The 112,192-nt window shown below is 45.0% G+C and overlaps 1 protein-coding gene across 1 annotated transcript; it reads right to left on the reverse strand.

Moving 5' to 3' along the window:
• Nucleotides 1-2,816: 2,816 nt before the first annotated feature.
• Nucleotides 2,817-99,289, reverse strand: LOC126298785 (mucin-1-like). The gene is made up of 5 exons (XM_049990245.1): nucleotides 98,955-99,289; nucleotides 19,978-20,733; nucleotides 17,090-17,311; nucleotides 15,064-15,170; nucleotides 2,817-3,068 (listed from the first exon to the last, which is right to left on the reverse strand). Exons 1-5 carry the CDS (start codon nucleotides 99,172-99,174, stop codon nucleotides 2,976-2,978), a joined length of 1,398 nt encoding a protein of 465 aa, XP_049846202.1. The 5' UTR covers nucleotides 99,175-99,289; the 3' UTR covers nucleotides 2,817-2,975.
• Nucleotides 99,290-112,192: the final 12,903 nt, after the last annotated feature.

Here is a 112,192-nt window from a genome sequence, read left to right on the forward strand (position 1 = left end):
TTTCGACAAAATCCTATCATTCGCCAGTAGAATGGTTCAAATGGCTCTGAGCACTATGGGACTTTACATCTGAGGTCATCAGTCCCCTACAACTTAGAACTACTCAAGCCTAACTAACCTATGGACAACACACACATCCATGCCCGAGGCAGTATTCGAAACTACGACCGTAGCGGTCACGCGGTTCCAGACTCAAGCGCCTAGAACCACTCGGTCACTGCGGTCGGCGGCCAGTAGAGATATGAAAGTCCATTGTGTGAGCACGTGTCAACGTTTCCTTAAAAGCCACTGTGAAATCGAATATTTTAAGATAAAGAAAAAAAGACTGCAGTTTCAGAAGTGCATACTTTAAAAGAAGAAACTAAAGAGCTGTTTCCTACAATAAGTTACTACCTTTATTTGATGACATTCATGCCTGTTTACCTCACAGCGAACAGCACATACTATAACTTTGTTTAAGTGATGTGAATTTTTGTTCCTGTATTCATGTGAGCCTGATTTTATATGAAATATAATCTGTGTGCATAGGAATCTTTTGTATAATTCTTCCTTGAGTTTCCTGCAATTTTTGTGTGATAGGTTTCCAGAAGAGTAAGGTGTCTGCTGCTGGCTGCTCCGGTTGTTCCCATTTAATGTTTTTTGGTGAGTGATGTGCTTGCTTCAGCAGTTTCACGAGCAACAAATGAAATGATATATACTTCAGCGTTTTGATGTGTTCTTTGTAAACTATGTCAAAAGTTCTTGCAGTTCTGACTGCTTAATTCATAGATACCATGATGGTACCACATGACGCAACGAAAGGAGGCCAGTTGAGGGGCTGCAGCCGACCTGTCTGCGTGCTAGAGACAGTGGAACGACACCTGGAGTTATGATCTAGGGTACGATTTCGTATGAAAGCAGGAGCACTCTCGTAGTTAACCCACGCAACCCGACAACAAATCTGTACGTCAGTCTGAAGATTCGACCTGTTGTGCTGCCCACAGCCTAATGGTCGCCCAAATACGGCTCTTGTAACCGAAGATGCTCTGCTGAATGTCGACATGTTGCCTTAGGCTGCTTGTCACCAAATCTGTCTCCAATCGGGCACATATGGGACATCGTAAGACAAAAACCCCAGTGTCATCCCCAAGCAGAGTTAACCGTCCGCCCAAGCGCAACACGCATGGAACTCAATCCCACAAACTGAAATCAAGCACATGTACAACACAATGCAGGCACGTTTGCGTGATTGCATCCAACATTCTGGCAGTTACACCGCTTAACATTGTACTAGCATGTCACATTTGCAATGGCTTATCTCGCGCTTACATTAACCTATGGTCTTGCAATATTATTCATCTAACTATGTTACCTAGACAAATTAACTCTCGGACTTTCGTTATTCTACATTAATTATTTAATGGTGTTGCGATATACTTTCTGCTGTTCTTATACGGGTACATTGAAGTGTATTTTGTTTGTGGTTTCGTTTTATTGTTCTGGTTTCTGTGTATAGCGTACCGTCAATATCATCTTTATTCTTTTGAGCTCTCCAGCTGTTTGGCAGTAATACTAATAAAAACCACCATATCTTTATTCCTACACATTTATTTTGTCACGAACAACTTTTTTCTTTCGAACGTCATCTGGTTACCTGTAGTTACAACAAACAGTTAGGCCGAAAGCTGTGCTATCTTGGCACTGCCAACATTCTCATAATCCTCGACGATTTGTGCCAGGAACACCGCTGTGCCTCTCCAAAACTTGGGAAGAGTGAGACCTCCCCCCAGGCCGCCGCCACGATCGAAAGTATCCAGACATTAACCCTCACAATACGAAGGGGTGGAGAGGAAAGCGGGGAATTTGTGCCCACATTTTGAAAATAGTGTAAGCGAGTCAGTTACTTCACATTTTAAAATTTTGTTCTAGTGAAATCTTGTACCTGGTTCCTAAAATGTTCTAAAACTTTCTGTTAACATAGCCCCAAAATTTAAGTTAAGTAGTAGATGTCATTTTCTACGGTGAATATTATCTTCAACTTTTTCAGGTTTAGGACCTACTTACACATCAGCATTTCTTCAAACTGTATGTCATGAGTAACAGTCAACAAAAGTTAGTAAAATTTTAAATATTTAACTTTTTTCTGGTCGTTAAGTACCCCCAGATTTAGTGTGAGTTACTGAAAACTCGTTATTGCTGCTAAGAGTGAGTTAAAGGATATTTTCAGGTTCTCAACACTACTTACGCATCAATACCTGTTTAAAAAGTATGTTGGTACAAGTGTACACCAATTAACGAAATTAGTTTTTCAACTTTTTTTGGGATGGGCAGACAGTTCTCCCCCCACCCACCGCCACCCACTACCCCCTTGGAAATTCGCGTAATGGAAAATGCCTTGGTACTGCTAGGATAAGTATGAGGTCTGTTTCCTTTTGACCATATATACTTTATCACTGAGTTGGAAGCAGGTTGTCTTTTTTTTTTTTATTACACTGGTGCATAGACTGTAGAAGAAATCGTTGCAATCGCCAAGAGACCTGCTGGGACTTACGTTATCGTATCTGGTGGCTAGGTAGGCGGGGTGAGCGTGTTGCTGCCAGTTCATGCGTGCGTCTAAACTCAAAAAGTAGCTGGGTCCCACCGTGGGCACATCGCACATGCTCATAGAACAGCGTTTCATAGAGAAAGAATAACAAGTAAATGATGGTGGGGGTTACAGCATAGTTGTTACATGGTGCCCGCCCCCCCCCCCCCCCCCTCCCTCACTGTCACGCGGTCCCCAGGCACCAGATAACGTAATGCAAGTCTCAGCTGGTCGTTTACAATGACTACAAATATGGGGTGTTGTACTTTATTTCTCAGTAATTAATGATTGTTAATACAAGACACTACTTCTCACTAATTTATGGTAGGTTATAAAATGCTTATATTCATGAATAATTTGTATTAGTAAAACACGTAAGTTATATGATATTCAGCTGGGAATGAGAATAAACTCAAATGGCTTCCCCAGTTCCCGTTTTAGCGTCTCCCATGCACTCAAAGGGCAATTCGAAGGTGTAATTTGTATCGTCCACGATCACGTACATCTGAAACAGTGCAATAAATTTTCAACTGGACAAAAAGGCAAATAAAGGCGAAGTTTGCTTCTCTAAGTGTCTTCTATGGAGAAAACTCAATCTTTTTTTATAGTCTGTTATTTCAGTCATATATGTTACAGTCATAACCTGTTTTTAGTTAGAACGCGTTCTTACTAGTTAAAACTGCTTCGTCAAAACGTGTTTTGCCTAGTTAAAACTAGTTTTAACCGACTTTCGCTTTTGACCAGCAGTAAATTGTAGTTGCAACTAAGGCTATCAGTATCAACTAGTTTCAGCTAGTAAGAACACGTTCTAACTAAACTAGACAGAACTAGTTTTTTACTAAATGTATTTACGGGCAAATATTAAAATTAAGAGCAACTACGTGTTGACTGAAATAAAAACAGGATTTTTGTTTTGTGTAATGGAATATTTATTGGAATATTCACAAGAAGTTCAAGTTATAGGTATCTGGGCTTTTCGTGACGTAGTTGCTACTAACCCGACGTAGCAGCAGGTCAGAGCGCGGCCGCTATTTCTGTGTTGATCCCTCCCGCGGTTGGCTGCTCCCTGCGGCTGTCTCATTTGGCTCCTCTCGGGACGGATATCCGGACATCCACGCCTCGTACACATTTAACTACCACTTGCCCTACCAAACAGCTCGTCCACTGGAAACAGTTTCAGGAATCACCATGTTCTCTAAGCTGAGTGTACGAAACGTATTTGGAATTGTGAATACGGACCACCATGGTCTGTATGATGAAATGACGACAATGATAATTTGTGTCGGACCTGGACTCGAACCCGGATGTTACCCTTATCGCGAGCGGTCGCCTTACCCTTAGGCTATCCAAACACGATCCATGGCAGACCCAGACTTCCATATGTCATCAACCACGTGTCTACAACCTGTACTCGTACATCCATTGTGTGTATTCCCATACACGTGAGACATTTTACTTGGAAGTCACTTCCCCGACGTCGACGGATAAATACGACACTGCAGTTCCCGTGTTGTTCGGAATTATGATGCATATCCAAAAGGGACACTGATCGTAATCAGGAATAACAGAGGCATTGCATTATATTATTTATCCACCGACACCGGGCAAGTAACTTTCAAGTAAAATGTCTCGCCTGTATGGGAATACATATGTACGAGTACAGTTTGTAGACGCGTGGTTGATGACATACGGAAGTTTGGGTCTAGTTGTGAGACGAGATCAGATAGCCTAATGATAAGTCGGCCTTTGGCTGTGGAGCGGTGCAGACCTCCCAGCCGCTCCGTGTCGCGATTCCAGGCTAGTATCGAGAGTCGTAACTACGTTCCTGACATCCAGGGCTCTTTCATATCGGAAAGCCATGATCAATCTGTTGTTTGACGCAACTTACTCCACATCCAAGGGCCACGAAGTAGAGAGATTTTCCGATACGTGATACATATTGGTCCGTAAGAGCGGCTGGGTATTCACTTGTCTATCGTCTCCAACACTGTATATCTCAAATTCACTGACGATGACGCCTCTGACAGATCTCTCAGCCACTTGACAGAAGTTTACCAATCTGCCACTCTGACGGAAACGTGATTGTAGTACCACTTGAACGTTTTGGACTGGGAATACAAAATGTGTTTGAGCTACCAATTGAAGTTCCAGAGGATTTAGTCACTCTTGCTCTTCGACCCTATGGCATAATCCTCGACCATATGGCTGATGAATGGAAGACCTTCGAAACGTACCCTCTCCTTAACGGGCGCCGCCATGTAGCTTCAGATCTCACGATCGCTGGTTGCCGGGCGATAATTATTTACGGTGGTCAACCGAAGATCTGCTACACCTGTAGACAGGTTTCGTGCATACGCCCTCTGACGATCGTATTCGAACGAACAACGATAGTGACCTCTCCCCCGATTACCTATGCTGCGGCAGCGAGACAGGAGACGCCATGATAACCATGGTGGTACAAGCCTAGGAGGGCCTTACAACAGTTCCTGATAAGCCCCCGGCGCCTTCTCGCACAGATGCCCCCGTCGCCGATTCTGGCCACCGTGCTCTGAAATTATAGTACATAGTATAGTTTTATATGAAAGGTTTCATAGTCTACGTGCCACTCGACGGTGTAAGATTTCCCGAAAATTGCGTATCGATATGCGTAACCGTTCACGAATAATACGGATGTTACGCCTTATTTGACTCACCCCGTATACATCGGATTACTTCCGCAGCTACACTGATGGGAAAAACTGCAACAACAAGACGCAGCTGTGCGACATAAACAAAAGTTGTCAGGTGCGTTTCTACATCTGAAAGATGATGTCTATTCAAATTTCGCACCAGTAACGTAAGAGTGGCGCTAGTAGCGCCAGTATAATTCAAATCAGGTTTCTTTTAAATAAACGCTGTAGTGGTCGAGAGCGCTAGTTATATTTAAGATTGGACGTCATGAGTTGATTTCAGTCAATAATGCCTTTAAGGCGCAAAGACACCATTATCAACACCTCACTGAGTTGTAGTAGGGCTGCGAGATGCCGGGTGTTCCTTCTGCGATACTGCACAGGATTGCTGGCAGCGGTTGTCTCGAGAATGTATGGTCACAAGAAGACCGGGCTCCAGACGGCCATGTGACACTACCGAGAGGGAAAACCATCGCGTTCGGCGTATGGCTTTGATACGTACTACGACATCTGCAGCCGCAGTATGAGCAACAGCTGAACCACAGTGACACAAAGAGCTGTCATGAATCGGTTACTTCAAGGACAGCTCCGAACCAGACGCCCTGTGGCGTGCATTCCACCGACCACAAACGACCGCCATTTGCGACTTCAGTGGTATCAAACGAGGGCTCATTGAAGGGCAGGGTGGAGATTTTTTGTGTTTTATGATGAAAGCTGGTTCTGTCTCGGTGCCAGTGATAGCCGTGTGTTGGTTAGGAGGAGGCCACTTGAGAGCCTGCAACCAATGTGCCTCCATGCTAGACGCACTGGACCTACACCTAGACTTATGGTCTGGGGTACGATTTCGTATGACGGCAGCAGCACTCTTGTGGTTATCCCAAGCACCCTGACTGGAAATTTGTTCGTCAGTCTGGTGATTGGAGCTGTTGTGCTGCCATTTGTGAACAGCGTGCCAGGGGAATTTTCCAACAGCATAACGCTCATCCACATACCACTGTTGTAACCGAACATGCTCAACCGGGAGTCGACATGTTGCCTTCGGCTGCTCGATCACCAAATCTATCTCCAACTGAGCACATGTTCAATATCACTGGAAGACAACTCCAGTGTCATCCAGAACCAGAATTAACCGTCCCTGTATTGAGCGATATGCAACGTGCATGGAACTCCATCCCACAAACATACATCCAGCACCTGTACGAAACAACGCACGCACGTTTGCATTCTTGCATTCAACATTCTGACGGTTACACCCTTTATTAAATTATCAGCATTTCGCATTTGAAATGTCTTGTGTCACGCTCACAGTAACGTGTGATCTTGCAATGTTAATCACTTAAATGTGTTACCTAAACAAATGTATTACCGAAGTTTCATTACTATACATTAACTATTTTTTTGTATTAAAATTTCTTCCGTCAGTGTGTTTACGAGTCTTATGGTGACGTCGCACAATAATATTTCATAAATTACACGTCTTTATATCCTGCCTGGGAGCACAGGCAGACGTAGACCCCAGTCGACGTGGTTCCAGGACTACAATTTGTCTCTAAATTTTTGCCCAATATGGTTTATGTACAGTCAGTTACACCAGTCCTGCCAATATTCGAAGCATATTCATTATTAATGTACAGTTAATTTTCCTTAGGAATAATTTTTTTTAAACACTGCAGTGTTTTAGCCGTCCAGTGTGTGTCTTAGGAGTTCTTGGGATCAGTCGAAATTTCGATAATACCAATGACAGTCAATATGCGAGACATACTTAATCTCGTGTATTATAATAATATTGCAGGGTTTGTTTTGTTTAAACATAGTAATTATGCTTCATTCCACTGGGGGTGTTGCCTGGCTGTAAATGAAGTCATCCTGCAAGTTTTAGGAGAATGATTGTTCGGAGAGAACGTGGAGGATAACGGGCTTGTTACTGATTTGTCTAGAGAGAAAGGGGAGGGAGAAGGAGTGCCTGGAAATAAAACTGTTCTCAACGTTTCTCTGTAAAGGCGTCGGCGCGTTACAATAGCTTTGCTGTTGCAAGACGTCCCCTACCTGAACGGCTGAGTGCCCTTTGTGCCAACAACTTGGTCGCTTACGTCGGAGGTGATTACAGATACATATTTTTTTAAGTAATGCTAATTTCTCTACCATGCCTGGGGAGACGGTCTGGTGTAGCGTTATGCAGACATGTGGATCTCCCCTGTTCACAACCTGGTGGCTATGACCGCACGATGACTTCCACACCCTACCATCATTATCAAGCGATTACACGGGAGGAGTTGCTCGTAATCTAGGCTTGTAATTGTAGCAGTCTCCGATATGTCCACAAATTTGTTCGATTCCGCTTGTCGTTATTACAGTGGGCGGGAGATCCGTCGGCCGGATCTGATACACCAGCAGTCATCCAACCGGCACGGAGGGCGGACTTAACGGAGAGCACTTGTCCCTCAGATGTATGTTGAAGTTCGCAGCTAATTCCTTCTGTGTCTCCCATGTTTGTGGTGTGTCTTCATTTTAGAGTGTCTTCTCGTTGTTCTTTGGGCAGTTTCTTCGACGCTACCTGTATAGCGAACAGATCGGCCATCGTGTGGTGACGCTGCGCGGCAATTTTCGGAACAGCGTCCAGCACGTTCGTAGAATGTGCGGACTGTCACTCTGAAACGGTCGCGAAGTCGAGGAACTTCTACCATGTCATTAGTGAAGTTCGAACTGCGCAAGGGGTAGAGTTTGCTGAGTCTGGTCCTGGCCGTTTTCTTCGCCACTTGGACGTGTGTTCGCCATGTAAGTCGGCGGCCGATGGTGAAGCCGAGAGAGTGTGCCGTAGGACGCCAAGGGATGGGACTTCCACCGACGAGAATCGGTAGCAGGCCTGCAGGGATGATGCACCGTCTGTGTAGAGCGCGAGCTGCACGCGATCGATCTTTGGTGCGTGTGAGGTGTACAATTAGTACAGAAGTGGCCCCAGAACAGATCCTTGCGGCAATCCTGCACTGATTCGCGAAAGGTAGACAACCAATTTGCAGCTCTCACGTGGAATGTCCGACCTTCGGGTAGGAACTAACGTGGTGTACGTATGACGCCGAAATCCAAAGTTCAGAAAGTTTGGACAAAAGGCCACGGTGCCACACGTTGTCGTAGGCGATCGACACGTCGAGGAACAAAGCGCCAAGTACTGCCGCTGCGCCAGGGCGTCGAGCGCTCGTCCCACAAGGCGGAGGAATTGGTGAACTGCCGAATGACCCTTGCGGAAACCGATCTGGACTTCAGGGAACAGGTCTTCGATGTCGACGAGGTACTGCAGCCGATGGAGCTCTCAAACACCTTACAGGCTTCCATCAAAAGACAGAGTGGCCGATAATTCTGCGCGTGGGGCAGAACGTTCTCCAACTTAGGTAGCGCAACGATTTCTGTGTGCTTCCAAGCCTGTGAGAAGCCGAAGGTCAGAAGGAATTCACTAAAGATGGTAGCGACTTCAGTAGCTGCCTCTGTTGGCATCTTCTTGAGAAAGGCATTTGAGACTTTATGGTGACCAGCAACAGTCTTGGGGTTAAGGGGAGAAGCGACCTCATCGACAGCCGTGTCGACGATGGCGTCTTCGTCATGTCGCGCAACGGAGTAGCAGGGAAGTCTATCTGCGACCAGATTCTCATATGCTACGTCTGCCGTTTCTTCAATTGAGTTGAAGCTATCTTCAAGGAAGGCCGCTAAGGCGTCCGCCTTTGCGTACGGTTCGTAGACAGTCTCATTGTTAGCTACAAGCAGTGGAACACGTTGCGTGCAGCGAAAAAAAATGCTTCCCCGTTCGTCACGCCGAGCCGTCTTCAAGGCAGAGAGGGGCAAACTTGTAACTCCAGTACTAGCTGTGGTGATTTTCAATAGTGACCTTGATCTCGCAACGCATACGGTTAAGAAGACGACAGGTGGCTGTGTTTCTCGTCATTTGGTGTTCCCTGTACATCCAATTTTTCTCCGTTATTGCTACTAGAATGACCGATGGCAGCTAGCTGGAATGATCTGGTGCAGTGCACGGTGCAGGCGTTGTTGCTGCACGGGCAACAACAAGTGTGACGTCCGGAAAGTGCTGAATCGCTGTGTCCACGCTGACGTCCTTAGGGGTGGAGCGGTAGCAAGTGAGTCTACCTGGGTGTCTTCGATGCGATCCCAGCTGATACTGGCGAGTAAGATGCCCCTCCTGCGTTGCTGCAGGTCGTCCAGATCGACATCGAACTCCACAGGAACGAGAGCGGACGAAATTGCGTTCCGTGTAGTTGCCGTTTTCTGGTGTGGGATTCCCTTGACGACGGCAAAGTCGATAATGTCCAGCTGACTGCGTTCAACAAGCCTGAGAAGGCGGCGATCGGTGGAGTTGGTGAACCTGGGGTGGCAGGTGTCGTGTTTGCAGTTGTGGTCTCCAGCAACAAAGGCCTTGCCTCTGAGGGAGAGCAGGGCTTCGGTGTCCTCAGGTTACGGAGGACGGAACGGAGATCTGTATACTGCGGTTAACGTGATTTTGTCCACGAAGGTATGGGCGATCACACCGGTGGTTTACAGCAAAAGCAGCGGTGAGAGTACAATCGGATAGCGAAGTATGCTATTAGGGAAGCGGACTGCGGTTCCTCCGACCACCATCGGTCGATCCTTGCGGAAACAGGAAATGTTCACTGTTCGGACGTCAACGCCAGATTTAAAGTGTGGTTCGCTGAGTAAGCAAACGTCAACACCTTCACTAGGGAGAAATTGGCGGAATTCGCCAGTTTGACTTCGTATGCCAGTGACATTCCAAGCGACTGTCGTCAGTCCTCTAACATAGCCTATTATGCGTCTGTGGGTGATTATTATTGGTGGCGGCCGCACCGGCCATGGGCGCTGCAGCGATGAGTTGCTGCTACAGGATTTCAGTTACGTCGCGTTGGACACGGGAGCCGGAGCTGTGCAGTGAGAGTGGTGAGGTCAGCATTCGAAACAGCAGAGTGGCCCCGGCGCTGGATCTGAGGGCAGCAGCTGCCTCGTTGTGAGAGTCCACAGGGGGCTGATCGACGACGGAAGGTGTCTTCTGCCTGCCAGCAATGAGTCGAACTCAGTGACAGCGAGGTGAGGAGCCCGTTTGAGACGGCTGTGATGCAGGGGCAGCATGAGGTCGACCCGCAGACGGCTGTTGCGCAGGACCGGCAGTCGCAGGTGGTGAAGTGACCTCCGACGCAGCCGGAGCTGTATCTTCAGATGTTGATGGCGAGGGAATATTCCTCTCGGAGGCTGCCACAGCGAAAATAACATCAGGTCGTGTCGTTACTGGCTTCTTCGGGCGTAGCGAAGGAGACAGGCTACATTGACGAGCGATAGCGCGCTTCCACACGTCGCAGCGGCGGCAGCTGGCAACGTGATTGCCCACACACGCCACGTGAATGCCCCCGCGGAATAAGCATTTTTGTTTCTCGGTCGGAGGACGAGTGCAAGCGCGTCCAACATGCTTGCCGGCGCATTTCACACAGCTACCCGCCATGGAGCAGAGGTGTGCAACGTGATTTATACCTTGACTGCGAAAACATTGCTCTGGGCCCATCTTCCAACTGAAATATTCAGTTTGCACGGTAACATCAGCAATGCACTTTAGTTGGCAAAATTTCATGTTTTCAACTCTGTCGAGACAAATAACCAGGAAGAGTGGCATGTCTTCTCGCGATTTCTGCGACTTCATCTTCACCACCGTAGGAACCCGGAAATCCAGGTCGATGAGCTCTTGATGGAGCTGATCTGCTTCCATGTTGAAAGGAAGCTTGCAGATGGCGATCTTTAGAACGTTGTCGGTGGAGGAAGTGTGTGTGTAGAACGGTGTGCCGTTGTCAGATGCCTCCTACGGACTCGGCGTTAATCTTCGGCCGTACGGAGTGTTGAGCCACCTTCACGTTGTATACGGCTGTTGTCCAGCTTCTCAGGAGATGCTGTAGTATCTTGTATGTCGATCAATATTGGAGAATGATCGGTGGGGTACAGGTACTTGTTCGGCGCTGGAGTGCGAGGTAGGTCTTACGGTTCTTCAGTGAGCACGTCGAACGTGTTTGTGAAGTATGGTGGCATTGACGTAGTGAACTGCATTCTTCTGGTAGTAGTCAGCATCAGGTGCAACATTTGGTTTAGCCCTTTTCCCTTTAGGCGACCCTCGAACGGCGGAGTTCGTAACAGGCACCCTACCCTTGTTACTCTCACATTTTCCCCCAGTCTGAGTCGCGGAGGTACTCTCATCTTCAGATTCAGGGAGCGGAACAGGTAGCATGGTCTCAACAATGTTCATAGCCGTGTCCATCGTGCCCGTTGAAATAGCGTGGTTCGGGTAGGTGGGACCGCCGATGGCTCACTCGCAGCGCGGCGGCGATCTTCCATACTGTCCACATCACTAATACGCGCGCGCACATCTTCTCGCGTCTGTCCATCTCAGCAGCTACATCCAACTGGCTGGAGATGTTTACACCTTTTATAATGGAACTTTCACAGTCATTTCGGGGTAGTGTGTCTGTGATCGTACCCCAAGCAACGGTGTTCACGGCTGTACATCACGTATTTGATCTCGAGAGGTGGTCCATCCTGCAGGTGGCATACCTTCCCACTGGTGAGCTCTCTAGGTGCGTATTTTGTAGTGCCATGCAACACACATACAATATCTTTGAAAGCAGGATTTTACAATGACGTCAGATAATCTACTGATGTAGTGGTTGTTTGGCAGGAGGTTTATCTACTTCTTTTACATACAGTATCTGTGGTTAGAAATCGGTAGTGCTTATCGAATATGCTACTACATGATGTAAATTCATTATTTCTACCCCATTTCTAGCCCACACACTATGACGTCACCCACAATCACACCAGCACCCACTAGCAATTGCAGTAATTGCTTTGCAATGATAAATAAATCGAAGCCCATGCTGCGTTGTGATTGGATGAGAGCATCATGACGTCGACACGACGCAACGTTGACGCGACGTCGATGTTGACGTGTCGTTGAGGCATGTAGGTGTGGACGGTGTGCTTCAACCTCATTGGTCCTCCTTGGAGAGAAGATTGCGTCATAACTCGCTACCTCCATTATCGTTACTTGCCACTATTTTGCAGGAAGAGTGGTATGGTTCCATACAGGATCTGTATTTATACATTCCGATAGGACTGGAAGATATTTTGGACGCCAACGGTTTTCCTAGACTTATTAGGCATGGTAATGTGTTGTAGTTCTGGTGACTAAGTATTTTTATTTAACTCGTAAAGCTCAACACGTCTTTCTTGACGGAACGAAATCGACAAATATGGAAGTAATACAAAGTACAAAGGTATTCTAATATTCTGCAATAAAATCAGAATGTTTACATATAAATAAGCTTAACCCATTGAACAGGAAACGTCTCTTAGGGAACTTATAAATACAGGTAAGAAAATTCAGAGGAAGATAGGTCTGAGGAAGACCAGCGAAAAAAAAGAAAATACTCAGACCATTCTTTAAATGGGGCCTTCTGTGGCGCACGTCAAAGAATGTCACTGAAGAGAGTGGTTAAGAGAATCCCGGAATATATCGAAAGCAGGAAAACTGGTTTACTGGATGGAAGAGTATGCAAGAAATTTTCTGCTGACCACTATATTTGCATACCAGCAATGAAATAAAGAAATTAAAAGATCAAGGTGCTCGAAAATATCGTGAAACTATGTGATAGTAGGAACACAAGGAATCCTACTCAGGAAAATGAAGTAGTACTGGGATGGACGTAAGAAAAAACACAAGAGAAAATTGATGCCCAACGCTCTCTTACTGATTTGTAACAGACCAGTCGCGCTGTAACGTATATGTTTCTTCGCAGGCCAAGAGGCAATGAAGAGGATGAAAAGTTTTGAGAATTACGCTTAAAGGAAACTCAGTATGCGGATGATACGATTGTGAGATGCGACCAACTTGGGTGGCTGGACGAAGCATCCCTATCTTTCTTTGTCCTGATCACATGATTAGGACGCTTTCTGCCGGCAAATGGTAATTTTTGGCATTCCCCATATGCAGGCTCAGTTTTAGCTTCAGACGTCGTGTAACACACATGTAGAAACAAGCAATAGTGCTAGAGCGACGTTAATGTCGATTATATCGCGAGCATCTCCACTTGCTGCTGCGCACCATACCCCACCAATTTAATGGACCTCTACCAGTCAGAGATCCAAAATGAACAGACTCAGTGCTCTAGAAAACATCAGGAAAGTCCTAGGGGGTGCGGACAGTTTTTTAATTTTTCAAACACTCACAAGATAGGAAATGTAGATGAAACAGTTCGCGTTACAGAACTAATACAGTAGTAGGATATTCAAAATTAACATCTCTTAAGACATAAAAAAAATCGCATTTGCGTGGGAAAATGTCAGTGGGTAGTAAAGGCAATGATTCATAGTGTTAAGGACGGATTGGGACCACGTACTCAGCTAAAAAGCGCTACGTGTGAAACAACTGTACAGGAAGAGGGGTACATTGTTTCGAGTGTCCAACTACATTATTAAGCCACTGTCCATAAGCCAAGTGCTATCGAGCGTCACAGCTCATTAATTCAGATGTGTTAAAGGAGAGGCTGTGTCGAATGCTTATGGAAAGTTGGGGATTTTTCTGTGCGTTGTACGTTGGACCCTTACATCAGGGTATTCAGTTTCATTTTACACTAAAAACTGTGTTTTGATTAATCGATTCCCAGCAGACGAACTACGGGAAGAAATGAAACGTTAGTAGGGACGAGACTATGTTGATTATTAGAAGTAAACGTACATTTTTTAGAGAATGTGAGGAAATCTGTATACTAAGCAATAAGATGCTAAAGTTAACAACCAATCCTGGATAGTACGGGACAGCAGGGGAGATGCTGAACAAACAAAAAAAGAAAATTCTGGAGCACAGGACCTACGCGCATTACGCAGAAGTAAAAACTGTACGAGCTAGATAATAATAGAAGAATTCACCTAGCTTCTGATCCACAAATCGTTATGAAAAGTAGGCTTTTTACCAGACGATATGAGGGAAACCGAGGCACGTCGTACAAGAACTGTAGTTGGTAGAGGCTATAAGATGAGATATACAGCTTTCACTTCTTACAGTAGGTGGTGCCACAAATGAAATCCATTGTCGGGAGCGGTAACTGCAGGTTTGATGCGGATGACAGGTAATAAACAAACGTGACATCATTCTACACTTCTTTATATACACGACTGACCGACTGATTTGTAAATGGTGGTGAACCTGGAAGAAGACCTTTAAAATTTAATCTCAGGAATGAAAAACATAGCATAAGATTTGAAGAAAATTACAATTCGTCAAGCCTGCAAAGTATTTTATTTGGCTGGAAGGGCATGCGGTGTGGGGGGGGGGGGGGGCGAAGGAGGGAAGTACCTACAGTGTAAAATCATATGTTAGAAAAAGAGAACAGTAACACAATTCAATAAAAAATACAGTTTGCTGTTTGACAATCTCTAGGTTCAATAGAACGACATCATTACTCAGCCACATTCTGTCTTTTCACAGAGGGACGGCCGCCGAAATCACGAGAACATTTGGATGTCAAGCTGCGCAACTACTTTACGTTTAGTACTGCCATCTGTAAATTGTGAATTCGGAATACCTGAGAAATTTCTCTTTCGTAGTAGGTTCAAATGTGATGTACACGGCTTGGCAAAGAGTAGATGAACTACACCCGCGGAAACTGTGGACAACTGCTTTAGAATTCCGATTAAGTTCTAAGGAAATTGCCAAAGCCCGCGTGACAAACGATGCCGTTACGAAGATGGTCTCTGTGAGTGTGTGAGTGTTGTGTCAGCTACAGTGCTCTTACTTACCTCTTTCGTATCACCCTCTAGTAATGGTATAGAATTGAAACGCTCCACAAGTAGTGGTTGCTCAGGTTCCTGTGCTAAGACCACATCAGCATTGCCTGTATCTCCACCTGAAAGGAGAAACAAAGACAATGTTCAGATCAAGAAACTTTCTTCAAGTTCAGCTTATTTCTTCACGATGCTGTAATGTGTAAACTAATGAACATCTGACTTGGAGTTGCTTTTATAGATTGAGCTACTAACGTATAGGGTATGTACAGTTGGTTTGGGCTTTTTGAGACGTCTTTGGCTTTACATATCTACATCTACATTTATACTCCGCAAGCCACCCAACGGTGTTTGGCGAAGAGCACTTTACGTGCCACTGTCATTACCCCCCTTTTCTGTTCCAGTCGCGTATGATTCGCGGGAAGAACGACTGTCTGAAAGCCTCCGTGCGCGCTAGAATCTCTCTAATTTTACATTCGTGATCTCCTCGGGAGGTATAAGCAGGGGAAAGCAATATATTTGATACCTCATCCAGAAAAGCACCCTCTCGAAACCTGGCGAGCAAGCTACACCGCGATGCAGAGCGCCTCTCTTGCAGAGTCTGCCACTTGAGTTTGCTAAACCTCTCCGTAACGCTATCATGGTTACCAAATAACCCTGTGACGAAACGCGCCGCTCTTCTTTGGATCTTCTCTATCTCCTCCGTCAAACCGATCTGGTACGGACCCCACACTTATGAGCAATATTCAAGTATAGGTCGAACGAGTGTTTTGTAAGCCACCTCCTTTGTTGATGGACTACATTTTCTAAGGACTCTCCCAATGAATCTCAACTTGGTACCCGCCTTACCAACAATTAATTTTATGTGATCATTCCACTTCAAATCATTCCGTACGCAGACTCCCAGATATTTTACAGGAGAAACTGCTGCCAGTGTTTGTTCTGCTGTCATATAATCATACAATAAGGGATCCTTCTTTCTATGTATTCGCAATACATTACATTTATCTATGTTAAGGGGCAGTTGCCACTCCCTGCACCATGTGCCTATCCGCTGCAGATCTTCCTGCATTTCGCTACAATTCTCTAATGCTGCAACTTCTCTGTATACTACAGCATCATCCGCGAAAAGCCGCATGGAACTTCCGACACACATATGGTAACATGGCGGCCAAGATTCATTTCAGTTATTACAGGCTAGAGGGGTTTCACACTAGAACAGTCGTTGTAGTGTTGTCAGCGTAGGCAGGTGGGAGGAGGCGGAGGTTCTTACAGTCAATGGTGTAGTAATCATTATAAAGTAGGCAATGGAGACGATGGATGGCTTAGGACTGGGGAATCCCAGTTCAACTGCAAGGAGTTTAAGGTATAGGAAGGCTCCATTGCGGATTAGGTGGCCAGTGGTGTCTGCTGATTCAACGGAAGGACTAAACAGGTATAGCTGTGGTTCTTCTCAACGTAAACTGATGCAAATTTCAAGATAGGGACTGGAATTTATTTCCCACATAACTTTCTCTACGGTGATCTCAGGGTCTACCCCACTAACCACAACAGTGAGGTTTGGTGGGCAGTGAGGCAAATGTGGCTTTGACGTGCAAGGGGCAGGACAGTGAAGGCGGCCTGGGTACAAAGAGGAGACCTACTGGCGTAGGTTGTTGTTCGGATTCGAATCAGGAGATTTTATGAAAACTGAGTCTCTCCGGGAGATTCTTTTGAAATAGTGTGTTTGATTATGTATTTATGGATTTTTGGAAGGATCTTTGGGTTTAGGAATTCAGCTTCTGATCTGGATAACAAAGGAGTAGGTTTTTGGAAGATTTGGTTAAAAGTATCGGTAGATCTATTGTTGATGGATGGTTGAGAGAAAGTATTCTGGGTGGGTGTGGCGTCCCTGTACTCTGAAGCCCTTTACCGTTTGAGATTTTTGGCCGTTTTGGAAAATGGGCGTGTGCGCTGATACGTTTCGGAAGCTTACTAGGGATATGGGATGAGGTTTGTAGGACGGTGCGCGGTATGATGTAAGTATCTATGCGAATGTCACCTAGAGCCGGCGATGCCGGTACTGTGGTGACGATGAGAAACCCATTTGGTACTGCAGCTGATGGTGATGTGCCTGGCAGAGCAGTTGGTTGTGCTGGTGGCTGTGTTGATACTGGTGGTAGTGGTGGTTCGGCTGATGGCTTGGGCTGTGCGGCTGCTGAAGGCGCTGGTGCTGATGCCGCCGGTGGTACTGATGTCGCTGCCAATGCAAAGTGGTCTGGAGCTGAAAAAGTGATAGTCCCCGAATAAGGTGACTAGTATAGAATCTTGTACAGGAGGCTTTAGTGCCAATTAATCTGAAAGAAAATCAGAGTAGCATTGATAAAAGAGGGGCTACGTCAGCTCCGAGTTACTGTTCACGGCGTTAACGAGATGTAACAGGTCCGAAGTATCACCCTTACTGAAACTGTGTGTAACTCAGTCGTCCTATTTCAGTTCTGTTTCATTGAGGGTATTAAGGAAGGTAATTAGAATATTAGTGTAACGTTTTCATTGACTTACACAACAGTGTGTTAGAAATCCATATCAAATATGACTATATAATGGTTTTCCTTGTAAAACTTTTAGCGAAAATTAGCAAAAAAATTATGTACTCAGCGTTGTTCAGGAATTTCCGTCAGGGCGCTTACAGCTTATGTTATTTTGTAGTAGAATGTGAAAGAAATTTCTGGCCGTCTTTGTCTCTGTACTTTTGAGGTTGGACATACACAACGCCGAGTCACATTGAACAGCTGTTTTATAGGTTAGGTCGACCGCAACGAACTCTGTTGCTTTTTTTATTAATTAAATGTATATGTACCAGATCCTTTATTTTAATGTGTTGTTAAATTTGTTTCATTTTTGTAAAACCATATGCGGATTCGAGTACAGCGACCACTGGTACATCGAAGTCACAATCCACAGAATCAAAGAAGCATGCCTGGCCAAATATGGAATTCAAGAAAGAAACAGACTGAAGCAAAAAACAAAAGTCGCTGATTTATATAACACAGTGGGCAAACAGGAACTGTCGTTGGCCAGTCAAATAAGCCTTCGTTACTCTGCTGCCTCTAATGCTGCCAGTATCGTCAATGAAAACGTGGCAGAGCCACCACTGCAAACTCATAAATACAAACCAGCGGTAAAATTATCAGCAACTCAGTATTAAAATGTCTGGCGATGATGCATTTTCCGAAGTCGTCGAGGGAAAGTTATCTCAATATCAGCACATTATTATTACAGATTCAATGAAAAAACACAATGCTCATATCTAACCCACTTACGAAAACATGGTAGAAGAAAAAAATCGGTGTTACCTATCGGATACATACATAACCTAGACTCGTGCCGAAGTCAGAGTACAAACATGCTTAAATCATACATCAGAAGGAATTTTATATGTTCAATGTGAGGTTGATTTTAAAATGGAATTTAATAGCTTTTCAGAGCACAAACAAAAGTTTACTGATGGATGTGATTCGTACGCTAATTTTTTTTATCACAATGTTGGTTCTATTGCAACTAGTTTCTAGACAATTTATTACAAAAGAAGTTGTGATACGGAAAAATCTTACACCTTGGTCACTTCGTTTTCATTGACCAACAAGGCTACAATTTTTACATGAAAACACAGAGTCTACATTAAATGAGAAGAAATATACTGATGATCAAGTTGTGTGCTACTTCGTCTGAAATCATTTACGATTGCAAAGTAATAATAATCCGTTATTAAACATTTTTACAATGATGATGTACTACATCATCTATGCGTTGCTACCCGTACATAGCAACGTTAACACATTTTAATACTCTCGATTTTATAAAAAATATAGTGATACATGTTCTCAATATACGTTATGGATTCTCCGCCTTTTATGCCTGGATTCATTGCTTTAGTATTTACTTCACCTAGGATATAAACTTGCAAGTCAAAAAATGGCACTTGTGATCAACGGAAGGCAAAAATCGTTTTGAGATTCGGGAAAAAACAATTCACAAGGGATTTTAAAAGCACCTAGGGCTTCTTGTTGATCGTCAACAAGGTGGGTATGGATCCTCTAATGATAGCATCACTTCTCGTTCTCTTTTTGAAAATCATCAGTGTTTGCTCAAAAACAGGAGCTGGACGAAGATATCCTCCATCTATTTCACGTTACCTTGCAGGTCAGACTGAGCATCGAAAAATTAAAAAAAATATTGTCGTGATACTATGGAAATGTGCACAGACAATTTTTCTAGGTATTAAATGTCTTACCGCACAGTGCCTAGGTATTAGAATCAACAACATTGTAAATAGGTCATTTATCTGAAATTGCTCAGGAACTTATAAATAAAGATAAAAAATATTGTGAAGAGTCATCCAGGAAAAAATCATGCACCAGTACAATGGAAGATTTGTTACATTTCTCTCCTGCTGTCTTCAGATCCAGCCTGACCAAAATAAAACCCAGAAACCACGTTTTCGTAAGTGGGTTAGATAAGAGCATTGTGTTTTTTCATTGAGTTTGTAACAATCATGGGGTGATGTTGAGATAACATTCCCTCGACGACTTCGGAAAACGCATCATTGACCCAGAGCTTTTGATTTTTCCTGATTATGAGTCTGAAAATTTTCTAGAAATTCCTGATAAGTATGATACTGACTTTGATTTTAAACTTTATAGTCATCCCATCACTGAGAGCGACTGATTTTTATGTTTTCTAATTTTGGTTTTTTTAACTGTACATTTTATTTCATAATAGCTGAAATCTCAATGATTTTCAAAAATATCAGAATCATTATTTGCCATTTTAAATTTTGAGACTGTAATATGGAAGGCGTAATCAGCAATCTCAAATACCCTTATATACCAATTTACCTTTAAATGTAAAGCTTTTTCTATTTTCGGCTAAAATTTGTAAGATACAGACCACTGTATGATGGCTGTGATGCTGCTGATGTCTGCAATGTCACTGCCAATGGGCTGCATGCTGAGGACGGTCCAGCTCCCAATGACGATGTAGCTGCCAACAGTGGTCCAGATGCCAATGATGATCCGGCTGCTGACAACGGTCTGGTAGCCAATGACTGTCCAGCTACTGAGGATGGGCCAGCTGCTGAGGACGGACCGGCTGCCGACGATGGGCCAGCTGCTGACGATGGACCAGCTGCCGATGATGGACTGATTACTGACGATGGTCTGGTTGCCAACAACGGTCTGGTGGCCAACGATTGGCTGGCTGCTGAGGATGGGCCAGCTGCTGATGATGGTCCAGCTGCTGCTGATGGTCCAACTGCCAAGAGCAGTGCAGCTGCCAATGATTGGCCAGCTGCCGTGGATGGGCTGGCTGCCGAGGATGGGCCAGCTGCTGAGGATGGGCCGGCTGCCGAGGATGGGCTGGCTGCTGAGGATGGGCCAGCTGCTGAGGATGGGCTGCCTGCCGAGGATGGGCCAGCAGCCGAGGATGGGCCAGCAGCCGAGGATGGACGAGCAGCCGAGGATGGGGCAGCAGCCGAGGATGGGCCGGCAACCGAGGATGGGCCAACAGCCGAGGATGGTCCGGCTGCCGAGGATGGCCCGGCTGCCGACGAAGGTCCTGCTGCCAATGGTGGGCTGACTGTTGATGATGGGCCGGCTGTTGAGACTGGTACTGAAGCTACAGCTGCTGCTGCTTTTGCTCTTGCAGCTGAAAAATTCAAAGTTTTGATTAACATTGTGCTCTAAGACAAACAAAAGCACAGCCACAACGGATGCACAAGTGTACAACAGTTGAGAACACGGAGACAGAAGCAATACATGTACTGATACAAGCATTTACTGAGTAACTGTGAACAAAGTATGAGAGGTGTCTAAATAAAACCAGGTGGTGACCAGAATGAAAGGTACCAAAAGAAGGAGCAGAATGAAATTTAAATCTCAAACGCAGTAAGCCAACGTCCACTGATAAAGAATGTTCTTCTGCAGCAACCCATAGAGGGGATGGGTCAACACAGTCTCACCCGGCGTAAATTCGTATTGGTAAGCAATTTCCAAGTCAAAACAAGGCTCCGGAAGTAGACAACATTCCATTAGAACTACTGATATAGCCTTTGGTGAGCCAGCTATGAGAAAACTCTTACATTGGGTGAGATAAATGTATGAGACAGGCGAAATATCCTCAGACAGCAAGAAGAATATAATAATTATAATCCCAAAGAAAGCTGATGTTGACAAGTGTAAAAATTACTGAACGTTCAGTTTAATAAGTCACAGCTGCAATATACTGACATGAATTCTTTACACATGAATGGAAAACTGGTAGAAGCCGAACTCGGGGAAGATCAGTTTGAATTCCATAGAAATGTTGGGACATGGCGAGGCAATACTGACCCTACGACTAATCTTAAAAGATAGGTAAAGGAAAGGCAAACCTATGTTTCTAGCATTAGTAGACTTAGAGAAAGCTTTTGACAATACTGACTGGAATACTCTCTTTCAAAATCTGAAGGTGTCACAGGTAAAATACAGGGAGCGAAAGGCTATTTGCAGTTTGCACAGAAACCAGATGGCAGTTGTAAGAGTCGAGGGGCACGAATGGGAAGCACTGGCTGAGAAGGGAGTGAGGCAGGGTTGAAGCTTATCTACAATGTTATTCAATTTGTATATTGAGCAAGCAGTAAAGGAACCAAAAGAAAAATCTGGAGTAGTAATTACAATCCATGAAGACATGGCCGATGACATTGTAATTCTGTCAGAGACAGCAAAGTATCTGGAAGAGCAGCTGAACGGAATGGACAGTGTCTTTAAGGGAGGATATAAGATGAACAACAACAAAATCAAAATGATGACAACGGAATGTAGTCCAATTAAATTAGGCGATGCAGAGGGAATTAGATTAGGGAATGAGACACTTAAAGTAGTAGATGGGTTTTGCTATCTGGGAAGCTAAATAACTGATGATGGTCGAAGTAGAGAGGATATAAAATGTAGTCTGGCTTTGGCAAGAAAAGCGTTTCTGAAGAAGAGAAATTTGTTAACATCGAGTATAGATCTAAGTATCAGGAAGTCGTTTCTGAAAGTATTTGTGTGGTGTGTAGCTATGTATGGAAGTGAAACAGGGACGATAAATAGTTTAGACAAGAAGGGAATAGAAGCTTTCGAAATGTGATGCTACAGAAGAATGCTGAAGATTAGATAAGTACATCACGTAACTAATGAGGAAGTACTAAATAGAACTGCGGAGAAGAGAAATTTGTGGTACACCTCGACCAGAAGAAGGTATCGTTTGGCAGGAGACGTTCTGAGGCATCAAGAGGTCACCAGTTTAGTACTGCAGGGAAAGGGGGAGGGCAAAAGTCATTGAAAGAGACCGAGAGATGAATACACCAAGCAGATTCAGAAGGACGTAGATTGCAGTAGTTACTTGGAGATGAGGAGGATTGCACACGATATAGTAGTATGGAGAGCTGCATCAAACCAGTCTCTGGACTGAACACAAAAACAACAACAAGCAATTTTACCTAAAATGCCTTGAGTTCTTTCACATTTTTAGTGCGAGTCAAAGCTAGGACTGAAGTGACATGATAACGTAGACGGTTAACAAATTCCCGTTAAACCTCAAACTCCAAATACAAAATGGATGTTTGAAAAATTAATTTGACCAAGTTGCATTTCAACCCTGCAGTATGTAACACCGTGAACAAGGGCTTAAGTTATGTAAATGCTCGTCCATGGATGAACCAATCACGAAGTCATCGAGGTAGTTAATACTCCGGAATGTACATCAGTTATCAAAAAACGCTTGAAATCGCTGGGGGCGCTATGCACTCCGTACGAGAGGTGCTGATATTGGTACAACCCACTGCACGTGTTAGAAGGAGACTTTTAGAATCTTCATCCAACGGAACTTGTAAAGACGTTTCAGATAAATCACTTTTGGAGAAAAACTGTCTCCCGCAGAGTTTCTGCTGCACTGCGCTTATAGAGATGAGGTCTCCGGTAGACAGCGTGGCGGATAGCGAGTCGTGTGTACAACTAATGTGGCCCACCGCACGTCGCTGCTGCTGACCATCCCCAGAAGTAGCCGCTGGTGGAATATTCGAAGAATAGCGGTAGACTGGTGCAGCGGCGCGTATGACGTACAGAATTATGCCAGTTAACGCTTTATGTACTGAGGAACACAGAGAGGGATAGGAGGATCTCAGAATACGACAACGAAGTAATGGCAGTGGCTGTGATTGAACCGATGCTACATGAGACGGTGTCAGTTGTATTTTAGTGCAACCGTCCCATGTCGTTCTTAGTGTAACATGGCTGGGCGAAACAATGTGCAAGAGGCAGGTGCCAACGGCTACGGCGATGACTACGACGACGCTAGAGGTTCCCATGTCCGTCTTCAACGAGGCGGTCATTCCTGGTAACAAGACGGTAGGATTACGCCTGGCGGTGGCGATATCTTTCAAAAATGGTCCACCAAATTAAAGGAGGCACCACGTGACCGGCCACAGAGACGATGACTATGACTTCTTCGAAGAGTGCTAGTAAAACCCTGAAGCAACTCCTTTCTTCCTCGTGAACATACATACGGCCCCTTTTAACATAATTTTCTAACATTTCAGTAACTCATTACACTAGGCTCATATACTAGGCACAACTCTTGAAGACACTGAGTAACGATTTTCTAAGACAGTACTGTCTGTTATCACTCAAAGCTAGACGATTATTAAGTTACAACAATTACATTTATGACTTAGAAGAAACGACGCGTGTTATTGTACTCCTGTAATCTCATTCAGAGCTGCAAACATTGGAATATAAATGCGCGCCTCTTACTTTCCAGTAGGACTAGCACATTCATTCCTTTCACGATGATTCCGTGAATAGAACGGTAAGGAGTTTCAGTGTCTGGCACAATGAATGTGTTTTGGACTATGTTGAGGAGTATGAATGTTGACATGAACCGCTATAACCTGTATCCCAAACAGGGAGATGACCTGTGTGAATACCTCCATTATTGTTAAGCTATGTACGTGGAATAGCATGTACTATGCTGCATTGCCAAGACTCGTAGGGGCACCGGAGTAATAGGACAAAGTATGTACCACTCCACGTTGCATTGTTGCCAGATTTATTCAAGATGGCGAATCCAAGATGGCAGCAATAGATGTGGCAACGTCGCAATGATGTCATGGAGGGAAGTTCAAATTTTGGCAGGAACATAGGGCAATTGGGCTACAGCCACTAACCTAACCCCCTCCCCTGAGCCCTCCCCTCCCCTCCCCTCCCACCTCCCCTCCCCTCCCACAGCAAATGGCATGAAGTTCAAATTCCATCAGTATAATGCAACACATCATGGCTACCTCCACTCACCTAAGAAAATGGCGGGAATACAGGTCACCTGGGCTACCTCCACTAACCTAAGTCATCCAGCTGCCATCTCTTTCTAGGAATTGGAGGAAAAAGGACTCGCTCTGTGCTGTATATTTAGCAGGCAATCTTTATTTGAACAATATGAGGCAGTACTGGCATCCAGTGTCTCCACCACAAGGTCTGGAGTCCAACTGACGTAGTACACAGTACAGCCACCAGAGAGCATCGTCATCCCTCCCATGATGTAATCTGAGATGGCGGCCTAGAGGGGGAAAAAGGGTAGGAAAAGGACTTAGCGTGTGCTGAATAGGATGGACATATGTCTTTATTTAAGCAGTCCTTATTTAAACAATTTGAGGCAGTGCCTCCATCTGGTGTGTTCACCATGGGGTCCGGAGTCCAACCGACCTAGCACACACTACTGCCACCAGAAGGTGCTGTCATCCCTTCCACGACGTAATCCAAGATGACGGTCTGAGGAGGAAAAATGGCGGGAAAATGACTCAGTCTGTGCTGGGCTGCTGGAGAGAGAAAGGAGTGTACTTTATTTATTTTGGAACAGTTTATTTAGGGACGGCTTTACATAGTTTGTTTATTACACTGACACAAAATACATGCTCTGACTTTCTTGGGGTCGCAATTCACAGCCTACAGACGTGCAAACTACCAGTCAATCACCGAAATAATGCAGTACACTGGTGTACAGAAACGATAACAACTCATAAATTGTCAAAATAATGCATGTAAAAGGCTCTGCAAACACGCTTGATATATACAGCATACAGACCTGTTCACAAAACAATGTGACAGACACGAAAACACTCGTAAATCACCAAGATAATGCATATGTAATGGAATGCCAACACGCTCACAATGCTTAAACAGTTGGAAATAAAGCACTGCACAAACACTCAGTGCACATAAAAAAGGCTTTCGAACTATTGTCAAGTGCAATGTATCAGCAAACTGCTCCCCTACGCATACGCTGGGTGGCTAGCTCACGCCAGTCCCATATGCGAGATACCACTGGGCACCATTGCTTGTGTGATACTGGTGGATACTGACATCACAGGTCGTGCTACAGAAATCTGTTCCAGAACAACAACGACTGCTTCCTCCATTGTGATCCTAATGGGACATGCGAGCTGTGTCTTGCTGTGCACATGTGCTCACCTGCCTATCCTGACTGACACACTGCATCTAAATGCTTGCATAGTGACTCTCCATCTAAAATGTTCTCAATGTTATTTGGACATCACATGACTATATAAAATAAGAGCCAAGACGACCACTCGGAAATTGTATAGTGTCCCAGAAATAGTAAATGGTCGCTTTTGTGGGAGCTTTTGTGAACTGTCAATTTGTGTGCATGGAAATTCTGTTTACGAAAATAGCGTAGAATAACGCCGAATGCATTCCTCCTGATGCTCTTAACGTGGCACTCCATCCATAACGTGTTACCTTTCCTGGATATTGTTAAGTCCTGCTTTCAACAAACATCCCTGAAACACAAAAATTCTCACCACTATGTAGATACTCCTACGTCCCAGCATAAAGGATGTCTTGTGGATGAATGGAGCATTATGATTGGCTCTTATTGAACTTATCCGCCGAACTACTGATGCCAATGGTGTGGAAGCACCAGCCACCTTTTTTTTATCTTTCTGCAGACGAGATTATCAGCAGCAAAAACTATTTTGTTCAGGGCACCATATTGCATTGACAATTAACCCTCCAAAGTGGCCTACAGATGGTCAAATACCGAAAGACTCTTACTCAATCACGCTGCTCTGCCACAGATGACAGGAGCTTGAATATTAGAGTATGAAACCGTTCTCCAACCCAACAATATATCGCTGCATACCATGTCGACGTGGTAAACATACAATTCCTATCCTGTACCGTACAAAATTGCCCCTTTTTCATCATTTGTATAGCTATCGACTGCCAGACATTCTTACTTATACTGTGAAGACAGACAGCATAAGCACATGCATTGTAGGTCACCAGAGAGCCCTCAGCTAACCGAAGTTACTCTCAGAACTGTTTTTAAAAATTCAAGTTCAGCTTCAACTTCCCTCGGCACTAAAGCATTACTGCTTCCCGCCCTGACCTGCATGCTTGCTTGCTTTTCTACACCCATCTCCAGACTCTGTGATTACAAGAACATTATTAATTTCGCATGGTTTACCAGAATATCATACCATTTTCGCGATACTTCTTGATATCAAGCCCATAGCAATATCGCTTACATAACAGTATCGCTCGTACAACTTAATTCTGAAGATATGGACTGGAAGTTATTTCTCTGGAAACCAGAAACTTTAGCTACGTGAAGTGTGCAGTAAACCACTGAGTAACTAGAAACTTATCACATCTACAAAGAACTTTAGATGAAAACTTGAAAAAATTTGAGGAAACTGATATTTCCACTCGTGAATAATGATGTCATTGATGTAACAGATTCCAAATCATCCCTATAATTTACAAAATCAACCAAGGTGTTTCTCACATCCAGAGAACCAGCAATCGTTCTTCCACCTATCGTTTACCTGCTAGATGCACACACCACAATCGATGTTCCCTCAACTAAATAGAGGTGCAAAATGTACAGAAGCAGTCAACCGGACAATTTACATGGGAGGGTATAATGGTCCAGTACAAACACATATTTATATTGAATCTTCTCAAATTTCCACGTCATCATGGAAGCTGTCCAACCCATACTAAGTATCAGTTCGCTTTTCGGCCATCTAGAGGACTACATGGTGAAGTCAACTACATTCCTGCATCCCAACAGTCCTTTCCATTCGGATGGCTATTGTCATTAACGGGATACATGAATCATTCCTGCAACAGGTCACTGGCGCTGTACTACAAGCACACATAGGCAGACTCATCCTAGGAAATCGGTCACATATATATTTTATAACTATACTTACAATTAAATGTTACGATAATGGTCTCAGTTGAACGACATTCGACAGTGAGTGAAGTATCGGGAATACACCCTGCTGACGCCTTTGGCTCTGGAAATAGAAATATCTGTACCATTATTATGACTTGACGTACTCTCCCTTTTGCTAACACAGTACTCCACGTCAAATCCAGCGTCAGCGACTCATAACTGACTTTGAATAGCATGCATCTACTGACGTAGGCTCCGAATGCCGCTAATAGACGTAAAACCATCAGTAACGGTAGTGGAAGGATATGTGCTATGTGTGGATGGTGCAATGCGAGGTAAACATCGACAGAGTGCGTCCTTTGAAGAATGTCGACGGTCCGCATACAAAGTTTGGAGATCTTGACCCGAATTTGCTGTAATAAGCGGTGGTTGTTAAGGGCCGCAGGGCGCCGTATGACGTCGTGAAACTCTATTCCGAGACATTTGATGGTACCACTAAGCTGAAGGGGGTCGACACACGCTGGGGTCAACCTGTCTCCTATGGCCTTTGCGACCGATTTGGTGACGATACAGCTGCCGGAAGCCTCACCGTATGTGGTAATCCATTCCAGTGCGTTGGTTACATCGTCGCGATTGCGGAGCACGAGAACCAGGTCGTCTGCATATGCTGTACAGCGAAATGTGATGTCACGTAAGGTGAGTCAGGTGAGGCGTTGGCGGAGGCCACAGAGGAGCAGTTCCAGTGCCAGAGCCTAGAGTAAGGTCTACATCTACATTTATACTCCGCAAGCTACCCAACGGTGTGTGGCGGAGGGCACTTTACGTGTCACTGTCATTACCTCCCTTTTCTGTTCCAGTCACGTATGGTTCGCGGGAAGAACGACTGTCTGAAAGCCTCCGTGCGCGCTAGAATCTCTCTAAATTTACATTCGTGATCTCCTCGTGAGGTATAAGCAGGGGAAAGCAATATATTCGAAACCTCATCCAGAAACGCACCCTCTCGAAACCTGGCGTGCAAGCTACACCGCGATGCAGAGCGCCTCTCTTGCAGAGTCCGTAACGCTATCACGGTTACCAAATAATCCTGTGACGAAATGCGCCGCTCTTCTTTGGATCTCCTCTATCTCCTCCGTCAACCCGATCTGGTACGGATCCCACACTTATGAGCAATACTCAAGTATAGGGGGAACGAGTGTTTTGTAAGCCACCTCCTTTGTTGATGGACTACATTTTCTAAGTACTCTCCCAATGAATCTCAACCTGGCACCCGCCTTACCAACAATTAATTTTATGTGATCATTCCACTTCAAATCGTTCCGCACGCACACTCCCAGATATTTAACAGAAGTAACTGCTACCAGTGTTTGTTCCGCTATCATATAATCATACAATAAAGGATCTATCTTTCTATGTATTCGCAATACATTACATTTGTCTATGTTAAGAGTCAGTTACCACTCCCTGTACCAAGTGCCTATCCGCTGCAGATCTTCCTGCATTTCGCTACAATTTTCTAATGCTGCAACCTCTCTGTATACTACAGCATCATCCGCGAAAAGCCGCATGGAACTTCCGACACTATCTACTAGGTCATTTATATATATTGTGAAAAGCAATGGTCCCATAACACCCCCTGTGGCACGCCAGAGGTTACTTTAACGTCTGTAGACGTCTCTCCATTGATAACAACATGCAGTGTTCTGTATGCTAAAAACTCTTCAATCCAGCCACACAGCTGGTCTGATATTCCGTAGGCTCTTAGTTTGTTTATCAGGCGACAGTGCAGAACTGTATCGAACGCCTTCCGGAAGTCAAGGAAAATAGCATCTACCTGGGAGCCTGTATCTAATATTTTCTGGGTCTCATGAACAAATAAAGCGAGTTGGGTCTCACACGATCTCTGTTTCTGGAATCCTTGTTGATTCCTACAGAGTAGATTCTGGGTTTCCAAAAACGACATGATACTCGAGCAAAAAACATGTTCTAACATTCTGCAACAGATCGACGTCAGAGATATAGGTCTATAGTTTTGCGAATCTGCTCGACGACCCTTCTTGAAGACTGGGACTACCTGTGCTCTTTTCCAATCACTTGGAACCTTCCGTTCCTCTTGAGACTTGCGGTACACGGCTGTCAGAAGGGGGCAAGTTCTTTCGTGTACTCTGTGTAGAAACGAATTGGTATCCCGTCAGATCCAGTGGACTTTCCTCCGTTGAGTGATTCCAGTTCTTTTTCTATTCCTTGGACACTTATTTCGATGTCAGCCATTTCTTCGTTTGTGCGAGGATTTAGAGAAGGAACTGCAGTGCGGTCTTCCTCCGTGAAACAGCTTTGGAAAAAGGTGTTTAGTAATTCAGCTTTACGCGTGTCATCCTCTGTCTGGATATGCTGTTTCGAGTCACTTACTGATTTAACGTAAGAGCAGAACTTCCTAGGATTTTCTGTCAAGTCGGTGCATAGAGTTTTACTTTCGAATTCACTGAACGCTTCACGCATAGCTCTCCTTACGCTAACTTTGACATCGTTTAGGGTCTGTTTGTCTAAGAGGCTTTGGCTGCGTTTAAACTTGGAGTGAAGCTCTCTTTGCTTTCGCAGTAGTTTCCTAACTTTGTTGTTGAACCACGGTCGGTTTTTCCCGTCCCTCACAGATTTACTCGGCACGCACCTGTCTAATACGCATTTTACAATTGCCTTGAACTTTTTCCATAAACACTCAACATTGTCAGTGTCGGAACAGAAATTTTCGTTTTGATCTGTTAGGTAGTCTGAAATCTGCCTTCTATTACTCTTGCTAAACAGATAAACCTTCCTCCCTTTTTTTATATTCCTATTAACTTCCATATTCAGGGATGCTGCAACGTCCTTATGATCACTGATTCCCTGTTCTGCACTTACAGAGTCGAAAAGTTCGGGTCTGTTTGTTATCAGTAGGTCCAAGGTGTTATCTCCACGAGTCGGTTCTCTGTTTAACTGCTCGAGATAATTTTCCGATATTGCACTCAGTATAATGTCACTCGATGCTCTGTCCCTATCAACCGTCCTAAACATCTGAGTGTCCCAGTCTATATCTGGTAAATTGAAATCTCCACCTAAAACTATGATATGCTGAGAAAATTTATGTGCAATTTATTCCAAATGTTCCCTCAGTTGTTCTGCCACTAATGCTGCTGAGTCGGGAGGTCGGTAAAAGGAGCCAATTATTAACCTAGCTCGGTGGTTGAGTGTAACCTCCACCCATAATACTTCACAGGAACTATCCAATTCTACTACACTACAGAATAAACTACTACTAACAGCGACAAACACGCCACCACCGGTTGCATGCAATCTATCCTTTCTAAACACCGTCTGTGTCTTTGTAAAAATTTCGGCTGAATTTATCTCTGGCTTCAGCCAGCTTTCTGTACCTATAACGATTTCAGCTTCGGTGCTTTCTATCAGCGCTTCAAGTTCCGGTACTTTACCAATGCAGATTCGACAATTTACAATTACAATACCGATTGCTGCTTGGTCCCCGCATGTCCTGACTTCGCCCCACACCTTTTGCGGCTGTTGCTCTTTCCGTACTTGCCCGAGGCCATCTAACCTAAAAAAAAAAAAACGCCAAGTCCACGCCACACAACCCCTGCTACCCGTGTAGCCGCTTTTTGCGTGTAGTGGACTCCTGACCTATCCAGCGGAACCCGAAAATCCCACCACCCTATGGCGCAAGTCGAAGAATCTGCAGCCCATACGGTCGCAGAACCGTCTCAGCCTCTGATTCAGACCCTCCACTCGGCTGTGTACCAAAGGTCTGCAGTCAGTCCTGTCAACGATGCTGCAGATGGTGAGCTCTGCTTTCATCCCGCTAGTCAGACTGGCAGTCTTCACCAAATCAGATAGCCGCCGGAAGCCGGAGAGGATTTCCTCCGATCCATAGCGACACACATCATTGGTGCGGACATGAGCGACCACCTGCAGATGGGATCACCCTGTACCCTTCATTGCATCCGGAAGGACCCTTTCCACATCTGGAATCTCTCCCCCCGGCATGCACACAGAGTGCACATTGGTTTTCTTCCCCTCTCTTGCTGCCATATCCCTAAGGGGCCCCATTACGCGCCTGACGTTGGAGCTCCCAACTACCAGTAAGCCCACCCTCTGTGACTGCCCGGATCTTGCAGACTGAGGGGCAACCTCTGGAACAGGACAAGCAGCCATCTCCGGCCGAACATCAGTATCAGCCGGAGACAGAGCTTGAAATCGGTTCGTCAAACAAACTGGAGAAGCCTTCCGTTCAGCCCTCCGGAATGTCTTTCGCCCCTGCCACACCTCGAGATGACCTCCCACTCTACCACAGGTGAGGGATCAGCCTCAATGTGGGCAGTATCCCGGGCAGCCACAGTCGTAGTCCGATCGGGGGATGCGTGGGACGAGCTGGCCGTCCCCGACAAACCCCCATCCGAACCCCTACAGTGATGCCCATTGGCAACAGCCTCAAGCTGTGTGACCAAAGCCAACACTGCCTGAAGCTGGGAGCGAAGGGATGCCAACTCAGTCTGCATCCGAACGCAGCAGTTGCAGTCCCTATCCAGGCTAAAAACTGTTGTGCAAAGAACGTCTGAACTAATCTACAGAGAGCACAAACAAATCGACACAAAATTTAAACGGTTATTAATATACAAGATTGCCTAGTAAATGCAGTAATGCTGCTACTTGCGCACTGCTGACACACTGCTTCGCGGCAGAAGGAGACTACGCGATTTTACACTATTCAGGTACTAAAACGCGATGCTACAACTCTCAAATACTATAATACGCCCGAAATTTATGAATTTAAACAATGCATGTACCAAAACACGCAAAGAAATTAAGAATTAAACTATGTAACAAATGAGTGAGCTAGGAGTATACGATTTTCTGCTGGCAGCTGCTTATCCAACGGCGCAGGGAGCAGCACACTGTCGCACCGATCTGAAAATCGGGAGGGACTGCATGAGACGCCCATTAACGAGCATCTTTTAAGTCGCTCTACGGAGGAGGCGCATCACGACGTCTGTGAATTTCTGTTGGTACTGCATGCGTTGGAGAACGAACGTTAGGTAGGTGTGATCCACTCGATCGAAAGCTTGGCTAAAATCTAGTGATGCCAGCGCTTCCGGGATGCGGCGTGACCTCGTTAGGGCGAGTGTGTAACGGTATCGACACAGTGCTGTGTGGATGCTGTTAATACCCCCTAGGGAAGTCTGATCTGGCGAGATGACGTAAGGTAGGGTCGGTCGTAGACGGTTTGCTCATAGTCTGGTGAATATCTTCATGTCGCAGTTGACAAGTGTTAGCAGGCGGTAATCTTGTATTCGAGCCCCACCTTTAGGTTTGTGAACCAGTATAATTATTCCTTCTACGAAGGTCGCAGGGAGCGGCACCGCGGGGGACATAAGCTCCCGACAGATGTCTGTTAACTTGGGAATCAGTAAATATAAGTTCTATAAAACTCCACAGGGAGCCCGTCGGGGCCAAGAGACATAGTTGCCGCTCCTTTATCAATGGCGTCGATAACTTCGTCTTCCTTACTGTCGTTCAATAATTCAGTTTGTAAATCCTGTGGGATAATGCCATAAACCAGTTGTGAGACTCCTGTCAGCGTCGTCGGGTCGGAACATTGAGCAGAATAAAGTCGTGCGTAATGGTCGAAGAAGACTGCACCAATGTCACGTTGTGTGGTGTGGTGACGGCCGTCCTCAGTGATGATGGCCTGTATCAGCGCCCGTCTTCGCAGTTTAAGTTCTCGAAAGACATAGTACATTGAGGATCGTTCCGTTGCGAGTCTGTCAAGTGTTCGCTCTCGGTGGATCGTCCCTTCGAGGTGTCGGCGCATATGGGCTACGATCTGTGCCTTCGCACGCTGTGCGAGGTGCATTCAAGTTCTAAGGCCTCCGATTTTTTTTCTAATTAACTACTCACCCGAAATTGATGAAACTGGCGTTACTTCTCGACGTTATCGCCCTGCAGACGTACACATTTTTCACAACGCTGACGCCATGATTCCATGCCAGCGGCGAAGGCTTCTTTAGGAGTCTGTTTTGACCAATGGAAAATCGCTGAGGCAATAGCAGCACGGCTGGTGAATGTGCGGCCACGGAGAGTGTCTTTCATTGTTGGAAAAAGCCAAAAGTCACTAGGAGCCAGGTCAGTTGAGTAGGGAGCATGAGGAATCGCTTCAAAGTTGTTATCACGAAGAAACTTTTGCGTAACGCTAGCTCGATATGCGGGTGCGTTGTCTTGGTGAAACAGCACACGCGCAGCCCTTCCCGGACTTTTTTGTTGCGGTGCAGGAAGGAATTTGTTTTTCAAAACATTTTCGTAGGATGCACCTGTTACCGTTGTGCCCTTTGGAACGCAGTAGGTAAGGATTACGCCCTCGATGTCTCAGAACACGGACACCATCATTTTTTCAGCACTGGCGGTTACCCGAAATCTTTTGGTGGCGGTGAATCTGTGTGCTTCAATTGAGCTGACTGGCGCTTTGTTTCTGGATTGAAAAATGGCATCCACGTCTCATCCATTGTCACAAATGACGAAAAGAAAGTCCCGTTCATGCTGTCGCTGCGCGTCAACATTGCTTGGCAACAAGCCACACGGGCAGCCATGTGGTCGTCCGTCAGCATTCTTGGCACCCACCTGGACGACACTTTCCGCATTTTCAGGTTGTCATGCAGGATTGTGTGCACAGAACCCACAGAAATGCCAACTCTGGAGGCGATCTGTTCAACAGTCATTCGGCGACCCCCCAAAGCAATTCTCTCCACTTTCTCGATCATGTCGTCAAACCGGCTTGTGCGAGCCCGAGGTTGTTTCGGTTTGTTGTCACATAATGTTCTGCCTTCATTAAACTGTTGCACCCACGAACGCACTTTCAACACATCCATAACTCCATCACCACATGTCTCCTTCAACTGTCGATGAATTTCAAATGGTTTCACACCACGCAAATTCAGAAAACGAATGATTGCATGCTGTTCAAGTAAGGAAAACGTCGCCATTTTAAGTATTTAAAACAGTTCTCATTCTCGCCGCTGGAGGTAAAATTCCATCTGCCGTACGGTGCTGCCATCTCTGGGACGTATTGACAATGAACGCGGCCTCATTTTAAAACAATGCGCATGTTTCTATCTCTTTCCAGTCCGGAGAAAAAATATCGGAGGCCTTAGAACTTGAATGCACCTCGTAGTGTCATCTGTCTTTCCGGTGTGGGTGGCAAGGAGGCACATTCGCGAAGGACGGTGAAATAAAAATCGAGGGTGTGCCGCCACCAAGCAGCGGGCTCACGACCATACGTAATAAATATTCCCCTTAGAGCCGGCTTGGCGCGGCTTAACCACCAACTGATCGATGTAGGATACGTCGGGAGGCAGCTGGAGATCGCTGATGAGTGTCCCAAGTTCGAGGAACCGTGAATGGCATGGCAGCTGGTCTTTAGATGCTTGGGTGCTTTTCAAATCGCCCCCTAATACCAGGTCAAAGTGCCTGCACTGAAAAAGCGGTGTTAGTCCTTCTGCGAAGAACAGAGATGGGTCGCGACGGCGATTCATTCCGGAAGAGGCGTACGCAGTGATAAACTGGACACCTAGCACCGTTACGGCCATTCCTCTACCGTCTGGGAGATATCGTACTTCGTCCGCCTCGAGGCCCTCCCTAAGAAGAACTGCGACTCCACTGTCAGTTGGCGAGGCTTGGGACACATGTGCCATATTACCATACATACCCGGCAAATCGGCGGCGAAGACTTCTTGGAGAAAGACAGTGTCAACGTCTGTTGCATTGAGCACACTTCGTAAGTGTCCGAATGGGGTTAATGTTGATGGGCGCTATGCGATAGGTCTGTAGATCGTCCCCTGAAAGGGGGGCCGCCGTCAGCGTCGCCATAGAAGTTGGGGCTTATGATCTGCAAGCCGCGTCTGCGCCGTCATCTGTTGCTACTCGGGAGGGACCAAGGTGTGCGAGGAGAGACCCCTCTCCTCATCCACCACAGCGGGCGTAGAATCGTCTTCAATGTCTTCCGCCCAAGGCTCGTAAGTTAACAGTAGCTGCGGTGGAACACTTGTGAGCTGAGTGACCAAGGATGAATCCGCAGTTGTTCTGGTTGTGTGCCAGTGGCAGGCGCTGTGCTTTGATCTGTTTACCCGAGAGAGCGGAAACGGGTTTGTCGAAATCAGAGAAAGTGACAGGTGAGGGCCATCCTGTGTGATCCATTTTTCTCGTCTCGTCCGCCGTCCGGGCATCAACTGGAGAAGACGTCCGCTGGAGCCAATAGTCTGATGGTGTGTGACGTCGCTTTTTATGTTCCCTCGGTGACCTTTGTTTGAGGACGAGGGTTTCTGCGTTCGAAAGAGTGTGTGGTTCCCTCATCGCATCCTCCTCGGAGAGAGACGCAGAGGTCGGCATAACCCTACGTCGAGTTCCATTATTTATTCCGAATCTTCTTGTGGAGCCGATGGGCGGCTTTCTGCAACCTTTGCGGACTTTCTAAAGATGTTGCTCAATCCAGGACTTGCGAAGGGTGTGCATTCTTGTCTTCCGAGTGGTCTTTTGTCTGCCATGACGGTCGATCGTGTCACCCCTGCGAAATTGGGGAGGAGAGACGTCGTCGTAGGAAGTGGTGCCGCGTCATCTAACGGAATTTGTGTAACCCGACGTTGAATACACACCGAGTTTACATGACCCTCCTGGCCGCAAACAGAACAAGTACGAGGCTGTCTATCTTCCATTACGATTACTGAACATCCACCTATCACTAAGTAGGACAGTACATGTTTCTTTAATTTAATTATGACTTGTCGGACGCCGTTGAGGACCTGATCTGTGTAAAAGGTGTTCCATTTTTCTACCACGTGGCTAATTATCGTCCCATGTGGGCGGAAAGCAACTGTAACTACGTCCGACGGCACTTCGAACGGGAGTTCGAAGACTCTTAGTGTGCGTAATCCTAGACCTGCATGGTCAACGGTAACTGCTCCGTTGTGACCATCAGAGGGTTTGAACTTGACAGTGTTCGCACATCTGCTGACAACAGCGTGACATAACTCGCCATCGACCATCTTGACGTAAACGACGTTGTTTATGATGGACAGGTGGATAGCGATGATGTGCTGTGGTGGTGTTCCAAGTTCTTCACGAATGATTTCAAGGCTCGTGGTCCTGTGTGGTCGGGCTGGAAGCTGATCTTGACGGTAGATTTTTTGTACGAATGAGCCATAGCGAGTCAATGTCAACGGACGCGAGTGCTAGTTACGGCGAGGAAGTAAGCAAACTACGCGCGCTCGCCACTCTGCCGAAAGCAGATTGAACCCATAAGCCACAGAGGACACCGGAATTAGAGTGGCTGCGCGGATTTACCCAAGCACCCAACGGCCGGGCTAACAGGGAGACCGTGATATTGCTCCGAGGGATCTTCGTGACAATTCCTCACGATGTTCAGCATTCGTACTCATAGAATGTGTACACTGAAGTGACGAAAGTCGTGGAACAGCGATTTGCACAGTGGTTGACTCGAAACGAATAATTTAGAGCGATGAATCACGCTATATCCTGTGGCAATCCGATGGAAAGCTTTGAGATTGACGAATACCTTTGAAACGTTACCTGAAAAAAATTTGTAGCACCAGCAGTGAAATACTGAGGAGTTCCTGTTACGGTATGGTAACGCTTTTCGTGCTTAGGATGTGGTCCCCTTACTGCGCTGAGGAAAAGGCTAGGTGCGAAAGGATATGAACAAATGTTACAGGATTGTGTACTACGTTAAGTAGAGAAACAGTTCGGAGCCGATGATTGTATCAGCATGATAGTGCACCCTGTCATTAAGAAGAATCTGTGAGGTATGGTTTGCGGACAGTAACATTCCTGGAAAGAACTAGCCTGCCCAGGGCCCCAAAATGAACCCAATGGAACACCTATTGGATGAGTTAGAACATCGATTTCCCTCCAAGACACAGCATCAATCACTAATTACTCAGGTTTCAGCTCTTGAGGTATAATGAGCTGTCATCCTTCCACAGACAGTCAGACACCTCATTGAAACAGTCCCGAGCAGAGCTGAAGCTATCGTGACGGTGAAGGGTGGACATACGCCTTATTAATGTCCACTTATAGATGTCCTGCTATCTTTCATCAAATAGTATATTTCTTTCACAAATTTTTACGTAAAAAGTATGTGTCATGGAAGCAGAATATCCCTTTAACTTTCAGATAAATCTGTAATAGCAAAAATAGTTTCACAGCACACATCTTGACTAGATTTCTACGTATAGAATTGCTTGTGTTCCAAAGCTCTTCGCCGACCGTGGTGGCCAAGCGGTTCTAGGCGCTGCAGTCCGGAACCGTGCGACTGCTACGGTCGCAGGTTCGAGTCCTGCCTCAGGCATGGATGTGTGTGATGTCCTTAGGTTAGTTAGGTTTAAGTAGTTCTACGTTCTAGGGAACTGATGACCTCAGGTGTTAAGTCCCATAGTGTTCAGAGCTGTTTGAACCATTTTGAACCAAAGCTCTTCCTTTTCGCCGTATCGGAGCAACCGCTTCTGGCCCACAGTTCATCCAATTCAAGTTTAAATTCTTCGCTGTTGGTGTGTTTGTGCGAAAAACGAATATGATAAACCGAAAAACCGCGAACTGTATTAACGAGGAAAGGTAAAAAATTACTGTTGCTCTGTCACACAGCAGATGCGGGATAGTGAACGTGTTATTTTACATATTTGTTCCTTTATCACGGTTTTTCTACTCAGATCATATTATACTCAGTGCACTCTACACGGACTCCACAAAATTCATAGGATACATCATAGTATCGTGTCGGACCTCCTTTCGCCCAGCGTAGCGCAGCTACTCAACGTGGCAGGGATTCAACAAGTTTTAGGTCCTCTACAGAAAAAAATGAGCTATGCTGCCTCTACAGCGATTCATAATTGAAAAAGTGTTGCCAGTGCGGGGTTTTGTGCACGACATGACTTCTCGATTATGTACCATAAATTTTCGATGCTATTCATTTCGGGCGATCTGGATGGCTAAATCATTCTTTCGAAATGTCCAGAATGTTCTTCAAACGAATCGCGAACAATTGTGGCCTTGTGACAAGGCACACTGTCATCCGTACCAATTCCATCGTAGTTTGGGAACATTAAGCTGAATGGCTACAAATGGTTTTCAGTAGCAGAACATAATAGTAGGACACAGTCCATTCCATGTAAACATAGACCACACCATTATCGAGCCACCATCAGTTTGCACAGTGCAATGTTGACCACTTTAGTCCATGGCTTCGTGGGGTCTGCGACAGACTCCAACTATACCATCAGCTCTTATTACTTGAAATCGAGACTCATTTGAACAGGCCACAGTTTCGCCATCGCCTACGGTCCAACCGATATGGTCACAAGCCCACGAGAGGCGCAGCAGGTGATTTCGTGGTCTTAGCAAAGGCACTCGCGTTGGTCGTCTGCTGTCATATCCCAGTAGCACCTAATTCCGCCTCACTGTCCTAACGGATACGTTCGTCGCACGTCCCATATTAATTTATCCACTTATTTCACGCAGTCTTGCTTGTCTGTTAACAACGAAAGCTCTACTCAAACGCTGCTACCCTCGGCCGTTGCCGGCCGCGGTGGTCTAGCGGTTCTAGGCGCGCAGCCCGGAACCGCGCGACTGCTACGGTCGCAGGTTCGAATCCTGCCTCGGGCATGGATGTGTGTGATGTCCTTAGGTTAGTTAGGTTTAAGTAGTTCTAAGTTCTAGGGGACTGATGACCACAGATGTTAAGACCCATAGTGCTCAGAGCCATTTTGAAACTCGGCCGTTGACTGAAGGCCGTCGGCCACTGCGTTGTACGCGTTGGTAGGTAATTCTTGAAATTTTATATTCTCAGCCCACTCTTGACACTGCGGATCTCGTAATATTGAATTCCCCAACCATTTCCGAAGCGAACTGTCCCATGCGTTTAGCTGTAACTATCAATCAGTGTTAATTCCAGTCGTGCGGCCATGATCACACCGGGAACCTTTTCATATGAATCACCTTGAGTACACGTTTCTGCTGCCATCAGCGTATGTGCATATCGCTATTCCACGACTTTCGTCACCTCAGTGTACACATTCTATGACTTCGAATGATGAACATCGTGAGGAATTGTCACGAAGATCCCTTGGAGCAATATCACGGTCTCCCTGTTAGCCCGAGCGCTGAAAATCGTTTACGTACAAGTTTTATACACTGCTGGCCATTAAAATAGCGATACAATGAATGTATCATGCAACATTCGTCAGATGAAATTTACTACGTAGTAGGGTACGAAAATAATTAGAATTCGCCGCGCGGGATTAGCCGAGCGGTCTCAGGCCCTGCAGTCATGGACTGTGCGGCTGATCCCGGCGGAGGTTCGAGTCCTCCCTAGGGCATGGGTGTATGTGTTTGTCCTTAGGATAATTTAGGTTAAGTAGTGTGTAAGCTTAGGGACTGATGACCTTAGCAGTTACGTCCCATAAGATATCACTCATATTTGAATTTGATTAGAATTTCAGGACAACCAAACACAATAGGTATGAATATTGGAATTCATATTTTGTACATAAGGAAAATTACGCAGTGTGTTTCTCATTCAGTAATCGAGTATGGAATTAAGGGATTCATCACTTGCTCACTGCACGCCGTGGAGAACCTCAAGAGCCGCAGGCGACGAGCGCCGGAGTGAAATAACATATTGTTCTCTCAGCCGTGCTGTATCGTACCTTGTGCTAGTAAATGGGTTTGCCTGCAGCAAGACAAGAATATGTCCGGACGCTGCGGCGATATCTGGAGCACTGCGCACTTCAGCACGGGAACCATTGTTGCGGCTTCCCTGGACGCGACATCAGTAACAGTTGCGCCGCCAGTGGCTTTCGTAACGAAATCGCTAGATGCAGCAGTGGTACTACATCGTCTTTTTCTTCGAGTTCCGGCTCTGCATGAAACATGACGAAGAATGTGTCTGTGTCTGTAGGCTCTGGGGAGAACGAATGTTGCCAGATTGCTTTTGACATCGTCATATAAGCCCACTATCTGGCCTGATCGTATGGAGTGCCTTTGGATACCCAACATTGTCAGCTCTTTTAACACAGAAAGTAATTCGGATAGAAATCATACATTTGTCAGGTATTAGGGCCAATGACTGTACCTTAATTTTGAGATACCCATGGCGTTATCTTACAACAAAATAAAGCGAGGTCATATATTTTCTGTGCTATCCAAATCTAGCTCGTTGCAGAGGATTTGTTTCTGTTGCCCTGGCTACCGGTTTATCTACATCTCTAAACAAAGGAGAACATCTGGTAGTGGATTAACTACAGACTGGCAGGCTTCCATACTATAGCCGCTATGAATACTGAATACTGGCACAGAGTTGAAGAAACATCCAAGCTCATTTTAACTCGATGTCCAGCGCGGATAGAGCCAGTGTTGCTACCAGATGTGGCAGCTCTGTGTGCTAAATTTAACACCGTGTATACCCCCAAATTACGTATAACTTTAATCACGTATTTCTCCTATTGTACTACATACGTACTGTAAGTAAAATTTCGTCATTTGGTGCCGTCCTGGCTTAGCGATTTTAATGGCCAGCAGCATACTCGGTGAACTGTATTTGTCAGAGGGGCACATAAAGTGACTCCTACCGATTTGACGAAGATTTAACGGTGAAGAAGCAGGCTGAAGCGATCTTAGCAAGCTTGCACGCTTCCGCCTATTACCCGCGAGCTGAGAGCCCACGTGACGCCAGACATGTGGCGCCTGAAGCTCTGATTTCGACGCGCGAGCTTCGCCCTAGCCGGAGAGGAGTGACAATCTCGCCATTACCCCCAAGCCGTTGCCAACTTTCTCGTTCTGCTGCCTATCTACGCGTTCTCACTACCACAACATCTGACCGATGTAGATACCAAAACTACCGCCCTAGCTGATACATTGGCACTACTGTGGGAAAAGTGTACTATGTTCATCGGAAATATACCTATATGAAGTAATATCTGTTAAGACTTCAACGAAGTCAAATTGCTTTTAACGTACAGAAATGTGAAACAGTGAATTCTACAAAACGCAGAAAGGTAGAATCTTTTGACTACAGCACCAATTAGTCACCCATGGAATCAGTCTACCCAAGCGTGTGTGTGTGTGTGTGTGTGAATCCCCATGGGACCAAACTGCTGAGGTCATCGGTCCCTAGACTTACACACTGCTTAAACTAACTTACGCTAAGGACAACACACACACCCATGCCCGAGGGAGGACTCGAACCTAGGGCGGGAGTGGCCGCCTGATTCGTGACATGGCGCCTCCAACCGCACGGCCACTCCGCGCGGCTCTACCCAAGCAATTAGAGGCATCAGCTTGTAGGCGTATGAAATGAAATGATCACATGGGCTCAGCCGTAGGTAAGGTAGGTTACAGACGCAGGTTAATTGGCAAGAATCTGGGGAAATGCAGTCAATCTACAAATGAGAATGCTTAAGAAACCCTGGGGAGTCCCATACAAAATACTGCTCAGTTCTGTGCAGAGCTAAAATGGAGTACTGAACGTATAGAAACGTATAGAAAGAAGAGCGGCACGAGTGGTAAAAAGTTTGTTTCACTCATGGGGGAGAGTCACTAAAATGCTGAAAAACTTAATCGCTAGATAGATGCCATTTATCCCGAGAAAGCGTGCTTAGAGAGTTTCTAGAATCAGTACTGAATGTTTACAAATATTCTTCTATCGCCAGGCCGGTGTGCTGAGCTGTTCTATGCGCTACAGTCTGGAACCGCGCGACCGCTACGGTCGCAGGTTCGAATCCTGCCTCGGGCATGGATGTGTGTGATGTCCTTAGGTTAGTTAGGTGTAAGTAGTTCCAATATCTAGGGGACTGATGACCTTAGAAGTCAAGTCCCATAGTGTTCAGAGCCATTTGAACCATTCTTCTGTCACCTAAACAACGTTTCCGAAGACCCACGAACGATTGTACACTAATTACACCGCGTAGAGAGGTATTAAAGCTGTCATTATTCCCATACCCGATATGCATTTGTAACTGGAAGTAAGTTAACAATCTGGTACAATACTAAGTACCCTCTGCCGTGCACTTCACAGTGATTTGAAGAACATGTATGTAGAAGTAGACAGGCGACCTAAAATACAGTTCTTAATCCGTCACACCACTTTCTTTTCCCTATCTTCATCATTTTCACCCTCTTCCCTTCGGATTCATTACTCAGAAATGGTTCAAATGGATCTAAGCACTATGAGACTTAACATCTGAGGTCATTAGTCCCCTAGACTTAGAACTACTTAAACCTAACTAACCTAAGGACATCACACACATTCATGCCAGAGGCAGGATTCGAACCTGCGACCGTAGCAGCAACTCGGTTCCGGACTCAAGCGCCTAGAACCGTTCGGTATTTATTGCTGCTATGGCTATTCGTGACAGTAATTTGTATTTATTGTTCTATCTTTCATGGACAAAAATAAAATACGTTTTATCTTCGAAACTTATGTCACATCAGTTTTTAAATGTTGCTTTCTACGTTGCGAGGGCGTGCTGAAAAATAATGTCTCCGAATATTTTATGTGGAAACTCTTAAAGCTTTTTTAATAAAACAAACGTTATTAGCATTCTAAACTTTTATTCTTCATATTTGTATATTTGCTGCCTCTGCTGCTCGAGGGCTCTAGATTGTAGCGTGTAACATGGCGGTGTGTAATGTAACTATATCGATGCATGAAGAACAGCGAGCTGAAATCGAATTTCGAATTCGAAGATGTCGGCAACTCATGGAACACTCTCCCATTCAGGATAAAATTGTCAGACCACACACGAGTGCTGCGACATCTGTAACAATCCACGCGTTGGGTTCACAGTTGTCGATCATCCTCCATAAAGTCCCGATTTGGCCCTATCTCATTTTCATCTTCTTCCAGAAATTAAAGAACGCCTTTGAGGACTTCACTTTGATAGGGATGAAGTGGTGCAGGCAGAGGTGACGTGCTTGCTTCATCAACAGTGTCAAACATTCTACAGTTGCGGTGTTAACAAACTGGTCTGTCGTTGGCAGAAATGTATTCGTCGCCAGAGTGATTATATTGTGATATAAATATGTAGACATGAAGTATAGGGATGTTAAATGTTAATTATGTTTGTTTCATTTGAAGGGATTTACGAATTTTTACATAAAAAATTCGGAGGCTTTACTTTTCAGCACACCCTCGTATATGGAATCTTTTTGCACTCCCTTTCGATCTTCCAACGATAGTGTTTTCTGTAGACAACGGCATCGCCAACGAACGACTTCTTAGTGCTGTTGACGCTACTGGTTAAAATCTTGTATTTATAGTACGGATGCTAGAGATCAAATGGCTCTGAGCACTATGGGACTTGACTTCTTAGATGCTAGAGATCAAATGGCTCTGAGCACTATGGGACTTAACTTCTTAGGTCATCAGTCCGCTAGAGATCCTATTACATTTTTTTGGTGCCCACCCTTTTTTAACTTCGTTCCTGAGGAATATTGGTTGTCTTGTATAACGTACTGGGTGTTATTAGTCGAATAGTCGAAGAACCGATCCTATTGGGTGTTATTAGTCGAATATTCGAAGAACCGGTCCTTTTTGTGAAGTTACTACATTACTGCATGTGATCCTATCTTTGTCAGTAGCAGACGGCAATGTGAAATGTTGAGCGCTTTTCGGAAATCTAGAAGACGTGATCTACTTGTTGATCAGTATCTACTGTTTGCAAGATATTGTGTGTGAATAAAGAAAGCTGTGTCTCTCACGACTGGTTTTTTGCTGGTTACATGCTAATTGTTTGAGAGAAGCTGCTTTTGCTGCATTAGAAATTACAATATGCTTCAAAATATTGCAACAGACTGATATCATATGTAGAAATTGGTAGTTCTGTACTTTCGTAACTCCTTGTCGCGAGTTTTTGTAAAGGCCTCGTCGCTACTACTGTGAAGGCCGAGTAGCCACTGTTGTTACGGTAGGCTGAGTTTGTGAGTTCGTGAAACGGCTTCTGGTGCAGTACACCACTAAGACAATTTCTCCCTGCCACTATCACACAGCTATGCCCCAGCGTCAGATAACAGAATATAAGAACAAAGGTTCTACAACACTCCAACAAATTAGTAACAAAGTCACACAACTTAGTTAAAAGGTTTGCTTATCTTTGTGGAAATTTGTGGTAAGTTCCATCGGAGCAAACTGCTGAGGTCATTGGTCCCTAGGCTTACACACTACTTAATCTAACTTACGATAAAGACAACACACACAACCATGCCCGAGGGAGGACTCGAACCTGCGACGGGGAGAGCAGCGCGAGCCATTCAAGGTGCCCGAGACCTCGCGGCTGCCCCGTTGGCTAATTAAGTCTGCAACACTGCTTGTAATACCCTGTATAACACAAAAAGGCCCTCAATAGAGCTGCTCTTCTGTCTTCCCAGTAGGCTTCTGTGCGTTGTCTTCCGGTCATTCGCGGATTATACTCGGCCGGCAATTGGCCGGGCCGAAGTCGATATTTTCATCCCCAGCCCGACAGAGGTAGGAGACGAGATACTGGCAGAAGTAAAGCTGTGAGTACCGGGCGTGAGTCGTGCTTTGGTAGCGCAGATGGTAGAGCACTTGCCCGCGAAAGGCAAAGGTCCCGAGTTCGAGTCTCGGTCGGGCACACAGTTTCAATCTGCCAGGAAGTTTCATATCAGCGCACACTCCGCTGCAGAGTGAAAACTCATTCTGGAAACATCCCCCAGGTTGTGGCTAAGCCATGTCTCCACATTATCCTTTCTTTCAGGAGTGCTAGTTTTGCAAGGTTCGCAGTAGAACTTCTGTAAAGTTTGGAAGGTAGGAGACGAGATACTGGCAGAAGTAAAGCTGTGAGTACCGGGCGTGAGTCGTGCTTCTGTAGCTCCGTTGGACACAGTCCGGCTTTAGCCGCCGTGGAGTGCGGGCGTGTTGTTTCCGCCTGCGGAGCGCGCGTGCTCGCTGTGTTTTACATTTCAGCGGCCGTCACTTACGTGTCGCTTACGTGCACTAGAACCATGGCCAACCGTTTTAGAAAATCAACATTACGATTCACCTTCTGCAACGACTACGCACGACCAAAGGCCTTGGAAGTGGAACGCTTCCTACGCGACGTTGCTAAGATCCCAGCTTCCGACATCTTGGGCATCAATTTGTCCATATTAAGCTGTACGGTGTACGTCAAAGTCGTCAATGACGCGGTATGTGAAAGAATACTTCGTGACATCAACCATGGATTACGTTTTTGCCACGCCGACGGCAATGTCGGAGCGGTCACTATCGACCATGCCGGCTTAGGAATGCGCACCATACGAGTTTTCGAACTCCCGTTCGAGCTCCCGGTCGGAAGACGTTATCGCGGCTTTCCGCCCCTATGGCACTGTACATGGCCACACTGCCGAACGCTGGGCACAATTCCAAACGTACTCCGTTCTTAACGGTGTAAGGCAGATCACCATAGATCTCCATCGCCACGTGCCATCTTACCTGCAAATTAGCGGGTGCCGCGCAGTTGTCATATACGACGGCCAACCCAAGACCTGTTCCGGGTGCGGCAAAGAAGGCCACCTCAGATCTGAGTGTCTTCAGCGACGAATCACCCAATTGCCAGCCGCTACCGTGGCACCTCCGGCTCCGACGACGGTTTTACGGATCACTTACGCATCGGCGCTCTCTTGCTCACCCACCGGCCGCCGCCCATCTGACCATGTACCGGTGACTCGTCCATCTGCTACGGATACCGCCGGGGCCGACACGTCGCGCTCACAGCATGACGCTACTCCGGCGCCACTACTAACAGCGACGACTTCCGACCCCCACCCATCCGACCATATAGTCGCCCATTCACTTGACCTTCCCGCGACGGCCTTCCTCTCAGAGCGACGCGACTCCCTTACGTCTTCCGATACGGAGGGACGAACCCGCAACCAACGTTCACCTAAGAGGCGCAAGAGAAGGCGCCGTACGGTCTCGGAACGAGACGGATTACCTCCCCCTGATGCTCCAGAGGCCGTCCGACCCGACGAGGCCTCGGAGAACCTACACGACGGTACGAATGAGGACAACATGACGCCGACTGTGGCTGTGTCGATGCCTACTCTACTGTCTCGCCCAGGTGCTCCTGAACCAATGGACTCCACCGCTGCGACTGCCGCCGAGACGTCCTCCGCCCCTACGACCGACGTGGAACGTACGACCATCACATCGACAGCACCTGCAATGGTGTGGAGTATGACGTCGATGAGGGCCCGGACCACACGCTGGGGACAGAGTTACCCCAGATGGAAGCATCGTTACGCCGCTGATAACGCCGTCAGGTGGCGTACGGCACGACACGCCGTTGCCTCGCCCCTCTTCATCCTCCGCCGGTGGAATTCCCCTTCACGGCGGGGTACGGCTCCAAACCTACCGAATAGCGACGATCAACACTAATACCATTAGTTCACCCATGCGAGAGATGATATGGGCGTCGGACGTCGATATCGCACTACTACAGGAAGTACACTTGGCCACACTTCCACACGTCGCGGGATATAACACTTATCCTTCTCCTGGTGGCCACCTGGGACGCGGCGTAGCCATCTACGCCAGAGAAGGCATTCCAGTGACCGATATCACATACCTTCCATCTGCCAGAGGCATGGCCGTCACCGTCATGGCGACGCGTATCGTCAACATTAACGCTCCGTCAGGCTCCCCCCTCAGACGCGACAAGGCACTCTTCTATTCAGAAGAAATCGCTCCTTTGTTTCTTGGACGCTGCGACCATTACTTGCTTGGGGGTGATTTTAATTGTGTCTTGCACCCTAAAGATCAAGTGCCCCACTATAACACCTGTCAAGAACTGCGTCTTGTCGCCCGAGTCTATTGCTCCGCGACACTTGGGAAGTTCAGCACGGCGACGCGCCTGGACATACTTACCTGACGAGTCACTCCGCGAGCCGCCTTGATAGAATTTACGTCTCTCGGGAACGCACACCTGCAGTCCAAGGTGCAGAACTTTGGCCCCTGGCCTTTTCGGACCACTGTGCCTACATCTGCAACATTCTCTTCCCCAAACAAGTGGTCTGGCGTAGTCGTGCACCGTGGGAACTAAACACCACCCATCTTCATGATCCCGAATGTCTTCAACGTGTTACCGAGACATGGGCCACCTGTGAACGTTGCTTACCTATGTCCTGCACGACCTTGACCTGGTGGCTGGAATGTGCCAAACCTGCCATCCGACGTACTTTGATTCAGTATGGCAAGGAAGTTGCCACGTGGCGCCGGCACACTACCGACTATTTCTAAGCGGTTCTCCGCCACCTGGACGCCCAACCGCCCACCCCCGACACCCAGAGGGAACGCAGCAGGATTAAGGCGCAAATTGTAACATTGACACTTCGTAGACTGCAGGGAGCTATGGTGCGAACCCGATGTCAAGATTCGGCGGAACAACAACATCCCACCATGCATCATATCGCCTCCGATAGGAAACATCGACGACAACAACTCACCACCAAGATCAACACCTTTCACGGCCAGCACGTCACTTGCCAGGCTGAAATCGTCAGTGCCTTTGTCGACCACTACCGCACAATGTACCACGAGGAGACTACCGACAACCACGCTGAGGAGTCTGTGTTACCACACGTAACTCGCACCCTCACCAATGACGAAGCGGACGAGATGATGGAGCCAATTACGCGTGACGAAGTCCACGATTCAATCAAAAAAGGCGCTCTGAATAAGTCACCTGGTCTCGACGGATTGCCGATAGAATTTTATCGCGCTTTCCTCACATTAATGGCATCACGGTGGACAACGATGTTTCATGAACTGCTGACGATGGGGAACGCTGTACCGCCGTCCTTCGTCACGGGAATTATTATACCCATCCACAAACCGACACCAGGTATGACGACAGCACATTACCGTCTCTTGACTGTGCTTAACGCAGACTATAAAATTTTTACACGCCAACTCGCAACGCGATGACGCAAGGTCCTGCCTAGCATTATATCCCCGGAACAGACAACTCCGGGCGGCTCAGTTAATATACAAACGGCCACAGGAGAATGTCGCGATTTAATTGCACTGGCAGCGGCGTGCAAACTCCGCGCCGCAGTGGATGCCATTGATTTTGACAGCGCATTCGACAAAGTGCGGCATCTTTTTCTGTTCTCAGTGATGAACCGCATGGGTTTTCCACCAGCCTTTATCGACGTAATCCGGCGCCTGTACGGCACCGCCGTATCGCTCATTCAGGTTAATGGCCGTGCGGCAGGACCAGTGGCGATCCGACGTTCCGTACGGCAAGGCTGCCCACTTTCGACCCTACTCTATGCCATAAGCCTGGAGCCACTCATCGGGAGTCTGACGAGCCACCTTTCTGGTCTCACTTTGCGACAGCGCAGTTTTCAATGTCGTGCGTATGCGGACGACCTCCTCCTCTTGATCCGCTCACGGAGTGAAACACAGACGATACTTGATTTGATATCAACGTACGGCACTGCAGCGGGCAGTAACATGAATGTGGCTAAATCCGCGCGATGAGCATTGGACGCGGCCTCTCACACGACTTAGCACCTCTCCCTTGTGTACAAAAACTACGATACCTTGGTATCAGCGATTCGGCGGTGCCGTACAGGCGCCGGATAACGTCGACAAAGGCTGGTGGAAAACCCATGCGGTTCATCACTGAGAACAGAAAAAGATGCCGCACTTTGTCGAATGCGCTGTCAGTATTATTATTCTTTTTTTTCCTACACCTTGTTCATAAAAACAAAAAATGGCTCGCCTTGTACGAGTGTAATGTCTTGTGTTATTTTCGCCGGAAGGATGGCATTTCTTTTGTATTTAAGTTTGTACCAATAAAGATCTTTTGTTAATTTACCCTATTACTGATTTTAAAAAGTGGTCAGCGCGACAGAATGTAAAAAAAAAAAATGTTGGTAGAGCACTTTCCCGCGAAAGGCAAAGGTCCCGAGTTCGAGTCTCGGTCGGGCACACAGTTTTAATCTGCCAGGAAGTTTCATATCAGCGCACACTCCGTTGCAGAGTGAAAATCTCATTCTGGAAACATCCCCCAGGCTGTGGCTAAGCCATGTCTCCGCAGTATCCTTTCTTTCAGGAGTGCTACTTCTGGAAGGTTCGCAGGAGAACTTCTGTAGAATTTGGAAGGTAGGAGACGAGATACTGGCAGAAGTAAAGCTGTAAGTACCGGGCGTGAGTCGTGCTTCGGTAGCTCAGTTGGCCATTGTCTGCCGCCGGCAGTGCTGCGAGGCGCGCACGGTGTGTTTGTGTTTACTTCGGCAGCTGTTAATTGCCGTTTTCCCTTCTAGACCACCATGGCGCACAACTATCGGAAGAAGACATTACGTTTCAACTTTTGTTCCGACTTCGCCCGACCAAAGGCCCTGGAGGTAGAACGATTTATTCGCGATGAAGTTAAAATACCACCAACGGATCTACTTGGTATCCACTTGTCCATAGTTAGCAGTACCGTCTACGTCAAAATGATCAACGATGCGGCGTGTGACAAGGTGTTTCAAGAGGCAAAACTTGGACTGCGCTTCTGTCATTCCGACGGAAACGTCGGACCCGTTACCGTCGATCACGCAGGTCTCGGCACACGGACGATAAGGATCTTCGAACTGCCGTTCGAACTACCTGCAGACGTCGTCATCGAGGCGCTCCGTCCCTATGGCAACGTTCTGGAACATGTTGCCGAACGATGGGTACAGTTTCAAACATATCCCGTTTTAAACGGCGTTAGACAGGTCCGCATCGAATTGCAGAAACACGTGCCTTCCTATCTACGTATCGGAGGCTGCCGCGCCTTTATAATGTACGACGGCCAACTTCGGACCCGTTCCGGTTGCGGGAAAGAAGGCCACCTACGGTCAGAATGCATTCAACGACGTGTCGCGCAGCTCCCGTTGTCAGAAGCGTCCGTCACACCCACGATGAGCGCCCTACCGGTCACTTACGCAGCGGCTCTTGCCACGTCTACAGTTTCGTCCAGTCCGTCGCCCGGTCCTTCCGATCGGCACGTCCCACCGTCCCAGTCACCTATGGACGGTGCGGACGTCCCACCTGACAACACTGCCGCCGAACAGGCTCCAGCACCGGACGCCGAGGAGAACAGTACTTCTTCACAACACCTGTTTGACAATTTCATTGTACCCACCGACGCCTTCGAACCAGGTCGACGCTCCTCCTTGCCGTCGTCCGACACTGAGGAACACGTGCGCAAACAGCGCTCGCCACGTAGGCGCAAATGCCGTCGCCGTTCACGCACGGGCTCTCAAAGCGTCGCCACCCGCGACGACGAAGACGACACCCAACCAGCCGACATTTCCACGCAGAGGTCGGCGGACAACTTTCACGATGAACAAGACGTTTCGCAGGACGGGACCACTATGGAGGTCGCCACGCACAATGTAACTATCGGTGCGCCGGTTGAGACGCCTGTCTCCCCGCCGACAACTCCAGATCTCTCTCACCATGACGCAATTCCCATGGACATTGGATAGACCCACGGCACAGAAGCATGGGCCGACGAAATTGAGGAAGATACGCCCCCTCCTCCGGAAGAGTTGCCTCCGCCGGACAAGGCTGCCTGTTAACATCAAAAGCGAGGCACTGCAGCCGATGGGACGGGACTTCCGATCGGTGCCCTCCTCTTACTTCCCTTGGAGATGGTAGATGCGCGTCCACCACCACTGAAACAAACGTACCGGTTTGCCACACTGAACATCAACATGTTCGGCACTGCACCCAAGCTGCAAGTCCTATGTGACATGCTTCGGGCCTCTGACGTCGACGTCGCCCTTCTCCAGGAAGTACGCGTTGAAACACTACCACCAGTCTACGGCCAAGACTCATACACGTCCACATGTGATCAATCAGGGCGTGGAGTGGCTTTCTACATACGTGAAGGAATCCCACTCAGGGACACGACAATCCTTCCCTGTGGAAGAGGCATGGCTGTTACCATCTTCGACACGCGCGTCATCAATATCTACGCTCCGTCTGGCTCCACGAACCGTCGGCAGCGGTCCACTTTCTTCGGACATGACGTGGCGCCCCTGTTTTCTGGACGCTATGATCGCCTTATCATGGGAGGCGATTTCAACTGTGTCCTCCATCCGCAGGACCAAATGCCTGGTTATTCGCCATGCCCGGCGTTGCTCACCTTAATCGAAGATTTTCATCTAGTGGACGTTTGGGAGAAAATTCATGGCAGTACCCCCGGTTTTACCCATTATACAGCACAGTCTGCGCTCAGACTGGACCGGTTTTATGTCTCTGCCCACCTTGGCAATGAAGTCGCCCAAGCTGAACGATGGACCCTTGCATTTTCGGACCACTGCGCCGTCATTTGCTCCCTGGCTCTGCCACCTCAGTCAGTGTGGCGCAGCAGAGGTTACTGGAAGCTTAATACCTCCCTCCTTAATGATCCACACTGCCGACAATGTATTGCCACTACATGGGCGTCTTGCGAAAGACGCCTTCCGCACTACACATCCACGTTCCATTGGTGGCTCAAATGTGCCAAACCTGCGATCAGAAAGGCCTTCATACAATGTGGCAAGGAAGCAGCAGCATGGCATCGAGACACCACAAATTTTTACTACGCCGTCCTCCGTGAGCTCGATGCGCTCCCTCCATCACCTGACACCCATAGGGAACGACAACGTACTAAAGCTCGTCTCCTCTCCCTCCAAAGTGCACGACTGGATGGTGTCGTGGTGCGTTCCCGACGACAAGACCTCCTCCACGACGAAACCCCATCCACAATCCATGCCGCATCCGACCATAGTCGTCGACGTCGACTTTCGTCCCCAACATCACGACATCCGATGGTGTTCACCACACAACACAGGCGGCAGTGGTGTCTGCCTTTGCTGAACATTATCGCCAATTTTATGACGATGAACCAATGGCGACGCCCATTCCTAATGATCTCCGTCCTTCCCCTGATCGGACCCTCACCGTAGCGGAGTCAACGTCCATGATGTCTGCAATCACCGCAGAACAGGTGGTAGATGCGATCAACAAAGGAGCCAAGAACAAATCACCCGGACCAGATGGTCTCCCAGTGGAGTTTTACCGGGCGTTCACCACGTTAATGCTTCCTAGCTGGACGGAAATGATTCAGGAACTCTTTACTCCATCCTTCCCAATCCCACCTGAATTCGTCACTGGCATTCTCCTACCTGTGCCTAAACCGAAGGGAGGGTCTCATGTCTCTGCATATCGTCCCCTTACACTACTGAATGCAGACTATAAAATCTATACACGCCTCTTAGCAGCGCGCATACGCACCGTCTTACCTACGGTCCTTTCACCTGAGCAGACTGCACGTGGTTGTGGGGCCACCTTACAAACAGCCCTAGGAGAATGCCGTGACCTCAATGCACTGGCGTCGGTTTGTCGCCTTCGTGCAGCACTGGTATCTATCGATTTCACGAGTGCCTTTGATCGCGTTCGACACCCATTCCTCCTCATGGTGGCGACACGTATGGGGTTCCCATTACTTTTTGTCGATGCCATTCGCCGGTTACTACTTCCCGCGGTCTCGATGGTACAAGTCATTTCTCCATTTTTGTACCACGTCACCAATTGTTTCATAGAACTCAGCTACGTTCGGGCCGATCTTCCAGTTACCCGTCCTCCCCGTACAAAAGATTATTATAGTTTGTTTATGCTGTCCAACCCTTGCGACCCCATGGTGCTACAGCATCCTGACATTAACTGGCGCACGGTTTGGGGTTGTGTGCATGCACCCTTTTTACCGTCGTCTGTGTCTGCACTCTGGTATGTTTTAGTCTATGGAAAATTCCCGACTAATAGTCGACTTTATCGCATAGGACTAACCACCTCCCCACTCTGCCCTAACTGTCAGCTCGAAGACACCGACGAGCACCGTCTTACGTGCCCCCTGAAACAAAGCATATGGCTCCTCATCCAACGAATCGTGGGCTTTTACCTCCGTGCCCCGCCAACGGCGGTAACCCCGGATTTCCTGTTGTTGCCCCAGACATTTCACTACCCTCTTGCTAAGCACAATATCCTAATCTGGTTTCGAGGACAGGCTTTAGAATACCTCTTTCAGAGTGGTCCGCATACAGTCCTTGACTTCTGGTACAAAGTTGTGACCGCGCATAGCACCCTCAACCGAAAACCATCTTACCGACAAACTTTTGCCGGTTATCTCCGCAGCGTCTTCCTTGATCCCCCTCGAAGTTGGGGTGTACCATGCCTACCTGTCACATGATGCAACACCCTTACCCACGTTCTCATGCATCGACAAAAAAATTTAAAAAAAGGAAGAAGACAGAATTTGTTATATTTTGTTGTATTTAATGTTTTTTCTTTTTAATATTTTTTGTTTAACTAACAGTCATTTGTATATGTTTAAATGGCACCTTGAAGAACTCTTGTGTAGACAATATATATGTACTTTTAGTTTGTTCAATACAAATTATTTAAAAAAAGAACAAAAAAACAGAGTACGTTATATCTTGTTGTATTTAATGTTATTCCCATAATTTGTTTACCTAGCACTCATATGTATATGTTTAACTGGTACCTTCAAGAACTGTTGCTATATATATATATATATATATATATATATATATATATATATATATATATATATATATATATATATATACTCTCCGTTTGTTCAATATTAGTAGAGCACTAAAAAAAAAAGTTGGTAGAGCACTTGCCCGCTAAAGGCAAAGGTCCCGAGTTCGAGTCTCGGTCGGGCACACAGTTTTAATCTGCCAGGAAGTTTCATCTTCTTGCTCTTCCAATTCTACGACGTGTAATTGCATCCATGATGGAATTTCAAAACTTTGTCCCATGCGTCAAAATAATTATTGAATATACACCGCATTTTGCTTAACGACCACACTTCGCATGAGCGTTCCCTTAGAATTTATTTTTTACATGTGATTTCCATCAGTTAAAGTAAGTTTTGTGGCATCACGTGTCGAAGCCACCCTACGGGCGTCAAAGTGTGCAGCGGAATTGCAAGTTTCCGTCAGACGCCGACAGCAGCCGTGCTGGATCCGACGGACGCCATGGAGCATGCCCATTGGTCCACGCCCCCAGCGGCTCAGGACTACGAGCGCCCTCTGCCGCACTCGCACTCGGATGCTCTTCACTACATGACGCTACGCTAATGACTCTTAGTCGCAGCTCCGTCACTATCGTCCGTGCTTAATTTCATAGAGCCTTATCCTTATTGTCATTGTAACTGCTGGACTTATTTCTTTTTTCATTGCTTGTACTGACTCTTCGTACACTTTGTGAAAGACAAGTTCAGTAAATCTTCTTTTTACTGTATTAATATTTTCGCTACTCATTTCTGCTCCTGTCCAGCCTTCCATTCATGACAATTGCCACAGTCCTCTGAAGCCCACCTCTCCTTAAAGTTGTGTACGAAGTTGTGCACAACAAGTTTGATGCCGATGCAGCACTCACAGATCGTCCGACGATCGAGATGATCAATTTATAGTTAATAACTTTCGTCAATAGGTTATGTGTGGTTGTTCTACTTTCGCCTCTTAGCAATTAGTTTCCTCACCAAGTAAACCTGTAACAATTACTCGTTAAAACTTCGTTTTTTATTTACACCGTATTACTTCCAAACATTCTGCACAGGTTAGATCTATTCACGTTCTTGCCAATCATGTTCAGTGTGTCTCTTTCACATATTACACATCAGGAGTACTGTTGTAGGCAAATTCACAGAGTCGTACGCTTATGGCCATAACAGTCTTCAACTATTGTTGCAGTCCTTTCTATAGCCTCGTCTGTATAAAATACAATACCGCAGTCAGGGGTGCAAACGATCTTGTAGAGATGTCAAATATACTATTTAGGAATGTGTTACACGCTACTTCTATCAGTTTTCGCAAATAGTGAAGGGCTGTTGCCAGTATCACCGAGTGAGCAATATCTTCAACGAATACCAACATACAGACAGGTTTGGTGTTTGTGCTGCCAACAAGATCATCCGGGTGCGCGGCATGGGTAGAGCTAAGACTTCGGACAGAAGCTGCTCTCCCTTTCCGTCTTGTCGTCTTCCTGATGTATTCTTGTGTACCTTCTTCCTCTCCTTGCGTGACCCCATACGTACAGTTAGTCTCCATATGATACAGTCGTCAACAGTACTCTTCCTGTCAGTTGGATTAATACTGACCTTGGCCAGGCCTCTTTTGTACGCAGCTTCACGTTGTGGGAGTGGCAGCCAAATAGACTGGATGCTATTCTATCTCTAAACTGCATTGTACAGTGTTTTCTCGCAAACGTGGGACGTATGCGGCTGCTGTAGGCCACGGCTCCCGATATAATGGCGTCCAGTGTTAATTCAGTGTGTCGCAGTCTGATTAGCACCACTGCTATCACTCTTCCGTTCGACATTACCTTTCTGAAGAGCTATCATTAGCACCATGAGTGACATACAATTTGATTTCAAGAATGGGGCAGCGACAGAAAATGGAAATTATTATTTAAGGCGCCAGGGCTACGTGAGGACGTTAGGTATCTCCTTGTATTTAGCAACGTATGTGTTACAGTGGCATCCGTCCATCCTCGAAGGATGATGGTGTAGCATACTTGATTCAGAGTCTGCAACGCCTGCTGTGTCTCAAAAGTTCCACTCGAGGGTGACAGTCCATACTGACGTTTGGACACTTGAGACGTGGAGGACTTCAGACAGAAGCTGCTCTCCCTTTCCGTCTTGAAGTCTTCTTGATTTTTTCTTGTGTACCTTCGTCCTCTTCTTACCTGACCCCATTTCGCACAGTCTGTCTCCATATGACAAGGTCATCAACAGAACTCTTCCAGTGAATTGGATTAATACTGACCTTGGCCAAGTCTCTCTTGTAGAAGTCCCTGAAGCAAAGGTGCGGTCTTCCGACTGGTATCACACTCTTTTGAAGTTCTCCATACAGCATTTTTATCAATATTCGTTCACGATCCATGCGCCAACATTACGAACCACCTTAGATGTCGTAGGCTCAAGACCGCATGACTGCCGGTAGTGTTTGTGAGCTATAAACGTCTTTGTTGGTTACTTTAACTCCCCAAGAGATCTGAAGAATCCTCTAGAGATAGCGGAGATGAAAGCTGTTCAGTTGAGATTCGTGCTGGGTGAGAGTTTTTCATGTCTCATATCTACAGAGAACGGTCAGCATAACAAAAGCGTTGTATACTTGGAATTTAGTTTTTATTCTGAGCAGTTCATTATTCCAACCACTGTTTTTCTATCTCGCCATGATAGATGATGCTTTTGCGATTCCGTTAGTAATCTCAGTGTCCACAGAGAAGATGCAACATATCGTAAATACCAAGTAGGTAAAATCATTAACTACCTGGAGAGAATTGCCGCCAATGCTGAAGGATGGAAGGTTGGTGAAGGATGGAAGGTTGGTGGTCACGATCTTAGTCTTTTGGAGACTGAAGTTAATACCAAATTTTTCACATGCATGTGATAATTTTTAACTAGATACTGTAGCTCATCTTCTGTGTTTGCCACAAGAGCTGCATCGTTTGTGTATAACACCTCGAAAATAACAACTGTATTTACGTTGGTCTTGGCCTTGAGTAGGCGATGTCGAAAAGATTCCCATCAGACCTTCCACCTAAGTACATTCCCTCTTCGCAGTCTTCGAAGAAAAATCTCAGCAGAAGGGAAAAGAAGAACCCAAATAGAACAGGACCAAACATACATTCCTGCTTCACAGTGCTATTGACAGTGAATGCTTCCGATGTTTTAGAAAAATTTGGAAATTTTTGGTAAGGTCTTATGGGACCAAACTGCTGAGGTCATCGGTCCCTAGGGTTACACTCTACTTAATCGAACTAAAACTAACTTACGCTAAGGACAATACACACACCCATGCCCGAGGGAGGACTCGAATGTCTGACGGGTGAAGCCGCATGGACCGTGACAAAGCACCTGCAACCGCGCGGCTACCCCTCGCGGCTCCGATGTTTTACCGCTAAAGCAGAGTGTTGCTTGTGTTTTCTCATGGAAACAGACAATATTTGTAATAGTTTAGGTGGCCATCCAATCTTCTACGACAGCTTCAAGAGCCCATTTTCGCTCCTAAATCAAATGCTTTAACAAAGTCAATAAAAGCTATATAAAGTCGAGTCTGCTGATCACGGCACATCTCTTACAGCTGTCGCAGAGAGATGATCATATCCACGGCTGAACAGTCAGGTCTGAAGCTGCATTGATATTCTCGGTAGATTTCGGAATCGCATCATATGCATGACTCCTGTATATGTCTTCTCGGCTATACTTAGCAGTAAAAAGCCTTCGTAATTGTTTTAGTTACTTCAGTTCCTTTTGCGTTTATACAGAATAACATCTACGAACTCCGCATACTCAGTTCGAAGTAACCTTCTTCCCAAGTGGTTGTGTGAAGTGAGTGTAGGTGTTAGAGGAGAACAGAGTTGTTGTACTTAATAACCCCTGCAAGAATCCCATCTTCACCTGTAGCCTTTGCAGTAGCATGAGAATCTATTGCTTTACTGATTTCTTCCATATTAGGCACTGCATCTACTTTATTCGTAACTGGCATTTGTTTGATGAAGCCTGCTAACTCGATTCTCAGCTACATGGAACTCTACAAGGTGAACCAACTGCTTTCTTAATACTATCATGCATTGCCTTAGTGTCCCCAGAATCGGCTGCTTTCTGTATAGCCGCATATAAATTCAATCAGTAGTTATGTGCACATCTTCTGGGCGTTTGCTATGTTCTGATAGCTTAGTATCAGTTGGACAGTTTTTAGATCTTTACAACTACCAATGAAAAAATCAAGTTTATGCTAGTGGTGAGAACGGTGTGTCTCCAGGACACCTTTGGTTGATCCTTAAGTTGAAAATAAGTGTTTGTAATGCATAGTCCGCGAAAGCAGCAGACTTCCTGCAGTCTCTAGCCATTTACTTTCAATTTTCCCATTCCATAATGACACAGCAAGTCGGCCACATGTCACTACCTGATCCAACTCAAGCATTTAAATACACTAGAATATACAGTGACTCTGAGTCAGGAACTTGGGATATTCTGTCACTGAGTGAATCATAAAACGGGTACTTGTCTTCCATGCTGGATGAAAAAGTGGGATCGTACATAGTCAAGATGTGGGTATTTCCACTTGAAGAGCACATTTTGCTTTGTTCCACCAGATGGTGGTGCAATACATTTCAGGAAGATGTTTTTAACTGCGAATCCTAAGCCGTGAAGTTTTGGCTCGTCTTGAGACTTCCCCTACTAGAATAATGTGTAGATAGCCTCTCTGATAAGCTGGGTCTCCTGCAGTCTCACAGTATCCAAATTCAAGGGATGGAGCTCTCTGTCAATTACAGCAGTCTTATGAATCAAATCAACGTCTTGGGTATCGTCAATGTAACTTGGACACATGGTTTTACATTCCAAGTGGAAATAAGAAATGGTGATTTGTTTATTAATTCCTTTTTGTTTTTACTAGGTTTACTACATCAGCCAACTTGCCGAAGATTACTTCTAAGCTCCTCGCACTCTATGATGAAGGCGGGTGATGCTGGGACAGCACGTGATTGATTCAGGACTGCCCAGCTTGAGGCGGGCGGTCTCTGTCCACTGAGATGCCATGAGCTTTCCGAACTTCGGAAGTGCCCCCAGCGCTCTAGACTTACACCAGTCAAACAGAGCTTGGATGGTCGGTAACTGCCTCTTCCTGTGTTGTGCCGATGCCCTTGGACATCGCTGAAGTGTTCTCTCCAGGATGCTACACGCCTGAGCGAAAAATATAAAGACACGCGAATCGCCTAATAATTACGGTCTCCCTCTCGCCCTATATATAGTGTTTGTTTTAACTTGAGACAACCAAATATCTCAAAACGGCGGAATCCCCATTTTTTGTTGCATATTTGGACTCTACTCCAAAAAATACGTGTTGTTTGCTCTAACTATTGCCTCCAATTTGTGGCAGGTAGCGCTGCCTGCTTTTGCAATTAAGAATCGACTAATTTGATCCTAAATTTAATTCACGACGTAAATGTAAACCTTTGTATCCTGACGGTTGATATTTATGTTCGAAAATTATCTTCGTGTTGCATGTTTGATTGTCCAGTACAGTATGGTTAGCTGTTTTAGTGTCAGGTTAGAAACTGCTTTTAGCGTGATCCACGGACAACGACGTGGATGTTAATTGTTTTCTGTTCCCAACGGGATGCTTGACATCGGTGAGTTCCCTTGTCTTTTCACCATGGGGTACTTGAGTTCGGTGCGTCCTCTTAACTCTCACTATCGGGGTGCTTGGTGTCGGCGAGTCCCGTTGCCTTTCAACATAATTGTTATTCACAATTAATGCTCAGACTTCCGACCTTCCGTTTCGATACATTTATTAATTCGTGGGTGGGATACACGTACACAACTTGAAAGTATTGTGAGAGGCAAGGGGACTCAACGATATCAAGCATCCCGCTGGGAACGGGAAACTATTGCATCCACGTTATTGTTCCTGGATCACGCTAAACATTATTTCTAACCAGGCACTGAAAAGGTTAACCATATTCTACTCTACAATAAAATGTTCAATTCTAAAGTAAATTTCGAACACAAATATCAACCTTTATGACACAAAGGTTTACATTGAAATCGTAAATGAAATGTAGAATCAGATGCATAATTTCTTAAATGCAAAAACAGGTTCACGCGATATTTGTGGTTACAACGCCGTATTATAGGAGAGGGAAGTGGTATTAGAAAACCGTATGTATTTTTTGGAGTAGAATCCTAAAATACAGTAACGATATACAGGTTTCCATTTAAAAACGTAAAGTTGGCCCTGTCCACTTAATAGGGGTGGTTAGGAGGTGCCCAGCTGTAGCACAGATTTTTGTCACCTTCCCTAATATTAAATTTTCAAGCAGAACATTTTTCAGTTTTTTCCTACGATGCGTCTTTTTTTAGATATTTGCTTACCTCTAGTTAAAACGAGCACCCTATATACACTGACGAAACAAAATCGCCACACCAGTAAATAATTAATATAGAGTATTTTAATTTCGGGAATACATTTGCCTAGGTAACATATTTAAGTGATTAACATTGCAAGTTCACAGGTTAATGTAAGTGGGAGATAACCCATTGCAAATGTGAAATACTGGTAGATTAATAACCTGCGTAACCGTCAGACTGTTGAATGCAAACATGCATTTCTGTTTTAGAGGTGGCAGATGTCAGTTGCTGGAATGGAGTTCCATACCTATTCACTAGGTCGGTCAATACAGGGACAGTTAATGCTGGTTGTGAATGACATTGGGGTTGTTGTCCGATGAAATCCGATTTGTGCTCGATTGGAGACGGATCTGATGGTGGAGCAGGTCAAGGCAACATGTCGACATTCAGTAGAGCCTGTTGGGTTACTAAGTGGTATGTGGGCGAGCGATATACTATTGGAAAAGACAAATGGGTTATGTGGGCGAGCGTTATCTTGTTGGAAAACACCCCCTGGAATGTTGTACATGAATGGCAGCACAGCAGCTCGAATCACAAGACTGATGTACAAATTTGCACTCATAGTGCGTGGGATAGCACGAGAGTGCTCCTGCTGTCATACGAAATAGCACCGCAGACCATTACTCCAGGTATGGGTCCACTGCGTCCAGCACGAAAACAGATTTGTTGCGGGCCCTCAACTGGCCTCCTCCTAACCCAAACACGGTCATCTCTGGCACCGAGGTGAAACCAGCTTTCATCAGAAAACACAACGAAGCTCCATCCCGCCCTCCAATAAGCTGACGCTTGACACAACTGAAATCGCAAATGGCGATGCTTTGGGGTCTCTGGAATGCACGCTAGTGGGTAGCCGACTCGGAGTTGTCCTTCAAGCAACCGATTCGTAACAGTCCGTTGTGTCACCTTGGTGCCACCTGTTGCTCAAATTGCTGCCACAGATGCCGTAGGATGCTCCAGATCCATACGCCAAACATGGTGGGTCTTCCATTTTTAGCGCCACGTGGCCGTCCCGAACCTGTTCTTCTTGCGACCGTACATTCTCCGGACCACCTCTGCCAGCTAACGTGTACAGTAGCTACATTCCTGCCAAGTCTTTCTGAAATATTACTGAGTTGATAATGGCGTATTTGGCGCCTTAATGGCATAATTGACTAAAATCAACTCACCACGTCTAACCTCCAAGGTAACTAACACTCACGACCGTTACAACGTGTGTTTGAAGCAAACTTGATTTGAATCCACATAGTGATGCTAAAAGCACTGTGTTAAAATTACGAACAACTTCAGGTGGAAAGACCACATAGATAACACTGTGGGGAAGGCGAGCCAAAGGTTGCGTTTCATTGGCAGGACACTTAGAAGATGCAACAAGTCCAATAAAGAGACAGCTTACACTCCACTCGTTCGTCCTCTGTTAGAATATTGCTGCGTGGTGTGGGATCCTTACCAGGTGGGATTGACGGAGGACATCGAAAGGGTACAAAAAAGGGCAGCTCGTTTTGTATTATCACGTAATAGGGGAGAGAGTGTGGCAGATATGATTCGCGAATTGGTATGGAAGTCATTACTGCAAAGACGTTTTTCGTGGCGGCGAGATCTTTTTACGAAATTTCGGTCAACAACTTTCTCTTCCGAATGCGAAAATATTTTGTTGAGCCCAACCTACATAGGTAGGAATGATCATCAAAATAAAATAAGAGAAATCAGAGCTCGAACAGAAAGGTTTAGGTGTTCGTTTTTCCCGCGCCCTGTTCGGGAGTGGAATGGTAGAGAGATAGTATGATTGTGGTTCGATGAACCCTCTGCCAAGCACTTAAATGTGAATTGCAGAGTAGTCATGTAGATGTAGATGTAGATGTAGATGTCGATGTAGATGTAGATGTAGAAACACGCCCAACAAATTTCATTCATGTCAAACAGTTACTTTTTTGTGTTGCGACTTCATTCCCATCAAAAATGCTTATGTTGTCCCAGCCTTAATGTTATTGTGATTTCAAAATGGTTCGAATGGCTCTGAGCACTATGGGACTTAACTTCTGAGGTCATCAGTCCCCTAGAACTTAGAACTACTTAAACCTAACTAAGCTAAGGACATCACACACGTCCATGCCCGAGGCAGGATTCGAACATGCGACCGTAGCCTTCGCGCGTTCCAGACTGTAGCGCCTAGAACCGCTCGGCCATTCCGGCCGGCTCATTCCCATCAGTGTATGTATCAGGTGTCCCTCCTATGACCGTCAGGCGCATTTTCTCTGCAATTTCATTTTTGCATGTGTAGCTGCAGGCAACCCAAACAAATACTGCTCATTACGCCCAACGTCGCCGGAGAGCTGGACTGTTTACCGTTACTAACAGAATGATATTTGAAACGTAATTTTACGAGTCCATTCCATACAGCGGTCCCAAGTTAGTCTAATGTGATAATCGTGTTACTGACATGTATTAAATGGCACATTAAAACACAATGCATAAAGAGTGCTCTTGCAGCGACTCGCGTGTCGCCCTGACCTGCACTGACTGCTGCTACCTTGCAGCAGTGCTGCGCAGTCGCTGCTGGAGTACTGGTTACTTTTCGTGTTTTATATGATTTGACACTAACAACTAAACATGCCCAGTGGTTCAAATTATTTCGTCTTTGCAGACAACGTATGTGTCATTCTGAAAGATGTGAAATGCAATGCAAGGAAGGGAGGGAACGTCCCATCGATGATTAGGTCATCAGAGACAAAGCAGAATTTCGGCGTGCGTTAGCGACCCCGGTTACGGAGGCGGGGTCGTCTGGAGAAAATCATGTAAATGACGATGTTCCAAGCATTAACCAACCAACACCCACTATCACTACTCATTAGATTTCCGGTCATGTGTGTTTAATAGTGGGATCCCAAAATGATGTTTCCGTGGAAAAACTCTTTGTGTATCAAACTCTATTTGAACATACGGTGGGAAAACAATGTTTAGCAATAGGAGACTTGGTTGGATGCATAAGGAAAGTGCAGTGTTTATGTTCAGTGCAGCGTTCATCTACGACGCACTTGCTCTGGCCTACGGAAACCATACGACATTATTAACTTACTTTGTGGATTCCGGCCTTCCACAATAACAAATCATCCTTCACTGATCCCATGAGGTATGAAATTTTAGATTGAGGGTGCAAAACCACTACAACTTGAAATTTATAAAGGACTATGTGTATCTTAAAGGAAATATTTACAAGACGGAAGAAAATGTGGTGATTTTGCCGGCGTGCTACCCTCTTTATCTACCTCCTGGCTTATGCCTTTAACTCACAGTGCCCTGTGCAAAAAAAATGGCTCTGAGCACTATGGGACTCAACATCTGAGGTCATCAGTCCCCTAGACTTAGAACTACTTAAACCTAACTAACCTAAGGACATCACACACATCGACGCCCAAGGCAGGATTCGAACCTGCGACCGTAGCGGTCGCGCGGTTCCAGACTGTAGCGCCTAGAACCGCTCGGCCACAACGGCCGACTTGCCCTGTGCAAACCAAGAGTGTACTTAACACACTTTTGCCCAGAGGTTACATAATTTCGGATCAAAATAATTTGCTTAAAGACGGCACCTACTTAAAGAGAGTGTTGAGATAAAAAGGATATTCTAGTCAGCAGATCAGTTGAGGTTTGCGAATTAAATCAAGAACCAGGTAGGGAACAAAGATGTTAGTACGCTGTAAAATCGCTAGATTTTCTTCCTTTTTTGCAATATTTCTTTCGGGTTGAATTTGTTTTCCGCCCAACATCTAAATTTTCAAGCTTCCTGGGAACACTGAAGTATGATTTGTTATTTTGGGTGGCCAGAAGCCACGGAATACCTGGTCAGTGCAGTGTGGTTTATGTATGCCAGAACACGCGAACCATGGAAGAACGATACACTGAACATCAGCCTACGCAATCAACTAAGTATGCTATTGCTTAACATTGTATCCACACAAGACATTCGATAGATAATGATAAAACAATAATAACAATCATTTTGGCCACAGCAAAATCATTTTTGGACTCCACTACTAAACATGCATGGTGTAAGATAAGAGAACCGTGGTATTGGGCGTGGAATCCCATCGCTTGTACGATTTTCTCCAGGCGAAGTAGGCAAATGACGCTGCTGGCAGCTGTGTGCGACAACCTGCAGAGCCGAGTTTCTCACTTTTACCATCAAAAGCGCTGCCAGCAAGGTATTGTGCTTAAAAATATTACGCATTGTAGTTAACGACGACCAGTGGCAAGCCCGAAACTTCTTTGGATAAGTAGCTCTGTTCCTGTTATCTGTAACAGATTTCGAATCAAGGAAAACTCAGAAGTAGGTATCCTTGGTGTAGCGAAGCAGATTAAAAAACATACAAAAGGTAAGGCTTTCGGTCCCGTTTGTGTACTAGTCAGAATCCATTCAGACTATGCTGATACAATTGTTCCATACTTAGCAATCATATACAACCGCTCGCTCATAGAGAGATTCGTACCCAGAGACTGGAAAGTTGCACAAGTCACACCAATACACAAGAGAGGAAATACGATTAATCCACTGACTTACAGAGCCATATCACTAACGAAAATTTGCAGTAGGTTTTTGGAACAAATACTGCGCTCAAACATTATGAATCAACTCGAAGAAAACGATTTATTGACAATTAGTCAACAAGGATTCAGAAAATATCGTAATTGTGAAACACAAATTGCTCTTTATTCTCACTAAGTAATGATTGATATCGACAGGGGATGTCAAATTGATTCCATATTTTTAGATTTCCAGAAGGATGTTGACACCGTTCCTCACAAATAACTTCTATTTAAATTGCGTGCATGTGGAGTATCGCATCAGTTGTGCGATTGGATCCGCAATTCCCTTTCAGAAAGTTAAAATTTCATAGTAACTGACGAAAAGTCATCGAGTAGAACAGAAGGTCCCCAAGGAAGTGACATAGACCCTCTTTTGTTCGTTATCTGTATAAACGATTTAGGAGACAATCTGAGTAGCACTCTTAAATGTCGGCGGATGGTGCTGTCATTTACCGTCGTGTACAGTCATCAGATGATCAAAATTAATTGCAAAATTATTTAGACAAGGTATCTGTATGGTGTAAAATATGGCAATTGATTCTAAATGGTGTGTGAAATCATCCAGATGAGCGCTAAAAAGAATCTGCTAAATTTGAGTTACCCGGTAAATCTGACAAATCTGAAGGCTGTAAACTCAGCTAAATATTAGGGGTTACAATTATGAATAACCTAATTTGGTACGAAAATTTTGTAGGTGAAAGCAAACCAAAGACTGTGATTTATTGACAAAACACCTAGGAAATGTAGCAGGTTTACTAAAGAGACTGCATATACTGCGCTTGTCCACCCTCTTTTGTAGTATTGCTCTCCGGTGTGGAATCCGCATCGAATAGGATTGATGGAGGACATCGAAAAAGTTCAAAGAAGGGCAGGTCAATTTGTATTGGTCAGTTTGTATTATCGCGAAGCAGGTGAGAGAGTGCCATGGATCAATACGTTTTGGGGTGGCAGTCATTGAAACAAAGGCAATTTTTGCTGCGGCAGGACCTTCTCATCAAATTTCAATCACCATCTTTCTCCTCAGAGAGTGAAAATATTTTGGTGTCCACCATCTACGCAAGGAGAAATTATTTTCACAATAAAACAAGAAAAATAACACCTCGCATGGAAAGGTTTAAGTGTTTGTGTTTCCCTCGCACTGTTCAAGAGTAGAATGGCACAGGGGTAGTTTAAAGATGCATTTGCGTGAACTGCAGAGTAATCACATAGATGTAGACGTAGATACATGTTCTTCCAATAGAGAATAAGATAATTTTCTGAGACTAATTTATTCGAAAATTAATGACCTCAAAAAACGTTTTAATGTAATTTATATCGCTAGTTCGATAAATAAAATAACACCCACAAAAAGAATTCTTTGGAGAACTCACTATTTGTTGATGATTTATGTTTCCAGCACATACTTTCCAGTAACAGATCAAGAGGTCAGCTGCGACACACTTTTCATAAAACGCAAGAATGGGTGTACGGGGCCGTTCTCTACATTTCTTCCGAAAAGAGAATCTGAGCGAATTCTTTAATTTTTATCTTAGCTCTTCAAATTTATCACTGTTATGTATATATTGTTGATTTTAAAATGTTTGTAACGTTTCAGGGTTTCATTATTGAAGAGACGCTAATATGGTTGCCATCTTTGTTAAATCTAAAAACAGGAATTCTCAGGACATAAAAAGTTCCAAAGCGCCTTCAAGATACATGCAGAGAAGCAAGGATGATTTGCATAGGTATAGCAATTTTATGAGATTTGTTGAGAATTGCTTACACTATGTGTGTACTCCTTATGGAATGACAGCAGAAGACCGAGACTGCTCAGCTGCCTCGTTCCATGTAATACTATGATTCTTATTGGACGATATTATCCCAATATCCAGCACAGTCAGCAGCGTTAAATACAGAAATTCAGGCACCTGTTGCTCCTCAGAAAACGGCGAGCACGCCAGGAGACAAAGGTGAATTTCATTAACGTAGGTGCGACTGAGTTAAATGTTTCATAGCAAGATTTTTAATGAGCCCTAGAGCGTTTTTTTTTTTAACTAACAGAGCGGAAGAGGTATTACGCTGCATATTACGTATACAGACAATCGACTTTGTGGCGCATTATCCGGAAAAAAGAGGACGAATTCCACAGATAAACCAACTAAAAACAATCTTCCGCCCATACCTAAAGCACACGCACTGCTTGGTACTGTCAAGAACGACCTCGAACTATAGAAATCCGGGGTCTATCAGCTACGCTGAAGGTGTGGCAACAGATACAGTAGGACAGACGGTACGTCCTTTCGAAGATCGTTGCCAAGAACTCTAAAGGTACGCCAGACTGCAGCAGCCCAACGAGTCGACAGCTGAAAAACATTGATTATAGGCATTACATTGAATGGATTAAGACCATACTAAGGTTCTGAGACAGACGCCTCACTTCTGGGGCTGAGTCATAGAAGAATCTACCGGTCTTTGAATGAGGGAACCACTGAGGAATAGTGCTAGTGGTTACATCCTAAATAGGGTATGGGAATCCGCTCTTAGAGGGAGAAAGCACTCGACACGGCCAACCGATTGGGGTGATGCTTAGCAGGTAGCTTGTGTATAACCAAAAATGAAATCTCCTAAGATATTTTGGCTCAAAAACCCCCGTTTTTGAGAAAACTGCCCCTAAAGTTCATGTCACGCAATCGACTCAGAATATACAGGATTGACAGACAATCGAACATTGAGCATTTTTCTTTAACATATATGGGGTCCGCCAATGCACATTTTCCTAAAAATCGAAGAAAGAAACTTCTTTGACTACCACTTTAGTACTCATTGGGTAAGAGGTTTTCAACGGAAGTGCCGCTGGTGTAGTGACGAAGGCACTTGGCTGCGTATCGAATAACCTTTCTTCGACTCCCAGTAGCATTATAGAGATTTTTTTATTTGTATTTCTTACGCGACGAACCTGATAGGCATAGGGCGGTTAATAAGGTAAGTAAAGCAAGGGAATAATAACATGCTACACAAATAAATTTCTCAGACGACTTAGCAGAGAACTATAAATTTAATTCTGGTCGCGTTACAACGACTCTTTCACTGTTACACGTTCTCAGTTTCTTTCGATCAGCTAGATAGCTAATACTTGTCATATACTGAAGAGCCAAAGAAACTGCTACGCCTACCTAATATCGTGTAGGGCCTCCGCGAACACGCAGAACTGATGCTACACGACGTGGCGTGGACTCTACTAATGTCTGAAGTAGTGCTGGAGCGAACTGACCCCATGAATCCCACAGAGCTGTCAATAAATCCGTAAAAGTATGAGGGTGTGGAAATCTCTTTTGAATAGCATGTTGCAAGGCATTCCAAATATGCTCAATAATGAAACTTCCTGGCAGATTAAAATTGTGTGCCCGACCGAGATATCAGCACACACTCCGCTGCAGAGTGAAAATCTCATTCTGGAAACATCCCCCAGGCTGTGGTTAAGCCATGTCTCCGCAGTATCCTTTCTTTCAGGAGTGCTAGTTCTGCAAGGTTCGCAGGAGAGCTTCTGTAAAGTTTGGAAGGTAGGAGACGAGATACTGCCAGAAGTAAAGCTGTGAGGACCGGGAGTGAGTCGTGCTTCGGTAGCTCAGATGGTAGAGCACTTGCCCGCGAAAGGCAAAGGTAACGAGTTCGAGTCTCGGTCGGGCATACAGTTTTAATCTGCCGGAAAGTTTCATATCAGCGCACACTCCGCTGCAGAATGAAAATCACATTCTGGATGCTCAATAATGTTCATGTCTGCTGAATTTGGTCGCCAGCGGAAGTGTTTCAAATCAGAAGAGTGTTCCTGGAGCCACTCTGTAGCAATTCTGGACGTGTGGGGTGTCGTATTATCCTGCTGGAATTGCCCATGTCCGTCGGAATACACAATGGACATGAATGGATGCAGGTGATCAGACAGGGTGCTTACGTACGTGTCACCTGTCATAGTAGTATCTAGACGTATCAGGGGTCCCATATTACTCCAACTCCACACGCACCACGCCATTGCAGAGCCTCCACCAGCCCGAACAGTCCACAGCTGACATGCAGGGTCCATGGATTCATGAGGTTGTCTCCACACACGTACACGTCGGTTCTCTTAATAAAATTTGAAACGAGACTCGTCCGACCAGGCATCATGTTTCCAATCATCACCAGTCCAATGTTTGTGTTGACGGGCCCAGGTGAGTCGTAAAGCTTTCTGTCGTACAGTAATCAAGGGTACACGAGCGGACTTTCGGCTCCGAAAGCCCATAGCGATGATGTTTCCTTGAATGGTTCACACGCTGACAGTTGTTGGTGGTTAAGCATTGAAATCTGCACTAATTGGCCGAAGGGTTGCAGTTCTGTCAGGCTGAACGATTCTCTTCAGTCGTCGTTGGTCCAGTTTCTGTAGGATATTTTTCCAGCAGCAGCGATGTCTGAGGTTTGATGGTTTACCAGATTTCTGATGTCAACAGTACACTCGTGACATGGTCGTTCGGGAAAATTCCTAATTCATCACTACCTCGAAGATGCCGTGCCCCATCGCTAATCCGCAGACTATAACACCACGTTCAAACTCAAGTCTTGACAATCTGCCATTGTAGGAGCAGTAACGGATCTAACAACTGCGCCAGACGCTTGTTGTGTTGTATAGGACTTGCTGACCGCAGCGCTGTATTCTGACTGTTTTCACATCTCTGTATTTGAATACGTATGCCTATACCAGTTTCATTGGTGCTTCAGTGCGTAAAAATTCGAAGCAAATGTACTCACGGCACCAAGAACGTGTAACGAATGCAGTCTTCGCACAACTATACCTTCCCTTCCGAAGATTCGGAGGAAAGCAGACTTGGTTGGCACTTAAAAATATTTAATATTCGGAAATTAATTTTCAGGCATACCACGTATACGATAACATCGTCTGAAAAATCGGTGCTGAATGTTGATCATTAATTCTGCTGTGAATCGTTCTTGCATCCTTTCAGTTATACAGTTCAATGCCCGCTGGTTGCCAGAAGCAGACTGTAATTTTGAAGCCTGGAAATAAAGTTTTTAAGTTGACAGTATAAGTAAAAATCACATGATTAACTCAAAGGTGCGCAGTTTGGCGGTATTACTTCTACCGTGCCAGTCGGTTGGCCCTCGTCATTTATAAACATGCTATCATATAAGACGCCATTAGTTCGCGCCCCCAGGATTCCAATAACAGACTAAACTTGTTATAAACAATGTATGGCTTTACAATGTTGCCACGAATGTTTTGTAAATTGAATTTTGTAATTTACCTGGTTTGGAAGTGAAGTAAACATTTTTTAACTAGTCGATTAAGCAATTGACCTCTTCTCTACACCTAACGACTAAATTAATGATTAGCTTCTTACACACGAGGGAAAACTTTAGGCGACAATTTTCCAGTCGCTGCGAAGGAATTTCGCTCCATCTACGAATTCGTTATTTTATATACACTATCAACTGCGACAAGAGTTAGTTTTTCTCCATTGTGCAATAACGTGCGCCGAATATTCATCTTCGCGGCCACCTTACTCCGACTTATTTCTTTACTACTCCAAGTAGTTTGAGACGTTTATGTACCTACTTTGTTATTATTGCTTAGATCTTTACTTACCTTCTTAACCTTCTGTTCCTACCATTTTGGAAGAGAAAATAAAGGAGCTGCTAAATGCAACTGTCAGTCGAACACAAGTTCTCTGCTTCCGAGCCAAATACTTTGATCGTTATGCCAGCGGCGCTTTTGTATAAGAGCACACACCTTATGGGTACAGAAGCGGCCATCGAGAAAGTTTATTTCCTCGATTTCTAGGAAAAACCGTTTGAGGACCTCATGTATATGTTGATGGAAAATGTTCAACTTTCAATTATCTATCGATCCCATCAATTCTGAGTCGATTGTGTTTCACAGGCTTTATTTGTAGTTTTTTTTCAAAAACGAGAGGTGTTGAGCCAAAATATCGTAGTCTTTCATTTTACTCATAGGCCATACGAAAGAGACTTGCAAAATATGAGCCGAATCGGTTGACCGTGTCTGAGGCTTTCACCCTATTAGTCTAATTAAGAAGTGGAAGAAGATATCCAACAACGAACTGGATATCCGGGGTAAGTGGTGAGACAAAGGAAATGCCACCAGCACACGCCCCAGGGCGCCAACCGAGGACGGAACAACTTGTCACTGGGAGGAAGAGGGGAGAAGCTGCGGGACGCGGCCCCACCCCTGGGCAAGGACAACGAATAAAGCGCCAGGTGAAAGAGTGGGGAAGGGGGAGGGATAACAGCCTTGCGTGAGCTGGTAGCAATCAGGAAATCAGAGCACCTAGTGACGGCAACGTGCGTCCTTCCCGAAATATGGTGCCTGTTGGACACTGACGTCGGAGAGCACCGAGAATATTGTGTTCAATTGTCTGAACAGTTAAGCAGTGCAATACGAAGCTTTGTTCAACACTGAGACACAGCAGAGTACGAAAGCTGATCGAAAAAATAAGCTTTTCACACATGAAAGCATCAAAGAAACTGCCACATGTTTAATGTCGTGTAGAGCTGCCGCGAAAACGCACAAGTGCCGCTACACGACGTGGCATGGACTCGACTAATGTCTGAAGTAATGCTGGAGGGAACTGACCCCATGAATCCTGCATGGCTGTCCATAAATCCGTAAGGGTACGAGGGGGTGGAGACCGCTTCTGAACAGCACGTTGCAAGGCATTCAGGATATGCTCAATAATGTTCATGTCTGTTGAATTTGGTCGCCAGCGGAAGTGTTTAAACTCATAAAAGTGTTCCTGGAGCCACTTTGTAGAAATTCTGGACGTGTGGGGTGTCGTACAGTTCTGTTGGAATTGCCCAGTTCCTTCGGAACGCACAATGGAGATTAATGGATGCAGGTGATCAGACAGGATGCTTATGTACGTGTCATCTGTCAGAGTAGTATTTTGACATATCAGAGGTACCATACCACTCCAACTGCTGGAACACTCTCCTGCTGACATGCTGCGTCCGTGGATTCACGAGGTTGTCCGTCGTCTTAATACAATTTCAAACGACACTCGTCCGACCAGGCAACAAGTTTCCATTCGTCAACAGCCCAATATCGGTGTTGACGAGCCCAGGCGAGGCGTAAAGCTTTCTGTCGTACAGTCATCAAGAGGACAGTATCGATGATGTTTCGCTGAATGGTTCACACGCTGACACTTGTTGATGGTTGAGCATTGAAATCTGAATTAATTTGCCGAAGGGTTGCAGGTTGATCGATTCTCTTCAGTCGTTGTTGGTCCCGTTCTTGCAGGATATTTTTTCAGGCGGCAGCGATGTCGGAGGTTTGATGTTTTACCGGATTCCTGATATTCACAGTACACTCGTGACATGACCGTACCGGAAGCTCCACACTTGATCACTGCCTCGGAGATGCCGTGTACCAGTGCTCATCCGCAGACTGTAACACCACGATCAGACTCACTTAAATCTTGATAATCTGCCACTATAGCACCAGTAACCGATCTAACAACTGCGCCAGACACTTGGTGTGTTGTATAGGCGTTGCCGACCGAAACTCCGTATTCTGCCTGCTTACATGTCTCTAAATAGGATGCCTATACAAATGTCCTTGGCGCTTCACTGTATATACAGTGATATGCCAAAACATTACGACCACTGCGCACCGCGAGGTTTAGTGCCTCCTGGTGGTGTTGCAGGCACGTGGCGCAGCAAGGTAAGAATGTAGCCGGAAGACAAACGAATAGGTGAGCATTATAACAAAGTTACAGGCCGCAAATGCAGAAATACACAGATATAAGAGGTTTTAACAAAGGGGACATTGTTGTGGCACTGAAGCTGGAAAGGAGTATCTCTCTGAAACGCGGAAGCTGGCCGTTTGTTGGTGTACTACTGCCGTGAGCACCTATGGAAAGTGGTTGGAGCGTGGTGAAGTAACGACTAGGCCGTATGGTATAGGACGACCACGTTTAATCAGAACACGTAGGGCCCGGAGGATCTCCCACAGTGGAATCCTGGTGAGGCAGCGATCTATGGCAGATCTGACGACATAGTACAATGCTGGTGCAGGCACAAGCGTTTCGGAGCACACCGTTAAAAAGCCCTTTTTTAACAGGGAGCTCCACATCACACGACCTCTAGGTTTTCCAGTGCTGAACGAACAAAATCAACAGTTATGATTGCATTGGGCACAGCATCACTCATATTTAGCGGTGGATCAACAGAAACGTGTCGCCCGCCAAATGAATCGCATTTCTTGTTACACTAGGTCGATGGTTTTGCACTCTGTCATCCAAGCGAATGGCTGGACGAAACGTGCAACCCATCATAGATGCAGGCTGGTGAGGGCAGAATCATGCTATGAGCCACACTGAACTGGGGTTCTATGTTATCTACGGTGGTAATCGTAAGTATCATGACAGCAGTGAACTACATGAAAATTATAACGGATCATCTGCTTCGCTTCATTCTTGAAGTCTCCCCTACAGAGATGAGATCTTCCAGCAGGTAACTGAAAGTGTTGCCTTCGATTACCACCACAGATGCCACGGAAGCCCAACTCAATGTACCCCACAGCATAATTCTGCCGTTACTATCCTGAATCTATGGCGCAGTGCATGTTTCGTGCAAGGTTAGAATCGTGCTACAGCAGTTTGAAGGGCATTATAGTGAACTCACACTGATGTCTTGGCCAGGAACTGTTGCTGATCTATACCCACTGGAACACTCATTGGGCTAGAGTTGAGTCCCCCGTAGACCACCATTCCGTTATTTGAGGGATTTACTTGACCTGTGCGTAGACATCGTATCAAACACTTGTAGAATCCATACCAAGCAGAATCGCTGCTATATTGTGTTTGCATAGTGGACCACCTACTATTGGTGGTGGTGGTGGTGGTGGTTAGTGTTTAACGTCCCGTCGACAACGAGGTCATTAGAGACGGAGCGCAAGCTCGGGTTAGGGAAGGATTGGGAAGGAAATCGGCCGAGCCCTTTCAAAGGAACCATTCCGGCATTTGCCTGAAACGATTTAGGGAAATCACGGAAAACCTAAATCAGGATGGCCGGAGACGGGATTGAACCGTCGTCCTCCCAAATGCGAGTCCAGTGTGCTAACCACTGCGCCACCTCGCTCGGTCACCTACTATTAAACCGATGGTCATCATGTTTTGGCTCAACGGTATGCAGAGATTTCCCAAGTGTATTACTAACTGTTAGTTAAACCTACTCTAAGTCAAAGTATCCGAGCACCACTATATAATGTGAAAATGACCACTGGATATCACAAGAGGTGGGCCTTCCAGTATATAAGGTGGCGGGGAGTGTTTTGTTGTCAATTGAGAAGTAGTAACAAATGCTTCAAATGGCTATGAGTGCTATGGGACTTAACTTCTAAGGTCATCAGTCCCCAAGAACTTTGAACTACTTAAACCTAACTAACCTAAGGGCGTCACACACATCCATGCCCGAGGCAGAATTCGAACGTGCGACCGCTCGGCCACATCGGCCGGCAAGTAGTAACAACACAATGTGTCGGTCAAGAGAGCTCAGTGACTTCAAACGTAGACTAGTCACTGGACGTCACTCGAGTAAAAAATCCGTCAAGGACATTTAAACCCATCTAAAGCTGTCCAAGTCGAATGTTTGTAATGAAACTGTGAAGTGGAAACGCGAGGGTTCAACCACAACTAAACCAAGACGAGGCAGACCTCATGTCCTGACAGACAGGGACCGTCGAGCACTGCAAAGCGTGGTTGTAAAAAGCCGCACGAAACCTGCAGAAGGAAAGACCGCGAGGGTCAAAAGTGTTGCTAGCAGTCCATTCAGCATGGCTGTTCTTCGGAAGTTAAGAATAATCTGGTACAGTTCTTGATCATGTCCTCATATGTAACACATTTTGGTAGCCAATGCTAAGCGATGCTAGAGGTGGTGTAAAGAGCGACGCCACTGGACAGTGCATGACTGGAAACGAGTGATTTGGAGTGATGGATCACGCTACATCCTTTGGAAATCCTAGGGAGGAGCTTGCTTTGGTGAATTTCTTGGGAACGTTACCTGCCATCACGTGTAGTGCCAGCTATGAAGTGTGGAGGATGCGATGTTACGATATGAGGGCATTTTTCGTGGTTAGGGTTCGGTCACCTTACCCTTAAGTAAAAGCTGAATATGGAAGAATATGAAGATATTTTACAGGATCCTATACTGCATACATTAGATGAACAGTTCGGAGACGATGACTGTTTGTATCAGCATGACAGTGCATCCTCTAGTAAAGCCGAATCTCTGACGCAATAGTTTGTAGATAGTAACAATCCTGAAATGGACTGGCATTCCCAGAGTCCCGGCCATAACCCAATGGGAAGTCAGAACGTCGACTTCTGCACAGGCCCCACAGAAACTACTTCACAAACTCCTCACTGAAAATTCTCCCGCTGCGTTAAATTCGAAATAAAGGCGAACGGTGGACACATCTCATGTTAAGGCCCACGTAAAACTGTCCAGATACTTTTGATCTGTGTATCAGCAAAGTAAGTGGGTTATTGCATTAAAACTATGCCTAAGTGGACACAAAGGGTTTCTTCCCTGAAGAATGTGTTTTGGAAAGAAATGGAAAGAAGGAACATAAGGGCTGAGGTTCCCGCCCACGTTGGGGTCATTAGAGGCAGTCTGTTGCAAAGAGTAAAATGTCGTATTTGTTTCTACATTTTAATGCGTTATGCAACAAGTGCACTATGGCACAACTAGCTTAATACGTCACGCTTCAACGTTTGTTTTGTTTTGTTTTAGGGCGCAAAAACAACTAAGATCATACCCGCCCATTTCAAAACTATAGAACACGAAGACAGAGAGGATTTCGAAAACGACTAAATGTCAGTTCCAATTGAAATAAGAGAAGAAAGCTAAAAACAGGAACGTGGAGAAAGGGCTACAAAAGACACCATACAGAAACGGAGGTCCAATCCAACACCAAAAATTAAATGGCCTTCATCATATTGCTTTGACGGATAAAAAATAAACCCCAGTCTAAGGCCCCGCGTCTTTGTCTAAAACGGCCGATAACTCAGTCGGCAAACCCAAGCAGGAACGTAATCGGTTAAAAAACGGACATTACGTCAAGAAGTGGCGGACAGTTAAAACTTGGACGCAATATGTACAAAGGGGTGGGGGAGCGCCACTTACCAAGCGACAATGGCTAAAACGGCAGTGCCCAATACACAACTTACTTCTCCTTCCGGAGGGAGGGCCGAGAGGAAGTCGTCCAGGCCGCTGGGAGAGGCTTAGTAATCCTAAGCTTATTCCTATGAAGGGAGACCAATGGCGATGTCGAAGGGACACCACCTCCTGAGAGGCGGCAACGCAGTGATCATTGGAGGGAATAAAGGAACTGGTGGGCTGAGGTACGAGGACTGTAGCCTTGGCAGCAGCATCAGAAGCCTAGTTTTCTGACAGACCGACCAGGAACTCACATAAACTTCACAGTGGATCCACCAAGAGTGAGCAAGTGACAGTTTTCCTGGACCCGTTGCACTAAGAGATGGGTGGTGTACAGCACACAAAGATTCTGAGGGGCGCTGAGAGAGTCTGAGCAGAGGACTCAACTGAGAAGTCTGTGACGCCAGATGTACTTTGTGGCCTGATGCAGGGTGAAGAACTCGGCTGCAAATATTGAGCAGTGTGCCAGAAGCCGATATCTAAAGAAGTGGGCGCCAGTGATAAAGGCACCCCCGATACCACTGTCAGTCTGAGAGCGATAATTGTACAAAAAAGTACTACCACGAAATTTCATGCAAGGTCGTGAAACTGAAGGTGACAGAGTTAGGCTGGAGTAGTGTCCTTAGGAAGTGAATGAAGGCCAAGGTTAACACGGGCCACTTCAAGAAGGGTGATGGGTTCACACCCACAGTGAAAGTTGCAGGTAGTGTGAAGTTAAGCTGCCAGGGCAAGCGCTGAAAGCGGACTCCAAGAGTTAACAGAGAAGAGAAACGAGCCCCATACTGGCGACCAGTGGAATCGTGGAAGAAGACAGACGGCATGAATACCTGCTGAGGAGAAAGTCACGGCGGTAGGACAGTGGTAGTTAAGCAGGTTCAATATACAGACCTCAACTGGGCTAGTGTAAAGGGTATCAGTGACCAAACGGATGCCACGGTGGTGGATAGTGTTGAGACAGCGTAAGCTGGATGGACGTGCAGATGCATAAACAAAGCTCTCATAGTCGAGTTTCGAACGGACAAGGGACCGGTACTAACAGAGGAGGGTGGTTCGATTCGCACCCCAGGAAGTACCATTGAGGGTACATAGGACACTGAGGGACCATGTACAGTGAGGTACCAGGTAAGACACATGGGAGGACCAAGAGAGTTTCCTATCGAGCATGAGCCACAAGAATTTAGTAGTTTCGACGAACGGAAGAGCAACAGACCCAGGATGTAAAGATGGTGCGAGAAACCATTTGCGCGGCCAGAAATGCATACAGACGGTTTTATCAGTGGAGAAACGAAAGCCACTGTCGATGCTTCGGCAGTAAAGACGATCAAGACATCACTGAAGACGCCTCTCAGTGGGACAGGTCCGTGGAGAACTGCAATAGATGGCGAAATCCTCAAGAAAAAGGGAGCTGGTGATGCTCGGCGGGAGACAGACCATTATAGGGTTAATAGTGATAGCAAAGAGGACAACGCTGAGGAAGGAACCCTGAGGCACACCATTTTCCTGGATAAAGGTGTCCGACAAGGCAGAACCAACACGCACCTTGAAAACTTGGTGTTTTAAAAATTCCTGAAGGAAACAGGGAAGGCGGCCACAGGAGCCCCACGTGTAAAGAGTATGGAGGACACCAATTGTTCATGAGGTGTCGTAGGCCTTCTCCAAATCGTAAGACATGGCCACAGTCTGTGACTTCCGTAGAAAACCATTAATGAAATGAGTGGACAAAGTAACGAGACGGTCAACTGCAGAACGGCGCGCTCGAATCCATACTGTGCATTCGTTAGTAAATTGCGAGACTCGAGCCACTCTACCAGCCGGGCATGAATTATAAGTTCCATAACCTTGCAAACGCACCAGGTGAGAGAGATGGGGCGGTAGCTAGATGGAAGGTTTTTGGCCTTAGCGGGCTTAGGTATGGGTATGACGTTGGTTTCACGCCAACGTCTAGGGAATGTGCCCTCTGCCCACATGCAGTTGTACATGTTAAGCAGAAAGTGGTTGAACGCAAGAGCAAGTGCTGCAACATCTCAATGTGGACAGCGTGTGGCCCTGGGGTGGAGGATCAGGATGAAATGAGAGCATGATCTAGCTCTGTCATAGTAAAGGTGGCATTGTAGCACTCAGGATTCTGAGAAGAGAAGGGTATCGCCCGAGCCTCCTCAGCTCGTTTCCGATGGAGGAAGGCAGGGTGATAGTGGGAAGACCTCGAAATTTGAGCAAAATGGTGGCCCAAGGTATTGGAGATGGCAATAGCGTCCATGACAACATCATCTGCTACTGACAGACTGGAAATTGGCGAACGGATTTTGGTCCCAGAGAGACGTCGGAATTGTGCCCACATGACAGAGTACGGAGTGGGACCGTTAAAAGAACTAGTGAATGAACTCTACATGACCATCACATCTGGGGAAATCCTGTTCTTCGAAGGTTGCCAGGGAGGAGTGAAGCCAACAGCCAGCCTTAGTATGCTGCCATTTTCATGTGCACGCTGTTGGAGCAAGTGTCAGGATATCACATGGGAAATGGTCACTTGAGTAGGTGTCTGAAAACACGATGGCAAGCTGGGCAGTGCAGAAGGATAGGTCCAAGTGGTAATAGGTATACGAGGAGTTGGAAAGAAATGTGGGTCCCCCAGTGGTAAGGCAGAAGAGATTGAGTCGATTAAGAAGATCAGCCAAGAGGGCACCTCTCTGACAGGTTCAGGGAGAACCTCAAAGGGGGTGATGTGCATTAAAGTCACTGAGTAGCAGAAATGGGGGAGGTAACAGACCAGTAAGCTAAAGGAAACCTGCCCCGATGACGTCGAATGAAGGTGGATCATAAATGGTACAGAGGGAAAATGTCAGGTGAGGAAGGAAAAGGCAACCTGCAACAGTTTGAAGATGGGTGGTCAGGGAGATGGATTGACTATGAACATCATCCCATATGAGCAGCGTGGCACCCCCATGAGATGGAATGCCGACCTCAGCAGGAAGGTAAAAACGAACCGGGAAGAAAAGTGGAAGATCGAAGTGGTCCTGAGGATGCGATTTTGTTTCCTGAAGGCAGAAAAAAGGGGACACTGCAATTCTGAAAGCAGCCAGCCGTAAATCCTCTTTGTGGGACTGAAGACCCTGAACGTTCCATTGGAGGAGACGTATGATAAGGAAGAGATGGAGGGGTGACAACTCGGCGGCTGCCGAGTGACAGCCTGCCAGGACTCACTGCTACAGGGCAGGGACAGAAGCAGGAGGATCTTGCTCCATGATGTCCACAGAATCATTGGCTTGCTTGTGCTGTCGCCCTGTGGGGTATAACGCACAAAAACTGTTAGTAGTGCGCACCGCCGACACGGAGGCCGGCCGTGCTAAGGTATCACGTGGCAACGCCGTCGAAGAGGATCTTAGAGTCGCCAAAGGAGACGACTATTTGCCTTTGGTGGACACCTTCGAGCCATGCCGGTTAGCAGAGGAAGACTCAGGTGTTGTCTGGCTGGAGAGACGTAGGAAGTCTTCACAGGAGTACTCCTCCTGACCCTTCTCGCCTACCAGTTGTGTAGCTGGTGGCTTAGTCAGTTGAGGAGAGATTTTGATGGCTTGTTGCACAGTTTGATGGGGGGATGGCGATGCTACCTTGACACTGGGCTGAATTTGTGGTCGCATGTCTGCGTGGCCATGTCCTTTATGGAGCGAGTGGTAACAAGAACAGAACTATATGTGCCAGACAGGAGTATGTAGGGTTTGTGATTACCCAGTAACTTGCGAGCGACTGGGTTAGGCAGTTTTGCCTCTACCCAGATCTCCTAGACAACCTACTCATCAAGATTCAGGGAACAGTCCCGAGAGGAGGCGGCGTGGCTACCATTGCAAAAGATACAGTGGGGACAAGGAGCGCACAATCGCCATTTTGCGCATCCTTACCACAGGTTACGCGTTTGTTTGGGTGACGACCAGACGTTCTAGTGTGCTGGAAACGACATCTGGTAACAAAACATTGGGTTCGGAATGTACGGTTGGACTGTGATATTTTCATAGCCTGCTTTAATCTTGGGCAGAAGCACCATGCTGTCAAAGGTGATTGGATTTTGGCCTCAGTCAGACCATTCAGAAGCCTCATGTCAATAACAAAAAAAAATGGATCAAATGGTTCTGAGCACTATGGGACTTAACTTCAGAGGTCATCAGTCCCCTAGAACTTAGAACTACTTAAACCTAACTAACCTAAGGACATCACACCTCGAATGACTTTGCCTGGGAAATCGTCCATTTACACGTAACGTCTGCACTCCTAAGTTGGAAAATAGGAATAATAGTAGGTAAATGGAAAATATTTTTCTGTTCGGTGAGTACTCTTTAATCCGAATTCGATAGTTAAAAATTTTTACTGCGCTGTTTTACGTCATTGGATAGTATATTCGGTAGTATTTTATGTTTCTTTTAGGTTCACAAGGAATAACGACCTAGAATAAATACTGATCGAAACTGAAGTTGAAGATTTATCCGTTCTTGCACTGTGCAGTCAGGAACTGAATTTGAAGAGGTACTCCGTGTACCCAACATGTGGCAATAGGTTTCATTGAGTCGCAGCCTAGTTCCGGAAATGCGCTACGACCTCTGAACGGACTGACAGCAGTCAACTGTACTACTTACACGTTTATTGCATAAGATTGAGCTATTTGGAAGAAATCACCCATACCATATGGCAACCAGTAACATTATGTTATTTACAGATGATCAATGGACGAGGCCACATAGCCAGCGAGGAAACAATTAAAAAGACGAAATTTCACAAGCACCAAAAGTAACGGGGACTCAGGTAAAAGTGTTTAAGTAATAGCCTAATAGTTCAGATATCCACTATGAATTACGTATTCCTTACGACGTAGGTCTTGCCAGAATTGCAATGTCTGTGTTTGTAGCTGCAAAAGATTACTGCAATATTTTCCGTTGGGTACATCATTTTAAGTCAGACAAACCAGGAGCGTTTATTTCATAAGCCTTTCTTAAAGAATATAATAAAGTTTTTATTTATTAGTAACGCAGGACCATATCATGATAAAGAAATACATTTTAGCAAGTTGGACACATGACCATTTTTTATTTCTCTACGAAACACTGTCATTGATATATTACACTTGATAAAATAGTAAGATACCCTAGACGTTAAAAAGAAATATGTATGGATCATTTAGGTTTTCCACCATCTTCAGATAATCATACTTTCATTTCAGTTTGGCGAGCAGTCAGTTTGGCGAGCAGTGTTGCTGAAATGGGTACACATTCTAGAACCAATGCAAGTATTCTCCATGGAATCCCTACAATTGCATGAATACTCCAAGTCACTGGACCCATAGATTGCACGTACTACGCACTGCTGTTTGTATGACCGCTGTCTGCCTCATTAGAAAACTGCCATCTAGCGGAGAGGCGAACTTTTTCTGACACTGGTTTCGCGTACGGGAGAACCAGGATTCAAAACCACGGCCAGCATCCATGTTACGGCGTTTCGTCGTTTCCTGAAAGTCGGAATCACTTCTCAAATGTTGGCATCCACAGCGGATCACGGCAGAACGGAACATCTTTATGAGACGTGAAGGACTCTGTGGAAGAACGTTTTCACGCTGTCGGAATGGTGGCGCCAAGCGAGCCTCTGCCGGCATCTCAAACTCACCTACTCTTGCGGCGCTTTGTCTGCCCTTGACATACTGTGATCAAGAGTATCCAGAAATCGCTATTTAGTGCGGAATTGGTCACTATACGTCACAAGAGGCGTACTTTGGAATATAAAAGGAGACAGACAGTACTATGCTGACAGTAGAGAAGCAGTAAAACCAGGAGTTAGTCAGGAGAGCTCAGTTGCATCGATAGCGGACTAGTCACTGGATGTAACCTGAGCAAGAAAACCATCAGGGACATTTCAATTCTTCTAAATCTGCCCATACCGAATGTTGGGGATGGAACAGTGAAATAGAAACCTGAAAGAGCAACCACAGCTAAACCATGATGAGACAGACCTCATGAGTCGTGCAACAAGGCTGTGTCGCCCCGCTATGTTGCCAAACTTATTCAATATGGCGAATCCAAGATGGCAGAGATACATATGACAACTTCGCAATGATGTCATGGCAGTAAGTTCAAATTTTTATGGGAAAATAGGTCAATTGGGCTACCTCAACTAACCTAACTCTCTCCCCTCTCTCTCCCAGCCCCACTTCCCAAGAAAATGGCGTTAAGATCAAATTCCAGCAGGACAATGCAACACACCATGGCTACCACCACTAACCTAAGAAAATGGTGGGAAAAAATGTCACTTGGGCTACCTCCACTAACCCAAGTCATCCAACCACCACCTCCTCCTAGCAATTGGCCAGAAAAGAACTCAGCCTGTGCAAGAAAGGATGGACATATGTCTTTATTTCAACAGTCTTTATTTAAAAAAATTGAGGCAGTGCCTTAATCCAGTGTGCTCACCAACGAGGACCAGAGTCCCACTGACCTAGTACACAGTACTGCCACCAGAAAGTGGAGTCGTCCCTTCTGTGATGTAATCCAAGATTGCGGAGTAGGGAGGAAAAATGGCGGTAAAATACCTGCCTTGTGATGCCTCAGCTTGTCCGCATGGGAATTCTTGCCCTAACAGGAGCTGTTTACGAAAATAGCTCAGAATAACACTGAATGCATTCTTCGTGATGGTCCTAATGGGGCACCCTGTCCGTCACGTGTTACTCTTCCTGGACATTGATAAGTCCTGATTTCAACAAACATGTCCAAAACACAAACATTCTCACTGCTATGTAAAGGCTCCTATGTCCTAGCACAACGGATGTCTTGTGAATGGGTGGAGCCTTATGGTTGGCTGCTACTGAATTTATCCGCCAAACTGCTGATGCCGAGGGTTTGTAAGCACTGTCGGCCTTTTTTTCTGCAGACGAGACTTTCAATGGCAAAAAACTCATTTGTATAGTTCACCATATTGCACTGACAACTGCACATGCAAAGTTGCCTACAGATCGCCAAATACAGAAAGACTCTTCACCATTCACACTGCTCTCCCACTGAGGACGGAAGCTTGTATATGAAAGCATGAAACCGATCCCAACCCAGAAATATATCATCACATACCATGTGGAAGTAGTAAACATACAATTCGCATTCTGTGCAACAAAATCGCCCTTTGCACGTCACTCATATCGCTATCGACCGTCAAAGGCTCGTACATAGACCGATAAGACAGACAGCAGAATCATATGCATGATATACACTCCTCGCAGCACTTGATATTTTCCCGGATGGTCGGATGGTCATCCACCGCAACTGGTGGTCACAAGTCATCTACATAACTAGAGCGCCCTCAGCAGACCAAAGCCACTCTCAGATCTGTTGTACAAGGTTGGGGTCGGCTACCCTCGCACAAATGCATTATTGTTGCTGGCCCTGACCTGCTTGCTTGCTTTCCACACCCTTCTCCAGACTCTGTGATTACATGAACATATGTAATTTCGCACGGTTTGCCTGAATATCAACCATTTTTGCGATGCTTCTCGATATCAATCACACAGAAGTATCGATTGTTTAGCATACTCATTTGGACACTATAGTTTCGAAGATATATATAGACCAGAAATTATTTCTCTAGAAATCCGAAACCCTAGCGAGGTGCAACGTGCTGTAAACCATTGAGTAACTAGAAACTGATCTCGTTTGCGAATACCTTTACGTGAAACTACGAAAAGAATAGAGGAAACTAACATTTCCACTCGCGAATACCGATGTCGGTGATATAACAGATTCCAAATCATCCTTATCAATTACAAAGTCAACTAAGGTGTTTCTCATATCTAGAGAACCAGCAAATGCGTATTCCACCCGTCTTTCACCTGCTAGTTGCGCACACTACAATCGATGTATTCTCAACCAAATAAAGATGGCAAATGTGAGGAAGCAGTCAACCGGACAATTTACATGGGAAGGACTAATTCTGCAGCACAAACACACTTCCATATGGAGTCTTCTCAAATTTCCATGCGATCACGATAGCGTTCCAACACATTGTAAGTATTACTTCGTTATTCGCCCGTCTAGAGAACAACATAGTTAAGTCACCTACATTCCTGCATCCCAACAGGCCTCTCCATTCGGATAGCTCCTACCGTTAGCCGTAAACGTTAATCATTCCTGCCACAGACGACCGCCGCGCGCCACGTAGCCCTAGACAGAGTCTTCCTAGGATTATTTAAACGCTATACTTACAATTAAATGCTACGATTGCGGTCTCAATTGAACGACATCCGACAGTGAGCGAAATATCGGAAATACACCCGGCTGCCGACTGTCGCTCTGGAAACTGATATTTATGTACCATTCTTATGACATGACATACTCTTCCCCGTTGCTATCACAGTATTCCACATCAAATCCATACCTTCCTTACGACTGGACATAGTCATTTGCACTTGCACATGTCGGAACACAGACACATATTTTTAAGCCTGATGCTCTAGGCGAACCTGTCACGCACCCCATACAACTAAGTATAATACTTAGCTAATAACTGATTGCTGGCGATACAAAATAATACTGAGAGAAAATTACCAATGGGCGGACACGTCTCATAAGTTTTTCTTGCGATTTAAACCACTGCTTCTTAGGAAGAGAGGCAACTATCCATGTAAAAAGCTGTACTGGCTTTATTATCTGCGAATGAACTCACTATTTCCAGACAATTATCGCGAAACTGAATATAGACAGTGATCACTGGAGTGTATATTATCAGACCAACAGTGAGTAGCAGACGATGCAACCTCGTGATAGAATCACTGAATTTAGAAAGTCATTCAGCTAAGGAACATGGTATGAAACTGGTATTTTCAACTCCATCATGCCACCGCTAGATCTTTGTCCAGTGCTTGTGACACATTCTGTCTCGATGCCATGTCAGAGGTTCTGCGATATATCCACTGAGTTATGGGCGATGGTTGGTTGAGAAGAATCACAAACTGTAGATGGTGTGCCGATTCAGGTCATAAGAAATGTACGTTAGCTTTTCACATCTCTAGTGTGACACTTTCCAGTTGAAATGCTGTCTGGGATTTGGAATCAAGTCTTTCCATTCAAACAAATACCTGCGTTGGATCGTATGGAGAATGAACCATATTTCTGGCACTCTCATATCCTGAAACGAATCACCTTTTTCGAAACTATCAGCTACAGTAAAATTTTAGACAGTTTCTATGCCTCTGGCAACTGCCACCATTCCTGCAGCTTTGTGCAAGTGATCGTTCTAATTAATGTAGGACACCTGTTTCTATCACCTTTTGCAACCCGCGTAGAAACAGACTGTCCTGAGTTAGTGTGACAGGATCGTGTTTTGACAATATTTTGGAAATGGGAACATGTCGTAGCACAGCCAACAGTGTACGATGTGTAAGGTCAGCGCTAAACGAAGCCAGGTCCTGCAACACGAGGTAGTATGCTATCTTCGTTATTCTGTGCCACCCAACAGAGAAAATATACGAACTGTAAAAACTCCACCAACTTCATTCGACTGAGAATTTGATAAGATATTTTCCCTATCTCTCTCCTCCCAAATATCGAAAATAATAACAGTCTGCATTTCGGCATCGAGCACATGTGATGATCCTATTAAATATACAGCCACTGATCCATTTCATGGACCAGTAAAGTAGTAATCCCTGTAATGTAGAGGGATGACCATATTCCACACACTATACTATAAGTCGAAGAGACGCTCCCTGTGGCCCTGTTTCGTCGTTTCAAACATTGATTTCTTTTGCTGTAACACCCTTTGTACAATGCCATACATTTTGTTTTTTGTGCGTTGACTTCGAGGTCAGTGTCAGGTTCTGAACAGGCATTAACACGTTCTGATCCACTGCATACGACAGAAAGCTAGATGGTGCACAGAATAAGTCATGTTGTTACTGCTGCTACCATAACACACAACACACACTGGATGATTTTAAATAACAGACAGTTACAACATCAGGTAACTGGAAGGGTTTGGAGGCGTTGTAGAGAGTTTCCCAACTGCTGTCTGAAGGTGATTGACGACCTCTACATTTGAACTCATCTATCAGAGTGACGCAACAACTGATGGCTCGGCTATCCGTTACGACTGATTCCCCATATTACAGCCATGTTCGCCATCACTGTTTCAGTGCTAGCCATTCCCAGAAGGTGTTGTCCTCTCCACCAAAACAGTTTCTCCAACTCGAACAAGCGGTGTCACTCAATCATTATGTGGTGATCTACAGTGAACCAGTGGGCGGATGGGATGGAAAAAGACACCATCGATGTACTGTAATAAAAATCATCACAGTTGATATTACGAACAATTTTAGCAATTTTACAGTAATTTCACACAGATCAAATATGCGACAGCACATTTCCCAATTTCAGTATCATAGCTAAACCGACTCTTCTCTACTGCGAATGTAGATAGATGACTGTGCTGTACATCCATTTATTGTTAATTCTAGAACACATCCATCATCGAAGTAAACCAAACAGGGCTCTATATTTCTAACACTTCGAGCATAGTGTTTGATTTACGTTCTCTCTCTATTTGGATGGGAGTCACAAAGCATTTTCTCAGTCTTAGGATAAAAAATAAGTACTGAAAGATACCCCCCCCCCTCCCACTTTCTTTGACCAACCCGCCCTACAGCACCATTACCCATTTAATCTGCAGCTCACCAGAAGTACACTGCAACATTCCACGTCTCGTGAATGAATGGAACTTACTAAGACCTCACCCATCCAAGTCCACATTTCTCCAGATGCATGCATGTCGAGAAGGTTAGCAATCCTTACCGATGTATAGTAATAGATTTGAAAGTGTTGTGATGTAATACCAGACAGTTAAGAAGAATAAGATACGGGTGATTTTTATGCATGATGGAGCTCCAGACAGATGGAGTTCGAAGCATTTTGCGTAAATCAACAACGCTATCAATTTTAAAGTATTATTCTAGTGTCTGGGATTAGTACCAATAGGGTATTGGTAAGAAGGAAAATAAACACATACACTCCTAATGCTACACAGTTCTTTACTTAAAACAGACTATAATTTTAGATTGCTTCAGTTTCCGACCTATTACTCAAGTGGAGTGCATCGCTGTTAACATTCCAATGTAAAAAATATATTTCCAGCGCATGGCATAAATCCTTTTTGCTCGTTTCTCTACTTAAACTATGGTAACAAACAGTAAAATTAAGAAAGCTGCTTCCTTAAAGTATCGATTCTGTGTGTTACGTGCTCAGTGTAGGTTTCCAGAGATGCATAGCGTCCACTGTTTACATCCGATCACGGTTCAGAATTTATGCTATTCTCGCATCAGTCCTATATAAAATGATTGTTAGTGACGGAGAATAGCACTTACAAGGAAACAAATAAACGCATAGCAGCAGCATCCGACATATGAAATTACACGTCATGCCGCCACTAACTCTCTAAAGAGGACATCTGTCAAGCAGATGTATACATGGGGATTGCTGTGTCTCACAATCATCTTAGTTGTGAAACTGAACTCTCGATTTTATACCCAAGATGCGACAAGCGATTGGAGTACATTGCATAAATCTCCGTTCGTTGAGAGGAATGTGCCGAAACAGGGTGGTCTCGTTTCACCACACATGAGATGGATGTCCTCTGATGACGGAGAGGTTTGACGTTAACAATCACAAGTAGCCAGTGCTCTAAGTCAAATACAGAACACGTTCTTCTATACGAGTCGAACGCAGGCTATGTCACGAAACTGATACATCCTGACAGAACAGCACAAGAAACGGTAAAATGGCTTGCGCCAACTTCTCCCTCTATCAATCGATCACCCAGTGTACTCTCTGTTATCCTATAATGGAGATGCCTGTAAGTTTAGAGGCAGATGGTTCTCTATTTTCCTTAAAAGAGTCAAATACAGTAGTCACCTCGCGTGTATCAATGTTACGTCAGCAGCCGTACAGTAGAACGCTGCCTGCATGGAAAAAAAGTAACTGTTTCCCTGGCTCCCTTCGCTTCCATGTCGACGTTTTCTCGTATTCCTCCTGTTGTCGCATACTTGTTCCGATGTACTAGAACTGTTCCGCTCCAACCAGAAGAGACCCAATTACTTCCTTAATTTCCCCGCGATCTACTGTACGTCTGCTGACGTAACATTGATACACGCGAGGTGACTACTGTATTTGACGCTTTTAAGGAAAACAGAGAACCATCTGCCTCTAAACTTACATGCATCTGCATTAAAGGGTAACAGAGAGTAGACGGAGTGATTCATTGATACAGGGAGAAGTTGGTGAAAGTCATTTGACCGTTTCTTCTGCTGTTCTGTCTGGATGTATCAATTGCGTGACATAGCCTACGTTCGACTCGTATACAGAACCGTGCTCTGTATTTGGCTTAGAGCACTGGCTACTTGTGATCGTTAACGACAAACCTCTCCGTCATCAGAGGACATCCATCTCATGTGTGATGAAACATGGCCATCCTGTTTCGACACATTCCTCTAAACGAAGAAGATTTATGCAACTTACTCCAATCATTTGTCGTATCTCGGGTGTAAAATTCAGTTTGACAACTAAGATTATTCTATGTTAGCGATAAGTGTTTGTGAGACACAGCAATTCCCATGTATACATCTGCTTGACAGATGTCCTCTTTAGATGCATGCATGCATCTGGAGGAGTCTTGTGTACTTGAATGGGTGAGGATTCGGTAAACTTCCTTCATTCATGAGACGTGGAACGTAGCAGACTACTTCTGGTCGGCTGCAGATAAATCGGTAATGGTACTGCAGAGTGGGTTCGTCAAAGACAGTGTGAGGGGGCCTTTCAGTCTATAATTTTATCCTAAGACTGTGAGAATTTTCTGTGTCTTCCGTCCGCATAGAGAAAGAACGTAAATGAAGCACTATGCTCGAGGTGCTAGATAAATGTAGAGTGCTGTTTGGTATACTTTCATAATGTATGTGTTCGAAAATTAACAATGAATAGACGTACTACGCGGTCATCTATCTACATTCTCAATGTTACTCGCAAATTAGAGAAGAGCCGACTTAGCTATGATACTGAAATTGGGATTCGTGCTATCGCATCATTGGTCTGTGCTGAAAATACTGTAAAATTGATAAATTGTTCACACTATCAACTGTGATGATTATGATTACAGTAAATCAACAGTGTCTTTGCCATCCCACCCGCCCACTGGTACGCTGTTGGTTACCACCTAATGATTGACTGACATAGTTTGTTTGATTTGGAGGAAGAGTTTTGGTGGAGGGGGCTACACATTCTGGGGATGGCTAACACTGAAACAGTGATCGCGTACATGACTGCAGTATGATGAATCAGTCGAAACGGAACGCAGAGCCATCAGCTATTCCGTCACTGTGACAGATGAGTTTAAATGTGTATGTCGTCAATCACCTTCGCATAGGTCTTTGGAAATTCTCCACAACGCCGCGACATCCTTCCAGTTTCCTTATGTTGCAATTGTCTTTTATTTAAAATCATACAGCGTGTGTGGTGTGTTATGGTAGCAGAATTAAAAAAAGACTTATACCTTGCACCATCCAGTTTTCTGTGGGAAGCAATGGAATAGAACATATTAATGTCAGTTTAGAACCTGACACAGACCTCGAAGTCGTAGTGGAAAAAACAAAATGTGTGGCATTGTACAAAGTGTGTTACAGCACAAAAAGCAATGTTTCAAACATCGACACAGGATCACAAGGAGAGTCTCTTAGACTTACTGTACAGTTTGTGGGATATGGTCATCCTTCCACAGTACAGGTGTAGCAACTTTACACGGATCCGTGCAATGGATCAACAGCTGTCTGTTTAATAGGATCGTCACATGTGTTCGATGCCGGAATGCAGACGGTTATTGTTTTCGATATTTGGGAGGAGAGAGACATGGGAAAAATTATATCGAGTTCTCTATCGGATGAAGATAGTGGAGACTGTATAGTTCGATTATTTTCTCTGTTGGGTGGTACAGAATAACGGAGATAGGATACTGGGTTGCCAGACGAGAATGGGCCCTGATGGATTCGGAACTGTTTCCGACAGCAGTACTAAAATGTAGTTTGGGTTCGCACCACAATGCAGCAGCAAAACCCTCGTCCTACCCCCAGTTCCCATATTATCTTTTATACTACCTCGTGTTGCAGGGTCTGGCTTCGTTTGGTGCTGACCTTACACATCGTACACTGTTGGTTGTCCTACGACATATTGCCATCTCCAACAAATGGTAAAAACACGGTCCTGTCGAACTAAGTAAGGTCACTCTGTTTCTACATGGTTTGGAGAAGGTGGTAGATACAGCTCTCTCCGAATTCTGCCGAGTTCCTACTTAAATTGGAAGATCACATCCACAAAGCTGCAGAAATGGCGGCAGTTGCAAGAGGCATAGGAACTATCTAAAATTTTCCTGTAGCTGATAGGTTCGAAAACGGTGACTCGTTTCAGAATAAGACTGCCAGAAATATGATTCATTAGTGGCTGTAATCATTAAAGGACTTCTCCATACTATCCAACGCACGTATGTGGTTGAACAGAAAGACTTGATTCCAAATCTCACACAGCAATCTGCCAGATTGTGTAACACTAGAGATCTTAAGAGATGGTGTACATTTCTTATGACGTCAATCAGCACACCATCTACAATTTGTCATTCTTCTCAATCAACCATCGCCTATAACTCAGTAAATATATCGCAGAACCTCTGATATGGCATCGAGACAGAAAGCGCCGGCCGCGGTGATCTCGTGGTTCTAGGCGCGCAGTCCGGAACCGTGAGACTGCTACGGTCGCAGGTTCGAATCCTGCCTCGGGCATGGATGTGTGTGATGTCCTTAGGTTAGTTAGGTTTAAGTAGTTCTAAGTTCTAGGGGACTGATGACCACAGCAGTTGAGTCCCATAGTGCTCAGAGCCATTTGACCCATTTGAGACAGAAAGCGTTACAAGTACTGGAGAAAGATCTAGTGGTTTCATGATGGAATTTCAAATACCGGTTTCACACCATGTTTCTTAGCCGAATCACTTTCTAAATTGAGCGATTTTATCATGAGGGTGCATCGTCGGCTACGCATTGTTTGTCTGATAATATACACTCCAGTGACCAACGTCTATACTCAGTGTCATGGTATTTGTCTGGAAAAAGGCACTTCATTCGCAACTAATGACATACCTTGATTTATAACGCCAGTACAGCTTTTAACATGGATACTTCCCTGCACTTGTAGAACCAAGACCGTTTGTGACAGTAACATATCGCAGCTGTTGCGATAGTGTTTCTTTTACATCTGGCGGTTTGTAAGACGATTACGCCTCTCTTTCTACGACACAGTGATACAATTCGCAATAAAAACTTATGAGATACGTCCACCCATCGCTGAATTTATCTCAGTATTACCTCGTATCGCCAGCAATCAGTTAATGGCTGAGTACTATACTTAGTTGTACGGGATGCGTGATAGGTTCGCCTAGAGCATTAGGCTTATAAAGTATGTGTCTGTGTTCCGACATGTGCAAATGAAATGACTATGTCCAGTCGTAAGGAAGGTATGGATTTGATGTGGAATACTGTGATAGCAACGGGGAAGAGTATGTCAAGACATAAGAAATACAGATATATCTATTTCCAGACCCACAGTTGTGAGCAGGATGTATTTCCGATATTTCACTCATTGTCGGATGTCGTTCAATTGAAACCGCAATCGTAACATTTAATTGTAAGTATAACAATCAAATATACGAAGAACGATTCTGTCTAGGGCTGCATGGCGCGTGGGCGATGGCCTGTGACGGGAATGATGAACGTTTCCGGCTAACGTTAGCTGATGTCCGAATGGAGAGACCTGTTGCGATGCAGGAATGTAGGTGACTTAATCGTGTCTTCCTCTAGACGGCCGAATAGCGAACTAATACTTAGTATGTGTTGGATGGCTTTGAGGATCACGCGGAAATCTGAGAAGATTCAATATGGATGTGTGTTCGTGCTGGAGCATTATACCCTCCCATGTAAATACTCTGGCTGACTGCTTCTTCATATTCGTCATCTTTATTTGCTTGAGGCAACATCGATTGTGGTGTGCATATCTAGCACATGAAAGACAAGTTTGCTGGTTCTCTATACATGAGAAACACCTGACTGAATTTATGAATTACAGGGACGGTTTATGATCTGTTATATCTTCGACATCTATATTAGCAAGTGGAAATATCTATTTCCCCTATTTTTTTTTTTTTTGAGCTTTCATGTAAAGGTCTTCGCAGACGGATAAATCCAATATGCACATGTATTTGCACTTGACCATTATTCCCTCCAATGTAAGTTGTGCGATTGATAGCACATTTCCCGACTTTATTTGGTTGAGAGAACATCGATTGTTGTGTGTATTGAGGGCATCTAGCAGGTGAAAAATGAGTGGACGACACGTTTGCTGGTTCTATAGACGTGAGAAACCCTTAATTGACTTTGTAAATGATAAAGATGATTTCGAATCTGTTATATCACGACATCCGAATTCGCGAGTGGAAAAATCAGTTTGCCGGCCGATGTGGCCGAGCGGTTCTAGACGTTGCAGTCTGGAACCACACGCCCGCTACGGTGGCAGGTTCGAATAGTGCCTCGTGCATGGATGTGTGTGATGTCCTTAGGTTAGTTAGGTTTAAGTAGTTCTGAGTTCTAGGAAATTGATGACCTCAGATGTAAAGTCCTATAGTGCTCAGAGCCATTTGAAACATTGTAAACATCAGTTACCCGTATTCTTTTCGAAGTTTCACGGTATGGTCTTCGCAAACGAGATCAGTTTCTAGTTACTCAGTGGTTTACAGCACGCTCCGCCTCACTAAGGTTTAAGATTTCTAGAGAAATAATTTCCGGTCTGTATCTTCGAAATAATACTATGCAAGCGCTACTGCTGAGCAATCGATATTGCTATGTGCTTCATATCTAGAAGTATCACAAAAATGGTTGATATTCTGGCAAACCGTGTGAAATTACATATGTTCATGTAATCACAGAGTCTGGAGATGGGTGTGCAAAACCAAGCAAACAAGCAGGTCGGCCCTAGAAACAGTAATGCATTTGTGCCGACGGGAGCTGACCTCAACCTTGCACAACAGTTCTGAGAGTGAGTTTGGTCTGCTGAGGGCACTCTGGTTATGCGGATGACTTGTGGCCATCAGCTGTGGTGGATGAACACCCGAACTTACGGGAAATTATATAGTTCTACCAGGAGTGTAAATGATGCGTATGCTTATGCTGTCTTTCTTAGCAGTATATGTACGAGTGTTTGACAGTCGATAGCTATATCAATGATGTAAAAGTGTCGATTTTGTATGGTGCAGAATTCGAATTGTATGTATGTATGTATCGACATAGCACGCGGTATATATTTCCGGGTTGGCGATCGTTTTCACCCTCGAATATTCAAGTTTCCATCCTCAGTGTGTAAAATAGCAAGAGTTTTTCCATATCCGACGATTTGTAGGCCTCTTTGCAGAGTTCAATTGTCGATGCGTTATGGAGAAATGTACAAATGAGTTTTTTGCCATTTAAATTCTCGTCTGCAGAAAAAAAAGGTGGACACTGCTTACACACCGGCGGCATCGGTAGTTTGGCGGGTAAATTCAGTAACAGCTAAGAATAAGGCTCCATCCATTCACAAGACATCCATTGTGCTAGGACATACGAGCCTCTATATAGCTGTGACAACGTTTGTGTTTTGGAGATGTTTGTTGAAATTAGGACTTATCGATTTCCAGGAAGGGTAACATGTGATGGACAGGGTGCCCCATTAGGACCATCAGGAAGATTGCATTCAATGTTATTCTGAGCTATTTTCGTAAACAGCTCCTGTTAGGGCAAGAATTTCCATGCAGACAAGATGAGACATCACAAGGCAGGTAAATGGATGCACAGCCAGATGCAGTTTGTTTGTCCCATTAGGATTGCGAGGGAGAAAGCAGTCGATGTCATTCTGGAAAGCATTGGAACAGATTTCTATAGTGTGACATTAGCGTCCATATGTAGAGAGGTTTAGCGCCATCAATGGTAAACATGCACTCACGGCCTGCAGGTTGACTTTTCGCTTATTTAAATAGACATGTGATGTCAGTATAACACTCGAAGAACTGTAATTGTAGGCTCGACTTTCACCTGTCGTCGGCAACAGCGTGACAGCAATGGCTCGCGTCCGGCTGGCCTTGCAAGGCACATGCACACATTGGAAGACTTTACTGATACGTTGCGTTTTTCACGTGCACTGAGTGTTTGTGTACTGCATTATTTTCGGGTGCTTAAGCACTGTGAGCATGTCTGTATAGCGTTACACATGTGTTATTTCACTGATCTACAAGCAGTTTACACATCTGTATGCTGTGTACTGCATTATTCCGTAAATTATGAGTCGTCTGCGTCTCTGCACATCAGTGTACTGCATTACTTACGAGTTGTTTTCAGGTCTGTAGACTATTTACTGTGACCTCAATAAGTCAGGGTGAGTGTTTTTTCTCAGTGTAATAAATATACTATGTCAGATCCATCAATAAATAAATTGTTCCTCGCAATTTTTCCCCTCCAGACTGCCATCTTGGATTACGTACTCTGTACTGGGTCAGTTGAAGTCTGGACTTCATGATGAACACTCTGGATGGAGCTACTGTCCATCCTATCCAGCACAAGCTGAGTCCTTTTCCCACCCATTACTAGAAAGAGGTGTCAGTTGGATGACTTAGGTGAGTAGAGGTAGCCAAAGTGACCTTGCTATTTTCTTATGTTAGTGGAGGTAGTCATGGTGTGTTGCATTGCTCTGCTGCAATTTCAGCTTCCCGCCATTTTTTTGGTGTTGGAAGAGGGGAGGGGAGATGGGAATATTAGTGGAGGTTACCCAGTTGGTGTATTTCCCCGCAAAAATTTGAACTTCAAATGATGACGTCATTGCAGCGTTGCCATATCTACCACCATCAACTTGGATCTACCATCTTGAATACATTTGGCAACAATGGACACAGGGGTGACGCTGGCATTGTTCCACTACTCTCACGTACTGATGGACAGGGATCGTCTAGCGTCACAGAGGATGGTCAAAAAAAATCGTGTGAAATCAGAGGAAGAAATCACTCATGAGCTCCAAAGTGCTAACAACAGCGCACCTAGCACAGTAACTGTGGGTCAGGAATTAAGGAAAATCGAGTACAATGGTCGAACAGCTCCACATAAGCCAACATTTCTGTAGTCGGTCATAAGTGACGTTTGATGAATTGTAAAGTGCTATGCGAATGGACAGTGGAAGATAAGACCGAAATGATTAGGAGTGATGAATCGCGCTATAACCTGTGACAATGCGAAGCAAGGTTCGGTTTTGCGAATGCGTGGAGAATAGCACTTGCCAACATATTTAGCACCATCAGTGAAATACAGATGAAATGATGTTGCGGTTTAGACGTGTTCTTCATGATAAAGATGTGGCTTGCATAAGTAAGCTCAAGAAAATTATAACTGGGAAGTAGATGAACACATTGTACTGCATAGTGTGCTGTATACAGTAGAGGAATAGCTCAAAGATGATGACTGTATCAGCATGACAATGCACTCTGTCATTAAGCATCATCTTTCAGGCAATAGTTTGTAGACAACAATATTTCAGAAACTGACTGGCCTGTTCAGATTGGCGACATCAACCCAATGGAACGTCTCTGGGGAGAGTTAGGACACAGGCTTCGCCCCAATCGCAACATCAGTCTTCACTACGTTCTCTGCTTTCAACTCTTGACGAAGAGTGGGCAGACTTTTCTCCACAGGCATTCAAATAGAGATTGATAACGTCTCAACCAGAGTTCACTCCGTCATACAAGGTGTTTCACAATTCATGTTACACGCTACTAGAGATTGTAGAGGGGACTTAGTGCAACCTATTTGACACAGTAATCCATATATGGAAACGACTTCTAACGACGCTACAGAGCGTCAAATGTATAGGCTCCGGCGCCCGTAATTGTTAGTATATGCTTCATGGTTCCATGGCAATGTTACAAACTTTGTAGGATGTTAGAGATGGATAAATGTATTAATTTAAGGTAAGGGTCCCTCTACCAGTAACGAACGATTGGAAAATTATAATCTAAAACCGTTGTGATTCCTCCAACCTTGAACTACATGTACTGGTACTGTTGTTGCCAAGACTGTAGGGTAGGCAACATTCAGTGGTGGTAGTATGGACTAAAACCAGGAAAAAATGTCCTGTAAATATGGGCTCTAAAATGCCTACTGAGGATCTATGAGCACTTGTTCATTTTCGCTACTCTGAAACACGCATCCTTTGTTGAACAAGTATTCCAGTTTGTAACATCGTCACGGAATCATCCTGTTTATACAAACATTTAGAAGCACCGTTGTGCTTATAACTGAGACGCTCTGTAACGTCGTTGGATGACGTTTCCGTACATAGGTTCTTCCGTAAAACTTGATCTACTACGTCTCCTCTACAACCTCAAAGAAGCGTGTAACATGAATTGTGGAAACCCCATAGGCCATATTAATGACCACTAATAGGTGTTCAGATATTTCTGATCTTATAGTACATTTATGCTGGCAGTTTATCATAGCAGTTTTAGGTGGGGCTACTTTCATCTATGATTGCTTAAGATACTGGTACAATTTGAGCTCGAAGTGCCACGCTTGCGACACTTCCCACGTCAGCAAATAATTGCGCTGCAATCGTTAGTGAGTTCTTTGTGTATTCCGGTCTTTGTTGTGGTGTTCATTGATAGGCTTTCATAAGGAGATCACTTACCCCGCCCTCCCCCCCGCCCCCCGGTATTTGGAGTACTGAGTTTTTATTCATATACTGAATGGATAACTGACTATATTTTCTGGAGGATTGGAAGTTTTTTGCGTCACCTAAAGCGTTTACTTTTCTTGGTGAGATACGTCTTGAATGTGGGCAATTCACTGATGTTCACCCCTCTTCCTCCAGCTGGATAAATTTCTTCCGACATCCACGTCTGTGTCGTTCGTCATTTCTTTTCGTATTTTGCAATGATCCATGGGGTTCGCGTACGACCCTCACATGTCCAGCAGTTCTGCTTTATCAGGCGAGCACAAAACAGACGTAAGCTGCGAGAGGGGGCGCGGCTCGTTCTCCCTCTCCGCTCCTCTCCTATCGGAATTTCAAGGCTCCCGTTTGTTTACACCGCGGCTGACTGCCAAGACATAGCGTCAGCACAATACAAATGACTTATTTAGTTTTCTCCTTTGCCATAAGAAATTTGCAATCAGTTTCAATTGAACATTCTTTTGTAGACATTACGTTATAATAGCACCGTTTACAGGTATAATTACAGTAAATGTGCTATAATTATCTCCGTAGTGTATTTGATGATATTTTCTGGAGCAGCTGTCGAAGAAGACATGTAGAACTTGTTGAAGAAAACCATTTTCATCTATGACTGTAATTTTACTTTCAGATGAAATTGAACTTACAGTCAAAAATGAAAACATTACCCTTCAAACAGTGCTAATGTATTAGTCAGTTATTACTTTGTCCGTCTTAAGCATACTGCAGTTTAAGAAAGTCTTATACTAAATGCGTTTCGCTTTTATTTAAAAAGTATCATCAATGGTGGTTGGTGTCAGTTACTCTTTTTTATAGCTTCTGAAGTCGACAGGTTTTCCGCTCGTGGTTAACTGAGGCTGTCACCAGAAAAAACTTGCTTGCAATTTCACCCTTCATGATTTTTTGCATTTAGAGTCCGGTATCCTTTTGATACATTTTCGTTCTTTCCACTAAACCTGTCTTCCGTTATAATTCATACACTTTGCCTTTATAGACTTTTTATGGTTCAAATGGTTCAAATGGCTCTGAGCACTCTGAGGGCATCAGTCCCCTATAACTTAGAACTACTAAAACCTAACTAACCTAAGGACATCACCCACATCCATGCCCGAGTAAGGATTCGAACCTGAGAAAGTAGCGCATTTTTATGATGCTTTCACCTTTTTTGTACTGAGCACAGTGTATTTATGTCCTGAAATAAGGATGAAACCATAGTACGTTCGTTTGGGTGTGGTTTTGTCAAAGTGAAGTGCAAAAGCACGCGAGAAAGCGGATTCCTACAATAGAAAAATAGTGATGGGAGAAAAAGTAAGCAAAAGTTCTCGACTGCTACCTATTCCAAAAACGAGGAGACAATCTGTCGTTTTTAAAACATGTATACAAAAGGAGTAATGAACAACAACCACCACTGATGACGCTTAGTAAACAAAAGGTAAAAAAGGCTGGTTAAAAAGTCTCTTGAATTCTAGAACGCTTAGAACAGAGAAAAACAAATAACACAATTAAACACTTATTGCAACAGTTAACAGGATGAAATTTGAGTTCAGATCAGTTTACGAGTTTAAACGTTAATAATGTGTATACCAAAAAGTATTAAGAATAAAAAGAATATTCAAATAACATGCAATTTTGCAATACTCTTTACGCCATCCAATTTTTCTCATTTTGGTCTGTCTTCTTCTATTATCTTACAGAGCCATAACAGTAATTATTGAACAGGCTCAGTCACAAAACTAAAATATTGATACACACGTATCATGACCGGTACCAAGTCCGCAAGTACAAGCTTTACCAAAATGATTTTGCGCAAGTAGTATCTTCAGCAGGTGGATGTGTGTGTGAGACGTTCATCAGTTTCCGCGAGCTTCACGGAAACACAGAAAGGTTTTCCGAAATAAGGTGGAATGCACAGGTTGCCGCGCGTTTAAGCTTGTACATATGGACGGAACCGTGATGATTTACTCACCCTTATTCATGAAGTACTGGATGATTCTTATCCAGAAAAGTACAAGCTGTTGGTATCTTTCCTTCTCTTCAACAATACGCTGCTGGCGCTGGCGAAGAGAAAGACGCGCTCGCTTTGCCCTTTTCGTGCGCAATTCACGAGGAACATCTTGGTCGACTAGCTTACGTCGGCGAGGGTTCACGCCGCTGGGCCCCACAAGCGAAACCATTGGCTTTGACATATGCGAAAAGACGCTCTGACTTCAATATGATAGCGGCAGAAGTACCGCGCGGTTTCTGCGATCCCTCCCACAATACTGCCAAGCAGTGTGGGTGCCGCCGCGCGGTCCCAGTGCTGCCGACGGCAGCGCCGCTCGGCGGGATTCGGCGCTCTCCACGCAGCGAGGCGCCAATTCGAAACGAGTAAGCGAATGCGGCTTAACACTTTACAAAAGAAAACAGTGACCATAATCATTACCTGACAAAGCCAGATTTAAAGGTTTTCGAGTTAATTAAATAACTATGGATTACAGTTACGAACAACGAAACCTGCAGCCATCACAGAGGATATGTTGTGGGGAAGGCGAACCGAAGACTATATTTTGTTGGCAGAACACTTAGAAAGTGCAGTATATGTACTGAAGAGATTGCCTACACTACCTACATCCATCCACATCTGTGGTACTGCAGCATAGTATGGTACACTTACTAGCCTATATAGGACTGGCGAATGGCATAAAAAAAAAATGTTGAAATGTGTGTGAATTCCTAAGGAACCAAAATGGTGAAGTCGTCGGTCCACAGACTTACACACCCATGCCCGAAGGAGGACTCGACCCTCCGACGGAAGGGGCCGCGCAATCCGTGACATGTGCGCCTCTAACCACGCGGCCAATCCGCGTGGCTCGGACGACATCTAAATAATTTCAAGCACCCCAGCTCGATTTGTATTATCAAGAAATGAGGGATGGAGTGTCACGGATATGTATAGATGGCAATGATTAAAACAAAGACGTTTTTCATTTCAGCGAGACCTTTTCCCTAAATTATGGATACCAATTCCGTTCACCGACTACGAAAATATTTTGTTGAGTACCACCTGAATAGGTAGAAATGACCACCAAGGTAAAACAAGAGAGGTCACAATTCGCGGAGAAAGTTTTAGGTGTCCATTTTCTCTCCGTGCTGTTCGATAGCAGAACTATAGAGAAATAGTCTATGCACCCTCTGCCAAACATTTGAGAGTGGATTATAGAGTAAGTGGTCTGGCCATTGCAAGGATCAAGCATTGTAATGTGACAGTGACATCTGCATCTGTTTTTCGTAAATCACCATTAAATGTGTAGCAGAGGGTTCTTGTTATTGTATCATCGATTTAACTTCCTACCATTTCTATTCTTTTTGTTCACGAATGTAGCGGTGCAAGAATGACTAGAGATATGGCCCATTGCGAGACTGCCGTTTGCATATCTTTTCCTCTTCCTCTCTGAATTCACTCCTCCTCATGAGTAGTATGTAAATCAAAGTAGGTCAACTTTCAAAGGTATTTTTGTTCAGAGAATATGCAATAAGTACCTAATACCGCGAAAACTGAGCTATCCATTCGTGCGTCATCGCCCAATGTAAAGGTTCAGTTTTCCAATGCCTACATCCATTTCTATAAAGCCCAGAGTGGTTGTCCTGCGTATCCTGATCAACCAGCGTATTTAAGGGTAAGGATAGGGGATCGTACAGACAGACCAACGTTTGACCGTCGCACAGACTCCCGCATGGAGGTCATAGAAATCCCTGGCGCAGGAAAGCAACTAGAATAATGGAAAACAAATATGTCGACAGGCCTAGATGGAATCTCACGTTAGTTTTACACACAGTACTCTTCGGTACTGGCATCTTGCTTAGCTTCTATCAATCGAGAATCTTTCTCACAGCGGGAAGTCCCAAGTGATTGGAAAAATGCACAGGTGAGTTTTTTGTGCATCAAAGGTAAAAGAACGGATCCGCAAAATTGCAGACAAACATCCTTAACATCGGCTTGCTGCATAATTTTTGATCATCTTCTACGTTTGAAAAAATAAATTTCGTTGAGAAAGAAAAGCTTCTGTCCACAAATCAGCATGGATTTAGAAAGCATCGCTCGTGCCCTACTTCATGATGTTAACAGAGGTCAGACATTTAGAATAGTTTCACAGATAAATGAGTAGTTCTAAGACTTATTAAATAATAGAACCCAGAACGTTGTCCTGGACGGCGAGTGTTCATCAGAGGCAAGGATTTCGTCGTCAGTGGTGCCCCAGAAAAGTGTGAAACGACCGACCGTATTTTCTTTTAAATAAATGTCCCGATGGACAGGCTGAACCGCAAATCCCCGTCTGTTTACTGAGGCCTCTGTAGTATGCGAGAAAGTCGTGACCGTAGAAAGTTACAGGATGACTTAAACAGAATGTCTGTTTCGTGTGGTGAATGAAGGATGGCTCTAAATATTAAAAAATTTTATTAATGAAAGTGGGAGAACAAACAACCCTCTAATGGTCTTTAACGTTGCAAAGCGATATGAAATGGAATGGGCACGTAAGGCAATTACTATGGAAGGCGAATCGTAGACGCTGGTTTAGTAGGGGAATTTTAGGGACATGTAGCTCATTTACGAACAAGACCGCGTGTAAAACACTAAAATGACCAATTCTTGAGTTTTGCTACAGTGTTTTGGGCTCCCCACCAGATCACATTAAAGGAAAAAATGAAAAAAATTCAGAGGCGTGCTGCTAGATTCGTAACCGGCAGTTTCGATTAACACGCGAATATTATGGAGATGCTTCGTGAACTCCAATGGGAATCCCTGAAACGGAGACAACGTTGTTTTAGAGAAACACTACAGAGGAAATTTGCAGAATCGGAATTTGCGTCTGACTGCAGAACGAATCTATTGCTACCAACGTACAAATCGCGTAAGGACCTCAAAGATAAGAAAAGAGAAATAAGGGCTCGTACGGACGCATACAGACTGTTGTTTTACCTCGCAGTGGGTCAGGGAAGGGAATGACTGGTAGTGGTTCAAGATACCCTCTGTCACGCACCACATGGTGGCTTGCGGAGTATGTGCAGCGTGTGGATAAAAAATATGGGAACACCACAAACGCATTACCGCACCTAATGCCGTGTAGGAAAACCATTGTCATTCAAAACAGCTTCCAGTCGTCTCTAAATGAATAAATACACGTCCTGTATGGCTTCCAAAGAAGCCTCATACCTTTCTTCCTGCTCAATTGTGGCAAGTTTACGTAACGATGATGAAGGTGGGCTGCGCGGTTTGAGGCGTCATGGACGCACTGTGCGGCCACTCCCGCCGGAAGTCCAGTCCTCCCTCGGGCATGGGTTTGTGTGTTGTTCTTAGCATTAATTAGTTTAAGCAATGTGTTAGCCTGGGGATCGATGACCTAAGCAGTTTGGTCCCTTAAAAATTCACACACATTTGAACATTTTTGATGAATGTGGATAGCGATCACCCACACTTCTCCCAAAAGTTTACCGCAAGTGTTCAGTAATATTAAGATCAGGTGACAGTGGGGGCCAGGGATGACGCGACCTTTCATCCTCATGCTAAAAAAAAAGTTCTGGATCAGGAGGGGTGTGCAGATATAACGTAATCCTTGACAGTAGTGCGATCTTCCAGATTACGCGCGGGGCCTATAGAATAACACGATCCGGCTGCCTATATCACCGAAAATCCCCTGTGTGTATATGCAGATGGACAATGTTTTAAGCCCTGCGTTAATGTTGATTTCAGAATAAGCCTTTCCTGCCTTAGAAGAGCTGAGCCATGAAATGGCCTAATAGGGTATTGATGGTGAAATATTAGAAATGTTTTTGAGGCCCGACGTAACAGGAATTTAGACTACAAGAAAGTTTATCTTCCTCACATTCTTCTCCAATGAGTGGAAACTTCATTCTGGAAACAGACCTACACAAAATAAAGTCTCGCTCAGCACATTTAGAGATCTTAAATTCTGCGGGAACTACGTGACGATAAGCTACAGTTTATTTATTTCATGTAAGCTTTTATTCTTTCTGACAAAATTAAGGTCTTCAGTGGGTCTTTGACACTTGATCAGACACCCAGAGTGGATTTACAGTGCAATATCCACAGTACATGAGCATTGCAAAGCAACAGCAATAATATCAAAAATAATAATAGTAGATGTGTATAGCATTTCAGAAATGTGAGTCTTATTAACACGGTGTCAAGTAATTTCCTCGTTACATTCTAGTCGAATGTTGTTAACGATGTACAAATTAACAATGTAGGGCTCAACCCTGAGAGGAAGTAGATGAATGGTCCATGCAAAAGTGAGAAAAAAATAGAAAAAGTAAAAAATATAGTCGACTAAGCTGGAAGAAGAAAAACAGGAATGAGAAGAGTATGGGCAAAAACAACGTGATAGAATGCTGTAGGACAATGGGAAAACACCTGGTACATGCCGAGTGATAAGCTAAACCGATGGTACAATGTATGAGTTTAATCCATTCTAGATGCAGAATAGTTTGGATATAAAATAAATAAGTAGTTGCCACTAATAACGTTCCAACCTTCGTATGTTATTTTGTTATGCAAATCGTGAGGACTACAGCGGTTTTCAAATACACAAAATTTATTCGTAGCTGCGAATATGGACAACCATCAACTGTATAACGGTATGACGACAATGAAAATTTGTGTTGGACCGGGAATCGAACCCACATTTCCCGATTAGAGCAAGAGGTCTCTTTACCAATATCTTTTTCTGTTCGTCACAGTTCTCGTCCTTTGGTTCGGGCAGACGTCACAGGACATCCCCTCTACTTTTTATCGTTCAATATTTCACCTTTTTTTTTATATTACAGGTAGGGATAGTTTAAGGAATTTAGGGATTCAGGGGTCACTTGCGAAGTCCGATTGTGGGGACTGAGGTTTCTTTGAGTGTATTTGCAAACGGGCCTGCAGTTTATTAAGTACTAGCTTACTCACGATTTCGCATAGACTTCAGAAAGCTCCGAGCAGGCAAACGGGGGGAGAGGTTTAGTAGTTATTGGGAGCTCCAACGTTAGGCGGGGGTTGAAGCCCCTTAGGGAAATAGCGGAAAGGTCGGGGAAGAAGGCCAGTGTTCACACTGTCTGCTTGCCGTGGGGCCTCATCCGAGATGTGGAGGAGGCCCTGCCGGCGGCGATAGAGAGCACTGGGTGCACCCAATTGCAAATTGTTGCCAATGACTCCTGCCGTCTGGGTTCAGAGGTCATCCTCAGTTCGTACAGGCGGTTGGCGGAATTGGTGAAGGCGGAAAGCCTCGCTCGTGGGGTGGAATCTGAGCTAACTATTTGTAGTATCGTTCCCAGAACCGATCGCGGTCCTCTGATTTGCAGCCGAGTAGAAGGCTTAAACCAGAGGCTCAGACGATTCTGCGCAGATCTGGGGTGCAAATTTCTCGACCTCCGCTATCGGGTGGAGAAATGTAAGGTCCCCTGAATAGGTCAGGCGTGCACTACACGCCGGAAGCGGCTACAAGGGTAGCGGAGTACATGTGGAGTGCATATGTGGGTTTCTTAGATTAGAGAATTCCCTCCCTAGGCCCGACAAGACGCCTCCTTAGACGCGGCAAGGTAGGAGTAGGCAAAATACAACAGGGAATAACAATATTAATGTGCTAATAGTAAACTGCAGGAGCGTCTATAGAAAGGTCCCAGAACTGACCCATTAATAAACGTTCACAATGCCCATATAGTACTAGGGACAGAAAGTTGGCTGAAACCAGACGTAAACAGTAATGAAATCCTAAACTCAGATTGGAATGTATACCGCAGAGACAGGCTGGACAGTGAAGGGAGAGGCGTGATTATAGCGATAAGAAGTGCAATAGTATCGAAGGAAATTGACGGAGATCCGAAATGTGAAATAATTTGGGTGAAGGTCAAGGTTAAAGCAGGCTCAGACATGGTAATTGGATGTCTCTATAGGCCCCATGGCTCAGCAGCTGTTGTGGCGGAGCACCTGAAGGATAATTTGGAAAATATTTCGAGTAGATATCCCCACCATGTTATAGTTCTGGGTGGAGATTTTAATTTGCCGGATATAGACTGGGAGACTCAAATGTTCATAGCGGGTGGCAGGAACAAAGAATCCAGTGAAATTTTTTTAAGTGCTTTATCTGAAAACTACCTTGAGCAGTTAAACAGAGAACCGACTCGTGGCAATAACATATTAGATCTTCTGGTGACAAACAGACCCGAACTATTTGAAACAGTTAACGCAAAACAGGGAATCAGCGATCATAAAGCGGTTACTGCATCGATGATTTCAGCCGTAAATAGAAATATTAAAAAAGGTAAGAAGATTTTTCTGTTTAGCAAAAGTGACAAAAAGCAGATTACAGAGTATCTTACGGCTCAACACAAAAGTTTTGTCTCAAGTACAGATAGTGTTGAGGATCAGTGGACAAAGTTCAAAACCATCGTACAATATGCGTTAGATGAGTATATGCCAAGCAAGATCGTAAGAGATGGAAAAGAGCCACCGTGGTACAACAACCGAGTTAGAAAATTGCTGCAGAAGCAAAAGGAACTTCACAGCAAACATAAACATAGCCAAAGCCTTGCACATAAACAAAAATTACGCGAAGTGAAATGAAGTATGAGTAGGGCTGTGCGAGAGGCGTTCAATGAATTCGAAAGTAAAGTTCTATGTACTGACTTGGCAGAAAATCCTAAGAAATTTTGGTCTCATGTCAAAGCGGTAGGTGGATCAAAACAAAATGTCCAGACACTCTGTGACCAAAATGGTCCTGAAACAGAGGATGACAGACTAAAGGCCGAAATACTAAATATCTTTTTCCAAAGCTGTTTCACAGAGGAAGACTGCTCTGTAGTTCCTTCTCTAGATTGTCGCACAGATGACAAAATGGTAGATATCGAAATAGATGACAGAGGGATGGAGAAAAAATTAAAATCGCTCAAAAGAGGAAAGGCCGCTGGACCTGGTGGGATACCAGATCGATTTTACACAGAGTACGCGAAGGAACTTGCCCCCCTTCTTGCAGCGGTGTACCGTAGGTCTCTAGAAGAGCGTTGCATTCCAAAGGATTGGACAAGAGCACAGATTATCCCCGTTTTCTAGAAGGGACGTCGAACAGATGTGCAGAACTATAGACCTATATCTCTAACGTCGATCAGTTGTAGAATTTTGGAACACGTATTTTGTTGGAGTACAATGACTTTTCCGGAGACTAGAAATCTATTCTGTAGGAATCAGCATGGGTTTCGAAAAAGACGATCGTGTGAAACCCAGCTCGCGCTATTCGTCCACGAGACTCAGAGGGCCATAGACACGGGTTCACAGGTAGATGCCGTGTTTCTTGACTTCCGCAAGGCATTCGATACAGTTCCCCACAGTCGTTTAACGAACAAAGTAAGAGCATATGGACTATCAGACCATTTGTGTGACTGGATTGAAGAGTTCCTAGATAACAGAACGCAGCATGTCATTCTCAATGGAGAGAAGTCCCTCTAAGTAAGAGTGGTTTCAGGTGTGCCGCAGGGTAGTGTCATACGACCGTTACTATTCACAATATACATAAATGACCTTATGGATGACATCGGAAGTTCACTGAAGCTTTTTGCAGATGATACTGTGGTGTATCGAGAGGTTGTAACAATGGAAAATGGTACTGAAATGCAGGAGGATCTGCAGCGAATTGACGCATGGTGCAGGCAATGGCAATTGAATCTCAATGTAGACAAGTGTAATGTGCTGCGAATACATAGAAAGATAGATCCCTTATCATTTAGCTATAAAATAGCAGGTCAGCGACTGGAAGCAGTTAATTCCATAAATTATCTGGGAGTACTCAGTAGGAGTGATTTAAAATGGAATGATCATATAAAGTTGATCGTTGTTAAAGCAGATGCCAGACTGAGATTCATTGGAAGACTCCTAAGGAAATGCAATCCGAAAACAAAGGAAGTAGGTTACAGTACGCTTGTTCGCCCACTTCTTGAATACTGCTCAGCAGTGTGGGATCCGTACCAGATAGGGTTGATAGAAGAGATAAAGAAGATCCAACGGAGAGCAGCGCGCTTCGTTACAGGATCATTTAATAATCGCGAAAGCGTTACGGAGATGATAGATAAACTCCAGTTGAAGACTCTGCAGGAGAGACGCTCAGTATCTCGGTACGGGCTTTTAAAGTTTCGAGAACATACCTTCACCGAAGAGTCAAGCAGTATATTCCTCCCTCCTACGTATATCTTGCGAAGAGACCATGAGGATAAAATATGAGAGACTAGAGCCCACACAGAAGCATACCGACAATCCTTCTTTCCACGAACAATACGAGACTGGAATAGAAGGGAGAACTGATAGGTATTCAAGGTACCCTCCGCTACACACCGTCAGGTGACTTGCGGAGTATGGATGTAGATGTAGGTGTAGACTTATTGGTAGCACATAAAAACGCATTTTAATTCAGTAATTTTTATGAGGAGTGTGACGTGCTAAGTTCGAGTTGTAAGTATGCCAGGTGGTGTAGATTTCATATGTTCACTCTTTTTACGAATGAAAACAAAGCACGGGCGCCACCTGGTAAGATCGCCAGTTGGCTTTACCTCGTTAGATGTATGTACTTATGCATAAAATTACCAGAAATACCAATAAAACAAGAAAATATGCACAAAAATATTCGAATATTAACGTGAAATAAACGAACCTGTGCCTAAATCCAACACAAATTACAACTGGAAAAATACGAATCTAACAATTTATTAGGCGTTTCTAACATTATGCTAATACTAAACCAGTTCATCATTGATTTTAATTCTGTCTTCCGTAGAAAATTACTAAGTATCTTCCAAAATGTTTCGGAAAGGTCTTGCTTGTATCTATGAAACGGTTTTCATATTTGGAAAAGTTGCCTCTGCCTCACATTATGTTATGAAGTAGAACTTCATTGTTGCATTGAAACTTGCAAAATAATCCTCCAAAAGTAAGTCCCGAATTATAATATCTGACAGAATATTTTTGTTTCACTCGTCAATTTAACAGCAAGCGCACATACTCCGATTTCGTAACGTATTAAAAAAATTGCATGCAATTGTTTACATAAATTGAGGGAACCACAGATTACTGGAGGTTCTTTTCACAAAAGGGACAACCAGCCAGTGAGAGCTGTTATAGAAATAAACTCGATCTCTGTGCGTGATTAAATTTTGTTTTCATGATCCTTTATCACTGTTGATCTTGCGTTCACAAAAGCTCTGAGAGAAGCCTGGCTGCCCAGGCAGTAATAACGTTAGTATTGGGGCGACTCCCACGCCAAAGTACCGTTGTCCAAGATGGCGGCGATGACGTCATCCAAGATGGCGTATTTTGGCGGGAAGTTTGAATTTTCGTTCAAAATGGTTCAAATGGCTCTGAGCACTATCGGACTCAACATCTGAGGTCATCAGTCCCCTAGAACTTAGAACTACTTAAACCTAACTAGCCTAAGGACATCACACACATCCATGCTCGAGGCAGGATTCGAACCTGCGACCGTAGCAGTCAGGCGGTTCCGGACTGAAGTGCCTAGAACCGCACGGCCACCGCGTCCGGCAGTTTGAATTTTGGCTGGAAGATAGGTCAATTGGGCTACTTCCACTAACCTAACCCCCTCCTGCTCCAGAAAATGGCAGGACAATTCAACCTCTTGTAACCTAAGAACATGGCGTTAAAGAAAGGTCAGTTGGGCTACCTCCATTAACCTAAGTCACCTGCTATATGTCTCGATTCTCCTGTCCTACGAAATTATCTGACAAAGTCTTACAATCAGCACTTCTGCAAGGTGCTGCATCCTGTCAAGGTTCTCTCAAACAAGTGTTATGGAACTTCCAGACAATGGCAGCCGTCCACAGTTTATAAAAGCGGAAGCCTCACCAGTCCATGACAGTAAAAAAAAAAAAATGGTTCAAATGGCTCTGAGCACTATGAGACTTAACAACTGAGGTCATCAGTCCCCTAGAACTTAGAACTACTTAAACCTAACTAACCTAAGGACATCACACACATCCATGCCCGAGGCAGGATTCGAACCTGCGACCGTAGTAGTCGCGTGGCTCTGGATTGAAGCACCTAGAACCGCTGGGCCACCGCGGCCAGCCATGACAGTCAGTTTTACTCCTAATGAAGATGGCAGAGGTAGTCATCGGAAGCTCGGGATTTTACCCTGCCGGCCGGGGTGGCCGAGCGGTTCTAGGCGCTACATTCTGGAACCGCGCGACCGCTATGGTCGCGGGTTCGAATCCTGCCTTGGGCATAGATGTGTGTGATGTCCCTAGGTTAGTTAGGTTTAAGTAGTTCTGTGTTATAAGGGACTGATGACCTCAGAAGTTAAGTTCCACAGTGGTCAGAGCCTTTTGAACCATTTGATTTTATTCTAATATGAAGTCACAAGTAAATCAAGAACCTTTTATGCAAGGACTCCGTCATTAACAACTTCATAGTCATATTCGTAGTCAAGTGTTATGAAGGACAGGCATCTGGCACTATGCGTGATAATGAATACTGCACAGGTGGAAGTAATACTTGGGAAGACATTACCATCATGGGTTGGTGTACTGTAATCATCATCATGATCGATAGAACAACATGAAAAATGCGAATTCCTTTTTTCTCACAGTCCTAACGTGACACCCCGTCCATCACGTGTTACCCTTCCTGATTTCGACATACACAAACGCTCTCATCGCTATGTAGATACTTCTATGTCCCACAACAAAGATGTCTTGTGAATGAATGGGGGATTATGATTGGCTCTTATCGAATTTACCACCCTAATTACTGATGCCGTCGGTGTGCAAGCACCGTCTGCCATTTCTTTTTCTTTCTGCAGTTGATAAGTTCAGCAGCAAAAATCTATTTTACACTGATCGCTATACTGCACTGACAACTAAAGCTCGTAATGTGCACTACATATCATCAAATACAGAAAGACTCTTACGTAATTACACTGCTCTCCCAGTGAGAACAGGAGCTTGTATATTAGAGCGTGTCGATGTAGTAAACATACAATTCGTATCTTACGCCATACAAAAATCGCCCTTTTACATTACTTGTACATATACCACGAAAACAGACAGCACCATCGATATACTCGCGGCACTAGATATTTCCCTGCGAGGTGGGTGGTCATCCACTCCCGAAAGGTAACCAGAGCACTCTCAGTGAGCCGTAGCCACTCTCACAACTGTTCTAGAAATTCGGGCTCATTTCCCCCTGACACAAACGCATTACTGTTTCTGGTCCAGACCTGCTTGCCTGCTCGCTTTTTTACACCAATCTCCAGACTCTGGGATTACAAGAATATATGTATTTTTGCATGGTTCGCCAAAAAATCATACCATTTTCGTGGTAATTCTCGATATCAAGCACACAGCACACAGCAAATCACTCGTGCAACATAATCCTGAAGATATAGATGGAAATTATTTCTCTACAAAGCTGAAACCTTAGCTTTGTGGGGCGTGCTGTAAACCACTGACTAACTGGAAACTTGTAACGTCTGCGAAGACATTTGCGCAGAAACTCGAGAAAAATAGAGAAAACTGATATTTCCACTCACGAATACTGATACCGGTGATATAGCAGATTCCAAATCATGACTATAATTTACAAGCTCAACTAGGTGTTTCTCACGTCTAGAGAACCAGTAAATGTGCCTTCCACATGCTAGATGCACACACCATCAACTAAATAAAAGCGCGAAATGTGCAGAAGCAGTCGACCGGACAGTTTACATGGGAGGGAACAACGGTACAGCGCAAACACACGTCTATATTGAATCCTCTCAAATTTCCACACCATCACGGAAGCTATCCATACATACTAAGTATTAGTTCGCTATTCGACCATCTAGAGGACAACAGTTAAGTCAGCTACATTCGTACACTCCAACAGGCCTCTGCATTTAGATGGCTCCAACAGCTAATGGGAAACGAATCACTCCTGCCACAAGTCACCGGTGCTGCACACCAAGCAAGCATAGACAGAATCGTCCTAGGAAAACAATCGGCCTCGTATGTACTTTATACCAGTAGCTACAACTAAATATCATGACGGTGGTCTCAGTTAAATGACATTCGGTTATGAGCGAAGTATTGGTAATACACCCTGCTGATGGCCGTCGTTTTGGAAACAAAAATATCGGTACCATCCTTGTAACTTGAAATACTCTTCCCTTTGCTACCACAGTACTCCACGTCAAATATATCTTTCCTTATGACTGGACATAGTCATTTCCTTCGAGTATGTCGGAACACAAACACATAATTTATAAGCCTGATGCTCAAGGTGAACCTGTCACACACCCCCTACTACTAAGTATAATACTTGATGAATAACAGATTGCTGGTTATACGAAATACTACTGACCTAAAATAAAAAGATGGGAGGACATGTCTCATAAGTTTGTTTTGTGCTACCACTGTGTCTTGGAAAGAGAGGCATAACCATCTTACAAACTGCCAGATTGAAAAACCCGATCCCCACAGCTACTGAATGTTACTGTCAAAAACGGTCTTGGTTCTACATGTGTACGCAGGTATCCATGTTAAAAGCTATACCGGCTTTATAAATCGAGGTATGGCATTACCTACGAATGAATTAGTTTTCCAGACAACCACCATGACACTGAATATTAACGGTGTACCCTAGTAATAAAATTGTCGAATCATCCAGTGTGTGTGGCGTCTTATGGTAACTGGAGCAACAAGATGATTTGTACCACGCAACGTCTAGTTTTCTGTGAGAGGCAAAGAACCAAACGTGTTACTGTCAGTTTGGAACCTGACATAGACCTCGAAGTGATGGCAGAAAAACAAAATGTATGGCAGTGAACAAAGCATGTTGCAGCAGAAAAAAAAGTGTTTCAAACAACGACACAGGACCACAGGGAGCGTCTCTTGCGACTTAAAGTATAGTCTGTGGGATACGGTCATCCTCCTACAGTACAGGTGATGAAACTTCAAACTGGTCAATGCAGTGGATCAACACCTGTAAATTTAATAGGAACGTCATATGTGCTCAATGCCAGCACACATGAGGTATTTGTTTTCGATATATGGGAGGAGAGAGATGCAGTAAAAATCTTATCTAGTTCTCTATCGGATGAAGTTAGTGTTGCTTTTATAGTTCGTAATTTTTCTCTGTTGGGTGGTACAGAATAATGATGATAGTATGTTGGGCTGGATAGATGTGAATGGGAC

The sequence above is a fragment of the Schistocerca gregaria genome, chromosome X (genome assembly GCF_023897955.1).
Source record: "Schistocerca gregaria isolate iqSchGreg1 chromosome X, iqSchGreg1.2, whole genome shotgun sequence".
Taxonomy (NCBI): Eukaryota; Metazoa; Arthropoda; class Insecta; order Orthoptera; family Acrididae; genus Schistocerca; species Schistocerca gregaria.

Bases quoted from the DNA above. Each gene is read 5' to 3' on its own strand.
- LOC126298785 (XM_049990245.1), bottom strand. From the start codon at position 99,174: ATGTCAAAGCCAATGGTTTCGCTTGTGGGGCCCAGCGGCGTGAACCCT. The intron at 20,734-98,954 runs GTGAGTAAATCA...TGAATTTTTCAG, and splicing joins CCAGTACTTCATGAATAAGG to CTGCAAGAGCAAAAGCAGCA. The intron at 15,171-17,089 runs GTGACATTCGCA...TTCTCCTTTCAG, and splicing joins ACCGGCATCGCCGGCTCTAG to GTGGAGATACAGGCAATGCT.